The following is a 107,750-nucleotide window of genomic DNA, read 5'->3' as shown; positions in this document are numbered from 1 at the left end:
TTTGTGTAATTATATCAAGCAAGAGAGCAGATGAGGAAAGTGAAGTGGTGGGTTTTATTGAAAGGCTGCGAGTAAATACATCAGAATCCCACCAGGGACTCTTACTGGTAAAGCCGCACATCAGATCACAGCTACTATAATGTTTTTAAGATTGTTCAGCCTACAGGTGAGTGGGTGGGTCAGCGGTCTTCATTGGGGTCACCATTCTTGGTTAAGAGGGTGATTTTTCAGCCACCGAACCATTTTGTACATTTGAATGCAATTTCAGTGGTGCTGTCTGACCACCTGAAATCTTTCCTAGTTCAAAATCAACAGTCTGTTTATCATTTACAAAAGCTGGTGATGGACTACATTATAAAGGGGAAAAAGGAGGTGCACTGCCCTCTGCTGGAGAACCTGCATACGTACATCGTATCATCCTTCTCATCAAGTTTCCAAATCACAATATAAAAATTAAAGAACAAAAAAAACTAATTCATCCAATTATTATGAAAATCTTATTTACAGACATAAAATGAGTCTGCAATGCATTCTAATAATGAATATCAAGCGACACAAATAATCTTGTTTTTGTCCTTTTTTTAATCACCTGCGAGTTAATCAGTACAAGTAGATAATGGGATGAGGGGAGAGAGAAAAGGGTGTTTACCCTGATCTCACTGCAACACCGTGTGCGGTGCAGTACGTCTTGTTATTTAAAGACTAATGTTGGAGCTGTTCCACTGAATAATGAAACACCTATGGCATCGTAATAAATTTGACAGGAATATTAGCACAACTGATTTATAGAGGTGGAGTGTAAAAAACAAAAAAAAAAGTCAATGTGACACCTCAAGAACAAATTCTTTAAGCCCACAGTGTTAGTTGCTAATTCAAAGGCAATGAATCAACATGGCCGCTGATATTTTCATGACTGTACGCCTCCGCTGGTAAAATAGTACTTTGTAAATCCTGTTTTATGGCGTCTGATTCCTTTAACGGCGCCCATCTGCCAGCATTTACCTTGATTTGCATTCTCTCTATCACTGTGTGCATTATTCAGGTTTGATCTCTGGCCTGTCAGCGAGTCGACATTTATTAAGTCATCATAAAACTATGAATCAAGGGTGATGATTTGTATTCACAAAGTCATTCAAACCGCCTTTAAGTGTTTCCTTTGACTGGGGCTGAAAATGTGCAGTGATTTTTTTGTAAACAGTCCTCATGTCTATTTTCTTTTGTCCACATCCCTGCTTAGGTGGCACATGCCATCTTTTGGCCGCCTTGCTGAGGGGCCTGCAGCAGATGTGACATCACAGCAGCTCATCTCCACTCTGCGAACCCCCTCCTTTCTCTATGTCTGACTCCCCAGCATCTCCCACACATTCCTCCTCTCTCCCTGCCTCCCTCCGCACACACGGCCATTTTGATCTCGATTACAGTAAGGAGCGGAGAGAGGAAAAAGGCATAAAGAAATACACATTGTTGTGTCATCCAAATAAATAAATACAATAAAAAGGCTCTGCTTGAAGCCACTTCACTCCAGTCAGAGGCCATGTGACTTTCTGCATGAGGTAACAGCGATGTTAATGCAGGGGGGGGTGAAACAAGGGCAAAGAGTGAGAGGAATGAAGGGGGGGGGGAGAGTGATGAGCCAAGGGAAGAGTGTGTTAGGGTGGGTGCATTTGGGAGAAGGGGGCAGGGAAGCATACATGCAATCTATTTTTACCATTTAGTCAGAACAAAGGATGTGATTGGCTCCACTCCGTTAGGGCACAGAGAACAAAGCCTTAAAAAAATGGCAAAGTCACAGCAACAACAAAAGGTCGTCAGCACATTTTAAGCAGGCAGATGTTTACCACTATATGAAGCAGACTCATATTAACCTCTTTACATTCTCACTGCAGCCATCTTTAATAGCTAATATTATTGCATAAAGAGCCAAGAACAAAACAGATGACCAGAGGGAGGGAGAAATGATGTCAGGATTAAGAGGGGGCCATTTGTTTTTCCATGCGCATGTGAAAAGTGTGCATGCACACGCGGACGCACACACAAACAAGTGAAAAAAAACACTACGGGATGCTGATGGACAAATTAGGGGGATTAAAAGAAATTTCCACTGATGGGAATTAATGTCATTTATTCCATTCATCTGTTCCCAGTCTTGTTAAAGTGTAATGCAATATTGCAACAATAGCAGAACTTGGGCATTTGACAATTGTTTGATTAAAATACTGCGGATCAGTGGTTTCACAAAAAGTCCCTGAAGAAGCCTAGCAATATTTTGTTGCTCACTGTTCTGAAATCTAGTGAGGTACACTGAGGTCTTGAAAATTCTGCTGTCAAAAACAATGACATCAGAAAAAGTAGGATTTTTCTTTTTTAGTGGCCTTTCACTGGCTGTACACTAAAGAGGTAAGGCTCCACCTACTTGTCATGATACAAGAATGTAAACAAAGCAGCTGCACATAAGATGATCTATTGCATGCATACATAGTCATGCTGTTCTTTAGCTTTTTTTCCTGAGAGATTCGCGAGCCTTAACGTGCCTCAGCAGGCTCAAGATCCTCTGCGATGGGTCTTCGAGCACACGTCGTCTGTGCGCACGTACTCTGTGCTCACGCCCTTCATCGTTTGCTTATATTTACTTCACAACATTCACTAAAATGCAGCAAATCCTCCCTGTGCACCCTTCGCACACACATGTGGATGTCATTAAATGTCTTTGCCCTACAGTGAAGTCTGTCAACAACAGGGGGCAAGGGGGACAAGAAAGGGACAGGAAACAGACCAGACCAAAAAAGTGACCTCTCAAATGTTACATCTGATAGCTGAAGACAAATAAATTAAACCTTTTTACCTTTCCCATAATCAAAGCATAAAAAATATAACAAAGGAAACATGCAAAGGAATTATGCCAAAGCACTCTCAGTAACACACAACTTTTCTTACGCAACCTTATTCAATAAACACACTAAAATTAAAATATGGGAAAAAAGACTATTTACACTCACGTTCACACCTAAACTCCCTTTTATCTTAAATTAACTTAAAACACGAAGGCCAAAGGCTACACTCAGCCCCAACATCAAAACTGTGGGGCAGATGTTCTAACCACTAGTCCACCATGCCTTGAAAAAAGACCATTAGTAATAAAAGTTAAACAGTCTGAGGACCACCCACTCAACACAATTATCACTGCACCAGTAGATGAAACTAGAATGGTTTGCATGACTACCATTTGTATATTTTGTACAGCACTATGGTTCAAAAAGTGGAACTTGAGTTAAAAAATCTGTATTGTCAATCAACTTCAAAAGCTAGCTCGGATGTCTAAGGCTGAGCTGCACTGTAATTGTTTACAAACTAGACTTAACAAATAGTGTATGTTCTATGTGGTAACTTGGTATGCCTCAGTGCTGTCATGAAAACAATCAGAAGACGAATAAATTTTTTACTAGATGTCTGCAACCCACCAGTTGAGAATCTTTAATTTCATGTCGATCTTATTTTGTATGTGTGTCCTATACCAAAATGAAAATAAGTAATTAGTAACTCAGCAAAAATGGTACTCTTCAAAATGAAAGTTCATTATGCATTACACTGTGAAATTCAACAACTAAGTATCTGGTGCTGTGTTTTGAGCTGCAAGACAGAACTAGAACTCAAAACATCAGGAAGTACAGTGAGAGCAATAAAAGGAGCATCCATTTCCTTTTTTGTATAAACTTGCAGCAGAAAAATGCAGTAAATCCATTTTGTCCCATACTGTGGCAAAACCTAAATAGTAGCATTGCTGCCCATTGACTACCTTGAAGGGGTCCAACCTTTTTGAAGCCCTGCTATGCTTTTTGGGTGATGCTTCATGGGAAATGCTAGCAGTTTGATACACAACTTTAAATTATATTTATTTTTAAAAATTAATCGTATTCATCTATGGGAAGACATGTTTAATGTTAATATTGAGCATATTTGATAATATTCATTATGTAGCAAGGTAAAATAAAACATAAATATAACCTGCAACGCTTTATTTCTTTTCATCTCTGCAAGTGTTAACATTTTCAAACGATCATTTCTGCAACATTCCCGTGTTCCATCACTGGTGAACTATTTTTAGAACAGGCCTTGGGGCTACCTGGTGCTCCATGTTTGTGACCCCTGCTGTAACCCTTTACAATCTGACCACTTTGGCAGCCCCCACAGGTATGTTTGTGACAACAACGTGCAGCAAAGAGAGGGTCGGCCGGACGAGGCACTCACCGGGACAAGCGCAACCTCCAACAGACATCTTCTCACATGTTGGGGGCTCCGCTTTGAAGGAAACGCCAGCACTCGGCCCTCACGCTGCTCGCAAGGGCTACGCTTCTGAGGAAAAAACAACACGGGGAGACAGAGGGGGGAGGTGGAGAGATAAGAAGAGGGAGTGGTACGATTCCGAGGCAGGGCTACCTCTCGCTCGCTTGCTCGCTCTTTCTCTGTCAGAGGCAGGAAGTTGGCAGTGGCTGCATCATTAACAGGCATGTTGCAACACAAGTGGGAGGGGAGATGAACCAGAGAGACTTGATTGCACAGCAGACAGGAGCGAATCGAGCTCTGTGTGTGTGCAGATTAAGGAAATCACGAGAAGCAATTAGCCGAAAAGAAATCGTGTGTGGCACTGATGCATTGTCTGTTTTTTACCTTGCCGCCGTGGGAGATAAACATTCTCAGTAGGCGCCCAGAGGCAGAAGGTCATTAATCCCAAACAAACACATGCACCCTTCGACTCATGTATGACTGATTTCCATCTCTTCGTTACTACCTCCGGCTGCACGCAGACGACGTGCGATAATCAGCGCAGACAGCATGGATTAAAAATGCAAGGCCCACCTGGAGAGCAGAGACAGCCGAGGCCCACGGGAGTCGGGAAAAGCGCGTTAGTATGCACCCGCTCGCCAACATAAAGACCCTTTGCTCCCTTACGACACGCTGGAATCCTGCTTCACTCTCACTGTTATCACCCAGGTGACCTTATGGCAGTTCAGTCCATTTCCATTAGCGCTTTTATCACTTTCCAAGCCTATATTTCTAATGCATTCATTGTTGCTTGCTTTCAGGATTACACAAAAACTACTGAATGAATTTTAGCAAAACCTGGTGGAATGGATAACAATCTTGCACTACCTGATGCTCGGCTTGTCGCACCAGTGAAGCTTTGCCACTAACAAAAAAAAAAAGTACGAGTATTTCAAATTGTTCAGCGTGACACCTGAGGATACGCGACAAGTCGAAAACTATCATTCAAAATGAATATATACAATTTTATTGAATAGATATTTGTATCATATATGAAACATTTTACATCGCATATGTTGAACATATTGTAGAAATCCTAAATTTGGAGATGTGCTATATTCTTTTTGGTATGAAAGGGGGCATAATTAGTTACATAATCCAGATACGGATAATTCTACTCAATTTATGTATATCAAGAAGGTGTGATCCAATATAAAAACCATACAAGTATTTTTGTATGGGATAGTGCTGCTTATGACTGCAGTTATCATTGATTAGATGTGGCAATTTCCACAACCCATGTAGTCAAGGGGCCCCTGAGGATCTTAATCAGTTTTAAAATCTTTGTCCTTTCTTTCTTATGGCCCATTCCCGCTGGGTTACATGGTGGACAAATCATCATCATGAGCAATTACCGAAAGCCACACTTCACTTCCACAAGTACCCAAGCGAATCTTGTACTTGTGCTTGATCCTATCAACATCTGACAACTTGACTGTCAGACAAAAAAAGACTCCACATATGGATCTCCCACCGCTACTGAAGACCCCATCATGCGGCTTTGACAAAAGCGCTCATCACCGACGCCTGTCACTCAGAGGCAGTACAACAACAAAGAGCAAATATGAGTCAGCCCGGGAAGCAGAGCTGACAGGCACATTGGCTACACACCGGTGAACAGGCAGCCGCATCACAGTTAAATGTCATACACCATGTCAGACAATGTTCCCAGGACCCAGACACAATGAACATCCCTGCGGGCCCTTTTCTTCCTGCCACAAACACTACCTGTTGTGTTTTGAGGCATGTAGTTGCAAGGTTGGGATCAAACAAAGGCAGACGAAGAGAGGAAGATTGTGTGAGTGTGTTTCAAAAAATGGCTTCCAGGAGCAATTAAAGATGCTGTGAACTGTCAGGCATTCTCTCTCTCTCTCTCTCTCTCTCTCTCTCTCTCTCTCTCTCTCGCTCTCTCTCTCTCCTCCCGCTTGCACGTACTCATGCCCGCACTGTGTCGACATGTCAACAACAAGCTCTTAGAATGAAGTTTCACCTTGCCTGGTCCACTCAGGCAAACATCTGCTTGAGCACATGCCTCTAATGTTGTGACAGCACAAGCTCACATGGCTCCCTCACCTCCCCCCAAAAAATCTAAAGTGAATGTTTCAAAGGCTCCTGATGCCATCATTCACACATTTACTGCTTATCTGCGTCACTCTCCATCATCACCCGCACTCCGTCTCAGTGCTTACCTTTCTTTTCTTTCGCCCACGCTTGCCAGTAAAAGTCCGCCCGGGTCAGCCAACACAGCGGAAGCCGAGCTGAGCCAGCAGGCAACGAAAGAGAGAGAGAGACGTCGGAGGAGGAACGTGTGATGAACAGATGCTGATATAGGACACAATTGGAGGGGGGCGAATCAAGCAAAGTGCAAATTGGATGATGACAAGGAAGGAGGGATTGAGGGAAGGTGGAGGAGATGAGGAAAAGAGGAGGGGGGCTTCTCTTAGCTGCACTGGTATGACGCAGACCCGCCACATCTCTCTCCGCTAGAGGCCCATCCTTCCATGCCCACAAGAAGGGGGGGCTGTATCCATGGCAACGGCAGAGCAGAGTTAAGGTAGTAGTTAGTGCTGTGATCGCTTAGATGTGCATCTCACAGCTTCTGTAAGGAATAAATAAATTAGAATGACAGGCAATGAGAAGCAGACTGGTCGGACTTGTCCACAAGAGGAGAGAGCGGGGAAACAGGACGTGCAAGTTAATTTGCTCACTCAAACAGAATATAGAACAAGAGCAGAAAAACAACCTATGTAATCACAACACAATAAATGGGCCGCTCTGAGCTTTAGCAGTCCACAGAACAAAAGGTTACAAATTAGGATACAATAAGAGAAAAACAACTAAAAATTGAAGAGAATCTCTTGGTTATAACGCAAACACGAGCAATTCCTACACTGACTCCCTGATTTGAGCAAACAATCAATCTGAAAAGTTCATGTAAAATGTGTTTGTTCCTTTCGCCTTCATCTTAATGCAAGACATATGTACAATTGTGATTAAAAATAAAAATATAATATGATACAGAAAGCATTTTTAGGCAAATGGTGAATCGTTTTAGATTCTAAAAATAATGCATTTCAAGCCTCATATTTTTAAATAGTGTGTGTGTGTACGTGTGTGTGTGAGAGAGAGAGTGAGGGAGAGAGAGAGAGAGAGGGAGAGAGAAAGAGAGAGAGAAAGAGAGTAGTTTCTCCACTCTGAACGGTAATTGGGTGAGGGGAAAGAACTACAAAACGTGACTAGCTTACCTTTGACCCCTCTTTTTGCGTCATTTTGCGTCATTTTACCGGGAACATGCATCTCCTACCGGCTCATTTGGAGGCTTTTCATTGGCCAAAGTCCCCACACTCATGTGCTGGTAGAGAGTAAACTTGCAAGATGGCGGTGCGGTGGGGCGCAAGCGAGGAGATTTTAACGACGTGCAATATGGATTTTTATCCTTTGGATACACTCGGCGGCGTGGTAATGAACTTATGTGTTTTAACTTCTTTATAGTCATTCATTCTTAGGACTGTTGGGCTGTATTCCTGCACGCTGCAATGCACACGTTGAACAGTGCTCATGCCGAAGTGACACGTGGATGCTACCCAGAAGTCACCATATCGAATTTTTTGAAAGACCACCTAATTTTTTTTTAGGGTTTATTATTAAAGGCATGTCGCTCGTTTTCCCTCTGTATTAATGACACTTTTTAGTGTGGCAAATATCGTATGAGTCACATTGACTAGCTTTGGGCACGCCGGTTCCACAGCTCCTTTAAACCCTAAAAATGTTTTAAAATGGCCTAAAATGTATCGTGACAGTTGTATTATGTTATAGTCTGCAGATCTGGCTTTGATGTACGTTGGGTTCTTATGGTTTTAATTCAAATAAATAGTATCTGGTTGTGGTACTACCGCTACTGTTGATTCATTCACACGTGTTGACAGCACGACAACGTGCTAGCTAACAAAGTAGCTTGCTAGCATTGCGATTCCCTCGATAAAAGCAGACTCACGTGGAATAGTTTATATTCGATTCATAGTTCGTTGGATGGTTTTGAATTGAATCGTGGCGGATTCATCGGCTTCATGCCAGGTTGCTGCAGTGCTGTGTCATCATTTTAGCGACGTTGCGGTTGTTGTACACGTCGAACGACATTGCAGTTAAGGCAGCACATTTTGGCCATCATTATTTGGCCATAGCACAATAAACTATCACCGCTTGAGTGCTAATCAAAAAGCAGTTGCGTATGCTACGGTGCTGTTGAATCACGTTTGCCATGTTCCCAATTTAACCGAAACTGATTGTTTGGAAAATTCCCCGATGTTTGGAAAATTCTTTCCTGCTTTTTGACGCTGTATGCATTCAAGTACTAATTGCAATTGCCACTTAATGCCAAAATATTTTATTTGGACATAGTCCAAAATATCAATAAGGGTGTGTTGTACACGTGGGTGCGCGACTTCCGCCATGTGGACGGCGAGTGTGCAGGATCAAACATGTCCAAACAATGATAGCGCATGTGTAGACTCAAACACGTGGCAAATCCATCCAGACGAAATGTGCAGGCTGTTCGCGAAATTTATTTACATTTGCACAATATTAATATGGGAAAGATGCATGGAAAATGTTTCAAAATTGACAGATTTAATAGATAACTTAAGCAATAGGCCAATATTTTAAAACAAATGTTTACAAGTGTACTGTCAGCAACCCTTCATGTAAATGCAGTGTCTTGTTGGTTATTTAAAATGGGCTTCAATTTAATGTAATCTCTGTTACCTTTCAGACCGCTGAGCTTTGCTCTGGGGAAACATTGGACGATCTTCAGAGCTGCTTGGACTCTTCCATTCTTTCCATCTTTGACACATCGTCCGTAGAGGCAAGTCCACATGATCCAACGACCTTCCCTAAATTAACACGTTTTATTGTTGTCTTGACACCTTTGCTATTATTATCATTTAGACTAAAGGCCTAGACGAGAACAGTGAAGCCACGCTGTTAACCACACTTGCGGACGTACTCGACAATATGGATGATGAGAACCCGTCTCCGTTTGACACGCTCCCTGAGTCGGACCTGCTGTCGGGTCAGGGCAGAGAACACTCGCCGGTTAGTGCACATCTGCCATGCATGCCCTGTGTTCACAATGAGATTGAATGACACAAATCTTCGTACATTTGATTTAATTTGCAACCCCCCCCCCCCCTGCACATTGTAGCTCAGGAGATTATTCTGTCTGCCACGGTCCACTCCAGAGAAAGACTTGTTTTGTTCAAGACCACTATCGACTGGAAAGGTAGCACTTATCCCACAATCGGTGGATATCCTCCCACTGCATACCCATTTAGGTTTTAACAACTCACTCCTATTTGTACTCAGAACCTCCGCATGATGAGAGACATGTTGCAAAGAAGTGACGGGGAGGAAGAGGATGCTGGTTCTCTCACGCTGACCAGTTTACCTTCTGACCACACTTTGACAGACTTAGACGGTTCAACTGTTCCGTCTCCTGTCACCGTTGAGCAGGAGAGTGGCAACGGCCTTTCTGTTAGTCTGGGTGACTTGGTCAAACATATGCACCCATACTGCATGACCATTTGCATGGAGGATGATGAAGGTATGCAGATGTTGCCAGCAGGCGGAATCTTACTGGAGGTGGTGGATCAGGGTGAAAACGGGGAGCCCATCCTCGCTGTCCAAGACCTCCCAGTTCCTCTGCCACTTGAAGAGTCTACAGCTAATAAGCTAAGGGCAGACAATGAGGAAGAAATAGCTTCGGACAGCTCGGAGCATATTGTTGTTGTTGATGATGTTGATGAATCATTCTGTCAGGCTCCGGTGAAAATGACAGGTTTATGTTCAGATGGGAAAGAAGGAAAAGGGCATAAGGAAAATACTATAGAAAGAAGGCCATCTCGTAAGAAAAAGAAAAAGAAATGTAAGAAACGTTGCCCTCCAGTGGAGGCAAGAGTCCTCAGAAGTGCCGTGAAAAGAAATGAAAAGCAAGAATTAATGCAGAAGTCTGAAAAGAAGCGGCTCAAGGAACAAAAGAAGAACAAAGTGCCCATGGCTCCAGCTGGCCCTGCACCTCCCTCTTTAAAACCTAGGGAAGTAAAGCCACACCAAGGTGAATCGCAAGCAGAGATCTCCACTATGACCCCCGAATCGAGTGCAAAATCTGTTCCGACGTTTGTGTCGCCACAGCCCACAGTAGTGTTAAAAGCTGGCCTTTCTGAAAATCCAGCACCAGCGGTCTCCTCCCAGCAGCAGGATAAAATGTCCCGAGCTCCTGATGAGCTCTCCAGTCAACCTTCCTCAATGTCTTCCAGCAACCCTGCAGGTGCTCTAAAGTTGACATTGACCGGAGATGAGCCCCTCCTTCCTGAGACTCCTGCAGCTCCAGAGCCAAAGCCCAAGTCCCTCAGTCTGGCCGAGTACCGACGACTGCGACAACAAAAGAAGCCTGTTGCAGTGGATAAACAAGGCGATAACAGCACCAAGTGGCCCAGCCTTCTGGAGCCGCCCAAAGAATTGCCCCCTATCCCCTGCTTGCCTCAACCCAGCCCCAGAGACCCTCGGTGGTCCACCTTTGAAGCTGCTAAAAAGGAGATTGAGGTCAAACCGGCCTGGCAACCTCGGGGACCCTGTGCCCCACCCACCCCGGAGGCACTGTTGGTGCCACCCGCCTACATGATGGCCTCAACCAAAAAACCTTCTAATGCTGTCCCTGCACAATCGGAAGTGTCAAAACAAGTCTCGAGCCAACCCACAGACAAATGCCCTAAACTGTCAAAAGACAATACACAAGTCAATGAGAGGAGATCACAACTTGTCAAAGCAACTACAGAGACAATTCAGTGCACCTCTGGCGCGACCATTCCTGTCCCCGGTCCACTGCAGACGGCCCCAGTTTGCCAGAATGTGCCTGAGGTCATTCCTCACTCCACGCCTTCCTCAAACAATCACGGCACGACCGCAAAGGCCTTGACAACGAATGTCAAATCTTGTTCGACTCCTTCCCTTCGCCCCATGGCATCATCAAGTCTTAAATCAAACCGGGTTATGCTTAAACCAAATTCACGAGTCATGGCGCAAATTGAAGCTCCAAAGACAAAGAGTCCCACGCAGGAGTTGATTGAGTCCTTCACCACGGAAATGGGTGAGCTTGTGGGTTGCACCCTAATGTCTCTCAATAGTTATAAACTAGTTAAACTGTTCTGCAAATTTGAACATCTCAACAGCTAGTTGACAATGGCATGTGCCGACTCAAATTCCTCTTCACATGTACAAATCCAGAAATGGGTTTGGATTTAAAGTAATCACAACACATGACATCACCTTTCCCTCGATTGTCTCCGTTTGTCGGTCTATTTGTGGTTTTAATCATACATCAATTTCTGTACTGTAGGTATTGAGGCAACTGATCTAACCAGCCTGCTGGAACAGTTTGAGGAAACGCAAGGTGAGTAAACTAATCCCCTTTACTAGTCCACATTCCCTGGTCTGCATTTTTTTTTTTTTTTTTTTTTTTTTAACGTTGGTTTTGTGGGGCCAGTGAAGCTGCTTTGTGTTGTGGAATTCTACCCAGTCTGCAAATCCATTTAACTCTCATCATGCCGTCTTTGTTGGTGGATGTACAAAGCTCAACCTCACATTGGGTATACGGCAACTGGACTCCAATATTTACATTTAACAGTGTCAGTCAGTGCATTATTGAGTCTTACAAAGCCGTGGCCTGTTGTGACACTTGAGCTGAACTTACATTCCTATCCGCTCATAAATCTCTCCTGCCATTTTCTTATTCTTCTTATCTCTCTTCAGCCAAAGAGCAACAAAGTGTACCGGAGGTCTCTGGTAGAGCAGCAGCTGTAGGAAACTCTGGGTGAGTTACCCTACAGCCATCACGCTGCTCTGTGGGTGTGATGGAGTCTAAAGTGTACGCATGTGGTTGCCGTAACGCCACTGTTTTTTTTTTGTGGTTTGCCAAGACCTACCGTTTATGGCGAGACTCAGTAATGTCTTTGAATTGGGCTTTGACACTGTGATACAAACCGAAAGTTATACCACAGTTCTCGTCCCAGCAAATCGATGAAGGATTAACAACTTTTGTTCTGACTTTTTAGTTTCGAACTTCCACGTGAAAGAACTGTTGTGGAGCGTGTCAGTGATCTCTCAAGCCCTGCAGGTAATTTGAATGAAGTATCTGGACTATTTAAAACACAAGGTAGACTGACAGTGGAACATCAAAACGCAAGCCAGCCAAGTAGTACTCCCTTGACACAGGAGTGACCCAAAAACACAAATTTAATTTGATGCCGGCTGAAATTAAGATTAACCACATTAACATCGTGTATTCTTTCATCTTCAGATTAGCATTTGGCCAACTGCTCTTAATTGTCTGCTGTAGTCATGATGCACTTTTTTGTTTTTTATTCTTTAGCTTTGACTCCTCCAGCCACTCCTCCACACCAGATGTGGAAACCTCTAGCCCCCATTTCTCTGCTGGGAAAGGCAAAAGCCACAGAGTTGACCAAAACAAACCTCACCAAGGCCATTCAAATAGAGGCCCGCCCTTTGACCTCAGCCAAATTTCGTGCCAAGCCCACAGCGGCTACCGCCACTGTGCCTTACAGTGTGGTGTGCATGGATCACGATTACTGCCTCCCCAGCAGAGATGTTTCTACTGGAGGAGCAGGCAACCGCTGGAATCTCAAACAGCAGATCACAATCAAACCCATAAGGAACCCGGCTCCAGCCACGACGGCACCTCCATGCATACAGGACACGACCCACCAATCAAATTTGAACACGCAATCGTCTTCACCAACTCCAGAGGCTTTGAACAACAACATTCATGGAATGGGGGCATCCTCTGTTCTGGAGACTCCGGAAGCTTCTCCAGCACGTCAGGAGAACGAATCAGCCGAAACCGCTCTTGGGAAGAAGGCTTTTGAAAGGTCGTATCATTGCCAGCCTTCCTCTCACAGTCCCAGCCCCAAACGGAGGGGGCGAAAACGAAGATCCCAACGCTCGCCATCTGTTTCCAGTGGCTCAGAGTCTGATTCGTGCTCATCTCAGTCAAGATCTCGATCGAGATCCCGCTTGCCATCCAAGAAAAGGTTAGATCCACTCTGTCATCTGAATTTCTTTTGGCTTGTGACTCATCAGAGTTCGTCTTCCTCGTGTTCCTCTTTAGGTTTCGTCATTGCCACTCTCGCAGCAGATCCAGCTCCTCATCTCGCTCGTCTTCACGGTCCTCCGTCTCCCGCTCTCCTCCCAGGAGGAGAAAATACTCGTATTCCTCCTCTCACTCTGGTTCTTGGAGTCGATCAAGATCGCGGTCACAATCCCCCCAGAGTCAAGCGCCATGGAGAAAAAATACATCAGTTTATAGGTACAGTGTAGCAGTTACATACATTTCTCATACTTGGTTGAACTTGACTAAAGGTGGTCTTTCTTTATTTAGTCCTTCGTATGGAAGGGCGTACGGGTACTCTGCTGAGGATGTGAAGTCCCGCAAAGACCAAGCCATTGTAAGCTTGCAAATTGTCCTGTTGCTACATTGCGAAGTGCTTTATGTTACTAACTTTATTTTGAAAATCCACTTCACAGGAGGAGCGACGGGTTGTTTACATTGGTCGGATTCGAGGCACAATGACTCAGAAGGAGCTCAGAGAGCGTTTTTCCTACTTTGGCAAAGTGGAGGATTGCACTCTGCACTTTAGGGAGCAAGGGTGAGCAGCTCCTTGGTTCTTGTTTTACTTGCATTGTTACTGAACCCTTTTAGTCTCTTCTGTGACATTCAAGGGTCAAGATACAATGCTAAAGCATAAGCAGGCCTGCTCATAACTGGAGCATCCTGGTTACCATCCCAAGTTGCTCTTTTAAAAGCAAGCCACAGCTTCAAATGCCAAAGCATGAAGTGAAGTCGTCATCTGTCAATCGATTCTAATGCAAATGCCTATTACAGGGACAACTATGGGTTTGTGACTTACTACAGCACCAAGGATGCTTTCACTGCCATTGAAAATGGAAGCAAGCTGCGTAAGGCTGATGAGCTGCCCTTTGATTTGTGCTTTGGTGGAAGAAGGCAGTTCTGCAAAACCACCTATGCTGACCTAGGTAGAACAAAAGATAGATGGCCTCAACCTATTTGTGCCGGTCGTTTGAATTGTAATCCTCTGCCCGTGTTGCATTTCAGATTCTAACAGAGACTATGACCCTGCATTTGCAAAAGGCAAGCTGAAGACACTAGACTTCGACACTTTACTCAAGCAGGCGCAGCAGAGTCTGAACAGGTAACAGGAGGCTGTCGCAGGGAGCAGCCAACACTTACCTCGAGAGCTAAACTTGACTTTTCAGATTGTTGTGGCATTGTATTTTTGTCGTTTCAATGTCTTTTGTTTGGGCAAGTTTAATACCTTCTATTGAAGAGCTGTATAATTAAATGAGTAAAAGACATTAAAAAAAAGGCTAAATGTGACATTTTTTAAAATGTTTATCTTAAAATTTAAAAACAATGTCCGGAGAGGATCACTTTTAAAGAGCAAACCAATTGGGGGTCTCAAATGTTGTGAAAGTATGTATTATATTCACGTGTACTGCAAACAGCAATTAAAACCGTGAATGTGAACTGTCTTCTTTGGTCTTGTAAGCATGTCAACTTTGCTTTCCCTTCCATTGTTGCACACCGCAGTGGGATTATTTGATACTGGTATTTTTTCTCTTGGTGGATTGGCGTGAGGTTGCAAGGGTGTGCCTGCAAGTGTATGACAAATGATCGACACCTAATTATTTTTAAATTCTACCCCATATGTTAGACTGCCTTAGTTACTGAAAGGTGAAAAATACTGACACACTCAGCACAAGATATTCATACCATTGAGAGAAGGGCTAAACCTTTTTCAAACATTGGCTCTCTGCTCCATTCCTTATATGGGCCGAGCAACCAAAGATAATCGATGCGCGCTAGATGAACAGCTCGATGGCGAACAAAACGTGCAGGTAGTGATTTGTTTTTGCAGTAGGGTGTCCGCATTAATCTCCACATTTAAATCTTATTGTGTCGAAACTTAATATGTTCTTTGCTGAACCTAACCCTTACAGAAATATCCAGACTAAAAGAAAATAGGTTGCACCACGGAAATTTGTACGTTAATATCTTTGTTTTCAGGGTTGGCGATCAGATACGGGAATTATCTTGACCAATGAAGTGTCTTTGTGCGATTTCTTGGTCAGATCTGGTTTTGACTGGTTTAAACTAGTCTAGCGAACATGCGCACTGCGTGTAAACAGGAAGAACTGTAGGGGAAAAAACAGGGCAAATACACCAGAGAGGAACGAACGCGAGGATTATACAAAAATGGATTGCGGTTTATTTTATATTAATATCAAAAAGTTGTTTTGTCAGATCTGATCGAGTTTCCGATTAAGTTAGTCGCGGCTATTCGACCGTTCTGGTAGGCTCGCTTACCCGAGCAACACCAGACTTGCTGTCTGCCTCGACCGTGACGCGATTGACTTGCCCATTTATAAGCTACGCTTTTCTTGGATTTCAAGAATTTCACTCGTTTCTAAGAGTTTTCTACCATTTCGAAAATGGTCCAAAAAGATAAGACGCTGGAGAGGACACCGGTGGAAGCCGAACCGAGCCCCAGCCCAGTCTCAGGAGAGGCTTGTGCTGAGGTTCCCGGCCTGTTGGAAGAGTCCGGCGGAATCATAGTGGAATCGACGGGCCACAGAAAATTCATCAGTGGTGTAGTGGAAGGTATTTGGGTGATGAGCATTTTGGAATAGCGATAAAAGATTGGTTAATCGTATTCTGTGCTGAGCAAGCGCTCTATGTAATTGCGTATTTGACCAGAAAATAAATAAAGGTTTCTCTATTGTCAATCGGCATGACACCCATATCATTGTTGCCACAATATTCTTATCTGTTTTTGCTCGGTCGTTGTCATTCCTGACACATGCACTGGATTTATTTATTAAATAACGCGTTTAATATAATGAGTCAATTTCTTGGACTAACACAAAGGAGCGAAGAAAGCCTCAATTAGCAGCACGGGATGAAAAGTGAATTGCATGGTTTGCCATTGCAGGCTTTTATGGACGACCGTGGACAATGGAACAGAGGAAAGAGTTGTTCAGGAGGTAAATAGCTTGCTTATTTTGATTGTGTTTTTTCATCCATTCTAATAAATGCTGTCACTATGTTTAATAGACAGCAGAAATGGGGACTGAATACATACCTTTATGCGCCCAAAGATGACTACAAACACAGAATGTTCTGGAGGGAGTTGTACTCCGTGGAGGAAGCAGGTGACTATTGAGAGCAGATGAGGAAACAAGTCACTTAGTTGTTTGGGTTAAATGTGTTTTTTGTTTTCCAGAACAACTTATGACACTAATCGGAGCTGCCAAAGAGTATGGCATTGAGTTCATATATGCCATTTCTCCTGGACTTGACATTACTTTCTCCAATCAGAAAGAGGTCACAGCACTCAAGAGGAAACTGGACCAGGTATTGCAACATGTTTTGAGAGTATTTGTAAAAAACAAATAAACAAAGCAAAGAATACAACTCAATGGCAATTACCTTGTTTTTCCATGCATAATGCGCCCCCGTGCATGATACGCACCCTAAAAATGGCATGTCGATGCTGGAAAAAAGCCTGTACCCATGTATAATACGCACCCAAATTTTGACTCTTACTTAAGTCCGTAAACGTAAAATGATTTCAGAAAAAAGATCATCTTTGGGAACAACCGGATGTAATTCTGCCGGTCAGTATCACTGCGCATGCGCTAGCAAACTCGATAGCGAAGAAATGTTTCGGATTTGTGTAGGGTACATTGTGACAGACAGTAAACGAGCAGGTGATTGAGGAAGCGTCTGATACAAGAGCATTGTGTTCGTATGGAGCGTGTTTGAAGTGAACTGCAGAGAAGAAAGGAACAAGGCAAAGTTCTGTGATAAAAAATATTACCTGTAATACGCATCTAGGTAGAGAACTGAACTTTCGCTCTTTATATAGCTGACGTGTCTTGCGCATCCGTTCTGCGCATCTGTAATGGCGGCCTCCGTATGATATCCGGTTTGCGATGGAGATTAAAAAACAAACAATATTTGACAATAACACACCATCAAGGATCGCACCATCGCACCAAACGATGCTTCGTCAATTATAAATTTTACTGACAAAGTGTGTTGGGCAGGATGGCTGAATGCGATGCGCGATTGACAACAAACAAGAAGAAACGTGTGATTTCAAGTTTTATTTCGAGGGAGATTTTCTTCAAAAATTGTTGTACCCATGCATAATGCGCACCCCAGATTTTAGGACAATAAATGAGTTAAATTTTGCGCATTATGCATGGAAAAACACGGTACATGTTCAGCATTGAAGGTGTTCTTTTGTAGTTTTGGTCAAACTGCATTTTGAATGCATTTGAGGTACCACTTTATTGTTGGCTATTATTAACAAGCTCCATCTCTATTAATAAGGTGACACACTTTGGTTGCAAGTCATTCGCCTTACTTTTTGACGACATCGACCACAACATGTGCCCTGCCGATAAGGAAGTGTTCAGCTCATTTGCACACGCTCAGGTGTCCATCACCAATGAAATCTACCAGTACCTCGGAGAGCCTGAAACCTTCTTGTTTTGTCCCACAGGTATAATTTGAACTACCTGCAATTACATGCTAATGTCCTTTAGCCTCGGTATTGATTAGCTTTATTATTGTCCTCATTTGCAGAGTACTGTGGAACCTTCTGCTATCCAAATGTCTCTCAGTCTCCCTACCTTCACACAGTAGGAGAGAAGCTGTTGCTTGGCATTGATATTCTGTGGACAGGCATGTGTGACACACTTTCTCACATAGGTTATTCCAGTTGCATTTTTGAAGTTGCTGCTCACAAGGTGTGTCTGTTCACAGGACCCAAAGTGGTATCCAAAGACATCACAGTTGAGTCTATAGAAGAAGTGTCTAAGATTTTAAGAAGAGCCCCTGTGATCTGGGACAACATCCACGCCAATGACTACGACCAGAAGAGGCTCTTCTTGGGTCCTTACAAGGGGCGCTCCACAGAGCTCATCCCCAGACTGAAGGGAGTCCTCACCAACCCCAACTGCGAGTTTGAGTCCAACTTTGTTGCCATCCACACTCTGGCCACCTGGTATAAGTCTAACATGAATGGAGTGCGCAAGGATGTGGTCATGAGTACGTATGATCCATTCCAGTAAAAGTGTGTTCTTTACAATGCAGCATCATTAATCCTCTCGCCTCTTCTCAGCGGACGGTGAGGACAGCACAGTTTCCATCCAGATTAAATTGGAGAACGAGGGCAGTGATGAAGAACTGGAGACAGACATGCTGTACAGTCCCCAACTGGCCCTGAAACTGGCTCTCACTGAGTGGCTTGGAGACTTTGTCGTGCCTCATCAATACAACAGTAAGAGAACAAGTCGAAAATTTGCTTCTCTTCCCGGTTTGTTGCAGTACTAGAACCAAAACGGTTTGCTTATCTCTCTTAGGCCGACAGGTGCCTCAGAGCGGGGCCAAAAGTACCGTCATCGACGTGTCCTCCATGGCCCCTCCCTCACTGTGCTCCGATACCACGGTGACGACTGTGTTCCAGCAGCCCATAATGTCTCCGGCCATGCCGCCTCAACTACTCGAACCTCACCCCATGCCAAAAACACCTGAGCAGGAAGAGGAGGTATTGGTTTGCTTCTGCTTCAAACAATCAGAGTATCGCAATCTAGTTAGCGGGTGTGTTGAACAAATAACATCTCAAGTCAAATACTCGCTTGTGTTGAGTGCTGATGGGTAGTCGCTACAGTTGAGTTAATAAATCCATCCATCCACTTTATGAGGAAATATTAAATTGGAAATTGAAAAGAGCGTCTTTCTTTGGATTCGGAACTATGCTAATGTTGTGTCCATGGAGGTGGAGAAGAAGGATTCTGATGAGGAGCCCATGGAGATGGTGATGGAGAAGCAGGAACAGCCAAACGCAGAGGCGGACCCTGAGCCGAAACCCGAGGACCCAGTCTTGGTTGACAAGATGGCGGAAGATCTGAAGCCCATGGATACAGACAAGGAGAGCTTGGCAGAGTCCAAGTCTTCAGAAGAGTCCATACAGGAGGATTCTGGGAGCGATATTGCACCCATGCAGACTGACGATCAAATCAAACAGGTGCCACAGACGGATTTGAAGCACTTCACAAACCTTATTATATTGCTGAATGTATACATTGATGGGATCCAATGCTATCTTAAAGTGTTTATTTCCCTTGGTTTATTCTCCTCAGGATTTATTTGCACCTGGTCCCGATGAGAAACCGCTGTTCACCGTGGAGCCGCTTTCAATTGAGGACCTGTGCCTCCTGGCGGAACTCTTCTACCTGCCTTACGAGTACGGCCCCAAGGCCATGCAGATGTTGAAAGAGTTCAACTGGCTGAGAGCCAACAGCAGCGTCGTCAGCGTCAACTGCAAGATGAAAGAAGACGAGAAGGTCGGTGAATTCTTTAGAAATGTGCCCTTTTTCTTTTCATCCAAGATCCAGTGGTTAGCTCTGAGGTTGCAAAACAAAATGGCTGATATGTGCTTCCCACAATGTCCATCAGGTGGTGTAGCCTCCACTGGGGATGAAGTAGACTTGCATGACAAAGCTTTCAATTGTGGATTTTGGCGTCAACATGAGCTGTTTTCTCCTACAGGTTGCAGAATGGCAGTTGAGAGCAGAGAAGTTTGAGGACATGTGCTGCTCTGTCATGCAGATGTTCACACGTCTGTCCAATTCAGCCAACCGCACCATCCTGTATGACCTCTACCCTTACATCTGGGACATCAAGAGCATCATTTCTATGGTCAAGTCCTTTGTCCAGTGGCTAGGTGTGTATGAGCGCAACTACGCAGGTCTTTTGTCTCAAGGAGCAGGATACATTTAGTCATAAAACCCCAGCAGGCATATATGCGTTATTCGTTCATATACATAACAGGGTCACGACTTATTCGCAGTCCGTTTCACAGATCAATTTGGTCGTAAATCAAAAAAGTAAGGAAAGAACATGGTCATCCTGCAGACAGGTTGTGTGGCCTTTATAATTATTAGGTTATAATTATCTTCTAGCTAGCTTGAGATGCAGCACAATAGAGCTCCGGAGGTCACGTGACTCTTCCCCGCTGCTCAGTTGGAAGTAAAGTAGCACCTGCATTCCAGTTATTAACAACGGAACGAAGTGATAAAATTAGCATTCGTCCCTCAACCTTCTGTCCAAGTAAATTCACATATCACTTTGATGGAAAGGACATAATGAGATACGTGCAAAAGCTGGACAGGATATTGGATAGTAGTCATTGATCGAGTGCCAGGAGGTCTTTTTCTTTTCTTTCAACTATGGTTGACCTCAACAGTTTTGTCTTTGAGTTTCCCTTTCTGCACACAGATGAAAGCTTGCAATTATACCTAAATTTAGGTTACAGATTTGTTTTTTCTCACGCAAATGTAATAATTGTGAAAAAAATCCGAGACGGATGGAGAACTGACGGTATGTGGCGTGTTTGCTCGCCTCCTCCCCACCGCTGGAGACACGGCTTACATTGTCATTTAATAGTAAATAACGATAAAATGAAGTTGTAGCTCTACGATTAAACTACGGTGCACTGTGGGATGCGTGACTTACCCATCCAGAGCTCTATCGCGGTCTCTCAATTCCTACCCACAAAATTATTATTTTTTTATTCTTTTAATCGGACTAAATGCTGGTTGTGCCGCTAGCACCTCCCTGTACTTGAGCAAATCTCAGTGGCAAAGGACCCATCAAGGGCTACTGCTGCTTGCTGTGTATCCAGTAATGCCATGACTGTACTTCCACACAGAGCCACTCACTTCCATCTCTGTCTGTGGGAATGAGCACCCGTGGGGCAACCCCTTCCTCCACGCCCTAGCGCGCATGCGAGCTTGGCCATCATTCACTGACTATGGAAGGCCATTCTGGTGCATAACAAAAACATAGATCTGTATTTTTTCTTATTCATTTAACTACTTTGTTTCTTAAAAGGCTGGATCAGGGTGAATTCCATCTTGCAAAACAAAACGCTATTATTTCCTCAGTGGCATTTATTTGCCAAACTATACATTTCACCCTCTCTTTAGGGCCAGAGCGTTTATTAGAGGGGGATTTGTTTGTTTCCACAAATTTTTAAGAACAGTATTTTTTTTATGACTATCAATACAAATTGTATAACTAGACATTGTTTTTAGATAGATTAGATTTCATCAAATGCACAACACCCCTAGTCATTAATCCAAGAAAGGCGTCTATTAGAGTTGAGCTGACTGTTTAATGCAATATATGGTTCATGCTTGTCTATGTCAGATGGTCCACCCTGTGCCAGTTGAGTAACATAGATTGGCACAAACCTGAATGTGTTGTCAGTAGACGGAAGCACCAGCATGGCCTGTAGGTTACTCCTTGTAACCTAGTTTCATTTCCAGGTTTCTGTTCTATATAGTAAAGCTGAGGACTCCAGTACACAGCAGGCAGCAAACCCCCACACTAGCAAAACAATGTGAAGGTTTAGTGGATTCACTAAACCGCTGTAACTGTGTTACAGAACAGCAATCATGATCAGATTGTCATGTTTAATAACTGCCTTGTCATGTGCGCAATCGACTTCCCCCTTCTTGTCGTCATGCTGCAAGCCGTGCAGCCGGCACTTAGTCGCAACCTTCTTGTTTTCTGTACTGAGTTCAACTACTAATAATGATTTTCTACTGTTTTCTCCCTTCACTATGTACAGATGGAAGAATCCACAGTACAAGTTTCTACTGCTATTGGATCGACAGTGGCCGATGTATGTCCAGTGCAGGCGAAACGGATTCATGCCTTTTTCTTAAATGCCACCGATAATTGTGATAGATTAATTGGAGGAAAGGAGGCTGCGCCGCCCCGGATGAAGTCAAATATTTTGCGCAGCGGTTTTAAGCTGCGGGTGTTAACTCCCAAATGTTCTCTTATTTTTCCCCGGCAGCTTCTCTAACTTGAGCTTTTTTTTTTACTTGTTTCTGTCAGTAGGCTTATAGAAGTGGCTCAGACCAGCCTGATGCACCTACTCAAGGGAATTTAGCCTTTGCTTCCAAAGTTAACCTTACTCATCCATCTGTGTAGTTCTGACCGTTATGCTTGTGTCAGATTGGGCCATGCAAGGCCTGCATGATATCTGTAGCTTTATTATCTGGATGAAGGCACTCAGACTTTTTTTTCATTGTGGGACATATATAGGAATTGTATTAAGTTGAAGCAATTCCAGCTTTCCTCCCCGTGGTTGCATCTGCTCGCTGTGTCAAAAGCACGTTAGGCATCATGATACGTTTTGCAAAGCTGTGCCCGGGGTCACGCAGGCGTGCTCCACTTGTCTGGTCACACGACAGAGCCTCTCGTCAACCCGCTCACAAAGAATGAAACGGGGTCATCACAGTCCCTCTTCTTTTTTTCTTTTTTTTTACATGCTGTCGCTGTATAGTAGTCCTATCTGGTCCGCCCCATTTCGTTTTATTGTTTTGGAATGGTAAGCAGACAGGACAGGTGCGTTATGGCTCCTCACTGGTTGGTTGTCGTGGTTTGATGAGTCGCGCTCCCCAGTCATGTGACAAGGCAGATGAGAACACAAATGCGACTTCGCAACGGGGGTGACGGTAGCTGAAGCTTACATACAATACAGTATGCTGTTAGGTTGTTTGGTCTCTTGGCAAGGAAAGGTAGCTGTATTCATATTTTGGGGAGCATGCAAAAGTGTGTTCGGCTGCATTCAGGTTTTACAGGCCTGCACAATCTTGTAACTGGGCAAGTTACAACCCTTGGTCTTACTGTAGTCACGTAAGCTTTGGTTCCTTCAGCCTCTTTTCAACCCAAAATAATCCAAAAGGGGTGCCACCGTTTATTCGTCACTGCTTGAATTCTGATTAATTGTGCTTTTAGAAACATAACTGCCCTTCCTTCCTCCCCACGAATTCCCCCCCATGTGCGAGAGCCCCGTGCTTTGGTAACACTCTCCGCTTGGCTCTGCTCCTAACAGGGTGTCGTAGTCAGTCCTCAGCACAATTCCCTAAAGGAGACCAAGAACCGTGGGCCTTTAGGGGAGGTCTAGCAGGAGAGTTCCAGGTATCTAATGCACCGAATTTACCTCAATCCAATGGAAAAGAAAAAGTGTTGTAAGCAAAAGGCAACCACGGTGAATGTGTGCTGGTATGACGGGATTTGGTTTGGCAAAGGTGAGCTGATTGTTGAACAGTGTGGAATTCAACCCCCGTCACTCCTCCCAAGTTTTTTTTAAATCTTTTTTTTAGGGGTGTGTGTGCAGGGGGGTTAATTCTTTAAACTTTAAACAGTCACTTGAAACGTACAGTCCAAATATGTATCCATCTGGATTTCTTTCAGCAACTGCTCAAGGAGATGCTGCTCTTCCCTTAGCGCAGGCGGCACACGCGAGCACGGAAAGCGTTTTTACTTTTTATTTTCATGACATCTCATTTCTTTGCAGGAAGCGCACAAATTCCCATGCCAGTTCTTTGCGAGCGCCCGCGCAAGCAAGTTCGCATGCACATTTGCAATGGAAGAGAAAACTCCAGGGGAAAACATTAGTGTCCAGGCTAAAGCGACATCTCCGTCCTTGGAGAGCAATGAAACGCCCAATGTCCTCTGACCTACAATTGACCAACTCACCTAGTCCATATCTGACGTATGTTTTCCCACCTGGAGTTCTCTCGGCGCAGGCATCATTCTTTTTTTTTTCTCAACAGGAGGGTTGCGCAGCGAAATATTGCGATGCCTTACTCAAGGGAAGGTAGCATCTCCTTTAGCAAGTAAAACCTTGGTCAGACCAAATACCTCCCTTGTTTTCGAAGGCTGTATAGTCTGCGCTTGGTTGTCATGCTCTGCTCCAAAAGTAACAATGACATTGTGGTGAGGTTTGCTCCAGTGGCCCCACTGTCAGATCAAGGAATGGGAGTTCTTTTTTTTTTCTTCTCTGAATCATATTAATACATTTTTAACTCTTTCCTTGAGTGCATGACCTCCACGTCCTCTTGGTTTCACAGTGGTTTCATTGTAGCAAATACAAATAGAAATGCAGTTGGCCAAAGCACCAAAGCCTCCATCTCGCTCTCTCACTTGAGGAAGCTGAACCACTTTTTTTTCTGACACCCACAGAGGTTGTTGCCAATAGATGGGGCAAACGATCTTTTCTACCAGCCTCCGCCCTCACTGCCTACCTCCAAAATCTATTCAATAAGGCCCTACTTTGCCAAAGATGAGGTGAGATGTTTTCAAATTGTATGCGTGCAAAATCTTTTGCCGTTGCTGCCATTCCCCGCTTGACCACCCTCAAAAGTAACAGCCAAGTGTTTCTCTCTTTCTTTTCCAGGCTTCAGTGTATAAAATCTGTAAGGAAATGTACTATGAAGGAATGGAGGATGCACCTTCTGTAGAGCAGGAATCTGACCTCATCGGTGACAAGTAAGAGTAATTTCTATTTGCAACGCGTATTTTAGTCGATATTTGTTGTACTTTTTTAGAATATATAAATTTTTGAGATATTTAGTTTATTCTTTGAATGATTTTAATGAAAGGTTGGTCGGAGGTCTTCTGTCTGTGAGCCCGGACTACGGCTTTGTGCTGGAGGATGATGAAGGCATCTGCGGCTACGCTCTGGGCACTGCGGACGTCAAACCCTTTATCAAGAAATGCGAGATGAGCTGGATTCCTTTTATGCAAGAGAAGTACCACAAACCTGATGGTCAAGAGGACCTCACAGAGGCCGAGGTAACTTTTTGTTCTCCCTGCTTTATTTCCATCAAGGTTACGTGACCTTCCGTAGCTTACTTTTCTGACTGTGTTTCTGTAGAAGATGATTTTGAGTTTCCATGAGGAAGAGGAGGGTCTTCCGGAATCGTTCCTGTCCAACTTCCCCTCCCTCATCAAGGTTGACATTCATGCAAAGGTCACCGATCCCAGTGTGGCAAAAAGCATGATGGGATGCCTATTATCTTCCCTTAAGGCCAACGGTAGGTGGCGGCCATCATCACTGCTCGAGCTCCAACATACAAAAAGTGACAAACATGCTCCTGTGCCATTTGTCTGTTATACCCAGGCTCCCAAGGTGCCTTCTGTAAGGTTCGCCAGACTGACAAGAGAATGTTGGACTTCTACAGTAAGCTGGGATGCTTTGAGGTGGCCAAGATGGAGGGCTTTCCCAAAGATATCATCATAATGGGGCGAAGCTTATGAGGCAATGTTAAAATTACACACTGAGCGAGAGAGGGCAAGATGCGGTCAACACAGAACCTTCATAAGACGCAACTTCCATGATGGTTTCAAAGCGACATGACCGCCTGCGCCAGCAGGGACACCTGTTTTATTTTCCAAGCCCTGCGGTCCTCTTAAGGATGAGCTGATTGCTGGCCAACAAAGCCAAGGTCGACTCAATCAGTGGGGAGGAGTCCCATCGGAAGTGTGACTGTGCATTTGTTCCATCTGGAGGCCCAATATTTGTACACCTCCAGGAGGCCAGAACTGACATCGTTTTTTGCTGCCCCCCCCTCCTTCAGCAGACAACACATATATATGACCCTCACACCCTATGCCAGAAATGTCCGCAGCAAAAACACACAAAGCTGTGAAATGAAGGCAGCATGACACCATTCACAATGTAACGTACTAGACGTTTCATTGAGGTGACACAATTGTTCCGCAGTATACTTTTTTCATACAAGTGGCACTGAGTGGAAACGCGTGCACAGTTTGAACTTGCAAGATCATTGCACACCAGAGTGGATCTTTTTAAGTGGTCTTTTGAAGCAATAGTGAATTTATGCGCAACGCTTTGCGTTTTTCCCTTGTGAACATTTTGCCTTTGGGTGTTTTTCTTTAATGTTTAGGTTTCTAACAGACCTCAGTGTCTTCTATCGACACCTTCTAAAGTTGATACAAGAAGGCTTTGGTGATTGTGGAAGTTGTGTCACACACAGAAGACCCCATTTATGTGTAATGACACATCAGCCTAGGTTGTGAGATTTTTTTTCTCACGTTTTTCTCTCTCCCAAATTGTTTACTGATCTAATCCGGGGATGGGGGGCCAGTTAACTTTTTATCAAGTCCCCAAAGGCCATAACTTCACTTTTGACAGAAAACAATGCAACAAAAAACAACAACAAATGTTTATGATCATTTGTAAGTGAAATGTTTAGAGCAGTTTGTCTGAGTTTCTTTTTCTAGAATTGTATGCTGGGCAGGATCCAAAGCGTTCAGATTTCCCCAAGACAGTTCAGTATCAAATTTACCACAGGACCAAAAATCTTTAGAGTTCCTACCCATTTTTGTAGGGTAAAAAGAAACAGTGCAGTGTTTTACATTGATTGGGTGACTACTCGGTTACTTCTCAAACATTTGTCAGTACCTGGTGTCCACATCAACATGTGATCTGTGCGACAGGATGTTCCCTCTGTGAAGATTTTCCCTGCTGATTTGCTTTCTTTCTAGCACAGTCGCTTTAGCATGAATGTCTGCCACTCAGCAGTCCATTATTCCATCTTGTCACCAAAGTGGCATTTAAGGTCTTGTTCATTCTATTTCATTTCGGTTTTGCCTTCTGATGGGTTTACCAATTTTATTATTATTTTTTTTTAAAAACTGTATAGTGAACAAAGAAGCACTTTGTTTTTGTTTTTTTAAAAGAAACTTGTTCTGTTAATGTTAATTCTGTCATGATGGTCATTTCAAGGCGCAGAGGAAGATGCATGCCACTTGCCTTTGTGAGTGTGAAACTGTAGACGGGTGTTATATTCATTTTGCATACCTTTACTGAGATACTGTCAAGTATTCTGTTTGGCTTGAAGGAAACTATTTTGTTACCAATCCCTTCGCTGGACTCATTTCTGATATGAACGCAGATGTTCTTCTCACGCTTGTTACATGCTTTCCTTGTCTTCACAGGAGGGATCAGCTGTGACTGAGTGAAAGGGCTGCTCATATTGTGTTGTACATAATGCAGGTTTAGGGGCAGTTTTACATGTAAAATTTGTATGTAAGATTCATAAAGTTGAAAATAAATCTGAAAAATATTTAAAATAAATGTCTCAAGGGTCTTTGGTCCATCATGTGTTCAAATTGTTGCCCATCTGCAGTGTGTTCTACGCGCACGCACACGTGAAAATTTGACGGTATAACCCACAAGACAAACATCTTATCACAAAGTTAACATAAGCAAAAGCAACCAGTACAATTTCGTTTTTGTTACGATTTCTATTTTTTCACTCTTATTTGATGAGCGATTTGACAGGCACGACGCCGGAAACGTGTCGTGGATGACAACGTCACACATACGTCAAAATCTCGCGACATTTATTTCTTTCATTTCCCCCTTTTATTAAACTGGTGGAAGTTAGTTCAACGTGTCAACAAACCTCTGCGGCGCTTCTCCCCCCCTTACAAAATGTTTTTCAGCGACGAAGAATCCTCACATGTCGGCTTGGCGGGTCAAGCAAAGATGGAGCGCTTCCTGTTCAGTGAGAAGTTTAAAGCAGTTCAAAATAAAGAGGGGAGGGAATTCCGTCTGCTAGCTTAACTCCCAGCGCACACGTGGGCTTGGAAATCGCACATGGCTTCTAATGTCAAAGCCGAATATCTGTACGTGATTGTACGAATTGATTAATCTTGTGACGCTTTGTGTTATATTACTGTGTGTATTTCGTAGGTTGCGAGCTCTCCTCCAAAGCCCCCTTTTACAGCGTCCAGCCAGATGAGGATGACGATCTGGAGCACTTCATTGAGTTCAGAACGGTACAACTGATTACTTAAAAATGCATACGTTTTTCGACCAAATGTTATTTAGTGTTCTTGCGGTCGGTCCCACAGGCATGTCTGGGGGAAGGTGCCAAGGAGGAGAATAATGTGGTGGAAGTGACAGCTATGAACCACCAAGGAAAGACAACTTCAGTGCCTTTTGCTAACCTTCACATCGGTTGTCTGCCAATGGTAATAATAACCAACTCAGTGCTTTTCAAAATTGTGATGCCAAGTAACTACTCCCTAAAGAAATTCTTGCTCTGTAATTTACTGATTGAATATCCAAGGCTATTCTGTTGAAATAAGTAAAGTTTTCCTTTCAACTTTATGTAGCACGTTTGTAAGAAAAATACAACAAAGTCCTTTACAGAGCGCAATAAAACGTTTATTCATAACAGTCATGATTGTCAAAGATGTAGAATGATCATTATTATTAAATGTTTTGCGTCTGATCTGTCTTCAGGTGAGCTTGGGTGAATTTGAGCTCAAAGCACCAGTGACTGTCCGCCTGAAGGCTGGCTCAGGACCGGTGATCATCAGCGGCCTGCACCTTATTGGTAATGTCTTCATAAAATGGCTTTTTCTTTTACTTAAAATAAAACAAGTTTATAAAATAAAACGATTGATATGTCTAAAATATGTGAAATTGTTTTGAATATTTCAATAAATGAAATAGTCATAATTTTATTCAAAATATTCCATTTGTATAAAATACATTTTGAAATGTACCATGTAATTTTTTTTTTTTATTAATTAATTTAATAAATTTAAAAAAACTGACCATTTAATGAGATAAATATTTTTAAAAATCTGACTAATTTCATTAAAGATGAGTGGTTGACGCTTCATGCCTTCATGAAGCTTCAACCACTCATTGGGGCTTTTCTTCAAATTGTTCCGAAACATAAACATTGGAGCTTCAGCAAAAAGAACTTTAGGAACTAAGAATTGCAAACAGCCCATGCCACAAATGAGTGAACCGTTCAGTCACTCTCACAAGCTTAACTTGGTGTTATGAACTCAAAATGACATCAAGCGTCGCTTTCCACTGGTCAGTATCCGTGCCATCAGCACACAGAAAATCGTGCATCATTCAGTAGTTAAACATTGGCAAGTGCTGTCTATAATGCAAAGGCCAACTATTCCACTTTCACGTTGCTGATGTGCCAATTGACAACCTGGTCTTGCATTCAGTTTCAGAGGTTGACGAATCAGATTTGGAGGAAGAAGAGGAGGAAGATGAGGACAACATGGAGGAAGAAGACCTCAGCCCTATCAAGCCAGCAAAAAAGAAAAACAAACAGCAGGCGCAGTAACTATCATCTCAATCATCTTTTGACCACATTGGCACAGGACTTTCCCAAACACATCAGTTATTTTCCTAAACTCTCGAGCTCTTATTCACAGCACATGACTGAAATGTGGAAGTAAACAATTTTTGCTATTAAATGTCACCTCTTTTCCCCGTGTATATAATAGTGAGACGCCACCATTGATGAGCAGGCATATTGCGGCTGTTTATTACTTTAATAGCAAAGTTTTGTGTTTGTGTTTCAGTTAGGATACAAGACCAGTGACTTTCCAGTCAAACACATTTTGTAATTTTAAAATAAATTTTCTTCATAAAATGTTAAACACTCAATATGAAATGATTTGTATTTTTTTACATTAGTCTACTTATGGCAACATTTAAAGTGGCTTCCTATTAGAATTCAAATGTTTTGTAGAAAAACAAAATATTGATAAATATTTCTTCCATAGCAATTCAACTATAATATAATGCACATTTTCTTTCACAAGGTAAGTCTGCTTATATTATTGCTCACTTTTAATGAGGTAAATTGCAAATTTGTGAGGCAAGCTTTTAGTTTGTTGAAACTATGCAGTGAAAATTAACATCGACTATACTGACGATCAATTAATTCAGGTCAAGACGCTCGTCCTGGTCATGACATCTTTCACCAGTCAAGCCCGCGAAGCTAGCAAAAATGAGTAAGAATTTATTTTGAAAAATGCAAAAAAAAACGAGCGATTCTCTCCCAATTACATCCGTCGGTTCAAGGTCAAGAAGCTCATCTCGGTCACGTGACATTTCACCTGTCGAGCCTGCGAAGCAAGCAAAAATGAGCAAGAAACATGTTTGGAAAGCTTCTTCGGAAAGAGAAAAAAAGCCCAATGATGAGACGGAAGAAGAAGAGGCTGCGATTTTTAAGGAAAGGAAAGCTGCATTATAAGAACATTTCTGGAGTCCTACTTATATGGGTTTATCGCCACAGGTCAAGCCCACTAGCATAATATGTGGCGACAGGCTAGCTAACAAGGCAGTGAAGCCTTCAATTCAACGTAATGGTGAGTTTTTTTTATGTCGTTTATACTTGTTTTTATGCCAGTTGTATCATTTTATTTCATCGTATTTATATATTTATTATAAATGTATTATTTGTTTAATAAATGTATTATTTTTTTATAAAGGCCGTTCTGCGAAAATATTTCTGACACGTAACCGGTCTGTGGCACAAAAAAAGGTTGGGGACCACTGCTTTAAAGTATTTAATGCCACTCCCTGCTGAAACATAATTACATGTTTTGTGAGAGATACCTAGTTACGTATTTAGTCCTCAGTTTAATGGTAACACAAAATAGGAAACACATAACCCTTTAAACAACTAATTGAACAATGCAACTAATCTAGACCGTATACCAATAACAAACATCGGTATATCCACGTGTGTCTGTGTAATACTGCCCCCAGGTGGTCAAGGCGGGCACCATCACAATAGTCATTCAATTGAGGCAGTGTAACAAAACATTTTCAATTATTTTGCATATTGTCACTCCTGTATGTTTTTAGTATATTAGAGATTTGAATTAATTTAGCTGTTCTCTGCATTTAAAAAATTCAAAATATTTTCTTGTGGGGGACATTAAAAGCGTGATCACAGAATTTAACTCAAGGCACAATTGTCAATCTAAAAGTACAAAGGATGAACGTTAGCACAGTTCGTGACCTTCATTAGACCATCATACTATGACACCTCCAAGAATATCGATTGTTTTTTGTTAACACAGACAGGAGGAGGAATGCTAACACGTGAACCGTGACAGGTTGATGTCATCACAGTAAATAACCACACTAGCTCCGCCCATTCCTTATATCTTGTACATTGAAGGCTAAAAGGCATCTCCACTCAATTTAATAAACCTCATCCCCGCTCCTGTTGGATTGGAATGAAAAGAGAAGTCAAAGAACATTTTACAGATTATGAATACGTAATGGGAGTCGTGCTCTCTCCCCCCACATCACTGTTGATGAAAGATGGATGAGTGACAGACAAGTAGATGAGCGTACTGAGCCCTCATTACGTCTAGGCTTAGTTCATGAGGGTACTCTGCCCCTCCTCTTCCTGCAGTGAGCCCCAGTAAATGATACCTCAGGAGAGAGAATGAGGAGAGGGGGTACATCTCATCAGTTCTTCACACTGACTTAACTTGACAAGCAGCTCCAGTAATGAGACAAAGAGGCATGATTCTGCCAAGAGCAGGATGTTGGCGAGAAAGAACAGACGCAAAAAAAATCTTTTCAAAAGGAAAAGTACAAATAAACAACTTAGATAATGTGTTTGTTTGTTTTTAACCAGGATTATTACTCGCCTCAGAGGTCAATTAAGCCATCAATAACAAAATCAGTCATGCATCTTTTGGCTTCTCCGTGTTCTAGACCAACAATGAGATAGCAAGGTTTAATGAGGCACAGTACACACTTATTTCTGAGAAACAAAAGCTTTGTGTCATATGACGACGTACTGGCTAAATAACAGATCTTCAAAGCTAATCAAAAAAGAATTAGCTCTCTACTTATGAAGTCTGGAGATGATTGTGTTTTTTGTTAAGATAATAACAGACAAGCAGACAAGCAAAGGAAGAAAACCCCTCCACAGTAGAAGTTTATTTGGCATTTCCACTGATTCTGGTTTCTTGTAACCTTTACAAATGTATTAAAATCCTCACAAGCATCCGTCTTCCGGTATTTTGTTCCAAGCCACATTGACTTTGGAGTGCATAATAGCTTTCTTGCATGCTTTCAGCAGCTAACCGGAAATGACACAACAAAATAAGAGCATATTATTAGTCTTCTTAGGCACTGATGTCTGGTCAGTTCACTGTGGATTTTCTTTTCAAATATATAACATACCCTCAACTGACTGCATTGATTCGAGACCCAACTGTATTATCCACTATATGATGTCACGGTGAGTTGACAGTAAAAGAAATTACAGCTGTTTAAAGGACCCAAAGAGATGTTCTAAAATAATGTCTCATAAGTGCCAATCTTGCTTTAAAATTGATGTGATCATGACTAATGGGACCCTTTATTAGGTACACTTGGACAATTAGATCCAATACAACTGTACTGTATCAAAACGTACTCCCTACTGTACAGCCATTTTGGTACCATTTTTATCATCATTGGGGTTGTGGGTGAGCTGGAGCCTATCCCAGCTGACTGGGAGAATGGCAGCAGATGGATGCCCTGAACTGGTCGCAAGCCAGTCACAGAGCATTACATTCTTGATGAGGATTCTACCATATTGTTACTTGGTTCCATAATGCTTGCTTGCAGATTGACTGTACAAGCCAAAATAGTCAGGGCCCCTGGATGCCTGCGAGGCTTCTATCAGTCCTCTCATGGGTAAATGCTGTAAGGGCTGGCTGCCAGGTATGGGGCCATACTCCTGAGAATTAATAGGGGCGAATGAGTCGTGCGTCGGGTAAAGTGGTCGAGCGGTTGCAGGCCGCGAGCACATCAGGACTTTCCTCCCTTCATACACAGCCTGCTGGGACACGCCCCCTCCGCGTAGATGCGACGAGAAAATGGCTCCCGGGTGTTGGCCCATCACATGATGGTTTGAGGTGTCCAGGAAGTGACTGTGGCCTTGACCGGAATGAGCATTCTGGCCCAGAACGTCAGAGAACATATTTGAGTCACGCTGGCTGGGTTCAGTCAGGAGAGGCATTTTGTTTGTGTAGAGAAAAGGCGGGGGGTGCTGGGAAGTGGAGTTTTCTGTAGCACTCTCCAGGAAAGCCATGCCATATTTCCTCTTTTTGAGTCCTGAGCGAGCGCCAAGAGAGCTTGAGTGTGTCTGGACTACCTCAAGGATAGAAGCGTCATTGATGGGTTCTGGCAATGACAGAACAGATTTTTTTTTTTTTCCGGAACAGACAGTATACCAGGGATTACTTGCCAATTATGTTCAAAAAAACAATCCTGCTACCTTCTAGTATTTTGCGCAGATTCTTCTCCTCTGTTGATAGGCCCGAGAAGAAATGATGAGCGCTAATTTGGCCCACAAGGAGTGGTGGGACAGAACTGCTCAGCTGCAAATTGGATCTAAAAGGATCAAAACGGCCATCTTATTTGGAATAAATGCATTTTGTTGATGCTAAAACAAATAGCAACAAATCTATTTGGTGGTTGAAACAAAATGGAACAGCTTACCTGTCAATTAGTAGTTGGTAAGGTTTTGTGTTCTAGAAAGGAATACACAAGTCAGTCTGGATAGAAAAGCTGCTTGTAAAATTGTTGAGAAAAATGTGACTGGTTCACCATAGCAACAGCATAGGCTAAAATATCACGTAACAAGAATTAAATGAAAGAGGTAAGAATGCGATACATGACGGAAACCAAAAGATAAAACAAAGAAAAGTGTAACTTTCAACACATTTGGAAACAACCGGTTCAGTCAATGTCATGGTAGGACGATAAAAGGATACGACATGATGCAATGTAACAATTCAACAGGATAGGATAGAAGGTAGCTAAAAGGCTAAGTGAAAAGTTGAACCACGATTGAAATCATGTTCAAGTCATCAATGCAATCAGATCGGACAGAATACAACTCAGCGTTGAAGTCCGTACAGTTCTTTTAAGCAACCTGGTTCTTGATCTTGACTAGAGTTTAAAAACTAAATTAGGATCTGTTGTGGCTTGTCATTGTCTAATGCCAAGAAGTGGTTTGGAAAGATAAAAAAAAAAAAAAAATTACAGACGAACCTTCATAAAGTTGATGTCGGCGGCTCTTTGAAAGAAGGCTTGCACTGAGCTCAGGAGTTTCTCCGCTTGCTGCCGTCTCTCGTTGAGCTGCAAAACCTGTTGGGAGTTTTTCCTCCTGTATGTTCTGTATGTTCTCTCTAGCATCTGAATACTTTCGCACTGTTTGGCTTCCAGCAAGCTGTGCATCCTCTGGTACCGGTCCCGGACTCGCTCCTTCAGGTCTGAAACGGCATCCTGTGAGGAGGTAGAGCAAGTTGTTTTGATGAAACGAGGCAGATGGATGTGACCCAAATCCAACACAATTATACGACGATACATTTGTGACCGTGTCCTCGCACACCGCTTAACTACTTAAAGTGAAGACGTTGACTAGTGTCTCCATATGCGGCTTCGTGTACCTTCATCAGCGTCTTGTCGGACTCCAGCTTGGTAATGTGCTCATCGATGTTCTGAACACGACCCTCCAATCTGTCTTGTTGCCTCATTAGTGTGGCCTGTTGAGGTGACCAACAGGAGATAGATAAGATAGAGAAAAGTATCTTGCAAGGAACCGCAAACTAAACCCCATTTACACTTTAACCACTTGCTGCTTTAGAAAGGTCATCTGCTAAAATCCGGATTGTGATTTCACTGGAGAGTGCGTACAGATGCGTCAATAGCCGTTTTGATATTGAACTATACCAGGAAATCATTTTTCCTGGTCATGGTTATCCATTTTTTCCATAACCAGTTGTTGCTTGGTAGATTTTTCATTTTTTTGACGATGGAACCAAATAGTACTGCCTGCTTGGAAGCTTTTGAGTCAGTCAGCTACCGCCTCCAAAAAAAATCCCGAGTGGACAGAGGAAGCAACTGCTGCCAGGCACAACGGCAAACATTCAGCGATGAGAACACAGACAACTGCACCAATCCACCTGACCCCAGCTGTCCACTGTTGGGAACCGTCCTACTTCCTGTGTGCGGAGTACAAAGAGTCCCATAGGGCTTCAACAACTAAATAGAATCCTTCTTGGTTTAGTGCTGCAGATGGAAATCAATGTAGAGTCTCAGGCTGATTGATGACAGAGAGCATGGAGGCACTCTTTTAATGATTGTGCTGGTGCATGGAAAAAAGCCACTTGTGTAGCAAATATAAGAGAGGGCAACAAAGCCTGCTGGATTATCTCATGTGCATGTGGGGGAGGAGACGCTCACAAGCCCTGCTCTGCTTTCTCCTCTCGCTCGCCACATGCATCGCTTCCGTCGTCGTTGTTTGGCCTCTGCCGCAGCGGCACACTGTCGTGTCTGTGTCCGGACCGCCGGGGTCCGGGAAGGAAAGTGTCGAATGAAAGCGAGAAACACAAAAAGGAAGCAATAGGGAAGACGGTTAGGAGCAAAAACGGGAGAGAGAATGAGCACATTCCTGCGGTCTCCAGCGAACGTTGTATCACGGCAACCGGCCTCTTCGGCTGCCCACAATAAGCCACTAGACTCGACTACGACAACACTGCAACTCATCTCAGTGATGACGAGTGCTTGGAGTGCACCAAGGACACGACATTCACAAGTCTTTCATTATTTGCAATTTGACAAGCAGGACTCACGGAAAGGTACTTGTCTTGACGGCATACACAAGTTAATCAACCAACCGAAAATTCTCTCATTAAATGGTTATTATAAAGCTTCTGAGCCAGTGTTTGTGTATCATAATAAATAAAAATAAAAATTGGAACAAACCGCACAAGCTAAGTTAGATATGATTGTCAATATATTCTATATATAGAATAACTACTCTTGTTTGTAGTTCACTATTTCACAAATTCAGTCTTTCAGATATTTTTTTGTCAGCAATTTAGTTTCTTCTTGGAACAGATTATTGTCTTTCCCATTCATTTCAATGTAAAGAGATAGCTTAGGGCTTGAAATATGATGTTGAGTTAGAGTTTGAGTTATAAGCGCAATAAAGGAACACCTTGAACTCTTATCTGAAGAGACCATAGGTGGATAATTAAATCAATCTATTCCCCAGGCTAGGTTAGAAATAAAAAGTACCAGCAGTAATAATCTACTACTACTACTTTAAACCCTTAACAACAAAACAATGGTGACGTAAAATGGATGGCATGCTGAGCGTATTTTACACTGGAGAACATTTTGTACCGCCTAAACTACCTTAGAGGGAACTGAGTTAGAACTTGCAGCGAGCGACTCCTTCATGGTGAGTTGGCATCACCAACGAGAAACAGCTCTTTTGCGTTGCTAAAGTTTCCTTTTGTCTGCTTAAGTGCTTCAAACGGAGCACAGGGTCCACTCTCCAAAGCAGTGTATGAAAGCTTACCTTTATCTAGATTAAACCCAACAATGTTCACTTCCCTACTGTCCTAGTTAAGCATCCGCATAGTCACCGGTTGCCAGGAAGCTCATGTTAAAACGCAGAGCCTCAGGGTCAATGAACAGAGAGCCTCTTTCACAATCTACAGACAGCTGATGTCAACCAACAGACTGATTCATTGCAGTGTACATACCAGATACCATGGGGGGAGGAAAAAAAAAAAAAAATCAGTTTCCTGCTGAGAAAAGCAAGGTGAGGTTGCGTGGGAGGACTCCTCCTCCATCAGTCCCGGGGATGACATTAGTCTTTTATTATTACTCGGCCTTCCTTGTATCTGGCCACTCTCAAAGTCTCCTTTGAGAGCCACTGAACCAAAGATATGAACACAGTCATGTTGGTATTTCCATCTTTGTTTATCCCAAAAGCAACAACACAGCTGCCAAGGGAATCTAAAAGGTTTTCTACTAAAATAGACCACAGCTCCCTCTAGGACAAGGGCGGGGAAACATTTTCCTATCAAGAACCATTTCAGTTCTTCCCAAAAGTTCCTCTTGGGTTGTATTTGTTTTTAGAATTGCATGGTAGGCCGGATCAAATACTCTGGCGGGCCGTATAAAGCCCAGGGGTCGTAGATTTTCCACGCCCTGCCTTTGGAGGGCTTATTCACGTGTCATCCATCTATCCGCTCGTATTAAACAACTCTGAGCCAAACTTCAAAGATTGTAGAATGTCACTGGTGCGGACAACTTGAATGTGGGAAGAGCCGGCCGGGAGCAGCGAACCCTGGACGGATCTGTTTACCGTTTAGCACATACAGCTGTGAGAGAATAGATGGTGAGTGCGTCTGCATGGATGTGTGGTGAGCAGCTGTGGAAAGGGCTGAACAGACATCTTTTGTCCCAATAATAGCTCTCCACCCCAGCAACAATTTGCACTAAAAAACATCTCATTTGGAGCTCTGTGAACTTTATGAGTGCCCGCGACTTTCTCATCGGGAGCGGGAAAACACATGTCACCCTATACACGAGTCTGACATCAAAACCAATCTGATTCTCAAGCCAAACCCCACTTTGGCTTTAGTCGACTACGTCCAAAAATTAATCGAACCATCTTGTCTCGTATCTCTTTACAGGTTTGACAGTTTGATACATCACTTCTGATGGCGAAGGCGAAAAGGCTCCCAAGCGTGTCGTTTACCTGCACGTGCATGTGCTGCGTGTCGACGTCGCAGACAGTGTGTCTTTGGGCGCTGCAATGGGAGATGCAGCAGAAAGGACACAGAGCCACCTGCTCTTCCTCGCAGTGGAGCAGCCTGTACTCGTCATGGCTGGGACACGTCCAGGCACTCAGCTCCTCTGCGTCAACCAGAAGGTGCCCCGGCGCCACGCACGGCTGCTGCAGGTGCGTATGCACGTGTATCTGGCAACACGGCTCCTTGCATCGCAGGCAAACCTTCCTGACAGGCAGCGGTGGGCCTCGTCTGCACAGGACGCAGTGCAGCGCCGTCGGGGACTTCTCCGAGTCCAACACGTTGAACCTCTTGACGATGTTGGCCAGCTTGAAGTTCTTCTCCAGTAACGGCTTGTGCTCGTACTCGTGGTTGCACTCGGGACAGCGTACGACTCCACCGTTGTCTTTGGCCCATGCCTCTGAGATGCAGCTTTTGCAGAAGTTGTGCTTACATGGCAGCTGGATTGGCTCCTCAAACACATTCAGGCAGATGGGACACAGAAGCTCCTCCTCAAAACAGTTCCTCCAGCTGGCATCCATGGCTGCAACGGTTCTAAAAATTGAAGGCAAGTATTCAAGTTCTTTGAACCCATTGTTGTTCAAGGAGAAAGTAATCTTATGACCAACATACAAAAAAACATTACAACATGCAGAACGCTGAAATTGGCTTTAACTCCAGATACAGTAACTACAGATAGAGTAGAACATCAACAGATTCCGGTCATTCAAATTTAAAGGCGTGTCGTGTCGGTAAGAAACTGTAGATGTAACTCACAATAAAAACCACAACTAAAAAGAATGAGGATCCAGTAATTGAAACGCTCCCGTCCGTCAGTGACAAGTAGTGGCCTCTGGCCACCACGTAGCTCCGCCCCTGTTTAAAGCACACAGCATCACAAAGCACTTTCAAAACAACGTCAAAAATAAAATAAAAAATCCGGAGCATAAGCCACAAACCATAAAAGAAAATCCTAACAAACCAACAAAATCTCTTCCCTCTCCTTTCCTACACACGCTTATGTGAATCGTAGATGAAAAAGGAAAGGGTACGTCATGCTCAGTTTGCTACAAGCTATGTTTGAAGTTTGATGGTATCAAAATATATATTCAATTAGTCCCTAACAGAACAAATGGAAATGGAAAAAAAGTGCCACTAATTTAAAGACTGAATGGCAATAACCTATTCCAACAATAGAAACATATCACACAACACGTCACAATGTGATGGACGTTTTCAAGCTTGTTGTTGTTCCTTCGGATCAAAACTATAAATGAGATCATATTATTTCAATGTGTATTTCAATATGAATTATAGAGTTGGTGACGTTTTTTATTGTTGTTTTTGTTGATCGATATAGTATATACAGTTGCTTATCGAATCTTCGGTGTCAATTTGCTCTCGAGCAGAATTGTCACGCTGAGCTGCGTTGACGTTTCTAGTTGTTATAATTGTAACGCCACATTTTCGCTTCCTGTCAGCGAACACTACTGTAGGAATTCTCCGGCGAAAGAAAACCAAAAGCGACGTACCAACTATCAGCTTTCCATGTCCTCCGCACACTCCAGCGCACCTTCACGGCTTCTACGTCGTCCAAGCCCCGCGATGAGAGCCGATCTGCCCCGCTGGCAAGATTTCAGCAGCTCGCCCACCAAAGCGAACTAGCAGCAGCCTTTCCCTTTTGTTTGATCTGTTTCCGAACAAATCTCGTTGTATTCCTCTACGGCGCTTAACTGTTGCGTTGGATCGTCAACTAACCATCAAAGAAAACGAAAAGCCCGATGGGGGGGAAGAAAAAAAAAAAAGTCGTTGTAATGGGAGCTCTGTGCGTCCACGCAGACCGACCGGCCCCTCTTGCTAATGTGACCCGTCAGAGTTGATACATACACGGGGATGGGAGGAGCCCCGGAGGGGGCGGGCGCAGAGGACAGTAGGCTGGGAGTCAGCAGCAATTACATTTATGAGCTGAGGCCCCCCGGGGCCCATGAAATATTGACAATAAATTTAGAAGCACAGCATACAGCGAGCAAATGGTGATTTCTAAGTGAACAGAAGCTGGGCATTTTGCCTAGACTAATATCTGCAAAATAGTACTGATTGTCACATACCCACAGCGCGTCCTCAGGGATTTAATATCCAAATAATATTTTAAAGGAACAGTTTGTAAAATAAATTGAGTTCCAGCACCCCCATAAGTGGAACTATGAGAAAGAAATAACGTCACCCATTTCACGTGCAGCAGGTTTGATATTAGCACCAATGTTTTCTTTCGCAGTTGCTCTTACGTTGTGATTTTGAATATTGAAAATGTGACAAATTATATTAAGCATGGGTAGAACGTGCAAGGAAGGCTAAGATTAAAACCTTAGAACTGTGAGGCAGACATGCACACCAGTGCTGCCACACTAAAATTACAACAGTCTAAATTAAAAGTCATAATTTTGCACAATTGATAAACACTTATGCCTAATATTTTGGCAAGCAGGCACATATACAGGACATAAAACAAATTCAAATAGTGCTTTAATGATTGGTGCACTTTTAGCAGGTAAACAAATACATCAGATGCTCATTTAGCAGTGTTCCAGCTTTATTGGTGTATATAGCTAGTGTTTAATGCACTTGGGATTATAATCGGAAAATTCAGTCAAATAAAATCGCAAATAACAAAACCAAGTTATCTACATTTATAGCTCGATTAAAAAAAGACTGACAAAAAAAAAAACAGACGTGATAACATACAGTATGTTGTAACAGCACACGCGGTCAGAAAAGGCAATGTATTAAAATTTGTCTTTTCAGTTTTGGTGTTACTGAGATTCAAATCCAGTCGGTTGACTGAGTCAACGTAGCTTTGTGTATGGTCCTTTTCAATTCGAGGCACTGAGGAGTTTTGCTCACACCTATTGTCAAACTGATGGTCCAAACGACAAGCTCAAAATCAAAACCTTTTCATCTGGGCTGGCCGCTGGAGATAACACTGAAGAGATTGCCATCTTAAAACAGTAAAACAGGCACAATATAACGTAACAATCAATTGGAAACCTTCCAAACATAACGGACTCAACGTAAACAGGGTGAAGAACCTACAGCTGTATACAGGTTGGACCTAGCAAACTCAGGAAATGTTTCTTTTTCATATATTTAATACGGTCCATGGAGAATTTTATGACAAACGCAATGATTAGGAAAAAAGTCCCCCTCTCTCGCTATACAAAATCTTGGCATAGGGACTTGTATCTGCTGCATTAGACAGCTATAAAAGACAAGAGTTGACTGAGTGACCGTCTGTCTTCACCTTTGGCATAATAAGAGGGAAAATGTCCAGCATTTGATAGATGTACACATACAGCCCCCCCCCCCCCAAAAAAAACACGCTAAAATGGATCAGTAGATGACTTTTTCTTTGTCTTTACTGTGGCCACTGGAATAAATAGAACACAAGTTATTGCTTGTGATGTCACGCCTGCACAGCTAAACTGTGTTAGCGCCGTTTATGTTTTGGACCTGAGATTTTGAGGGGCCCAGATCGACTGACAGTCTTTTGGAGATCGTGTTTCTCTAGTGAGGACACTTGGCCACTGTGTCTTCCAAGCGTGTGGATGAGCAGGTTTTGCCATTATTGTTGTTTTAGTGATTAAGCATCTCTGGCTCATTGCAGAAGGTTATCAAACACGGAGTCTGGGAGGATAGAGATCTTCAGGTTTTTCTCGGACCAACTGTATTCTTTTGGTAGTTTTGTCTATTAAAGAGAAAATGAAGGTGAGTCAAAACAAAACTGAGATACAAAATTACAACTTGGTCACATTTACTCACATCCTCATGAGTATTAAGATCGTGCAAATCCCCAAGCATCTGATCCACAAACTCTTCAGTCAACAATATCTACAAAAGGGAGCACAGATAGTCTTTCATTAAAATGGATTAAAATGACTACAAGAATCTACTATGCAAAACAGGGAGGAACGAACCATAATATCTAATATATATTGTACTCTAATGAACCACAGTAGTGACACAGTTAAATAGAATAATAATAATCTGCTTTTGTCACACAGGAGCTAATTAAGTGCCTTGGGAAGTACCGCTAAATGGGCGATGGCGACTACCTGGACGTTTGTTGTTCATACCTGAAGCCAAGGGCCGTGAGCTGCGTATGGATGCTCCTCAGTAGCAAATGCTCCCTCCACCCCGGTAGACACAAAGGTAATGGCCGTGTCGCCGTTGATACTTTTGAAAGTGAAATGTCGGCCGTGCAGCAAGCGGCCCCTGTGAGACAATACGTTCAAAGTCCCTTATGCAATTCAGGAAGCAGCATGAACAAATACAAAAATGGGAAGCACTACCAGACACCTTACATTTCTACTTAACCATTATGGAAAATGCCAAACACGTATCACCATGTTTTTCTCAAGTGTAAAAACAGCACAAGTGTAAAAACAGTGCCACAAAGCAAATTTTTTAACATGCATAATGTGCAGTACCGTAAACAGAGCGGAAGCAGTGTGCCGGACTCTTGGTTGAATTTCAGATGGACACTTTCCAACTGTCGTGTCCGGACTAACTCGTGCGGGACGATAGTTGTTGAGCTCTCGCTTTCCAAACTGTCCTTTCGACTTCTGAGAAGACAGAAAAGGGAAAGAGGAGTGAGGAAGTGTGACTTGCTTCAATAAAGAGTGAGGAAGTTGCTGTGCGTACAGCAAATGCTTCTATGCAACTGGGAAGCACCATAGAGAGCTGTGAGCAAATTTACTGTGCAAAATAGTGACGCCTTGACTTGCGAGTTTACTTTGTTTCATGAGGTGGATGGGATGTGGCTCTTTGCGGTACACAGTAAAAAAATGTGGCTCTTGGTCACGGACCGGTTGGCCACCCCTGGTGTACTCACTGAGGTCTGTCGTGTTTCTGGCTGCTGATGGGTGGCAGCGCTGCCTTGGTGTTGAACTCCAAGCCTTTCCTTAAAGTCTCTCTGATCTGTTCCGTGTCTGTCAATACACAAACGGTCAGCGTCGAAGGCTCCCATCGTGCACTACACACATTTCCAAAAAAGCAGAAACACCTTTATCGGAGAGCCTGCGAGGCTGCGAGCCGATGCAAATAGAGCGACTGTCCTCGTCGTCGTCCGGCGGTCGACTCAGGTCATCCCACACACACTTGGCGCTGACCCCGCTCAGGTTGGAGCCTTCCGTCTCGATGCCGTGGTCCACTCTCTCCTGCTTGGATGAGCAAAACAGACGCAATCATCAATGCCTGGCCTGCAGGCTGGATTAGGCACCAAAAGGGGGCGCTTCAGCCACTTGAGGGTTATATTAATTATGGGCGGTTGACTATAGTGTCGCTGACATTTGATTTGCTTTTAGTATTCAGATAGTGTTCCGGATCAAATCCCCTTCCACCTCAAGCCTTGATCGAAAAATGAAAACAGTTCCCTTTGGAAACTACATGTTAGATATTTGCTGGAAAACGTATTAATATTATTTTAATGCTTTTTCTGCAGTCGGCGGCAATTTAGCCTTACTTGTAGATGTGGATCAATGTCAAAAATGGTCTCCCCTCTCCTCATGTCTGTGATCAGCCAGGGACCGCCAGCTCTACATACACAACAGCTGTCTTTAATAGTTTGACAAAAACAGCATTTTTAACACAAAACATTAAGTTTTCTCCACTTGAGCTAAAGAATTTTTAAAATATAACTTGTAATTTTACTCATTTGAATAAGCAGAGGTTACGACACAAAGACTAGGAAAACTACTTGTTTCTCAGTTTTCAGTCGACAATGACAGGTGGGTAAGCTGCCTTTGAATTCAACTCACACTCGAAGCCCTCGCATCAGTTCCAAGATGCCTTGGCCATTCCACTGCTGCGCCGCCTGCAGCTCCTCGGCACAAACGCCCACAATCTGTTGGCCACCATACAACATTTGAAATTGAGGAGCGCTTGATGATAAGTCGACGCAACCTATGATCCAGGCGCTCTGAAAATCTCTGATTTCTTTTCTGCAAAAGTACGTTATGCTTTTAATCTATTTCCCACCTTTATTTTATAGAAAACACTCATGACTATAAGTATGGTTAGCCTCTTCTGTGATTTGCTTTCTCCCTAATACCAAACAAGCTTAGAAATTGATTTTCCCAGTTACAGATTTTTTTCCCCTAATAAGCAATGTGAAAGTATGCTACGAAACATTTTGACCCACCTGCAGGAAGCTGACGGTGCCAAAAGGAGTTTGAATGGGATGCATTTGAGGGTCCTCTGTGAGCAGCATATGCTGGATGCGAGACTCGCTGTTGTCCAGCGGATTGTGCCATGATATGTGGTCTCCACTGCAGAATGTGTTTTCTGTGGGGACATGAATAGTTGAGTTATAATCAGTTATAATCAGTCATGTGTATGAGTGTGCATTTGGACCATTGGTGAGGGGCTGCGGGTGTACCGCCATCTATCTACACAAAACTGAGTTAACAGCAAACATACAAAGAGGACTGAGAGAACAAACGTTGACACCTGATGACAAGAAAAGTGCCATTCGACATTTGCATCTGCCTGGGAGGTAGTATGCAGAAAGTTTAGTTTGGCTGTGGGGTAAATGTTTTGGGGGAGGCAGGGGGTGGATCAACATTCGCTGAACTCAGACGCCAGGCCCACCCACGAGCAAATTGATCCCAGATGGAGGGCTGAGAGATGGGAAGACTGGAGAGAACGGGCTTCTTTCAGAATGGGTCAAAAAGTCTTCTCCAAAATATGGCTTTGGGAAAGGTGCTTGCATGCTGGGTGCACATTTCACAATGGGACCACAACATTCAAATTCAACTATACTAGTAAAAGAATATACTTTTCATTTTATGTTCTTCTCCTGATGATTAGTATTAATTTTGTCTTATGCTCATCAGGGTCGTTCGCGTCTCACCTGATTGGAACACGTAGCGCGCCAAGCCTTGCATGAGTTCAGCAGGCCAGGTGGGCGGGGCCGTCTCCCCCATCTCTCTCTTCAGTCTAAAGGTAAGCTCAAAGCCAAAGCCGCTGGGTTTGTCTATTCCTGTAAATCTGACACAAACACACGCAATGAGCCACAAAACAGCAGTTGTGTGTGGGTGTTCATGTTTTGTTATATGCATGAGTCTTGTCAGAGGTACAATGCAAATCCAAATGATCACCTTGGGGTTAGATAATGAAGAAAATGCTCATTAGTTTTGAAAACTGGCAAGCAGAGGTCATACATGTATTGAACAACGGTAGCCTAGACTCCTACTTACTCGTGAACCCTGTTGTCTCCATACAAGTCGCTGAGTCCAAAGCTGACGTAGTGCCAATGTTCGTGGACGTCCTGAGCTGAACAGCCAGTATTTCGATACATACTGATATAATCTAAAGGGTCTGGACCACCTAACCTGCAGCAAAACACAAGGATGATCCATTGAATCATGTCACACACTACTCGGGGTTTACACCTGCAAAGTGAACCAACACATAATGGCCATGCAACGAACGGGAGCAAACACTGAATGTAGCATCTTTACGTGTTTGATGTGCTGCTTGTTAGGCTTGCGAGAAACTAGCCGATCAACATATGTTTAGCTGCAGTGTTAGCTTCGAAGCTAACTTTTACACACGCAACCACAAAGCACAGTTCAAGCTGACTGGAACATATTAACGACCAAAGATCAAGTGTGTACCTACCAATACTTGACAATGGCTGTAACTTGGAGAGGGTTTGCCTGATCGGGATAAAGTCGCCGACATTCCCCGTAGATAGCCTGCAGTCCTGGGGGAAACAGTGACGATAGCCCGTGCGCTTGGGCACCGCTGTTAGGCCGTACTTCATCCATGCCACAGCCTCGAAACGAGTCTTATTAAGCTACAAACCACAACGTAACTGCGACTATTCCAAACGAACAAGCGCACTTCGGATAATAACGCGTCTACTAAACAATAAAGGATTCACAGTAGCGCCGTTGTGGATTAAATTTGCGCTTCGCCCAGATGGGGCCCAGCCTGTTGAGCATCTTCTCCGAAAGCGCTAGCGATTGGTCGCTCATGTTTAGTGACGTCATAGACGGACGTCGCCATTAACCAATAAGAGACGATTGTATTTCGGGGGCGTTTATCCATTATTACAGGCGACAAATATGCATAACATTTAAGCTTTCACTGTAAATAATTATGGCCAGGTTGTTGTCCAACGCCTTGGAATTTTGCAGTAACTTAGAATGTGTATGGGGAAACACAGTTGCCGCTAAGGTACTCTTTCCCACACTCCAAAAACACAATGTTAGGTTTATTGAATTATCAAATGATTGTCCATAGCGTGAATAGTTGTTTGTCATCGCAATTTATGGTATGTGCAGTTTGGCCTGACGCACAGAGCCTAGCTCTCAGTCCAGGCATGTTGTATTTTTATACAACATTGGGAGTATTTTTGTGCATCTTCTGCCACTTACCCCCACAGCTCATACAAAGTAGAGCAAATGCATTAGTGCAAGATGATTTTTTCATTTCATAAGAGCACTTTTTTTGATTGGGAAATGTAAATCAATGGTTGTTGTCTAATTATAATGTAGTACCTAACACATTGACATTTGTGCAATATTAGAATGCAGAAAGGTCGCTTTAAAACAAATCAGGCAGTCAAATACAGAGTAGGCGATGACATTGTATCCTTTATTAAAGCATTCCACATAATCCTAGCACAATACAGTACCCCTGTAGTATGTATGTATTTCCATTCTCCGCTGCTCCGTCGTTGTTAGTGCCATGCCAAAAGAACTGAGCCCATAGATGACACCTGGAGATGACGCCATCTATGGAATTCAGTTCTCATAGTGGAGCACATGTGCAAATGAAGTCTTCATAATACATAACATTCATTGAAGTTATACTATACAGAGACTGTAGGAAGGTCAGTAGTACAGGTCATTTAACATATGCAAGCGATTAAAACATCAACAATGACATGATAAAAATCACATTAAACCAATTGACTCAAGACAGATTTATGGAAACCAATGAAAGCCTGACTTACTGTATACATCAATGAAATTATCGCTGAAAAACGACAGTAAACAATACATGAAATTGTATTATAGACTTTTTACACTATATTACACAGCTGAACTGTAATATTCTTTTTCAGTAGTATGAATATGAGCTGAAAGTGAAACAAGCCTCTACAAAGTCAATGATGGTCACATTGGAGCCTGCTCAGAGTATCTAGATCTTGTCCTTCTTTATTCCTGGAAATGGTTCACTTCTACCGAAAGACGGTTTCTGCCTGATAGACTGATGCAAGCACTGATAGCCCTGGGATGACGTGACTCCAAAGTTACACGCTCAGGAAAAAAAAACAGCTTCAGGACTGGGGTCAAAATACTATGAGAAAGTTTTTACATTCACAAACAATGGCATAGTTGCTTCTCCTTCATTCATTGATTTGATTGGCTGCAGAGTGATACTGTATAGTTCCTGATAAGATAAGAGTCGTTCGGAATACTATCAGCAATACAATGGAGGAAAGGCCGCACCTGAGTGTGGCCAGGAAATGACAAATATTCCATTAGCAGAAGTCGCAAACAACCGGTTCAACAGCCCAAATCCTCAACGAGGATAAAGTTCAAGTTCAGGTTAGTAAATCCCTTTATTACCTTGAATGAACTCTTTTCTTTCTGCCTTTTTAAAACAAGTCTAGTTTAGTTTAACCTCAATACTTGCCTGTCTTGGTCAAGTGCATCCCCCCATTGTCTTGGATAATCAAAAACCTTATATTTCAGTTCTCGATAGGATCTGCTCCCCCCCAAAAAATGTTCAGAAGTCTTCTCTGCTGTCTTCTCCGTGTTCCAGTTTAGAGTAGCTACAGTGTGACTTAACATCCTGCTTCGACCTTAAATACCGTCATGTTTCACATCACCACCCGGCTTACCTCCCTCTAGCCCGCCCTCCTCGCAATCGGTTATTCATGCACTCCCTCTGCTCGGTAAGCTCACCAGTCACTTCCCAGTAAGAAGGAAACCGTGGGAGTCAACAGCACGCCCCCACACTGTGAATCAACACATAATAGTTCTGAGGAAAACCGGCTGATGGGCCCTGCCCCCCTGTTCTTATATAGCCAAGAAGGGGAAAGGCTGCGTTTACCGTTGGAGACAGGAATTCCCCCACAGGCTTGCGTTCAGCTGTCGGCCTGTGACGAGATGATGACGAAGCAGACACACACGCTGACCCAGTGCATGGCCTTCAGGGTGCGCTATAAAATCGGGGCACTTTTTTTGGGAATCACTGATTGTTGTGGCTTTATGCTCTGATACACTGTTGTAGTGTTGTCACTAACCGTGGGTTGCTTACTGGTTGTTTCACCAATAATACACGGAGGCAAGGATGCAGTACGAGTCGATCTTTACTGCCCGCTCAGTCAACATCTCCCCGACTCCCAATACAGACAGACCACACAGTCGAGCACCGAGTGCTCGATTCCAATCTACCACACTGATCAGCCGTCAAGTTGCATTTTCTTTGTGAGAGCAGCAGCATACTTATTTCACATGATGCAGCTTTATCAATTTGCGCGTCAGCTGTCATTAAAACTAGCTGTGTGGGCGGAAAAACAGTCATGGAAAAAATAGATCTTTGCAGGTTTAAGTTGTGGTCCAGAGAACAAAATACTGATGACGTCAGCTACGGAAAAGTTGAGTTGGATCTACGCAGATCTCTGCTATGGCACAACTCCAGCGGCAACATTATTGCTCAATAGGATAGGACAAGAAAACAGAATTCAAAGAACATCATTTGGAAATTCTGCCAACGCCTTTTTACACAGAATACAGCAAAATGGGGCATTGCTCAACAGTGTATGCTTTCACACAGCAACACAGCATATGGCAACCACATATGCTAATTCATAAGGACGTCAGCTACAATTGCTTTCAGCACAACAGGGCAAGAAAATGTGTCACTTTACTTCCTGGCATTTCCGACACCACAGCTCCATTAGTTCGAATATTTCTGGCACAGCTTTGTTGTCACTGCAGAAGCTCCCCAAACGTGTATTACTGTAAGAAGCTTTTAATTTCTTCCTGGGTAATATGAGTGTCACAAGGACACAGGTGAGTAGATCATGAAGCCAAAAAATATTTCCTATTGTCTAGTAACAAGACCAGTCTGGATACATATTTCTGAACAAAAGGCCTGAACAACTTACCTCACTGCATTTCCAGGATGGCTATTTGCATTCTTCCAGGATGTAGCCAGCATCAGCATGTGTCACATCATGTGGCTTTTAAAAAAAACACACCCAAAAAAAGGATTTCTTTTTTTTTGCATTTCTATTCTCCCCCAGAAAGATCAGATGACGCAAAGCAGAACCCCTTTTCCAGTCTTACAGAGACCCCACAGAGACAGACCACTGACGTACCGTAACGCCCGAATCCGCTTTCAAGCAACATCCTAGAGCAGCCGGCTAAGTTGCAACTGACATTTTGTGTTGGACTTCAGAAACAAGCCTGGCTTTCATGCTGCTGTTTGAACACGGGGGAAATCACTCGCAAAGGTCACTGAGCCCATTTCCTTTTCTTTCCTCTCAGATCGGCGCAATAGACCTGCAACGGCACTCTTTCAACTGTTCCTCACTGGAACATGTTTTTATAGGAAGTAAGTATGATAGGTGGGGGGGAAAAAAAAACAGCAATCATGTTGAATCTGAGATGTGACCATTTGTTTATTAAAACTGTTTGAATACACAATAGGACTTGTGTCAGGCTATTTTCAACTATCTTGAGATGTTTTCCACATCAATAATACATAATGGATGTCATATAGGAAATATTTTGATAATTAAATATTTTAAAATTCCCCCCCAAATTTTTTTATTTAATTTTCGTTGTTGTGTGGCCATATTTGTTGTGTACGAGTTGGCCTGTTTTCCCTCGAGCGCCGTGAGAGCTAGTGTGATTCTTTTTTAAAACGCAGGACAACAACATGTCTCTTAAGTCCGTCTTGGCTATCCCAAAGACGATTCACAGCAAAAACACCCCTCTCCTCCACAAAAGTCTCAAACAGGTGCAGACCTCCACCCACGCCAAAGTAGTGGGACTTGGTGGCCAGGTAAACTTGCCCGCGCGGGGCCAAAAGTCTCTGGAAGGTGTCGTGCAGCGCAGGGTAATAAGCAGTGTTGTAAATTGTCTCTGAGGTCAGGATAATGTCGTATTTCAATGGCGGAACCTGACTTGAGGCCAAAATAAGAAAGGTGCGCCAGTCACCAGAGAAAAAACGGCACCTTGGCAGTAACAGATCTCTTCTGCCACGTTTAGGTTTGATCTTGGATTCTTCTTCTTTGTCGGTTGTTTGGAGGCTCTTTCCTTTACCGTCATCGTCGTCACTGTCATCATCTTGGCAATTGAGAATGACATTAGACATAGTGAGTTGCTCAAGGACTGTACTGTTGTAGTCCTGAAAGTGGACTTCTCTGGCTGTTCTCTTCAGAGACAAAATTCCCAGGAGCCCGGCGCCACAGCCGAGATCCAAGACAGCCTTGGCGCCAAATGTCTCACCTTCCCTCTCGATTACCTCCAGAAGGTCATACGTGCACTCCCACACCTTGAGTCCGCCCTCATACACTCCCGAGATGAGGTCAGATCTCTGCTCGGCCGTGCGGGACAGAATGTTCTCCGTGTCCTCCCTCTCGTTGACGGTCTTCTCAAAAAGCGTCTCGTTGAGAAAGCGCAGGGGAGGAAGAGTGCCGATGGTGAGGGTTTCATAAATGGCGTCATCAAGTAAGTGCTGGGGATCGGAGGGTGGAAAATGCTCTTTGGCCTCTTTTACTGCCTCTCCTGAGCCACCCCTTTCATTTTCCTAAAAAATACAAAGCAGCATGGAATTAATGCAGAAAATAAATTGATTTAGTTGCCATTAACATTCACCGTATTAGAGGGGATTATTTTGCACGTTGACAGACTGGAAGTAGACGTGCTCTAGTGGATGAAGGTTTAATTTGTTGATCTATATAAGCAGTAATGAAAATCTTGACTAGTTTTCGTACTGTGACGTAAATATTTGAGTTTGGATAACTCCAAAACAAAGGTTACACCACAGCCACATTTAAACTCCAGTACAATTTAACTAAAGTAGGATTATGCTAGCACAGATTTTATAATTGTATTAATAACCCACATTATTCATTATGGAAGCAAGCACACTTTTATAAAACTACATGGACCCATGTCTTTACTTACAGGTTTCGCAACAAGGCCAATTTTGTCAGTTAACGATGCACATGCATCCCCCTGCACGTCATCCGTGGTTGTCGTTGGATTTACGTCAAAATTAAAAGAAAACGACATACTGATTTCCAACAGAAAGCTCGATTTGGTTTAGAAAGCTGGTAGCTGCGTTACTAGCATGCTCCACATGCCTGCCTGGCTGTGAGAAAGCAAGCAACGGGACTTCAATTCCCAGAATCCCCTGAGGTAAAAACTACAAATCTCGACTTCGCAAGGGTGAAATTGTAAATTAAGTCGTAAGGCATTGTGAACGAGTTGTAATTTTATAAAGTTTATGGCGCGGCGCTGACCCTGTAAGAATAATATTACCAACGCAGTACATCCGGACTCTATTGACCACAATGCTTTTCGCCACCCTCTCGCGCATGCGCACCAACTCACGAGCTCAAGCTTGCGCTCAACTGTCACACGAACTGCCTTTATCCAGCAACCTTTCGCTTTTTTAGTGTCAGTAATCCTGATTTTATTGCCTTTTTGAAAATGTCGATTGGAGACCGTTTTTCACTAGGTTTTTCATTCGTAAAAAAGTGAGTACCCCTCCATAAAATTGTGTTGCGCGCTAGATTTAGGATGCACTCGTATTTATTTGTCAACACGAGAATGACATCTAGAAGAGGACACAGATCGAGGGGGATTTGGCTGCTGTCCATTTGTTGCAAAATGCTCGCGGTATTTACTTATAAATTGCATAGGCTGTCTCGGACACGATCAAGCCAAAGCGCTTTTCGGTTGTCAACGTGTAACTGTTCAACTATAGCTACTCGTGTATCTTTATTGTGCAAATCACGGAATCAGCTCTCCTTGCAGACAATTTGGCAAACCCTCTGACTCCACCCTCTCTGGAATGAAGCTAAACATGATTAACTGCACTGTTAGACATTTGTCATGGATGACCTTGCTCTACCACAGCCACGCTTCATTTAATCATTTAACTTATTTTTCACACCAAGCATCATCCGAAAAATGATGAACATATACTGCAAATATTGTATGTTAAAGTAAAATTGAATGTAACTGTACTTAATGACTGTACTGTATTGAATTCAAAACAATAACCACAGATTGAAATTTTGATTAAGTTATTCTTTAACATGCCGCTAGAGGGAGCCCGTTCCCCTCACTGAGTCAAGTAATGACTAAACAATAAATTAAACTAAAATATCAGATATTAAAATGGGTGGAAAATGAACGTGAAAATCTGTCTGTGGCTCATCAAAAGACGATTCTAGCCTGGAGTCGATAATCACTTGTAAGAGTGTGATTCCGTCTTAGTGCTGTTGGTTTAGATGCAGTTTCACAAGTATTTTCAAAGTATTTTAAAAACGCTTCTCAGGGATTAAAGAGATTAGTTAACATTGTCTTGAAAATCCACTTTCAGTCAGTGGCTTAAACACTAGTGTCTGTGTGTCATCTTATTTAAGACACTTTTCAAGCCGTCTCAAGCTTTTTCTCGTTCTTTGCAGTGGAACTCAAACACAACTAAAAAAAAAAAAAATCAGCATGAAACAATGACTTTACTTTATCGATGGATTTGATTAATCTCAGAGTTCTTGTCTGAAGACATACACTTAAAAGCCAAAGGGAATAGATAGTCAATCTGGAGCATTCTCCTAAATCATCTCCACTGAATTGTTTTGGTGTTTCTTCCATGCAGGTGATTGGCTGTTCCAAGTGCAGGATGCGGCGGTGGCGGTTGTGTCCGGGTTCTCTCGTGCACCTGTTGCGCTGCATGCTATTGCGGCTGTGTCCAAAGAGACAAGGATGCCGACTGCCTCTGTGGATGTCAAAACCACAGGCCTACTTGAAACTACTGCTGCAATCCCTTTTTTACAACACTCTCACGGATTCAGATGTAGTTTTTGAATCTCTTTTTGAGCCATTGTTATGGATTGTGGATTATTTAACACGCTGGTTTGGCTTGGTAAGTATAGGCTCATATAATTGTATCTAGCAAATACACTGGGAAAACCGCTTTTTAAAATCTCTCTTTTAATTGAATTACATTTTTATTGAATCAAGAGTAAATATGCTTTTAAGGAAGAAAAAAAAAACGCTGCCTCATTTTTGTATGAACACTTTGGCCTCTGTTACTGTGTTTAAATGCCGGTCAGCATTTTTAGCACAATATTAACATTACTTTTGTTTTTGCTCTTAAGGTGTTTGTGTGGATGGTGGTGATACTGACGTCCTCCATCTTGCTGGTGGCCTACTTCGTCCTTTTACCAAATGCACTCAGGACATATACTACTGCATGGCTTATTTGGCACCTTTGCTATGGACACTGGAACCTAGTCATGATTGTCTTCCATTACTACAAGGCTGTCAAGACCGCCCCAGGGTACCCTCCCTCTGTAAGACTGACATTTAAGACTTAAGTTACTCAAAAGAATGGTTTGGCTCCATCAATGTTTTATGAATATCTTGGATTTCTTTCAGGAAAAAAATGACATTCCCTTTGTATCTGTCTGCAAAAAATGTGTCATTCCCAAACCAGCAAGAACGCATCACTGCAGTATCTGCAACAGGTGAATACCAAATATTATTATTATTTGATCGAGGAGTCATGTTTACCTCATAATATTTTATATCATGTGTTTTTACTGAAGCTAATCAAATAAATAAATCAAGTTTTGCAAGTTTTCTGCAATTATTTTTCAAGTAATGTACTGTATTTTAAATAAATAAATAAATAAATAAATAAATAAATAAATAAATAAATAAATAAATAAATAAATAAATAAATAAATAAATTCTTTCCTTTATGCAGGTGCATTCTCAAAATGGACCATCATTGTCGTATCCTTTCTCATGACCGGTGTGTCAACTCTCACATTGGCAAAAGTTTTCATCCTCAATGTCTTCCAATCAGCCTGGTTGAATAATTGCGTTGGTCATTTGAACCACCGTTACTTCTTCTCTTTCTGCGTCTCCATGACGTTGGGCTGTATTTACTGCAGCGTGAACGGCAGAACCGATTTCCTGGCTGCGTACTATGCCCTCGAGGTGAGTGGAAAGCACAAGTTTCACCTGACTAAAATGCTTGGAGCTTGCAATATTTTTTCTCTTGTTGCTGCCTTTCTCCTTGGGTTATCTTCTAATGCTGGGCTGGGTGTTTGCGGGCTGCTACTTTAGCATTTTAAGCATCTGGAAGTGCAAAGAGCAGGGGTTCGTGTAACAGGCATGGGACCTTTAATAGGGCTTCTCCCCACTGGTCAGGTACTAACTACTCGTACCCATTAATAAAAAGTGTGTCTCTCAACGTTTATTTACTGATTCTGTTCGTTTTTGTTAAGACTGACTATGTGACACCGGCACCTCCATACACTTTTAAGCAAAGGATCATGGATAAGAGTATCATCTACTTTTGGGTGCTCACCAGGTAAAATCATTTTCAGGATCAAAGTGGTAAAGTAGAGCATTGCTGATGTTCAGTTTCTGCTTAGTGACGGTGGCTCTAATTCCAACGTATTGAACCATTACAGCACTGTGGCGGTGGTCTTGGGAGCACTAACCACGTGGCATGCACTTCTCATATCGCGAGGTGAAACCAGCATAGAGATGCACACCAACTCAAAAGAAAGAAGTCGAATGAAAAAAATGGGACAGGTGAGTGCTTTGTGGTGTGGTGATGAATCCTCGCTAGGATTAAGGGCTGTTCTTTTTTTTTTTTTTCAATTAGTGTGTAAATTTAACTGCTCACCCTGTGTGTCAGGTGTACAAAAACCCATTCAATTATGGCAAGCTGCAGAACTGGAAAGTCTTCCTTGGTGTGGAGAAGAGAAGGTGTGTTTTTTTTCCCCTGATACTTTTGTCGTTTTTCTTTTTTCTTTTTTAAATCTATGACCATTTGATCTAACCTCTATTTGCACAACGCCTTACAGTCACTGGTTCACGCGCGTCCTGCTGCCCTCTGCTCACTCACCACTTGGTGATGGCCTGACTTGGGATAGTTTCCCCATCAAAAAAGAGCCAATACCAGTTTGACCTGTCAAGCTGCTACTTTGCATTAAATGGGGTACACACACACACACACACACACACAGACACACATACACACACGCACGCACACACCCCATTTTAAGGCTGGCTTCAAGATGGATCATGATGGAAGTAAAGAAAAGTGGGTGACAACAACCTCCAATACCTCAAAACACTGGAATCTCATGGAGTACGATGTTTTATTATTCGCTTTGACTAGATTAAAGCGACTAATTTAAGGACTTGAACTGCTCATATTCTACCCGAGCTGTTGTTAAATACTTGATGAGCCAGATAAACACCCCAGTAAAACACTATTATTTATCTGTATTTTTTTTAATCTGTTTAAATTAATAAATTTTGTTTACATAACTACTGTGTTTTTTTTATGTTCAGATTCACTTCATTTTTCACAGATTCATTCAACCCTGCCAATAAAAGAAATTAAGCAAAATCAATATATTATTAGTTGCAGTTGTGATATCCATACACAACATTATATAAAAAAAAAAATACAAAAAAAAAAAAAAAATACAAATACACAGTAAAACAGGAAAACTTTCTTTGGATATTTTATATTTAAAGAATTTATAAGGAAATAAGGCATTTGATAATTTCAACATCTTGTGACTTCTTATTGTTAATTATTTTTAATACAATTAAATTATTTCAATTCCAACAGGAATGGCACAAAAAATGGGAGGAGAGCTGCAAAACGTTAATTCGTGAATGAAAAACTAGACAAAGAATGGTAAAATTAATTACATATTCTAAATTATAATCACTTAGGTTACTGTAATGAGTCATGACAGATCAAGAATATAGGGGCTTTAAAGAAATGAACCAATAAATCAGACCAAAATTGTTTAGTGGTCAGTCAATCAACAATAAATACATATTTAACGGCGTTTTTAGGATAGAGAACCTTGAATCCTATACGTAATCCGGCATGCGTAGCCTAAAAATAAGACTTCCGATGTGCTGTTATTATCGTGTGATAAAGCATCGATAGGTTACGCACGATTTTACGGGGGAACATTATTTATATGACTATTTATAATAGTCAACGTTGCAAAACTACGTTTACAATCGATGCCTCTGTTGTGGCTTTATGCTCTGATACACTGTTGTAGTGTTGTCACTAACCGTGGGTTGCTTACTGGTTGTTTCACCAATAATACACGGAGGCAAGGATGCAGTACAAGTCGATCTTTTACTGCCCGCTCAGTCAACATCTCCCCGACTCTCAATACAGACAGACCACACAGTCGAGCACCGAGTGCTCGATTCCAATCTACCACATCCCTCTTTTCCAACTGAGAAGTAGCTTATCTAGTATCGGTTACCTTAACTCTTTGGTATCAACATTGATCACAATTTCGACATGCATATATCAATTACAAAAAATCATGTTTCAACAACCCTAATGGCTTTCAACAATCTTTTTTTTTTTTTCCTTCCGAACCTATAACATTTTATAACACTTCACGATAAACACAAAACATCCACACTTTAATTTCTCCATCACTTTCTTTCTTAACATTGAGTAACAACATCACTTTGTCATTCAGTGTACCTGGCAGGGCGCCTAACTGCTCTGCCACTCCTGGTATAGCATGTGGGCATACTGTCCACAGGCACAGGACAAGGGTTGCGTGGTACCGGTTCCAGTGGTGGTGAGTCCACTGTTGCAGTAGCCTGAGTATGTTGAAACTCAGAGTCCAAATGTTCATCAGGGTGAGAGTCTTTGAACAGGCTTGGGTGTATCTTTCTCAGATGTCGCCTGTTCCTCCTGCGTGTCCTCCCTGCCGGTGTCTGTACAGTGTAGGAGCGTGGTTCATCTCGCTGCCTGATGACAACCGCTGGCTCCCAGCCGCGTCGCGTCTGCATGTGCACCGTGTCTCCTGGGGTCAGCACTGGCAGTTGCTTTGCACGCTGGTCGTAGTGTTGCTTTTGCCGGGACTGCAAGTCCTGTATTCTTTCGAGAATATGCTGTGGGGATGACTGTTTCAGCACAGCACTGGAACATGGAAGTGTGCTGCGCAGGACTCTACCCATCAACATTTGTGCAGGTGTCAGGTTTAGTCCTGTCACCGGTGTGTTTCTCAGCGACAGCAACACTAGATGTGGGTCAGTGCCAGTCTGCACTGCTTTCTTCAGCGCGTGTTTTACCGTCTTTATGGCCCGCTCCGCCATTCCATTTGAAGAGGGAAAACCTGGGCTGGAGTGTGTGAGCTTGAACTCCCATGAAGCTGCAAATGACTGCATCTCATAGCTGGCGAATGGGACATGATCACTCACTACCTCCTTAGGTATCCCATGTCTGGCAAAGACAGACTTCATCTTCTGAATCACCGTGCGAGCTGTTTTATCAGTCAGGTTGAGCACTTCTGGATATTTTGTCAGGTAATCCACCAACAGCAGGTATGACTGACCATGCAGCTCGAAGATGTCAGCTCCAACTTTCATCCATGGCAGTTCAGGAACCTGGTGTGGAATGAGTGGCTCAGCCTGGTGTCTGGGCTGTAGCTGCTGGCACTGCACACATTTTTCCACCATTGTCTCTATGTCTCGTGTCATGCCAGGCCAGTAAAGGACTTTTCTCGCTTTAGCTTTAGTACGCTGCACGCCTTGGTGTGCAAGGTGCAGCTTCTCCAAAATCACTCTCTTGAAGCACTCGGGTATTATGATTTTGTCTCCGACCATCACAATGTCATTCACGATGCTGATATTGTCCCTCATTGGCCAGTAACTGTGTAGTTTACTGTCCAGACTTTTCTTTTTCATGGGCCAACCCTTCAAGTGTCTCTCACATACAGCTTGTAACACGCCATCTGCTGCCGTTGCTGATTTCAGCTGGCTAAGTGTTTCGTTACTCAACGCGTCTGTGGCTTCCAAGGCATACACAACTCTCTCATCACAAGGGTTCTCATTGAGATTGCCACTGTCATTGCACGCTGTGGCGCGTGAGAGCGTGTCCGCGATGTACATGTGTTTGCCTGGTGTATATGTCACATTCAAATCATACCTCTGTAGTTGTAGAAGCATCCCTTGCAGCCGTGCTGGCGCTTTGCTCAGTGGTTTGCGCACAATGACCTCCAAAGGTTTGTGATCAGACTGCACTGTTACTGTTCTTCCGTAAACATACTGGTGAAACCTTTTAGCAGCAAACACTATGGCAAGTAACTCTTTCTCGATTTGCGCATATCTTTTTTCAGTGTCCGTGAGCGCTCTTGATGCATAGCACACCGGGTGGCCATCCTGCAGCAGACAGGCTCCCAGCCCATCCTTTGAGGAATCTGCTTGCAGAGTCAGCGGCTGCTTGTGATCGTAGTACCTCAGAACAGGCGCTTGTGTGAGGGTAGACTTCAGCGTCTGTAGTGCTGCGCTGTGGTGTGGGCACCACTGCCATGCTACGTCCTTCTTTAGCAGCTGTCTGAGGGGTGCCGTGAGTGAGGCTTCATTTGGTATGTACTGCGCCAGGAATTTTGTCATTCCCAGCAGGCGTTGGAGACTTTGTTTGTCGTCCGGGGTCGGCATGTCGACAATCGCTTTGATCTTGGCGTCATCAGCCCTCTGTCCTGCTGCCGTGATGATGTGTCCCATATATTTTACTGTGTTCACTTTGAACTGGATTTTGTCTTTGTTAAATTTCACATTGGCAGACTTTGCTCTCTCCATTACTTTCTGCAGGATTTCATCATGTTCTTGCTCTGACGATGCTGCTATAATCATGTCGTCTGCTATGACGTACACACCTGGAATGTCGCCGAAGGTCTCACAATTCTTTTGTTGAAAGACTTCACTGGCCGACTTAATCCCAAATGGTAGCCTGAGGAAGCGAAAGCGTCCCCACGGCGTGTTGAAGGTGCAGAGCTTAGATGATGGCTCATCTAGCTTGATCTGCCAGTACCCATCCTTCTCATCCAAGATGGAGAAGATGGATTTTCCAGCCAGTCTGCTGCGCACATCTTCAGGAGTAGGAATGGAGTAATGCTGGCGCTTGACTGCCTCATTCAGGTTGCAAGGATCCAAACACACCCTCAGCGACCCGTTCTTTTTCTTAGTGGCAACAAGACTGTTCACCCATTCTGTTGGTTCATTCACCGGTGTTATCACTTTTCTGTTTTGTAAGTCTTTGATTGTCACTTTCAGCGCATCCATGATGGAGAGGGGTACATTCCTGCATGCGTGAATCACAGGAGTGACGCTGGGGTCGACGTGTATGTGATGAACTCCAGGAAATTCCCCCAATCCTGTGAATACATCAGCATATCTTAGTAGTAGCTCCTCTTTGGTGGCTGGCGGTTGTTGTTGTTGTGGAGCCTTTGCCGCGAGCGACCCCATCCTCTTCACCAGTTGCAGCTCTTCACAAGCCTCCCCTCCTAGAATTGGCTTGTCTGCTTGGCTACTCACGTGGAAGTCCAGCACAGCCTTGCGTTTAGACGTTCTGCATTCTAAAGATGCAACACCATCTGCTGTCAGGCGTGCCCCTCCAAAAGCTATCAACATAGTCTTTGTTGGACGCAGCTGAACGGGACCTGGTAGCTGCTGGTATAGCTGCCTGGGCAGCACATTAGCGTCAGCACCAGTGTCCAGCTTGAAGTCAATTGCAACACCTCTGATCGTGGCTGTTTCGCGCCATACAGTGTCCTTTGTTTGGTGTGCTGTTTTCTTGGTTCCATTTCCAATCATGCCTATGTATAAACAGTCCATTTCTTTTTCTAAATTGTTTACAGTCTTTGTCTTACAATGGCTATTTTTCTCATAGCCACCCCTACACACCTTTGAAAAGTGGTTATTTTTTCCACATTTATGACACACAGCGCCGTAAGCTGGGCATTGACGAGGCTCGTGCTTGTTTCCGCATTTACGGCACACAGTCATTACCTGCTTCTTGTAGCTTGGTTTGTTCTTGTCCCAGCTGCGTGTTTGCACTCTTGCTCTATTTAACGCATCCACTGAGGCATCATGGACAACAGGTGACGCTCGCATCGCTTGTATTTGTGACTTGGCGAGTTCTGCTGATCTACATGTTTCCATTGCTCTGCGTAAAGTAAGTGCATTATCACGTAACAGTCTCTCTTTCAGATGGGTATCACTAATGCTGAACACCAATTTATCCCTTATCATGTCATCTTCATGTCTTCCAAACTCACAGTTCTTGCTCTTCTGACGTAGTTCTGTGATGAATCTGTCCACCGATATTCCTGATGACATTGTGTGTGACCAAAACTGATGGCGTTCAAAAACAACGTTCTTTTGTGGACTGCAGTAGCCTCTGAATGCTTCCAAAACTTCCTCCATCGTTGCTTCCTCCCCTTCTGGGGTAATGGCAAGTGTATTATACACTTCCAGCGCCTCTTCGCCGACAGTGTGGAGCAGGATGGCAATTTTAACCCCCTCATTTTTATCCACCGCGCCAGAAGCAACCATATAGAGCTGGAAACGCTGCTCCCACCTGCGCCAGTTTTCAGCGAGGTTCCCCGTGATTATCAGCGGAGACGGTGGCCTGAACTGCTCCATGTCGGCTGTGTTAGCTCCCGTTAGCTTGCCGCTTATCTTCGGTCAACACGTGTTGAATACTGTCCTTGACTTACTCCGTAACTCCGTCTTCTGACACCATGTTGTGGCTTTATGCTCTGATACACTGTTGTAGTGTTGTCACTAACCGTGGGTTGCTTACTGGTTGTTTCACCAATAATACACGGAGGCAAGGATGCAGTACAAGTCGATCTTTTACTGCCCGCTCAGTCAACATCTCCCCGACTCTCAATACAGACAGACCACACAGTCGAGCACCGAGTGCTCGATTCCAATCTACCACAGCCTCGACACAGTATTCTTAACCTACAAAGAACCTTGTGGGTTTTATTTTGAAAGACATGCTGCTTTTAAATCAGCTGACTTAACAGCGTCTGAAGAAATGATCTTGACAGCGCATGCTCGAACACTGATCGGGCTTTATTCTCTATCGATGCAAAATCTTGTACTCGTTTTGGACTAGTATTCTGTCCCACAGGATTCGGTTTAGAAATATTTGCCTTTTTTTTGCATTTTGCATTTTATTTTCTTGTCGATTTCCCCTATTTGCACATAATAAATGGGACTTCCCCGAAGGCTTCTGTAGCACAACCTGACCTTTTTGACATTTTGGTGGTCTCTTGAGAAAACTCGGAATTCGGATGTGGCAAGCTAACTGCAGACGAATGCAACATTTAGCGGATTGGATTTCAGGTGCGTAATTAATAACATGAACTAAAAAAAAAAAAAAACGTTGTCAATTTACGAATTAACAAATTGCATCTTATATGGGTTGCATCTATATATCATGTGATATTAACAAAAATCTACCTAAAATAGTGCAAAATATAAAAGATCGTGGCGTGTGTACCTGGTGCGTGCTTGGGTCAGCTGGCAGTACACGTGACGTAAACATGGCAGACCGATCAGAAACGCGCTGAGCTGTCACAATTCCCTCCCTGGATGCTTTTTCTTTTTTACACTATTGCACATTGTATTTTTGTTTTATTTGAATGGACAAACATAAACGTGATTTAGTGCACTTACATCTATCTGCAGGTAGCGTGATGGGGGGCTGCGTGGGGAGGAGTAGGAGCGACGGCCAAGGGAGTGTTCGGAGCTTGACCAGGAGCAAAAAACGTGGAGGTAAGCGATTATCCATATTTGTCTTAGGCGTCCAGTGGTTGGAGTAACATCGGAAAGAGCGATGATAAAGTGATTTGCACGTCTGCTTCACAGATCTGCTATTGTGGTTTGGAGGTTGGGATCAGGCATTATTGACCCCTTAAACATGCTTGTTAATTTCCAAAAGCAGTGAGATGATTTGTCTCGGGAAGGAGTTAAACGACTTGGTCTATTATAGGAAAATTCACACCTTTTAGATAGTTGGTATTAATATTCACAGGGTAAGCATAAACAACTGTGACCATTACATCCCTAGAAAAATGTTTCTTCTTTTATTATTATTATAATTTCTTATTAAAAACCACCTCTAATGGCTCTTCTTTCTCGTTATTTGGCATGTTGCGCCATTTTTTTATTTTTACCGGTGCTTGTGGGCTATTTCATTCATCTAAAAAGACATTAATGGGTTTCAGGCTTCAAATCCGTGCCGTGACTTACTGAAAAATCCCCAAATTGTCTTCACGTTCGAATGTGTCATTTCCTAATGCATTGTGGTGAAGATGGAGTCTGTCCTCAAAGCCTTTTTATTGTTCCTAACCTTACATGACTTCAAAGATTCCAAAGTTAGCGGTTGACAGTACACCTCTTAGCCTATCGAATGTCTGACTGTGTTTTATTGATAGGTTTGGCATGCTAGCGGTGGGCTTTTTTTTTTTTTAAATATATATCCTTTCTCCAAATAGAAGTGATAGGATTAGGCCTCATGTGCAGAGATGTGACTTGCTCTCGCCAACTCTTGTTCCATGAAAAGCAAGGAGAGGATATATATGGCCGGTTGTTAGAGTACATCTAAGTAGAGGTGGGTGGGGGTTTATTTCGAAGCACTTGAGTTACACGGTGGCGCAGATGGTCGACTAAACCAAACAGACCAACTTGTTGTCTATTTGACCGACACCTGCGGATGTAGCAGCGTTAACAACAAATAACAAAGCGGTTATGGGAGTCCCCAATTCCAGAGAGTACAACTACTACCATTCTCCAAATCCTCCTTTAAGGATACTGCTGAAAAGTAAGTCGAGATGAAGGATGGATTGACGCATGAAATTAGGTTACAATCGTGTGTTTATAAGATTATTCATTTCTTTCTGATTAATTCAAACTTAATGTTACATTTTTCTTGACACTAACAATGTTAATAGTTGCTGAGACAAACCTCTTCCACCTTGTTCACTTTTCTAGAAATGCTTAAAGATATTCTCACTAATGCTTATGCAGCAGATAAACAAACTTGCTACAATTTCATTTGTACTTGAAAGTTATTTGTATTTATGCTTTGATGTAGCATATTATTACTCTTCTGCAAATATAATGGAACAGAAAAGAATGAAAATCTCCTCTATACAGCGCGAACGGCGATCCGCACAAAACTATACAACTTTACATTTTACTGGTGCATTTTCCTAAATTTGCTATTAAGATGAATGCTTTATTCATGTAGGTAAATGGAGTCAAATTATAAAACACGATTGGCTGCTTTGCAATTTAACAAACGGGATGAAAAATATGGATTGCAATGAAATGGTTATCCCATTTTTATTTAATTTTCATGCTGCAAATAATAGAATAAGCCTTGCATTGCAATATCAGGTGGCCTTGCTGATATTGTTTATAAATCATTTGAGGCCATGCAGCACGTGCTAATGCTGACTGTCATTGGCCAAGACATGCTCCTCTGGCCAGCCAATGCCCTTTGAAGACAGCTAAATCCTGTTATGTGGCACCTGATTACCGCCTATAATCCTGCAGCGTCCACCCATGTGCGGCTCACATGTGTGTGTTACTGCTCACGCCACCAATCCACACTCGTGAGAATGAATCTCTTTAAATCCAACCCCTATGTGTGTGTGGGAGGGAATGAACTTTGTCTGCTGAAAAATGAAACACACAACTATGAGATCCTGTTTAGTCATTGAAATATATTGTCTTAGTTTGTACTTTACAATATAGTATATGGTCCTGTTTGTAATATAATATTGATTGTCAAAGTGGCATAAATAAATATATATGTATATATATTTTCAACTATTTATTTATTTATTATGTTTGAACAATTCATCAAAAAATATAACTTAAGATTTTTCTGTAAATTTTATATCATCATCATATATAATGAATTCATCACTTGTACTAACTGTGTCCTACATTTGTCTTTAGGACGTAACGAGCCTCTCAAGAAGGAACGTCCCAAGTGGAAGAGCGAATACCCGATGACCGAGGGTCAGCTCAGGAGCAAGCGGGATGAGTTTTGGGACACGGCTCCAGCTTTTGATGGACGCAAAGAGATATGGGATGCGCTCCGGGCGGCAGCCCTGGCCGCAGAGTGCAATGACCTGGAGCTAGCGCAGGCCATCGTAGACGGAGCCTGCATCACTCTGCCTCACGGTACGCACGCCTCATCCCACTCACATTTTTGAGCACAAGTGCATAGGTCTCTTGTCATGATTCTCAAAATGTCAAAGGGCAGGTTACAGATGGCCGCGTATCGCTTGTTCAGGGATTACACCACTAATAGTTATTACATAATAGTCCTGTGTGACCACTGCCACTGGATTGGTGTACACAGAGACATGCGGAAAAAACCCACTGGCATGTCAAGTATGTATTTATCTACACAGAAAAATCCTTAAGGGTTATAATCAATCAAAAAAAAATCATTATTTTCTATCCACTGTATATGGTCTACTTCCTTGCTCTAAATGGCAATTTTACAATTTTCCACAGAGGTCCAAATAATATTCAGATTCTGAGTCAGGTCACAACTGCTATTTTCTTGAGTGCCCTTGATTAACAAATAAAATGTTTCGTGCATTCTTGTTATGTAAAATCTTCCACAATTTTCAGGCTTATTCCAGTTGTTTAATGTCATTTTAAAAAAAAGTTTTAACACTTTCCTTGACATTAATTTTGGACGAAATATTTTGACTTGAGACGGTTGTTTCAAATCCACGCAGGCTCTCTCACAGAGAGTTACGACGAGCTGGGCAACCGTTACCAGCTTCCTGCGTACGCTTTGGTACCGCCAGTCAATCTCATCAATGAAACATGCAACGAGAGCAAAGTTTGTGAATCCACACAAAAGCAAGTGCAGCCTCCTCCATGCAGGCAAGAGTTCCAACTGCGTGTGCGACTGTCCTCAGGTAAGAAAAGAAAGGACAGAGAACAATATGGTCAAAAGCATGTTGCTATCTGACTTTTTTCGTTGTCTAGGCGAGGATGTGCGTCTGACTGCCAGCTTGGCCGACTCCATCGCCGAGCTGAAGAAGCAGCTGGAAGATCAGGAGGCCATCGATGTGTCCCGCCAAAGGTGGTTCTTCTCTGGGAAACTCCTCACGGACAAGACTCGTCTGCAGGATGCCAAAATACAAAAAGACTTTGTTGTCCAAGTCATTGTCAACATGAACCCTACACCTATAGCCGACTGAGAGGGGTGTAATAATTTAAAGAAAGAAAAAAAAAAAAGGGCGGAAAGTGAAAGCTGGAGAGCTTTATGCACTGGGAATTTCTGTACAATTTTCTATGAGAGTATTGTTTTTATAATGTTCCTTTTTGTATTTGTTCTCCCACTTTTTCCAAATATACTTAAAAAAAAATAAGCACTGAAACACTTTCAGGAGGAGCTGGCAACCATCGGCTTGTGAGCCATACTGCATAGAAAAGCCAAGAGCGAGCATTTCAACCCACAAATACTGAAACATAAACGCGGTAGCATTGTAATCTGTTTTACTACTTACTGTAAATGGCCCTCTAGAATTTTTCAAAAACTGAAACATCTTCTGATAGGTCAGAGGTTTCCCACCCCTGTGTTAGATGGAAAAATAGAAACCCAAAATGCACCTCCTTGTTTATATCACTATTTTTATTTCCAGCTTTCACCTCTATCTTTGTCTTGTGTATTGGTCTTTGTTGTCAGTGGCAAACTCGATAATGTTTGCCTGGGCATCCAAAAATAGAAAATACCGTCTTTTTTTTTTTCCATGTGAAATTTGAGAGGATAACTGGGAGACAGGGAAGATAAATGTAAATATTTGCATCTGTGTGTTGTGTGGTCGATTGACTTTGTGCTCAGTCATTGTCATTCCTTGGCTATTACAAATAAATACATCCACTATCTGACGAGTGGTTCTTGCTTAAATGAAACAATTACAAATTACGACTGGCATGTTTTTACAACTGCAAGAAGCTGCCAGAATCCAGGTTTTTAGGAAACTGCCTCAGAGCGTGCCGTCACCAGCTTGCTTTTATGTCAGCACACACACACACACACGTGTATCATGTTTATATTATTTATACATTCTTTTCTGTATGTCATTTATACTACGTATTAATATAGTATTTACATGTTTGAAACTATTATTTGATGTTCTAATGATAAAATATGCACTTATAAGGTTTAATATACACTTTTTGATACACAAAAATGTAAGAGGGTGACACTACTTTGCCGATTTTCACATGGTCTTGGAACCAATTATCAACTGTACTTGATCATTTCATTGCATTAGTTGCCAGTCATTTTGAGCTCTATTTTTCTTTCAACCTTTCAGCTGGCGAATGTGTTATTAGTGGAATTAGTGCATGTCTTCCTTTTTTCTGTCTGCTTTGTTGTGATGCGTTCAACAGACATCATTTCCAGATGAACGTTTTCTTTCCATCATAAAGCACTTGCTTAATGGAGGCTCTAAAATGTCATTGCACGTATACACAAAGCATTCAAAGCACAAAAAGAGCATCACTTCTTTGAGTCTTCTGTGACGCGGCATGTTTGTGGGACAGGAGGAGCTGGCAGTAGTCACACACCCCTGTGTTACCCTTCTCGTCAGTTGTGTGCTGCTGCTTTTTTGTTATCGTCTTGAGTAGGCGCCGGCCCGAACATGAGCCCGCCAGTTGCCGCAATGCTGCTATTCATTCCTGGCCTGTGTTGGACCTGCGGTTAGTAAAAAATATATATATATATATGTATACAATATATATATATATATATATATATATATATATATATTGTATACATATATATATATATATATATATATATATATATTTTGCACGCCCCACTTTTCAGTTTTTTATTTGTTAAAAAAGTTTAAATTATCCAATAAATTTCGTTCCACTTCACGATTGTGTCCCACTTGTTGATTCTTGACAAAAAAATAAAATTTTATATCTTTATGTTTGAAGCCTGAAATGTGGCGAAATGTTGAAAAAAAAATATATATATATATATATGCAGGAATGTAACAACCCACTCGACTTTGGAGTCATACTGCATGTGCAGCAAAAGAGGTCACATGCTGGATGTTGTCGTGACTGTTGTCATTGTTGTTTGGTGTTGTCGTAGAGCTCTACGAGTGTCCGACGGACTGGTGGAAGCACAGGAGCGGTTGTTACAGACTAAATTACGTCCGAAACACGTGGAGTAATGCTGAAGCGGCTTGCTTGTCAAGCGGAGGCCATCTGCTTAGCATTTGGGACAAAGCTGAGCTGGTGACTCCTCTTACGTACACACACACACAAGCACACGCACTCACACTGATCTAAACATACACTCTGCATCTTCTCTATCGTTATCTCTGTCTCTTCCTTTTGCAGTCGTGGCTGAAGTCACTCCATCTAAGGTTGCATTACTGGACGGGTATGTTCCGTATCAACAATACCAATGAATGGAATTGGACCGATCGAAGTACTTACCACCAAGAGTAAGTGTCCTTCTAGTCAGAAGAAAGCACGACAAAGCTTGTGATCTTCAACGGCCGCATCATTGAATTGGTCCTCCTGCTCACTTATTTGGCATCTTGAACTGCTTGTTTTGCTTCAGGGACTGGCGTGAAGTTGAGATACCCAAAAGGTGGAAAGGCCCGCAATGCGTTGCGCTAAAGGTTCCAACCAAAACGTTGACAGTCGTGTACTGTCAAGAACTCCTGGCATTCATTTGCAAGCTTACCTTGGGTTTGTCTACACTTTGTTGATTGTGGCTGCATGATTCGCAACTCAGGAATGTCTAAATGTGCACATGGATTGTGTCCCGGCAGACACATGTTTGTGTCCTCCTTGTTATGGTCCTGCTCCTCCTGCCATTCCAAAATCCACCACTACCTACTCTCCTCCTACTTGTCCTCCTTGTGCTTCCACTGCCCCTGGTCACACTACCCTTCCAACTGTATTGAAAACCACCGCCGTGCCGAAAACCATTTTGGCACCGGAGATCTGCAAAATATCAATCAATCAGTCCACATCGTGTGCCTCGAATGACTACACGTGCTCGTGCCTGCTCGGCGTGTTTCCCAACCCGGTAAGTTGTTTGCGCCGTGAATGCTTAAAGAGGAAACATCTAACATCAACTTGGCATTGGTGTTTTTTTTTCTTTCTTTTCGAAACATGCAACAAAAATGACAAAAGTCAACTTTATTGGGGATGTTGGGAAAAAAGTTGAGCTGCATGGATTTTCTCAATTGCACAGGATGGTGCATTCCAAGCTGAACTCAACGACGGTCTCGGTGTGAATCGCCGCATTGTCATCAGAGGACAAGCCGATTCCAAAGCAGAGAGGTAATATTTTCTTTCCGCACAAAGAAGGACGTTATTGCAACAGTGCATTCGCAGGCTCATTGTCAAGCTGCTTCTGGGCAAAGAAGACAACGTGACAGCACTTCAACTGAATTTCCACTATGGATACAAAACCATTGAGCTCAACTCCCGAGCGGACAACAAAACTGCTCAAAAGACCGTGAACCCTTCTCAACACCACAAGTTTGAACCCGGACACAACTTCAAGGTCATCAATCAAATTAATGTGAAGATCTGCACTTGTTTCCGCTTTGACCTGTCAGAAAATCCTAAATACTATATTCCCAGGGTTAACCTGGAGAAAATATTGACTAACTGAAGTATGCTTACTGACCCAGCTGTCTTGTCACCATCCAGATTGTCATTCGATTTGGCAACAACACTTTCAATATGACCTTGGATGACAATGTCCAGCTGGGCTTGGAACATCAATTTAAGGACCTGCAACGCATCAAGTGGCTGGAAGTGTGGCACGTGCTGCTGAGTTCCATCCAGCTGATGTGACCAAGTCCACTTTTGGATATCAGCAACAATTGTTTACATTCTAACTTTTTTTTTCTTTCACCACTCACTATTGCTACCTTCTGGTATATAACAGCTAAGGGGGGGTAATGCATTACTGTAATATATTACATTTAAGATGAAATATTCAATGAATTTCTGCATTGGTAGTCGTTGAACCCGATAATGTTACATTAAGACCACAACTCAGGTTTGATCACAAAGATTTATAACCAAGATTAATTTTTTTTAGGGTCGATTTAATAGAACGATACCGGATTGACCATATAGTTTGTGTGCGCTTTTATTTTGATTTTTTTTGAAAATATATGTAATTGCCACTTGCGAGTTTGGCTCAATGTAATTCTTTTGTTGTATGAAAATAAAGATATGACCGGAACTGGAGTTTTTGTTGCCAAGCGTTTGTAAATGAAAGTCCAAAGATGTTTTCTAAACAGGAGCTACTTTTATTTACAAATTCGATACGCTGTAACTCACTACATTAAAAGAATTGTCATAAAATGCATTATGATAATGGAAACACAGTTATGATATTAAAATTTACTTGCAAACGTCTGAATTTTTAAATTTGAAACACTACTGTTTTGAGCAGATATGTAAATTTTGAGCTCAACAGCGCACTCCGGGCAATTCAACAATGCTGACGTCATCAAATGCGCGACAGTGGACTACGGTGCTGCGTGTACGTACACAGCAGGCAGGGAAATCGTGAAAATGGTCAAATCGGGGAAACTTCGATCCGGGTCGGGCTCGAAACTCAAACGATGGAAGAAGGGACACAGCAGCGACTCCAACCCACAGACGAGTCGACATCGACATGCTGCTAAAAGTCGCTTTTTCAGCCGACCGTCCGGTAAAGATTTATTTTGCACGTGGTTTAGGGGCCGGGCTAATTTAGCTTCTTCTGGACAGTTAGCTTCAATCAAACTTTGTCATTTTATTTGAGTAGCTTTAAAAGTATTAATACTATTCCTCTCTATTATAATAATGCTTGAGTTGAAGCTTTGCTTTGTTTAATTCAAACTCCAACACTAATGCAGTGTGCAGGTTATATCAGTGTTTTGATCTAATCAGTGTATGACTGTAAAACAAATTTTGATGAAATCACAACAAATGTTTTTATCACATTCGTGCCCTTCTGATGGTAAATAGGGATACAGTATCATTGTCCATTTTATTTGCTGGGTTCATTGTCCTTGTGAAATATCTGCATATTTAGTAAGTGTAGTTATTTTTCATCATTTAATGTTTTACCTACGAAACAAATAATGTCATGCTGTTTTTTTCTTATCAGGACAAAGTGATCTGACTGTCGATGCGCTCAAGCTCCACAATGAGCTGCAGACGGGACCATTGGAAATCAAAACAGCGAGCCAGAAAGATGCGTTCATGGTGGATGAGCCGGATCAGGCAGTGTCTGAGAGGACATCAGGCACCTTCCTCAGCGGCCTCTCGGATTGCTCCAACCTGACTTTCAGGAAGGTGCAACGTTTCTGGGAATCCAACTCGGCCGCTCACAAAGAGGTAAGGAGAGAAGTGGATGTCTGCCATTCAAAAAATGTAATAGTAACCTGGTTTTTAAATGTGTCCTGCAGATCTGCGCTGTATTAGCAGCTGTAACAGAGGTGATTCGCAGTCAGGGAGGGAAGGAAACAGAAACGGAATATTTTGCTGCTTTGGTAAGTGTGTTTGCTGACTTTTCTGTATTGATACTTAAAAGGTCAACCAGGGTCCAAGCTGTCATGCATGGATCAATTAAAGTCCAATGTGTAACAACCAAAGATTTTATTAACTGTGCAGGCAATTTATTGAGTGTCACTTTAACATTTATTCAGGTTTGTTCTGTAATGCATTATTAAAACATGAATTTTTTTGTTCTTCTGTGTGTATGTAGATGACCACTCTGGAAGCAGTGGATTCAGAAGAGTCGCAGGCCGCAGTGGCGTATCTGCTCAACCTAACCATGAAAAGGTTTACCCTCACAGAAATGGATGCAATTATATCCGATTCTTCAAGCATGAAATGAATGCAATTGGCTGCTTTCAGGGTCCCTGCCCCAGTGCTTGTGTCCAAATTCTCGGATACCACCAAAGCTTTGATGGACATCATATCCCAGCAGGCCTCGTCTGAAAGGTCCTCGTCTCTCAGATGGGTGAATACTCTTTTTTTTCTCTTGATTGTTTCCAAGTACATCAGACCGACAGTCTGGTTGCTGTCCTCCTCAGATTTTATCGTGCTTGGCCACTCTGTTGAGGAAGCAGGACGTGACCGTGTGGACTTACCCGTCCACTCTTCAGGTGTACCACGGCTTGCTCAGCTTCACCGTGCACAGCAAACCCAAGGTCAGCTCGCTTGTTTCAATTTTTTGCTTGGAGGAGCTTAGCCCAGTTGAGTTTAGGCGATCGCCGGTCATTCTCTTCAATACGACATTTTGTATACCCCTGTGTAGGTACGTAAAGCGGCACAGCAAGGCGTGTGCGCCATCATCCGAGGGAGCGACTTCATGTTTGCGGAGAAAGCACCCGCTCATCACCCTGCTGCCGCGTCCACAGCCAAGTTTTGCATCAAGGAGATGGAGCAGGCGGGAGGTAGGCCACATATTCAATCTATCGGTCATGAAGTCATTGAACTTATGTTTCTCCTCTGTGTAGGAAGCAGAGAAGATACCACCACGCTTCACGTGCTGGGCCTCCTGAAGGAGCTGATGTCGTCGTTCCCTCTCGGGCCTGTCAAGTCGTGTTGTGAAATGTTGCTGCGAGTCATGACGCTCAGCCATGTGGTGAGAAGTTATTTAATATCCATCCCTGTAAAATGTCGCCTTCTGGAACAAGCAGCTAGCGGCTTGTTTGCTCTCAATACCGGAATCGATTGACACTATTGATAATCGAATGTGCTCAAAAACCAAGTCTTTCAAATTTCAACTTAAATCTTAATCTGTATTGTTCATCATTATGCAGGCAAAATTAAAATGCATGAAAAAGACTTCTCATATTTTGTTTTTCAAATGTAACCCTATTTCGCCCTATACCCTATTCCCTTCTCATGTTAACAGCTACATTTTCGTTTTTTTTATATTCTAGCTTGTTCATATATTTGATTTAATTTATAGTGATGTAACGTAATGACAGTTACTGTCGTGTTTTCTGTGTGAAGCTGGTGACCGCCAGTGCCATGCAGACCTTCCACAGACTCTTCAGCGGGAAGCCGAACGCCTCAACCCTGTCACCTGAACTCAACGCACAAATAATCACAGTAAGACTGTAGCATGTTAAAAAGCAAAATGCTGTCCTACCATTGAAGGATCATTTCTCTCCATAGGCTTTATATGACTACCTGCCTAGTGAGAATGACTTGCAACCTCTTTTGGCCTGGCTTGCCGTCATGGAGAAGGCGCACATCCACTTGGCATGGTAACGTGCACTTGGAGAATTATCACAGGAGTTTGTCTTCACGTTCCAAATAACTGAGTGGTTTTTTTTGTGTAGTTTGCAGAGTTCGCTGAGTCTGGGCCACATGCCTCGCCTCTTTTCGGCCGCCATGTCCTGCTTGTTGTCCCCTCACGTGCAGGTGGTGTCTGCGGCCGCCAGCATGCTCAAGGTAAAGCAATCCCCAGTAAAGGTTGAAAAAAAAAAAAAAAAAAAGTGCCACTCACTGTAAACAATGGCTTCGTCCTCAATGTATAAGACACTCGTGCTGCGTTCAAATGCTGTACCGGTCGGCTTATGTTCATGTTTCAGACGCTGCTTACCGAGTGCGTGGGTCCACGCATGGAGGAAATTGGAATGGTTTCTGCCACGGCCTCTACAGGAAACCCCTCCTATGTCTACAAAATGTTTCGGTAGCAGAGCTTTTGTCATTTTGAAACAATTTACAGGCGGTGTCACCGTGTCAATACGTGTGGTCTGTGTGTTTCAGTATTGTTGAGGAAGGCTTGTCCTATCGCTTTCATGCCTCCTGGCCTTTTGTTTTGCAAATACTTGGCTGCTTCTACAAAGTTGCGGGGAAAGAAGCGCACCCTGTCATGACCAAGGTACAGTGATACCTCTAAATATGATATGATGTAATGTAATTATAATATTCATAGTTATGATCTATATCTAAAATATATAGGTCTTCTTCAGAGAGTTAAAAAAAAAAATCAACATACATGAGAGCAATTTTATGAGATTTTCCCCATGCTTGTAGTCTTTGCAGTCACTTGCCGACCTTCGAGCAACTCCTCGGTTCCCGTACAGTGGCGAACTGGATCTGGCAGTAGGGGGCGCTGTTCAGAGCATGGGCCCTGAGACTGTGTTGAGAGTAGTGCCTCTAAACATTACTGGCTATGAGTAAGTGTCCAGTGTTTGCATTAAGTTCTAGTAATAATGTAATTGGGCTTGTTTGGCTGTAACTGGACCGTGTTTGTTTGTGCGTTTTTTTTTGGTGGTCAACAGTGACGACCTGGAGTTCCCGCGGAGCTGGCTTGTCCCGGTCATTCGCGATCATGTGAAGAACACTCGCCTGGGCTTCTTCACTTCTTATTTCCTTCCTTTGGCCTCCACGCTCAAGCAGAGATGTACATCTGAACATTTGTCACAAGCTCAATTTAAATGTGTCATTGGCTTATGCTTTGCTTCCCAATGTGTTGTAGCTGAAGAGTTGGAGCAAGCCGGTCAGAAACTGGAAGCCAAAGTCTATCAGATCTTACAGCTTCAGGTGCGTCCTTTGTGCTGTATTGAGCATCCAGCACAAATAAGATCTCCATACATACTCACAAAACAGCATGTTTGTTAATCACCGGATGGTGTCTTTCAGATTTGGACCATGCTGCCGGGTTTTTGCACATGCCCCGTGGACTTGGTGGATTCCTTTAAAAGTATCGCCCGCGTTCTTGGCGTGGCCATCAGCGAACGGCCCGACCTGAGGCTCATCGTCTGCCAAGCCCTGCGCATCCTCATCAATAAGAGCTGCACCACTGGTACAATGTTGTTTTGTGTGGAAAGTTGTTCCGTCTCTGAAGCACTCTCCGTGCCTGCAGAGGAGGAAAAAAACGAAGTGGGCCGCTTCTCCAAGAACTTCCTGCCCATCCTTTTCAACGTGTACAGCCAGAAGCCTGCCGAAGGAGAGCCTCGAGCCTACAGGATGGCCGTCTTTGAAACTCTCAAATTCTACTTGACAGTCACTGAATTGCAGGTGGGATTAAAAAAAAAAAAATCATGCACGTGCAGTTGTGTTTAAAGATACTCGTGCTAATCAAACTCGACACGGCCCCTTAGATGATCAACAGTTTTCTGGAAAAAGCCATCGAGAGATTGACTGATACAGAGAGCACAGAGTTTATCCGGTAAGTTTTTCTACTTCAGACCCTAACCTTAGTTTGAAAGCTATTTTGAAATGCCTCCCCTTAAGAAATGGAAACTATGAGAGAAGGCATTCAATTTCTCGAATGAATGACGATTTGAGATCAGATTTAAAATGATTTGTTCATCCACTACTTCTCAGGTTGTCAATGATGGACCTTGTGGTTGCCATGGCGCGCTTTTTGGATCAGCCAACAATGACAAAGATATTTGACCTCATCAAGCCATATTTCGAGGTTTGTGTGCGTGCGCATGCGCAGTCAAAAGCGCCGCAAGCTTCAAACATGTTTCCAGTTCTCTAAACCGTCAGTGTTCTCGCTCAGATGAAGAAACCGGGCATGCAGAAGAAGGCTTACCGCGTGCTGGAGGAGATGTGCGCGGGGGAGAGAGACGAGTGCAGGTCGTTTGTCGCGGCCAACATTGAGACTTTAAAGGTGGTCTTGCTGGAGAATCTGAAAAGTGCTTCATCGCCAGCAAAAAGAGTGAGTAAAGAGTACAAAATACACGAGTGAACATGTCTCGCGTTTGCTCGTTTTCATGCTATAAAATCAAATCTTGCTAACTGTATTGGCTCTAATAGTGTAGTGCTAAAATGGAGCTAAACAATCACAAGACCTGCTGGAATGATTATTCAATGAGTCGCTTTGTCGTGTTGTACAATTGTCCACTGTAATTGTTCTCAGCCGCGCCTGAAGTGTCTGATCCACATCATGAAAAGACTCGACAAAGAGCACAAAGACTTCATCACCTCGCTTCTGCCAGAGGTATCTCGACTTGCGCACGATGTCCAGCCATTGATCCCGAGCATTTATTCGAGGATGCTCTCTTCTTCAGGTGATCATATGCACCAAGGAAATGTCGGCGGGTGCTCGCCAGAGCGCGTACACCCTGCTGGTGGAAATAGGACACGCATTTGTGCGCTTCTGCGGGAACGCTAAAGGTAATCTCAATAAAGGGAAGTAATGATGATTATTATTGAATGAATGAATGAAGTTTGCACGATAGAACTCTCTTAAGCTTCAATTATTAACACTGTGTGTTTTAGAGGCCATCCAAGAGTATCTGCTGCTCATGTATGTGGGCCTCACGGGGTCCGTCACGATGCTCAGCTGCACCGTGTTGGCACTCACACGCCTGGTGTATGAGTATAAAGGTAAAGACCCTTGACATACAGTGGCTATTCAAACTCTACACATTTTATTTTTATATTTTATTTTTTATGAGCTGCCATTCCAACGTGAGTGTGTAGACTTACTATAGCCACGAGGAGTCAAAGTCAGATTGTTTTTATTTCTGTCAGACTTCATTGAGGCGTCCACCATGGAGCAGATTCTGCGCAACGTGTGCATACTGCTGGCTTCTCGCACCAGAGAAGTGGTCAAAGCGGCACTGAGCTTCATCAAGGTCATCCTTTTCATCCTGGAGCCCAAGACGTTGGCGTCGCACCTCACTGTCATGGTTGGTACACACTGTGAATATCACATCATGAAAAAGACTTCAGTTGGAGACTGGAGTTTCTAATATTTGATTTCCCGCCAGTTGGATGGCATTGGTAGTTTGACCAATGATGCGATGAGACACTTCAGAGCCAAACTCAAGAATATCTTGACCAAGTTCATCAGGAAGTTTGGGTAAGGCTTGGAGGAATCATTGTGTTTTCTCTGCATACATCTTCACTTAATGCAGGAAAATATTTCACATAAAGTGCATCTTAAATGTGATGTCTTCGTGTTACACCATCAAAAATACTCCTGGCCAATGCTATTACATTTCAAGCACAATCTCTTGCAAGTCCTTATAATCTATTTGGGTAGAGGGCTGTTATTGTTTTGAAGGCATCATTGTAGGTTGTTATGTTCAGGTTTGACTTGGTGAAGAGTATGCTACCTTTGGGATACTGCAAGGTTTTGGTCAACATTCGTAAAACGGAGGCTCGCAATAAGAGAAAGAAACACGCGGCGCCGCAACAGGAAGATTCAGACAGCGAAGAGGAGGCTCCCAAAGCCAACAGTAACAGGTACAACACCTCTTTGTCCACGCAGAGCGCTTCTTTCGACGTGACATCTTGTTGATTTTGTCTTTCCAGTATTGAGGACATCTTGGCGGGGTCAGACAGCGAGCCGTCAGAGGATGAAGGAAAGGCTGGGAGGAAGAGAAGTGGCGGGAAGCAGCAGAAGGGTCGGGCCTGGCTCAAAGAGGGAGAAGAGGATGACCCGCTCAACTTCTTGGACCCCAAAGTTTCCCAAAGAGTGCTTGGTAAAACAAATATTACAACATTTCTGCATTTAAAACAATGTTCTTGTAGGAATGCACCACTATCTTAACGGTTACACATAGCAACATACACTTTGCATAAACTTCCAAACACATGTATTCGTTACATTTTGACGATTGAATATTTTGCATCCGGCAGCCACCAACCCCGAAAAGAAGAAGAGTGCCAAAGCAGCGCACGACTTCAAGGTGACGCCAGACGGGCGGTTGATCATCAAAGAAGAGGATGGCGAAGATGACCAGACAGGTAGCTCTCACATCTATTTGTAAACAGTCGGAAATGTTCTAATAATTCATCACACTACTCGCAGATGATGCCGAGATGAAAGATATTCAAGAAGAAGCTGGAGTGAAGAGAGTGAGTGTTCTTAGTGATGATGAATTGCCAAAGTCCAACACAGTTGCCAATGGAGTCACTTTATTATTTATTTTCCTTTTTGGTTTTTAGAAAAAGGTACAAAAGGGGAACCTTCGAGATGACAACTATGATGATATGGACACAATGCCACATCTCAAGTATAAAGGTACACAATCATGTCGATGGCGCTGGAATAGGCTTAAGGTTAGGCAGGTTTAGTTTTGTTTTGTAACAACGGCATATGAAATGTAAGCAAGCAGTATGCTAGTGAAACAAACCAATATTTCTCCTTGTTTATTTATTTAAGGGAGGCAAGTTAGCAAAGTAATTTGTCCAATTTAGACGTTTCTTATATTTTATATGAAATATTCTTTTAAATAAATACCTGCTATTTGAATTGAGTGAATTAATAGAGTTTTTCCATGGTTTTACTCAGCTGGTGGTTCGGGCATCCACAGACCTTTGAGAGGCAGCAGAGACTTTGGGTCAGAGTACAAGTCAAAGGTGAAGACCTCAACATGCACAAAACACAAAGACAGCCTTAAAATGCAAATGTATACGTAAATGTGTTTGCGTGTCTTTTTTGACAGAAAGGAAAAGGGGATGTTAAGAAGACAGGCAAACCGGACCCTTACGCTTACATCCCTCTTCGGAAGGCCCAGCTCAATCGCAGGTATGAATGCTGTTTTCAAAATCCTATTTTTCTTGCAAGATGTTTGTCACATGATCTGTGCGTATTTTGTGGTCATACAGGAAGCGGGCGAAGCTACAGGGCCAGTTCAAGGGCATGGTAAGAGGTGCCCAGAAGGGGGCGCTGTCAGGGAGAAAAATGCAGAAGAGTAAGAGGAGAACTTGAAGATCATGGATGACTCTTCAATGATTTAAATGTGTAAGAGGACATCAGTTTGTTTTTGAACTGCCTCCAGGAATACTGATCCTTCTCTTCACATTGAGTGTATGTAGCCAAAGTAATATGTATTTCCTTTCTTGGTCACCTGAGAGCAGTGTTGGCTTGTAGGTGAGATCATGTGTGAATAAATCCCTTCCAACATTTAAACTTAAAATATGACTTTGAATACACTCCAAAATAATTACAAATCTCAGATTTTGCATTATGACTCCATAAATGTCATGAATGGATTATTAGTGTCCTGACAGCAGTTAAAAGCTAATTTGTTTAATGCAAGGAAAAGCACTGCAGTATTAAATAATACATGTCATAAACCGTCCCATGAGCATATTTCTGCACACATCTGAATTTTTGCGGAACTAGATCACTTTTATTAGATGAAAGAGATGGCTCGTAAAAAACCAAAACAAAATAGTTTATTGAAGTTGTTAATGCAGAAATAATACAAATGATCATTTCAGTCAGTTAAAAAAGTGAAGAGAAAAGCACAAAGCAATCTTTGGTACTAAAGTTGTGAAAAGGCCACAAATGGATGTCAGTCTGAAGGGCTTGTTTGCATTAAAAACGACTAACCCTAACCCCCTAAAAAAAAAAAGAAAAACCCTAGTGAACTCAGCTCAGGCTAATAAAATAAATAAAATGTAAAAACTGCCCTGCAGTTGCAACAAGAATTTTTATCTAGTTGGGAAATGTGAAAGGACCGTTGGCTTAATTTGCAGCAACTAAGAGGCTAGTCTACATTTAAAACATATTTCAACTTACTCGTCGCTCATCTCCTGTAATAAAACTGAAGCAAAGTTACTCATAGATAACATTCTACACATTCCAGGGAACCTTTTTCCTATGACAGGCCATACTAGAAAAATGATGCAAAAAAAACATGATTATTGAAGTGTTAGCATGTCTGCCTCTCAGTTCTGAGGTTCTTGGTTTGAATCTCTCCCACATTCCAAAAACATGCATGGTGGGATCACTAAAAACAAGATTTTTGCTCAAAGGTCATACTGTCTAGGTTCACCCACTGAACTCGGATCTACCTGCTGTCTTCTTCCTATTAGCCACCATGTGAGTACTGAAGTAACAAAATGGTTTGCTGATTTGCATGTGAGGATACATTTTGTACTATGTGTTTGCTGTCCAGCAACAAAGCCCACAGGCTTGCAGGAGTTGGACCACTTATATCATCATCATCACAGCCTGGGAGGGGGTCTGGAAGGCGGTGGTCCCGGTGGTACGCGGGATGGGGGTGGCCCGGGAGGCGGTCGTGCTACTGGAGGGGGTATGCGTGACGGAGGCACGGTGCGGGGCCCTCTGGAAGGGGGCTTGGTGCGGGGAACCGAGTTGGAAACCAGGGATCGCTGCTCGGCGGGCGCGGGAGGAAGGGAAACGGTGGGAAGGGGTGAGGATGGGGGAGACGGGGCGGCGCGGGGGGTGGCGCGGGTGTAGGTGGCCGATTCGCCTTCCTTGACCCGGTGGAAGCGTATGCAACGACCCTGGAAAGACACAGCAGACATGTTTAGAAATCAACTCTTTGGTCTCATGTCTGTCCAGCTGTCTCCATTCTATCATCTATCTGTCCATCTGTCTGTTTGTCATCCATCATTCCAGTGGGGGTGGGGGGGATAATTATTTGATCCCCTACTGAATTTTTCGTCACAAAGAAATGAACAGTCAAAAATGTTTTGGTTGATTATTCATTATGGTAACAGGACATTATCCAAAACTGCCAAGTATGAAAATGTTTTATTGTGCAAAATAAGAATGTTAAGATGTTCCCTAAACTCACAGCAAATGTACTGTTTAACATGTGAGGATATAGTGTTTGCCGTTTTGAAGTGACAGAGCGAGCGCCGGCACAGCTCCGGGACGGCCTAAACGACAGAAGCGAGAGTGTTTGAGGGCGGACACAGGCTGGCCTGTCTTCCCTTCACACCTGCACCACAATAGCTTGCAAAATCAGGCACAAACACTGTCGTCTTCCCCTTTCCTCCTCCTGCGCTGTGACACCAAACAGAAAGTGCTTTATGTCTTGTTATGTGTTTGCAACATAAAGGCGTATTTCAAAATATGCCCACAATCGTTAACAGAGGGTGCTAATCATGATTTACAACGCAGCAAAGAATGGGATGCTTCTCTTATTGTCCGCATTGATTGCTGGTTGCAAAGTCGGTGTTGTTGTGAGGAATGGAGGGGGGGTGCTCTCTGTGTCCTTGGTGGTCTGATTATAACACCTTATTAAACAGAGAGGCCCTGAAGTCACATAGGGGCCATTTAGATGGCCCGAGCAGTAGTAGCTTTGTGGCTTGAGGGGCGCCATTGTGCGAAAGCATGTATATGAGGGGCTGCGTAATTGATTGGGGTCAGCCCGCTCAGAAAGGGGAGGGCTGTTCGGGGGTGGGGGGGTTGTTGACCGCCACGGTCTTGTCGCTGGGCTGCGGAGAACAGTCCGGTTTGGGAGCAGCAGTACAACACCAGCGAGAGCATATGGACACAATGAGAACACAAGCTCATGAATATGAGTGTGTTTGTGTGTGTGAGTGTGTGTGAGCAGGCCGTCACTGCAACATATGGCCTGAATGAACCCTCTGGCTCATGAATAAACAGAGACAGGAAGGATCGGGAGGTGGCTGTAAAAAGAGCACTAAGACAAAAGAATTAGTGTTGGCTGACAACAATTGAAGGAAAACTAAACTTTGTTGAACTGGTCTCATCTGTCTAAAATTTTAACTTTATAATATTTGAAATGATCCATGGCTTTACCACATCTCGGCTGGATTACTGTTGCACTTTGGAGTGAGCCAGCTTCCTTTAACATCTCGCCCTAAACTGGAACACATTATGGCGCCCCTTCTACACGTTGGAAATTATTTTAAAATGTTATATTTGTTTTTGAATGTCTAAACTGAGTCTCAGGTCAGCTGGCCACCTGCATGGTTTTTAAGCTTGCTTTTTTTTTTTTTTTTTTTTAAACTTGTTTTCTGTTTCTGTTGTGACAAGCAGGTCAAAATCCCCTGGGAGAGGCTTTATCTTGAATGGGATAAGCGATGGATGGATGCTTTGGACGTGTGGCAGACATTAAAAGTCGAGCCTTAAACGCTACAAGAGGTGAGTGATAAAATGTGTTGGATGAAATTAGGGCGAAGCGAGGCTTTAAGGCAAAGTGATTGGGTGACGGACGACGCGGTTGGGGGGCATGGGGGGAGGATGTCGCGGGGGACCCTCTGGTCTCTGCCGTCCTGTGTGACGGAGCATCCGTGCCATCAGCTGCGGGGACAAAAGAAGGGAATCTCTTGTGTCACAATATGGCTCGTGGCCTTTAAACTGCCCATCTGTTTGTGTGACGCTCACTCGGCAGTGCTGACACACAACTTACAGTGACAAGCGCGCACATGCGGCGCAGACGTAAAATGCAAAGACAGTGTGTGGCAGAAAGTGGCAGCACGTTGATGGCCGTTTGCAGATGCAGCGAGGTCAAAGTAATGCGAGGAGAAAGCGAAAGGAGACCCTGAAAATGGATGCTTAATAATATTTCCAGCTTTCTTGTGCTTTTTGCCACCTTTTTTGTGTGTGCTTTTTTTTTTTTTTTTTAAAGCCACATTTCTATCAAGTAATTTTTTTTTTGTGGGACCAATGTGCCCCAAAATAATTTTCTAGCGTGTAACGTCAATCATTGGCATTTGTATGGTGAATTTGCACCCCCTTGTGGAGTCGCAAGCGGTATGGTACGAGAGCTTGCATTTGTGTTAGCCAAGTTTTGGTGTAAATCCTTTTTCATTTCTTGCATTTTCTTCAGTCACTTGTTGAAGCTCAACTGACAGCGGCTCATTGACAAGAAGTCATTGCAGCCTTTTATGCTCGCTGTGCCTTTCAGCTGAATGCTGCTCTCACTTGCCACAGAAGTGCACCACCCCCCACCCCACCCTTCCTCCCCCTTTTGTATATACGTGAAGAGTAGTTTCATTTTTCTCAGTTAATGGGGCATGAAGGCAGTAATGCTCATTGTTGGGGCATTTCTGTGAAGTGACAGAGAAGACCTCTAAAAACGTCTGTCCTCACAAAGATGAATTGTGCTTCTTGAAAGAAGATTAAAAAAAAAAAAAAAAAAGTGACAAAGTGGGGATGAATCCATTAATGGTGACTTTTTTGCTCGACTATAGGCGCATACTGTTACATACGCCGAAGATGCGACACAAGGGACAAACTGATACATTTGACAATGACACCATTGACAACTGCAGATGTCATGGCAACCAGCATGATGATGAAAACACGTCCTTGGGGTTCTAAAGTGCAATATGAGGGTCCAAGGTTAGAAAATAGGCGCATCTAGTAGTGTTACACCTTTGTATGACATCACTGGGGTGGTCAACAGAACTATTATATAAAAAGTGAAGGTTTTGACAATGGGAGGGATCAAGAGGCCATTTTATACGCTTGAGCTGCTTCTGTCGTGTGGTGCAACATACATAAGTGCAGATGTTTTCTATCTTTAAGCGCATGATGACAACACTGTCTGCAACGAAGCTTTGAAGTGGTCGCTGCGCACCTCCAAAACTATCCATAATTATAGTCATATGGGCAATGTCTGGTGCGCACATTTTGTTTTTGCCGCATCCTAAATGAAGAAGGAATGCAAGCCGGTACTCACCTGGTCTCCAGGCCGAGGCCTCATTAGAGAGACTTGATCGTAGCCTCTTCTAAAGAGAGCCCATAAAGCGTCTAGCTTCCCCTGGAGATGGGACACACACACACACTTAGAACACTACACATGCTTAAAAAACCTTCACGCATCATTTGAAGACAAACCTGGATGGGCGTGTACCACCTCCTCCGTTGCGTAGTCCGGCGGTTAGGTTTTCGAGGCTTGGGTTCATAAGGCTCAAATTCCTCCTCTGGCATCTTGACGACAGCATTTTTGGGTTTGTCCAGCTTTGCGCCCTCCTCGGTGGAGCCCTTCTCCCCCCAGCGCACCTGCATGAAAAACATCAACAACAAATTGTTTTACCCCCCCCCCCCCCCCCCCCCATGAAGTAAATGTGGGTCAGGGTGTGTACCTCCATGCGTTTGATGCCCCCCACTCCGCGTCCTCCGTAGTACGAAGCGTCCACTGTGGGCCATCTCTTCTTGGGCATCCCATCTTCATCGTCCGATTCCTTTTGAGAGAAAACCCCTCACTTACAGCATTCCATATTCACTGTTGGTGATAAAATAAATAACCCTTGCTATAGCCAATTGATAATCATTTGATAGATAGCTACAGAATAAGAATCAGCATGCTGGATAGACTTACAGGTTCTGGGGGAGGTGGAGGGGGAGGTTCTTTGATGACCTAAAGGTTAAAGAAATAAAAATCATATTAATGTAATGGACCAGAAAGAGTTGTTTGCAAATGAAGTGAAAATGCTGAGGTGTCAACTTACCACAGTGCAGCACAGAGGCCAAAACCACCACATGAGCAGCAGGGCCAACAGCAAGAACACCACCAGCAGCGAGATCAGCACGATAGTGCCATCAAACTGCACAGACCACGCACGCAAAATCACGGCGGTGCAATTAGACCAAGAGAAAGTCCGATACAGCCAAACGTGTGCATTCAAAGTACTCACAGCCTCCTCTGATGACACACGCAACAGAGGAGACATCAGAAAGAAGAGAGGAAGAGGACTGGAGGAAATCCAAAATAAGTTTTGAAAGGGACAGTGAAGTTTATTCAAATAGAGTGCACACACAATCTACTCACACATTCAGTTGTTGTGATGTGAACCGAGCTGGTGATGTAGGAGATGCCCTCATTCATGCTCACCTGCAGGTAGATGACCCTGCAAAACATGGAGGTGACACGCTCGCTTGGTCTACTGTACATGCTTGCCTGAAGCAGCCTGCGCATTCTTCCATCTGCTCTGTCCATACTTGCACTCTCTAAAACGCTGACATGGACACTTTCCTAAAATGTATGAGTATCTAAAACTCAATTAAAAAAGAAAAAAGTATTTAAAACCAATGAAGAATAAAATATATCCTGCCAGTTTGATGACATTTTCAGATAGTTTTTCAAATCCAAATTTTGAGAAAAAAATGTGAATACTTTAAGATAATAATATAAAATGAAAAAAAAAATCTGTGTGAAAGAATCTGAAGACATTTATGCTGGAATTGACCAATGAGCCTTTTTCATTCTTCTGCTGGTCTCACAAACATTTAGGTCTTTATAGACAAATCAATGGACAGATTTGTTTGTCAGTGAGCAAAACAAAAGATGCTAGCAGCCAAAGTGAGAAGTCGCAAAGGAGGCAGCTGCAGATTGTAGTTTTTGGTTTCGGGAAAAGAGCGGAGAAAGGCTTCTTGTGCTGTGCTTATGGTTTGGGGGGACACAGACAAGGGGGGCATTGAGCTTTGGGTCCACATTTGAGGAGAGGGCGGTGACGGGGGGGAGGTCACTGCAAGGTGGGGTGCGGATGGAGAGCGTGTGGGGGATGGGATGAAGAGGAGCTTTTCTATCTGAAATCCCTTCAGCATTCTCACTCCCTTCTGAGACCCCCCCCCCCCTTCCTTCCATCATTCATTCACTTCCTCACCCGCCAACACTATGTTTGCTCTCCTCCATACCCTCGACACCACTGTGCCTTGACTCATACTGTCAACCACTCGGAAGGAGGAAATCGGCAATGCAGGTGGCACTCCTATAACCCCCCCCCCCCCCCAATCATACGGTCAGGGGACATGCTGCTATCAATCTCTATCAATCACCATCTGCCCCATTATATGTGTCTTTGCCCTGTGTTTGTGTTTGTTGCATCCGGAAGGATTGCAGTCAACACGGATTTATGTGAAGTCAGCGTCAATGACTTCATTCTAAGAGACAAGGCTCGGATAGAGCAGGAGGGGATCAAGGGGGCTATGAGGTCCTGGTGGCAGCCTCGAGAGCTTCCCGAAAGTTTGGGAGTGGATGCCGCTGTGAAAATAGGGACCACTGTTGGCTTCTTTCCTGTTGAAGAAGAATCTGATTGCGGTATTGCACCAACAGTATTTCTCTACCGGCCATCAGGCGGCAGTTAGCCTACTCTTTGGACCCTTTGGCCATTCACAGCTGACCTGCTCTTGAAGGTGTCAAACAGTGCTGACTGTGCACTAATGGGCTCCAGCTACATGGAAAAATGGACTCCTTCGGGCACTGTGTGATGAGGGTGCACCACATTCTCATCTGATCTCACTAAAGAAGTTGTTGAAACAGAATTAGAAGAGGCTTCAGGCCAAAGGCAGTTTTTTTTTTTTAATTATTTAAATTTGAGATGCTTTTCAGAGACTCTAGTGACTTAAAAAGGTAGAACTTTTTAGTGGACCCTCAGTTAACTAACATTTTTTTTGGAGAGGGGGTCACCTTGGTTTACAAATGTATGTATTTGTTTCACACCAAAACCCACAATTCATTCTGCAGATCGGGTATTGTATTTTATATGCAAATTAGCAATACAGCATAAACAACATTTCTGTGACAATTCTTGTCTATTTGTATTTTACTGTACAGAGCAACTTTTATGTAGTAAGTAAAAAATAAGAATAATAATTGGTGTTTTTGGATTAAGTGTAGTCAGGACGATCCCAAATGACAAAATCCATATTGCAGTTAAAGAGATGGCAAACAGCGGGTCAAAGAGTCTTCATGGGCCATGGTGTGAAAACACAATTCCTTGTGTAGGGAATGTTTCCCTGTGAACAAAACTACTTTGCAGACGAGCTCAAATCAAACAGGAAATCTGAGTGACAGCACCAAGACAGATGATGACTGGGAGGTGTCTGAAGCTGCAGGGCGGCAGTGTATAATTATGCACAGGACTCCGGGGCAGCGCGGCCGGGAATGCTGCTGGGCCTCGGTCCACTTTCGGTCCACTTGGAGCTCAGCCCAAAGCCGCTTGCTGTCTGCCCCTGTCCAAAACTTCTACTTGCCATCACCAAGGGCAGGGCTACAAACCCTTGGAGGAAACTTTACACCAGCCCTCACACTCTTTCTCTCTCCTTTAAGTGTCAGCCACAGATAGGGATACCGCACGCGTGTTCTTATTTACACACATACGCAAGAAGGGAGGGGGGTTGTGAAGATTTAAACCAGGAGGCGCTCATTAAGTTGTGTTCCTGGGCTCTCCTCCTGTGATTGGTGTCTGCCTTCGTTAACTGTGACAAACTCTGATTGATCGCACGCGCTCAGTGACTTTGGCCAAGGACAAGTGTCGTAGCGTCTGCATCAAACTCGAACACGAAACCGGCAAAGACACAAAGAGCTAAATTTGGTCTGTATTCAAAAAAATAGTGTGAGGTTTAAAAAAATAAAAAGAATAAATGCAACTCACCTCCCCGTCTCTTCGATAACAGGAGCAGGACAGAGAAGGAATGTATCTTCTATTCCGGCCGGTCTCTCGTCTACAGAAAAATTAAATCAGGTTTGTTTACAAATGAGATTTTTTTTTGAAGATGAACCATGTGGTCCCATTTGACTCAGAGTGTGTCTGCCACCACAACTTACCAACAGTGTGTGTGTCATTTAATTTGAAGCTGCAGCGGACCTGGTCGATGTTTCTGGCATGGAGAAAACCGTTTCCTCTCACCACCACCTGAAATTTCTCTGAGAGACAAACACCACCGTCGATTTAATTTCATGCAACATTCATTCAATTATAAAAGAACTGAGCGGTTTAGCAACATGGTTTTTATAAGACTCAGGTTCACAGGAAAATCATCTTCAAGCCATTTTTTTCTCATTTTAATTTGTGTGCCTGCAAGTGTGTTCCAATGGCGCTAATGCTAAAAGTGCTTCTATTCCAAAATATATGTGTGTGTGGTAGCCACGAGGCGTGAGTGCACGGTGCGTGTACGTCTTTGACCTTTACTTTCCCTCAGGCGCTGTTAAAGTGCACTGACAGGGCCTTGCCAGCATATGCCGCAGTGTCTATGTGGCTGCTTCTCAGCATATGCTGGCGAGCGGAAAGAAAACACTTGGTTGAAAAACATGCCTACGGGGCTGACAACAGCGCAGTGCTGTCAAAGTAGCTCTGACCTTACCTATGGCGCAACGCGTGACGTCCACGCATGTTGTTCTTGTTTCTTTGCCTTTTCCTGAGCTGAGTGGGAGCAGATTGTGTGTTTGCGCACCTCCCGGCTAATACAAATGAACATTGGTCACACCTTTAACATTTAAAAGCGCCAGCGTGAAGATCACTGCATAAAAACACAGTAGGGTGCTGGCGTATACGTACGTGACACTATTTTTTGAAAGGTCACACAAGTCTCTGCTGCAAATATAGACACGCGTTAGATGTTCCGATGTTGCTGCTTCATTGATTTATTTTATAGTGCTGTGCAAATGTAAATGGTAACGTGTTTTCTACGATATTTTTTTGGTGCAATTTGAACTTTTTTTCTGATTCAAATGTATGTGTACTGTTATTTTGTCTATGAAGCAATGTTATTAAAGTTACTTCTCATTTTTATTTCTCTGATAGGAAAAAGGAGCCATTTATCTTAAGGGCGGCGTTTCTCTTAACTGGATGACGTGATGTTGCCGGTGACTAATACTAGGTAAGTGAGGTCACACTTTTTTTTTTATTATTACATTGCAAATCTGCTGAAGGGACTTCTTTACTTAACTGAAGTTGACTGAGCTGAGGGAGCATTATACATACAAACACACACATGCAAGCACAATCGCACGCAAGACAACATCATCATTTCCTGTTTGTTCCGCCCTGCTCTTGGGCTCTGCTTTAAATTTGGACCTTAACCACAACAATTAGAGGCGTCTATGAATTACCATAATTTTTTTTTTTAAATGGCTCTTTATACATTTCCAAAAGAGTGAAACAAGACGAATGCATTTTTCCCCCAAAAATATGTTGAATAATACACTGAATTGCTCATTAAACTTTAAATCAGGAATAGTGAATAAGGTGCAGTATATTAGGTTAGTTCTCTGTAATATCACATGGAGGTTATATTAGCTTCCACACACACTCTCTGTCACATACAGTGGCAGGCGAAAAGGTTAATGCTGTCACAATCATGGCAGGTCAGGACTGGTGGCGCCCTTCCTGCTGGCTTGAACCATACATATGTTGCTGCCCGCCACGCTGACCACATGTCCATGTCCATCTTCACCTGAATGTTTGACGAGCATATGAAACATACGTTTGCTTGCTTTTTTTATTTTGCTTTTGTTATGCAGGGGGCACTTGTGTGCGCGGAGAAAGTGGGGTAAGACTTGTCCGAACGACGGCCCTTCAATCACGTTAGTTCGACGGGACAGCAAAGGGCAGGGCGGGGGCCACGCAGGAAGGAACGAAGGGGAGGAATGGGTCAGACGCTAATGAAAGCAGCAATCTTGGCTGTCATGTTAGATCTCAGGTTCAACGTTCTCCCTATGCATGCGTGCGTGTGTGTGTGGCGTCAATGCTGTCATGTCTGATAGTGTGGCCCAATGTTCAGTGTCCAGTCTGATGGCCTGTTTGCAGGCAGCTCAGCCCGGTCACTTCACATCAGTGTGAGGGACGCGTGTGTGTGTGTGTGTTTGTGTGTGTGCTCTTAAAGAACAACTCTACATGTTAAAATCCTGACTTGCATTCAGGAGACAACAGTTTGATGCAATATGTTGAGATGGTGGTTGTAAGATGCTGAGCAGTGCAAACTATCTTGCGTCACGCCACAGCAATCATACATGCTGTGATTATTTCTACACGGCTTCATTTAGTAACAAAGGATTCGTACTGCAGTAATAAGATCAGTGCATTACAGCGGCTGCCCTTCATTAATTAGGCCAGAGTCAAGTTTTGGTTGGAGAGCGTTTCTTAGTTCACTGACCATTCGGGTGCTCATCAATCGAATATCAAATGAGGCTGTTGGAAAATATTTGGGAACACGTCGGCTGATAAACTGGTAACGAGCCAGAGATAATTATCACATGAGGACACGTCCTTCTTGTCTCCTATCCTTTCTACTTAACCATGACGTCTTATATACCTAAAACAACAAATCTAATAATACACAGCACTGCACATCCTTGTTCTTTCGAGAATCTCATAATGGAGGATTTTTCTCCATTGGTCATCCTGGGAGCAAGGCGGGCAAATGCACTCTCCTAAGTGATTCCTAATAAGGTCATGTCAAAGCGTATCCATCCCATGGACTCGCATGGAGACTCCTTCACCATCTCATTTGGCTTTTTTTTTTTCTTTCACTTCCTCAAATTGGCATCCAAAGATCAGCCATGCGAGGATGGGAGAGGAGGCCTAAGTAGAGGTTAAAGGAGCCAGAGTGGCTATTCAGCATATACGATGTGGCAAACTAGGCCAGGGAGCAAGCCATGCTTAAAGATTCATGGCTAATTCCTCTGACCAACTCCAGTTCCTCCTCCTCCCCTTTTGGCCCACATGCTGGGGCCAAGCAACTCTGCTAATCTCCCCCGGCCGAGAATGACAATACGCCGTGTGTCAGCGCGCGGTCATAAGCGTCTGTGCGATTACTCAACTTTACGGTCCGCTCCAGAGGCTTTGGATAACTGTCATCTGACACAATCACACCCACGCATTTCTTTTCGGTCATCTTAACGAGGGAACCTTGCTCACCGCGCAGCCCTTACCTCCTGCACACACACTGGATGGCTCAGCAGCGAGGATCTCAATGCAGGACTTCTTGATGATCTAAAGCGCAAGACAGTTTGATGAGATAATGCAATTGTGCGTATTTGTGTGGATGTGTGTGTTACCGAGTCAATGATGCCCCTGAGGGCTTGAAAGCCCCCCCACACAGGAAACACATGTTCCATAGTGTCCGCGATGGTCGCAAGCTAGACAAAAAGAGACACACACACACACGCGGACAATGTATTTGCTTTGTTGCTACACATTCAATTTGCTTCCTACCTGGGTCTGGTTAAACTCTTTGACTCCTACGCAGTAAACAATGGCTCCCATAGATCTGGCTCTTTGAGCCTGTGAGGAAAGAAAAAAAAAAAATGCAGTAAAGGAAAAAGAGTCACCAGTCGTGTTGCTGTGACTTTTGCACCACCTGAAAAAGACATTAGAACCTGAACGCTCCACCAAAAAAAAAAAAAAAAAGTCGTGTCATATGGACTTTTATTAGCAAAGCAAGAAGAAAGGACACATTGCATATTACCTCTCGCTGAGCTTTGTCAAACTGCCACTCGTTCAGTTCCCCGTCAGTCAAGGCGATGATAACACTGGCTGTCCCTGTGAAGCATGCGAAAATTCAACGCCTGAGAAATAATGTGCTGGAGATGTCACGTACATTAGCAGTAGAAAGAGTTTACCTTGATTCTCTTGATAAATCTGTGTGTTTGCCTGCCAACGCAGAGACATAGGATGATATTGTATATTTAATTCTACGCTATTTGGTAAATATTGAATGAAACAATTTTTAGGCTGACCCTACCATCACAAGGCCAAGGTCCATAAATGTGTCTCCTCCAGCAATCACACTTTTTAGAGATCTGAGTCCTTCAGTGATGGCCTCCCTGAAGGGTACAAAAAGAAGCATTGGCAAAAATCACCCCAGAAGGAAATTTAAAAAAAAAAAAAAAAAAATCACCCTGATAAATGGTGAGTATTAATCTTTTCAGTGTCATTTTGTCATTTTAGAGGATAAATTTTGTTTGATGCATTTTGCTTTGGCTATATTATAAAAAAAAAAAAACATTTTGCCCTTGTTATGACATAGAATTTTTTTTTAATAGTGAAACGTGCGGTCAAAAGAAGAATGACTTGAACAGAAATGGAAGCGGTGCTCTCCAGCCTCCCAGCATTCCATTAGCTTAATTAAAAAAAAAAAAGTGGGCCTGTATTTTGAATTTGCACCCGAAACTTACTCCGGATTTTCTGCGACAGGATCTACACGAATCAACCTTGGATTTCCCACATAAACATGTCATAAACAAATGTAGCTTTACCTGTTCTCAGTTAACTCCATGATGATTTTGCCATGCGTGGAGAAGACTATGAAGGACATCCTCAACATGGGACTGCGAACACACAGTTGTTTGACATTCACATTCTTCAGTCATAAATTTGACAGATTCCATAAATGACTGCATAAATTCCACTTGTAATTTTAGATTTGGGTAATATGGCTGTGGGTAAAAGGTCTGCTATGTTATGTTATTTCTATACTCCTCTCTTGGTTTCTGCAGTATTTTAGTCCTTTTTCTCACTCCATATTTCTCTGCTTTTTCTATTTGTATATTCTGCTGGGTCGCACTGCTTGAGCAATTTTCGTATCATAAGTTATTGTTGTTTTTTTAATTGATGCGCTCACCGTTAGTGGAAATATTTGGAAGTTACACTGAATGTGCAAAAAAAAAAGACATTATTGAAAAATTATTTATCAATTATTAGTGGATACCATTTTCTGACTCCACACAAGTATTTTATTTAGCTATAAATATTTTTCAAATGGTTACATGTATTGAAACTGAGTTCCCTAAGGATTTAAGCCACTTTTAAACTTCCCACCGCTTGGCAAATAGTGACAATAATGACTATACCTGATAAATTTCTCTGCCAGCTGCTCTACAAAAGAGTAAATCTCAATCCAGTGATGCTTCACACTTCCAGATCTGTAAAAGGAAGAAAAAGCACTGTTGGCAGGGATTTGATTTATTTACAGTTATTTGGGAAAACAACAGCAAAAGTCAGATATTCATCATTTTGAAAATTCTGATTCCCAAAGACAAATGAAGAAATGCAACTTCAGGGAAAATGCAACGACACTTTTTAACATTTGCGTGTTTCAATGTTGCATAAGTGCAAAGCATGAGGGTAAGATTGCAATGTCTTTGGTCACATTCCACTATGTTGCAATGTAACCTGTTAGCCTTCCTGCTTAGCCTGCTGCTACTGTTTACATGACCATCTCCTTAATGAAGCCCAGTCCCAAGGGGCTGCTAATGGGGGCTAATTGCTGTTGGACCAGAGGGTTGAGGTTAGACTGGGACAGATGCAGCAGCCTGTAGCAGTGAACATGTCGTGGGCAGCTGGCCTGCGTGTGTCCATGCGCATGCCCGTTTGGTTGTTTGTGTGTGGCGGTGAGGGGGAACAGATGGTGATGAGGACAGGCAGCCTAACAACAGGTTGAGAGAGAGAAAAGGAAGCGACATGAACAACAGAGGGGTGCACAAGTAGAACTCAGCTGGTTGCAATGACATCAAACAGCAGACATGGACGGAGAGTGGCGGGCGGGCGATCTGAAGAGTGGAACAGGCTCGTAAAAGGGAAGAAAGTCAAAGCTGTTTAGATTCATGATGCCTTTCTTTTGTACCACCCATTTAACCAGCCACTTCCTGCTCCACTTATCTTTTTCCTAGACAGGAGGACAAGATAAAAGTTCCAGAAGGCATCTACTCAGGACACAGTCCTCACAATACCAAATAAAGGTTTGCAAAGTTCTCTTTTTCAGTTTCAGGATTCTCGATCAAATAAACAGAAGTCGGATTTTTAGTGCCAATTGGATTGTGAAGCTAAGCATGATGGAGTAAATGAAAGTTAGCTAATATCATGCTATAAAATATTAACTTTATGCAAAAAAAAGTGAATACATTGATAAATGCAAGATGACCGCTAGTACTTGTTAATAAGGCAAAATAAAAACGGGTGGAGTCGATTGTCTTTGACGTTTGAGTAATGTCTGAGACCAATCCCAAATTTTCTGTACATGCTCTAATTCCTCCGAAGGCTCCAGTTCCGCATGATTGCCATCAGATTTTTATCTGAGATACAAATTGTAACTCTTTTACATGTATTGTAAAAGAAGGCAGACTGTAAGTATTGAGCACACAATTCTAAATTCCACTACAACCTCCAACACATATTTCTCTATTTGTGGGTTACAAAGGAAATAGTTCGCCTGCTATTTAGTGTAGGTCAGACATTTAGTGTAGGAATGCAGGGAGCTGATGATTCTCTTTTCATTCTGTCCATCTAGATTTATTTTCTCAGAATGCTGGACGCCTTAGTTCTCTCCCGCTGAGATGCTGCTGAACGGGGTCACCATGTGGCATTAAAGAAGGGAAAAAGGCTGATAAATTGGTTTGGAAAAAAAGCAACTTCTTCCTGGAGGCCTGCTGAGACATGCCGAGGTCCAAGCACCGGGAAAGCTGGCCATGCGTGACGCACACTCCTCGGGCTCTTCTTAAACTTTCAGAAGCAAAGGGTAAAGAGTGAAGAGCAGCTGACAGATGTTGCCGTGGACACCCCAAAGAGTGAAATGTCATTCAAAATGTTGACTTTGCAGCTCGTTTAAGGGAAATTGAGGACATGTAACAGCAAGCTATGCAAATCATTACATTTTACTAGGTCTCATTTTTCAACCCTTATCCGGTCTGCTTGCAGCATGTTTTGACGTGTCTAATCTCTCTGCAACCATGTGCATCATTTTAGCTCAAACTCAGAAATGATAAAAATGTCAATTATCATGTCTGAGCATATGCAGGCACCACACTGCTCGGCCTCCTTTGCTTTTCCATTTCTACAGACGCCCAGAGGTACGGAATAATTATGTCTGCTCTGTTGATGCCCACAACGGCGCAAACGCCCCCTTTCCAATTTCTATTTAAAGTTCAATCCACACCATTTTAGTGAGTCACAACTGATCTTTTTTTAAGGCTTAATTTTTCATACAGACTTCCTTTGTATTGCCCAGGTGTGCTGTAACCAGATATTCCTTCGTGCAATCTCTTCCACGATCAAACAATAGCAAAGGCGTATGAGGATTGCAGATTTAAAGCCTACACAGGACACAGCCTGCAGCTGTCTTCGCCATGCAGGCAAGGGAGGCGTCATCAGCCTGAAACTCAATCCTGCCAAGCCCAGCCCACATCCCGTGGCTCTGCTTGCTCTGTTTCCCTCGCCGTTATGAACCCGGCCAAAAGAACAACACGGCCCAATAAAACATATTAAAATCACAAAAGAAAAAAAGCTTCATCAAGTCTGTGCGCACTTGCACGGATGACCCGAGTCATCCTAACCGCATTGCACACCCCGAGCGCTTCATTGTTTGAGATCTTTGTCTTTTAAAACCAAACGAGGGGATTTCCCAGTTCGGTTCGACTGTATACTGGTTCTTCTTTATCCAAAATGACGCTGAAGTACCAGGCCGGTGTGCCACCCGTTCCCAACCTACGGGGTGGTTGCGCGGCAGAGCGCAGCCATGAGAAAGTAACAAAAGCCATAAATAATAAGAGACACTCACTTGTCCAGGACAAAGTAGAGGTCGAAGGCGCCCTGGCAGGACCTTTCCTCCTCCTCCTCCTCCTCCTGCTGCTGCTGTTGTTGCACTCCTTTCACCGACACATGGAGGAGGAAAAGTCCCAGCAGAAGCGGAGCGAGGAACGTGTGGATGCGCCTCCTTGCCATCTTTCCCCGCTTGCGTTCGAGTTCTCCAGCAACAGCGCCGCTACTCACTGCAAGTCTTCACATTGTCCCTCCAACATCCTCTAATGCCCGATCGACGCTTCTCAAGTTTTTCTGCCCGGGTCGAGTCGCTCCGCGTTGACTGGAAGCCGGCCTCCCTAAATCTTCCCTCTCGAGGGCTGGGGTGGGGAAAAAAAGAAGAAGCATGAGGCTTGCACAGGATGGAGGAGAGGAGCGACACCCGAGGAGAGACTTCAAACTCCACTTTCTCTCTAGAAAATAAAATAGTGACGAATTCATTTTAAATCTCCATACTATATCCATCCCTGCAGGATTCTTTTTATTTTTACTGTGACCGAATACTGGGACGGAAAAGAAACAAGCAGAAAACATGTCAAGTAAATAAATAGCTAAAATAGATATAAACAATTAAAAATGGTACAATTCTAACCTAAATGTGTTGTAATAAAGTATATTTAATGCTCAGTACCCGGTGCATTAATATGAGTTGTGTTGCAGCATACCCTCCAATTATTTCTGTGTAAGCACACATTAAGCAATTCATTCTAAACTACAGAAGCATATATTCGGCATAAATATAAATCACCACACAAGCGTTGTCATTTTAATGTATCCCTATTTAGATTTACTGTTGCCCAATCATCGTGCAATGTGTCGCCACCCACTTTTACACAAGTTATAGGAAAAATAATGTGTTGTTATAAATATAAATATTTGAAAACGGGTTCCTCCTGACGGGGTTATTGTAATGTAGGGAAGCACATATATGAGAAGCGGCTCTCAGGCCAATTCCAAAACTGCATCAAGACTGATTGATGGGCAAAACCACTGCGGGCATTGCGGTCTTGTTCGGCTGGATTTAAGTTGATGGCGCAAGAATTGCATTTGCATTGGCACATTTATGCACATTTGGTTTGATTCTGTGAAAATACAGGCGATTTGAACTTTTTTTCCTCTTTTTTTTTTTTTTTTTTTTCCATGAAGTAGTCATTTATTTAGTCAAGTAATCCAACATTTCCTAGATCTTTTTAGGGTCTTCTTTTGGCACAGATATTACTCCAATGCTAAATTGAGACCACATGATGCACAATACTGCGCACACCAATTACAAGCACATTTATTATAGGAATATAGAAAAGCTGAGCACTGTTATCTTGATATTGTGTTGTTTTTTTATGTCATGGGCTGCGGTCTAACATCGCCATCACATGACTGCTTTCTATTCTTTGGCTACTTGTCTCCTCCCTCTGGAAAGACACGCAAACCAATCAGTAGGTAATTTGGGTAAGGGGGTGGTGGTAGTCATGAAATTGCATGCGCGTTTGCATCTTTGCGCCACGCACCAGTGGGTGTCGTAACTGACGCCGATAAGTGGGAGTGGGAGCTTGGAGGGGAGACAGTGCATCGGAACACTCGGTCGGATAACTTGCTCATCGTGGGAGCACATCGTCACAGAACATCATGGCAAGCAGGTGAGCTCAGACATCATTTGCAATCTTGCGGGATCTTTTTATTAAGAAAGCAATTGACAGTGAGGATTAATGACATGATTTTTCACAACACATGTTATTGTTTGTTACATGTCAGAATCCTGGCCTTTAAAATCATTATTTCTGCGGGATAACCTGCGATTGAACTTAATGCACACACAGAAGAGACAGTTGAGGGCAGATGGAGGAAACAAAAGAAGAAACCGAGTGAAACAAACTGAGACAAAGGACCTTAGTCCCGAATCTTGGTCTGCTTCAGCTGTGCCTGCTTGACTCGACATGATTTCCAAAACGAGATGCTTAACGTCGTTTCACCATTGCAATGCCGTACGCCAATATAAATCACATTATCTCTTATTTTAGAAAGGCATTTGTTTAGTTTTTTATTGACGTCAAATCATTTTGTTGATAAAATTGTAGGCGCTTTAATACAAAAATGCCGCTCTCCCTCCACAAAAAAACTCAGATCGTTCTGAACCTGCATTTGAATCTACTAATGTGTGAACCGAATTCTTATTTTACAGTTTAACGATGGATCACGCCTTCCTAGCTCGGTCCGTGTGGCCGGGTGACGGTAAATTTGTGCAGCATCCCGCCGAGCTTCACACCAGCGTGGTGGTGACGCGCAGCATCCCCGCGGGGACCAGCTTTGGTCCATGCGTGCTCCAAAACACATTTTACGACACCATCGCTTTCATTGCGCTGAAATCCAGCGACAGACGAGCCAAAGCGTGCGTGTTCAAGGTAAATTGGCGTTGGTTAATTGGGAAACACAGTAGACTTGCATGCTCACTGGACGTTGCCAACAGGTGGACCCAGAGGCCATGCGTAATTCCGCCTTGGTGCTGTCGTGGCTCCGGCTGGTGCAGGCTGCGCGCAACGGAGAGGAGCAGAACGCGGAGGCCTTTTTGAAAGGAGGTCAACTCTACGTGCGGACCACCAGGGACGTTCACCGGGAGGAGGAACTGCTGGTGTGGTACGACCTGGAGCTGTGTCACCTTCTGGGCTTCACGGAAACCAGCAGAGGTTCTGGTGAAGGTGAGAAAAAAATATTCTTAATATTTAGCACAACATTGTCATTCCTTAATGACTTCAACTCAAAAAAATCTTTAACTCACCAAGCGCTATAGCACCTACATCAGAACATTGGAGCGCTTTAAATATATCAAAATGCTAATATATAAATAGAAGAGCACTTAATTTTAGAGTCAGCCAGAACTCCCTCAAACATCTCATGCACACGCAGACAAGCTCACTCATTGAAATTCATTTTTAAACTTATTTGCCAGCTTTTTCACTAGGCATGGGAGTCTGCATTTGTTTTATTGTTTTGAACTTGTCGGTTGGAGAATTTGTTTTGTGTACTTGAACTGTATACTAATGGCATATATTTGTGTGTTTGCAGAGTTCAAATGTGTCAGGTGTGAGCAGGTGTTTAAGAATGAATATCCCTTCCTGGCTCATTGTCGTTTCCTGTGCACCCAAATCTCAAGCCACGTGTGGAGTCGTGACGTTCACGATCACAAGCACGTGGAAGTCAAGAAGCAGCGGCGTGTAACAGATTTCCACAACATCGCCAGAGATTTGGAACACAAAAAAAGCGAGACCGACGATGATGCTCCTTCCGGGATTAAACGGAAATACCCGGAAGTTGTTTACCTCAAAGGCAGGAAAACAGTCCTGTTGGAAAAAACAAATATTTCAAATGATGACAACATTACCCAGCTGGGCAAGCTCCAGGACGAGGCTGGAGGAGATGCATCTGACTCACCCGTGAAAACAAAAGCTGACAGAACCAAAGCGGATCATTTGGGATGTAAAAATGCTACTTCTGGAGAGGAGAGGGAAGCCAAATTGACTATTACGCATGATAGGTTGATGGATTCGGATACAGGAGAGGGTTCCGGTTTACGCTCAAGCACCGGTAGCGCTTTTTCTTTAGTCCACTCCGGCAGTCGAGAACAGAAAAGCGCTTTTTGTAAACCTAGTAAGAGGATCTCTGAAGGTGAACTGCATCAGGCTAGCCCAACAACGATACATTCAACTGTCCTGGAGGAGATGAGAGAGACCTTCACCCCCAGGACCGTTTCAGGATACAACAATCTGATGGCTCCAAGCATCCTCTGCAATGACGTTCACACGCTGCCTTCCCCCGTCACGCTAAACGCTGCCTTCCATTACGCATCGGAGCACTGGTCAAGAACGGCTCAGGTCCAATCCGCCTCGGCCCTGACAGTCCTCCCGCCCACCTTCACCTCCTTTGGCGTGTCGGTGCAAAACTGGTGCGCCAAGTGCAACCTGTCTTTCCGCATGACCTCTGACCTCGTCTTCCACATGCGCTCCCACCACAAGAAGGAGTTTGCTGCAGAGTCCCAAGTGAGGAGGAGGCGGGAGGAGAAGCTCACCTGTCCTATCTGTCACGAGTACTTCCGAGAACGACACCATTTGTCCAGACACATGACGTCACACAACTGAGACCACCCTGGGCAGAAGAAAGATGTATTCTTTTACGGAGGTTTCGCTATTTAATAGATTTAGAATCCAGGATTCACAACGAGACTTTGATGTTTAACAGTGAATGTAGATAACTGTAATAAAATAGCATATGGCCAATACAGCCTTGTCCGCTAGGGGGCGGCAGAGGTACATCGACGCTGACCTCAAAGGTACTTCAGGCCTGTGTGTTGATGGTCTGCTGATGACTTGGTGCCTTAAGGAGCTCAGGATGGAAAATAGATGGGAGATGTAGAGGACAGCTCATGATTGTCACGCATATCTCCAAGCGGTCCTCTTATTATTATTTATCCTGCTTTGTACATGCAATGTGTGTGTTTGCACCTTTACAAATCTACTTTTGTCAACATGAAATAATGCGTGTGTGTGTTTTTAAATACCTCTACATTTTAGTTTTGCATTTCAACAATAAATAATTTATTGTATCTTAAAGAACCTCCATTAGGAAGAATTGACTCAACATTTTAAAATTCGTAATTTGTAGTGATTGTTATAATACGTATGAGACCACAATTGTTGCACAAGCGAAATGAAAAAGTGAACTGAAATCAGGCTGAGCAGTAGATCAGCGTCTTGATACAATTGTCATTCGTCAGCATATCTAAATTAAATCCACATCGGGCCTCAGTCGTATTGTAATATTTTTTTTTATTTCTTTCTCTTTAATAAAGCAAGCTTTGGAAAAGCGGATATGAATTGGTGCCTCTGTGTCAGCTCAATGAGGCATGAAGGAGGTCTGAAGTTGAAGGGAAAGGCAAACACTCCAGCCTGTTCAGTGTGTATTTTAATGTCAGTTGTAAAACATAGAACGCATGCTTGGTTGGTCCTCACTGATTTGTTGTACCACAACACTGGTAGGTTGATTAACCAGCCATGGAGTTCATTGCTCATTTTGCGAAAAAAATTTCGTTAGACGTTAAGATGTCCCATCACTGTCAGTACAAGGAAGAAAATCCCACAAAGTACTCCGAAACAGTCCTTTTCTTTAAGTGTGCTCTTTGTTGCTTTATGAATAGCTCAAATCCAAATGTTATTGAGTAAAAAATAAGTGTTTTTATGTAAATAATACTAATTGTAGACTGAGATTTATTCTATTAAGTGGTCAATCAGCTTTTGTCCTAATTTCTCAGAGTTAAGCAACCATGTGAGGTATTAACATTTTATCCCAGACAGAAAATCCTCTGTGGCCCAAAATTGACTTTATTTCTTGTTTCTCATTTTCAGGAAAACAAATATTTTCTTCTTGGTTTCTGGCTTGGCTCATTTCTTCTTGGCATCCTCGTTGTGGTTTTGTCAACTGGAACTGTAAGTACACCCCCGTGACTCCGATTGTGGTTGATGCTGGGTTCATGTTGTAATAGCAAATTGTAGATTCAGACTGTAAAAGGGATCAGTGGGGAAACAAGAGGGGGCAAAATGAACTCGGATGTAAGTTTGATATACGACGACTTGTCATTGCTGTCATCGTTATAATTTAAACACCATTTAACTTTAAAGTTGAGAAACATATCAAGTTACATTAACACTTGAGTCTATGTACCATAATATTACAATATAACCATGTTGCAATAATACAATACAATGACCACCGTATAAAATACATACATTTTTATTCCGGTATATTAAAATACATTTAAAACACGGACACAACACCATGTATAGTTAAATCTATACATCATGAAATGACACAGAACACATATTTGCTTTGTTTTTCTTTCGTGTAAAGTTAGTACTGGAGCAGTACTTAGTATCAGAAATAAATGTACACAGACGTTAGAGTTTTTTTTATGGTATTTGCATGGATTTCCTAAAAGTTCTTGTTGTCCAATTTTATATTAAAAACCACAGCAACTCATATTGGACAGTAAAACAAACACTGTATAGGAGATTGTTAAAAAACATTCCACAAAGTGATACACAACAGTTTGTGTTTTGGGATGACAGCAGTTAATGTTGCTGGCAAAACAGCACTCAGATACGCCCATGCACACTTGACTGCAGTCAACACAAATGTCTGTCCCCAAGTGCTTAGGAAATGTCTTTTGGAGACTAAATGACCATCCACTGTAGGCAAAGGCAAACTTCAAAGTACTCTGTTGTTACAAACAGATGTGAAACTCATTGCCAACTTTTGTACACCGACGGCAAAGCGACCGCAGTGTAATAATTGTTGAATAATCAAGCGGTCCCCTCTGTCATTTCATTGTTGGTTTCAGACACCAAGACTCCCTCTTAAAAACACCAATTCTCAAGATTTTTTTTGCAGATAGTCCTTTGAGAAGAACATCCTGTATTTAGGTCTAAGGGGGGTGATTCCTGGGTTTTGAAGTTCAAGGGTCCGACGTCTTAATTAGCGCATGGCGGTTTCCTCCATTAACCATTAATCCACCACGGCCACATCAGTCACGTTATTTGGTGGACAACAAACGTTGCAGCCTTTAGTGGGGGGGGAGAAGGCAATAATAGGTCAAGGGGCTTCTGGAGGCTGGGGGGAAGGTATCTTGGAGTGGAATCTTCCTGCCTTTGTAGTTGCTTCTTTTTGAACAGTGGTGCTTGCCTACTAGGTTTGTTTAAACAACCCACCCCACCCTCCTCCACAAACCAAGCATAGAACAAAGAATAACACAGATAAAAATGTTTTTTAAAATATATACTAGTGTTGGATTAAATTACTATTTTTATTCTACTTTATAGACAGCTACCTTTGACCTTTTCATAATTTAAACACATATGTACAAAGACACATCTAAAACAGTAGCTTATAGCCTTATTACTGAAAAAAAAAATCCTGTTTTCATTGTAATACTTTAAAGGTGTTATGAGAGGGAACGTGCTCAGAAGGATTTCCAGATGTGACAAGTATAAATAGAGAAATTGCTGTTTAAGTTATCATTATGAACATTACTGGGACAATGATTCTTTCCTGAAAATGTTGTCTCCACAGAAAACGTAGAACGACTAAAAGTTATTTTTCATTGTCCATAAGTCTTTTTTTGTTTCACTCTGCATCAGGCTTGTTCTGTCCTTTGCCTTCGCTGTCATCATTTCATCTGCAGGAGCAGGACTGGACAGACATATCGGGGTACATCTTGAGCACCAGATCCTTGGATTCTTCTCGGTAAAGTACTGCCAAAGGACTCATCCTCTCCGGTACACAGCAAGGCTCTGGAACCCCGGAAATAATCCCGACTGCTCGGACTATGCTTTGGATGGTGGCGTGGTTTGAGGGCCTCACCACCTGGCGATAGTTACAGAAGAGGTTAAGGTCATGTGGCTTCGATTGGACCAAATGGGACAAGGTAAGCTGGAATCGGTGTCTTACCTTGGGCATTGGGAATCCACATGTGCCTGAGCAGTAGTAGGCGTCAAAAGCCTTGGGTGCGACGATCCACTCGCTCCAGCCGATGTCTGCGAAATCCACCCGGAGGTTCTTTCTGGAGCACCCGTGGTGCCGAGTGTCTGCCCATTGTTTTCTTCTGGCCTTGCGCATGGTCTCATCATCAAAATTCAAAAGAGGTGAGCGGGAGTGATGAACACTTGCCTTATTGTGCTTCCTTACATTCTTCACCTCATGTTTCTGCGCTTGTCTTTGACTATCCACCTCTTTGTATCTTCTCACAGATGAGGCTTCAAATTTAGACCTGTCTGATGTTCTTTGTGTTGATTCGTCTTTATCATGTCCACCTCTACTTTGCTTGCCCCCATCCTCGTGGCTTTTCCGTTTCTTTTCCTGCTTCCCAGCCTTCGGTTTGGCTTTGAGGACCGGATACCATGAGCTCTCCCAAAGGTCGTCCTTCCTGTATCCATCAGTTCTGTAGTCAACCTCGGGCAGCTCATTGTTCTGGATGGAGTCTGGGAGAGAAGTAGCTTCCCTCCTTACACGTCCTTTAAACTGTGGTGAGAAATTGGGTCCGTACATGAGGTCGGGGGACTGCAAGGACTCGCCACTCTCAGAAAACGGGTCGTATCTCTGAAGACTTGGGTACACGCTGTTAGGTTCTGCCAAGGCAAGGTCATCTGCGTAGACTAACAGGTAGCCTGAGTCCTCTGCTTTGTAATGCTGCCCTAAGTCCAACTCCACTGACACCAGGCGGTGACCCTTATCCCTCGCCTCCTGTATGACCTGGGTCACGTCTTTCATCTGCCACACCCCTCTCCTGTTGGGGTGGAAGGTCACATTGGCTAGGAACGACCCGGATGACCCAGAACTGACTCCCGACCCTGAGGAGACAGCACGAAGGAGTAGGCTGACGAGCGGAGAGGGCTGCGTGGCCGAGGACCGGCAGGATGCGCTCTTGAAGCGTTTACAGATCCACGCTTTTTGGGGAGGGAGCCGTCCTAGCAGGAAGTGGAATGTGGCTGACAGGATGACCTCAGAGTCCTGCAGGGTTGTGAGGTTTAGATGGTAGACTGTCCTAAGGTCAGAGGGCACTGCAAAGACAATCCATCAATCAGTACGCATGTCACTGTCATCACTTCCCATTTCCAAACTTGGCCGAGTTACTTTATTGTCACTTCCTGTTTTGTACTGCCTGTTCTGCGCAGGTCACAAAAAGGTAGATGACAGCTCACGCGCGGTAAGAGTTTGTTATGAAGCCTTACCAAATGTTCATTTTTGTTATACTGGCAAAAGCTGATTAGGCCACATTTTGATAATTGATCTAAAAATAAACAGTACACATTGTTTTTCAACACACAGGTGCTTCCATGTTTTTAACGTGGCCATATCAGCCAATATTTGTTTCCATACTTTCCATCATTCTTGAAAGTTGATTTTGGACAAGTTCGCTGTGATGGTGAATTAGTGTTTTTGCATCGGTATGATGATAAAAATCTTTTCCAAAATAGGAATGGAATGGTGCTCCGCAACAAAACCTCATTTGAACTTCAGTTTTGACTGTAAAAGTTGATAAAGTCGTGCCAAAACACATAGATGTGTAAATGGATAACAAATTGGACTTCACACACAGTGAAGTGGTGCAATTAAAAACGTTCCCTCAAATCCTGCATTGCCGGGTTGTGCCTGCAGAAGCCGCCCTGTAAGAGGAACCAGACTCTGGGGGATGTGGGTGGCAGGGGAGGAGGTTGCTCTCCAGATTCATGATGAACATTAACTTCAACAGCAGACTTATTGTTCATTGTGTAAGAGTTCAACGGAAGTATGGACTGACTCAGGAGATATACATTACCTCAGATTCAGCCTGCATATGGAAATGCTTACCTCAAGCTTCGCTCTAAGCTTTTTTAATACAGCCTGCACCCTCTGCCCATGCAGGCACCGCGACACAATCGACTGTTTTAACAGCTCTTTCATTGTTGTGAGAAGTCCCTCACATCTCTCCTTAGATTACCATCGCAGTCAAAATACGCGCCTGTTATGTTACGCTATGTGAGAAGTACATGGGATATAAAATGAGTTATAAAAACAGCATCAAACGTGCTGTGACTAAGCTGGCTCCGCGACGTGAAGTCACACATGTCCTGGAGCCACAACACAAACACAGAATCCATGACAATGACACTCTGAGGCGCCACTCTGCGGTCGAAGCAGACATGAAGTCGGGCATGGCTCGCGGGGTATCACAGACATTTTTTTCTTTCCATCTGTGGATAATGGATCGGACCCTCAGTAGAGACGAGGCAGCTGCTGCAGCGTCACAGCATCATTTTAATGCATTCTCAGACTGTTCCAAAACACTCACACCTATTTAGAGCGCTTGGCTGAGTCAGGGAGCCCTGCTGAGAGCTCTGCATGGCCACAAAATTGGGGACATTTAAATCAATGAGCTAATAATACGACATTAAAAAAAATGTTTGCGGTATAACTCTAACAATACTTTTTCATTTTTAATTTCAACAGTGGTTTGGAATGCTATTGCACCATTCTCTTATAACCTCATTTCTCACTAATGGAAATTAAAGCCACAATAATAAACACAATGCAATGTTAATTACTTTGGCTTTGTTTTGGGTCTATTGAGCACGTTTTGTTAGGTCAGTGGCGGCACGGTGTCTGCGGTGGGAGGTTCTTGTATGGATTACTTTCAAGTTGTCAAGTTGGACAAGTTGTCCTTGTGTGTTATTGAGTTGTTTTAAACAGTATGTGCCCTGCGATTGGTCGCCGACCAATCCAGGTTGGACCAAGGTGAGGCTCCAGCTCACCTGCGATCCTAATGAAGATTAGTGTCATAGAAAATTGATGGATGGCTGATGGCTCTTAGAAATAGTGTATTTTAATAATAAGTTGGCACAGCGACAATTAGAAGTAAATAAAAAATATAATGCAATTATTTATCACATACTTGTATTTATTTATTTATTTTCCTGAAATTCGTTGCATTTCACTCACCTTGGCTTGCTCTGAAGCTCCTGGCAGTGTTGCCTTCTTTGAGACGCTGCTCCTTGTTGCATCTCTCATGCAATTTGGACATGTGTTGGAGGAGCACGTCCTGGTCCAGTTCACCTGAGGAGGGCGGCCGAGGGAAGCTTGCTCCCTGCGCGATCGGAACCGACGCCACAACAAGGAAACACTTCAAAACGAACTGCTGCAGGTGCGTGGAGAACATCGTCGTACCTGCCCTTAAAAGTCCTGCAACAACGAGGGCGCAAATCCAGGAGTGAGATCGTGAAGGGTGGAAATAAAGTTAAAAAAGTCAACTCCAGTGGTGAGTCAAGACAATATCGTGCGTTAAAGTTCCACGCTGTCCTCTCATGTGTTTCTGATCGAACCTCCACGTACACGCCGAATGTGTGAAACTGGTCCAAGAGTTCAGGCAGCTTCATTTATTTCCAAGTATGTGTGCGCGCGCGTGTGTGACTATGCATGTGCGAGTGTGTGTGTGGTTTGCCGAGTTGCTGACGTACACTCCGGTGGGGCCAAAGAGCTCTCTGTGCAACCAGCAGTGGAGGTCATGATGCTGACACCCCGCCCCCCTTTCTCCTCTTTTTCACATCATGATGATGTGTTCTAGTCTAGTGTACTCATAGCGCCATGGCACTCACAAATATAGCACAATTTACGCACGTTTGTTGTGCAGTGCTCAAACAAAGCCACTTTTGAACCTTTTTTAAAAAAATATATATTTGGCAATTCCAACTCAACATTTCCAGCTCTCCCTTATTATTTCCAGTAAAAGCTTTTGACAGTGTGTAGTCACACATAATTAGCATTGAAATGCCCATAATAATAGTGGCGCTAACCACCCAAGGGCTATTGCTCTTAACAGTCATCATTTGGTGTGAATCTGTGGTTTATTATGCACAACTGTGGTGGGATTACTCTCTTTTTATTTTTGCATCTTTAAAACCCAACCACATCTTAGTCCTCTCTTTTTTTTTTTTTAAATCGGTGTGGCTATAAGTTATTTTCAGTTTCTGGAAGACTATAACGACAATGCTTGTTTTGTGGAAGCGGTGGTCTCCAGCAGAGTGGTTGTAACTAGCTGGGCCTCTCGGGTCACTCTCCGTCACCACCGCATATGCAGCGCACACACAAAGTAGCACTTTTCTGGCCCCTAAGTATGTGAATGTGTGCATTTGTAAGACACAGGAGTTGTGGTTGTAGTGTGACAGGAACACAAACAGCATGGATGCTGCCAATGATTGATGACTACTGGTGGTTACATCAACTTTTATGATATACTACCACCCTCTCAAAGAAAGCATCAACAAAAGAAGCCTCAAGCTCCTGAGTCTTGCAGCCATCATAGTTCTGCCGTAGCAAACAACACTACTACTACTACTTTGGAAGTCAAATCAAGCACTATAATGACACCATGATTATTGTTTGACCTCTAAATCTGAATATGTAGGGCGGTCCAAGATTAACTCTGGGCGTAATCCATTCAAGATTATTGCTCTCTGCATCGGGACTGTGTGAGCGGCTGAGACAAGCGTGCTGAACCCTGACCTTAACTTCACACAACACATTTGGGATGAACTAAAATAACATCTTTAAAACAGATTCACAAATGGATGGATAAAAATCCCCCACGGACACACACAAAAATCTTCCCAGAAAAGACGGGATCATTTCTCATCTGGGTTGCTGATTGACTAAATACAGCACCAGACATGAGGCTTAGACAGAAGATAATCCTTTATTTTGATGGTGACTTGTGGCCCACAAAATCCAGCATTCATGAGATGTGAGTGCTTGTTGCTTCCCGCTGATTCACAATTCAGCGGTGAAGTGTGAGTCCGGTTGTATCCGACCACTCAGACTGTTTTTGGACTGTGGCGTGTTACAGCTTGTCCAACACGAAGGTCTCCTCATTGGGCCGTCCAAGTCAAACAGGACTTGCTTTCTGCTCTCTGCAGGGGTATGGAGGTTTCTAGGAATGTTGTTGAAGTGATCATTTGAAAATGTAAATCATGGCAAGAGAAGAAGAATATCGTAGAAGGGTTGCCTAATTTAATTATACTGGGAAATAATAAACATGATCATTCTCTTCACATAATGTATGGTTTTAATTATTAATAATGGCATATAATATCACATATGTATGGTAATTTGAGCAGTTCTGTTTAGATATTATTTTATCATACTGGTTGCTAATCAAATTAATCTGGTTTCCTGTTTTGGGGATTGATGGTTCTTTTTGAAAGTGACTTGAGTTATTTACAGTGTGGATTCCTTTCCTTGTGGGCAATTGTGAAGTTCAACCCATCACAGTTACAGCATTCAATAACTTTAAGTGAAGCGTACGGGCTCCAGACCATTGGTGGGTGGTCTGCAAGAAACCCCAAGAGGTCTGTGAGAAACATGAATTTTGTAGTTCAAACGTCCAAATGCTGTATAGGCAATTTTTTTTAGGATTTTAGTATTGTTAACTTAATTTCTCTGTATCTTGAAAGTTTTAAAATATACTGCTGTGGTGTATATGACTTGGGATTTTATATGGCTTCTTTGAATATAACATGTAAGGCCAAATGTTGTGTTTTCTGTCCATGTGGGGTGTATCGCAAGAAAACTTGATTATTATTACTTTTTTTATGCGAGAGTTTTTCAATTTTTGTGCTACACATGATTTCCCACTTCGGTCTCTGGCCACTAATGCATATCACATAGCCAGCAACCAAAATGCAAAGATCTGGTAAATTATTAACATTTACAAATGAACACTTATACTTTGTTTTTGTCCATTAAAATAATTTTGTAGTAATGAAAGACCAGGAAGCAAACCTCATGGCTGTCATCCCCTCACTTTTAAATGTGAGAGCAAAAGGGCAAAAGTGTGTTTGCATGAGTGTGACAATATGGAGACTGTAGTTATGGTGGCGCTGGTGGTAGTAACTCTGTGACCCATTCACATGGTTAATAAAACATTCATAGAAGCAGAGGAATGTTATGGTTTGTGTGAGTGTGTGTGTGCATAGCAGGAGAATGTGTGTGTGTTCTTCTGACTGTGATGTTGGGCCTCCTGCAGTGACCCCACGGAGTGCACCATTCTGTTAGCAAACAAAGGGTCGGCTGTTCCCCCCCACTCCAACGGTGGACTGTTCCAACGCCGCCGACCGCTCACCGCCGAGCTAACCAAATATTTCTCTTCCTGCTCGGAATTTGTCTCAATAAATAGGTTTATGTTTTGGGGTTTTCTTTCTCCTTCGGCTCTTTTCAACTGAGCGCTCCCGAACACTCAGGTGGCCCCCTAATCTCAG

The 107,750-nt window shown here is 43.1% G+C and overlaps 13 protein-coding genes, 1 long non-coding RNA gene and 1 other non-coding gene across 22 annotated transcripts; 9 read left to right on the top strand and 6 right to left on the bottom strand.

Annotated features, from left to right (window-relative positions):
- Positions 1–7,503: 7,503 nt before the first annotated feature.
- On the top strand, positions 7,504–14,935 carry pprc1 (PPARG related coactivator 1). Its single transcript, XM_061284574.1, has 14 exons — positions 7,504–7,779; positions 9,089–9,181; positions 9,265–9,411; positions 9,521–9,598; positions 9,682–11,461; positions 11,711–11,764; positions 12,124–12,184; positions 12,426–12,487; positions 12,743–13,421; positions 13,499–13,696; positions 13,769–13,835; positions 13,915–14,036; positions 14,273–14,424; positions 14,504–14,935. The coding sequence occupies exons 1-14, from the start codon at positions 7,696–7,698 to the stop codon at positions 14,602–14,604; spliced, it is 3,678 nt and encodes a 1,225-aa protein (XP_061140558.1). The 5' UTR covers positions 7,504–7,695; the 3' UTR covers positions 14,605–14,935.
- Positions 14,065–14,205, top strand: LOC133159193 (small nucleolar RNA SNORA50). The gene has a single exon (XR_009715671.1). It is a non-coding gene; the product is annotated as a small nucleolar RNA SNORA50 (small nucleolar RNA).
- A 619-nt stretch (positions 14,936–15,554) lies between the features above and the next one.
- On the top strand, positions 15,555–27,443 carry oga (O-GlcNAcase). Of its 2 annotated transcripts, XM_061284837.1 has the most exons (19): positions 15,555–16,069; positions 16,401–16,452; positions 16,523–16,620; positions 16,692–16,822; positions 17,807–17,978; positions 18,062–18,160; positions 18,242–18,526; positions 18,600–18,758; positions 18,841–19,025; positions 19,257–19,505; positions 19,621–19,824; positions 20,030–20,204; positions 22,116–22,169; positions 23,391–23,476; positions 24,524–24,628; positions 24,738–24,829; positions 24,943–25,135; positions 25,218–25,377; positions 25,464–27,443. In XM_061284837.1, the coding sequence occupies exons 1-19, from the start codon at positions 15,901–15,903 to the stop codon at positions 25,598–25,600; spliced, it is 2,805 nt and encodes a 934-aa protein (XP_061140821.1). In that variant the 5' UTR covers positions 15,555–15,900; the 3' UTR covers positions 25,601–27,443. The 2 variants fall into 2 exon arrangements, with proteins under 2 accessions (XP_061140821.1, XP_061140822.1); XM_061284838.1 differs by lacking the exon at positions 22,116–22,169.
- A 270-nt stretch (positions 27,444–27,713) lies between these two features.
- Positions 27,714–29,798, top strand: npm3 (nucleophosmin/nucleoplasmin, 3). The gene is made up of 5 exons (XM_061284589.1): positions 27,714–27,876; positions 28,065–28,150; positions 28,226–28,345; positions 28,620–28,713; positions 29,351–29,798. The coding sequence occupies exons 1-5, from the start codon at positions 27,804–27,806 to the stop codon at positions 29,470–29,472; spliced, it is 495 nt and encodes a 164-aa protein (XP_061140573.1). The 5' UTR covers positions 27,714–27,803; the 3' UTR covers positions 29,473–29,798.
- Positions 29,799–32,087: 2,289 nt separating this feature from the next.
- trim8a (tripartite motif containing 8a) lies at positions 32,088–38,289 on the bottom strand. Of its 2 annotated transcripts, none has more exons than XM_061284582.1 (6): positions 37,717–38,289; positions 34,607–34,702; positions 34,209–34,442; positions 33,654–33,685; positions 33,430–33,545; positions 32,088–33,335 (listed from the first exon to the last, which is right to left on the bottom strand). In XM_061284582.1, exons 1-6 carry the CDS (start codon positions 38,287–38,289, stop codon positions 32,749–32,751), a joined length of 1,638 nt encoding a protein of 545 aa, XP_061140566.1. In that variant the 3' UTR covers positions 32,088–32,748. The 2 variants fall into 2 exon arrangements, with proteins under 2 accessions (XP_061140566.1, XP_061140567.1); XM_061284583.1 differs by lacking the exon at positions 37,717–38,289 and adding an exon at positions 35,403–37,710.
- Positions 38,290–40,253: 1,964 nt separating this feature from the next.
- Positions 40,254–45,790, bottom strand: sufu (suppressor of fused homolog (Drosophila)). Of its 2 annotated transcripts, none has more exons than XM_061284938.1 (12): positions 45,425–45,790; positions 45,001–45,135; positions 44,655–44,791; positions 43,944–44,086; positions 43,561–43,646; positions 43,266–43,338; positions 42,807–42,960; positions 42,636–42,732; positions 42,232–42,366; positions 41,878–42,016; positions 41,564–41,632; positions 40,254–41,489 (listed from the first exon to the last, which is right to left on the bottom strand). In XM_061284938.1, exons 1-12 carry the CDS (start codon positions 45,571–45,573, stop codon positions 41,400–41,402), a joined length of 1,407 nt encoding a protein of 468 aa, XP_061140922.1. In that variant the 5' UTR covers positions 45,574–45,790; the 3' UTR covers positions 40,254–41,399. The 2 variants fall into 2 exon arrangements, with proteins under 2 accessions (XP_061140922.1, XP_061140920.1); XM_061284936.1 differs by having other exon boundaries at positions 42,807–42,963; positions 45,425–45,788.
- Positions 45,791–46,384: 594 nt separating this feature from the next.
- mettl18 (methyltransferase 18, RPL3 N3-histidine) lies at positions 46,385–51,342 on the bottom strand. Its single transcript, XM_061284941.1, has 2 exons — positions 50,962–51,342; positions 46,385–50,581 (listed from the first exon to the last, which is right to left on the bottom strand). The coding sequence occupies exons 1-2, from the start codon at positions 51,067–51,069 to the stop codon at positions 49,673–49,675; spliced, it is 1,017 nt and encodes a 338-aa protein (XP_061140925.1). The 5' UTR covers positions 51,070–51,342; the 3' UTR covers positions 46,385–49,672.
- Positions 51,343–51,373: 31 nt separating this feature from the next.
- Positions 51,374–55,359, top strand: zdhhc16a (zinc finger DHHC-type palmitoyltransferase 16a). Of its 2 annotated transcripts, XM_061284939.1 has the most exons (11): positions 51,374–51,536; positions 52,664–52,930; positions 53,166–53,360; positions 53,446–53,534; positions 53,777–53,805; positions 53,879–54,012; positions 54,142–54,225; positions 54,303–54,388; positions 54,492–54,615; positions 54,722–54,792; positions 54,891–55,359. In XM_061284939.1, exons 2-11 carry the CDS (start codon positions 52,688–52,690, stop codon positions 54,991–54,993), a joined length of 1,158 nt encoding a protein of 385 aa, XP_061140923.1. In that variant the 5' UTR covers positions 51,374–51,536; positions 52,664–52,687; the 3' UTR covers positions 54,994–55,359. The 2 variants fall into 2 exon arrangements, with proteins under 2 accessions (XP_061140923.1, XP_061140924.1); XM_061284940.1 differs by lacking the exon at positions 54,142–54,225 and having other exon boundaries at positions 51,376–51,536.
- A 5,511-nt stretch (positions 55,360–60,870) lies between these two features.
- ubtd1a (ubiquitin domain containing 1a) lies at positions 60,871–65,808 on the top strand. 2 transcript variants are annotated; one of them, XM_061284646.1, is made up of 5 exons: positions 60,871–61,224; positions 61,570–61,656; positions 63,850–64,077; positions 64,647–64,832; positions 64,903–65,808. In XM_061284646.1, the coding sequence occupies exons 1-5, from the start codon at positions 61,173–61,175 to the stop codon at positions 65,115–65,117; spliced, it is 768 nt and encodes a 255-aa protein (XP_061140630.1). In that variant the 5' UTR covers positions 60,871–61,172; the 3' UTR covers positions 65,118–65,808. The 2 variants fall into 2 exon arrangements, with proteins under 2 accessions (XP_061140630.1, XP_061140631.1); XM_061284647.1 differs by lacking the exons at positions 60,871–61,224; positions 61,570–61,656 and adding an exon at positions 62,326–62,704.
- LOC133157955 (uncharacterized) lies at positions 64,911–67,764 on the bottom strand. The gene is made up of 3 exons (XR_009715109.1): positions 67,381–67,764; positions 66,429–66,619; positions 64,911–65,039 (listed from the first exon to the last, which is right to left on the bottom strand). It is a non-coding gene; the product is annotated as an uncharacterized LOC133157955 (long non-coding RNA).
- LOC133157953 (uncharacterized) lies at positions 66,515–69,162 on the top strand. Its single transcript, XM_061284645.1, has 8 exons — positions 66,515–66,624; positions 67,031–67,176; positions 67,282–67,388; positions 67,508–67,638; positions 67,722–67,981; positions 68,150–68,238; positions 68,293–68,464; positions 68,614–69,162. Exons 1-8 carry the CDS (start codon positions 66,567–66,569, stop codon positions 68,758–68,760), a joined length of 1,110 nt encoding a protein of 369 aa, XP_061140629.1. The 5' UTR covers positions 66,515–66,566; the 3' UTR covers positions 68,761–69,162.
- Positions 69,163–69,430: 268 nt separating this feature from the next.
- On the top strand, positions 69,431–77,813 carry rrp12 (ribosomal RNA processing 12 homolog). The gene is made up of 34 exons (XM_061284839.1): positions 69,431–69,631; positions 70,073–70,302; positions 70,374–70,457; positions 70,673–70,749; positions 70,825–70,930; positions 71,004–71,120; positions 71,228–71,366; positions 71,430–71,557; positions 71,932–72,030; positions 72,097–72,188; positions 72,264–72,375; positions 72,516–72,616; positions 72,694–72,808; positions 72,964–73,106; positions 73,212–73,333; positions 73,409–73,473; positions 73,573–73,735; positions 73,796–73,950; positions 74,034–74,101; positions 74,260–74,353; positions 74,441–74,599; positions 74,801–74,881; positions 74,952–75,057; positions 75,163–75,270; positions 75,418–75,575; positions 75,657–75,748; positions 75,979–76,134; positions 76,204–76,373; positions 76,531–76,638; positions 76,703–76,749; positions 76,840–76,915; positions 77,186–77,253; positions 77,340–77,422; positions 77,503–77,813. Exons 1-34 carry the CDS (start codon positions 69,493–69,495, stop codon positions 77,603–77,605), a joined length of 3,864 nt encoding a protein of 1,287 aa, XP_061140823.1. The 5' UTR covers positions 69,431–69,492; the 3' UTR covers positions 77,606–77,813.
- Positions 77,814–78,053: 240 nt separating this feature from the next.
- On the bottom strand, positions 78,054–94,270 carry antxr1d (ANTXR cell adhesion molecule 1d). 3 transcript variants are annotated; one of them, XM_061284840.1, is made up of 18 exons: positions 93,905–94,270; positions 91,203–91,274; positions 90,609–90,680; positions 90,095–90,176; positions 89,973–90,003; positions 89,819–89,892; positions 89,566–89,634; positions 89,409–89,489; positions 89,283–89,343; positions 86,178–86,276; positions 86,005–86,074; positions 83,400–83,478; positions 83,080–83,175; positions 82,950–82,988; positions 82,714–82,812; positions 82,466–82,630; positions 82,308–82,388; positions 78,054–79,152 (listed from the first exon to the last, which is right to left on the bottom strand). In XM_061284840.1, the coding sequence occupies exons 1-18, from the start codon at positions 94,066–94,068 to the stop codon at positions 78,850–78,852; spliced, it is 1,737 nt and encodes a 578-aa protein (XP_061140824.1). In that variant the 5' UTR covers positions 94,069–94,270; the 3' UTR covers positions 78,054–78,849. The 3 variants fall into 3 exon arrangements, 2 of the variants coding, with proteins under 2 accessions (XP_061140824.1, XP_061140825.1); XM_061284841.1 differs by lacking the exons at positions 78,054–79,152; positions 82,308–82,388; positions 82,466–82,630 and having other exon boundaries at positions 82,744–82,853; positions 93,905–94,268; XR_009715121.1 differs by lacking the exons at positions 78,054–79,152; positions 82,308–82,388; positions 82,466–82,630; positions 82,714–82,812 and adding an exon at positions 83,266–83,323 and having other exon boundaries at positions 82,949–82,988; positions 93,905–94,268.
- A 1,147-nt stretch (positions 94,271–95,417) lies between these two features.
- On the top strand, positions 95,418–98,786 carry znf488 (zinc finger protein 488). The gene is made up of 4 exons (XM_061285479.1): positions 95,418–95,558; positions 96,101–96,320; positions 96,386–96,614; positions 96,982–98,786. Exons 1-4 carry the CDS (start codon positions 95,548–95,550, stop codon positions 98,049–98,051), a joined length of 1,530 nt encoding a protein of 509 aa, XP_061141463.1. The 5' UTR covers positions 95,418–95,547; the 3' UTR covers positions 98,052–98,786.
- Positions 98,787–99,683: 897 nt separating this feature from the next.
- On the bottom strand, positions 99,684–104,656 carry gdf10a (growth differentiation factor 10a). The gene is made up of 3 exons (XM_061285848.1): positions 104,440–104,656; positions 101,413–102,521; positions 99,684–101,328 (listed from the first exon to the last, which is right to left on the bottom strand). The coding sequence occupies exons 1-3, from the start codon at positions 104,654–104,656 to the stop codon at positions 101,137–101,139; spliced, it is 1,518 nt and encodes a 505-aa protein (XP_061141832.1). The 3' UTR covers positions 99,684–101,136.
- Positions 104,657–107,750: the final 3,094 nt, after the last annotated feature.

The sequence above is a fragment of the Syngnathus typhle genome, linkage group LG8 (assembly GCF_033458585.1).
Source record: "Syngnathus typhle isolate RoL2023-S1 ecotype Sweden linkage group LG8, RoL_Styp_1.0, whole genome shotgun sequence".
NCBI lineage: Eukaryota > Metazoa > Chordata > Actinopteri > Syngnathiformes > Syngnathidae > Syngnathus > Syngnathus typhle.
Note: the sequence above shows the minus strand (reverse complement) of the source record. Positions and strands in the feature narration are given on the sequence as shown.

Coding starts and splice junctions, on each gene's coding strand:
- ubtd1a (XM_061284646.1), top strand. CDS start 61,173: ATGTGGCAAGCTAACTGCAGACGAATGCAACATTTAGCGGATTGGATT. Junction 61,225..61,569: donor TTTAGCGGATTGGATTTCAG/GTGCGTAATTAA, acceptor ATCTATCTGCAG/GTAGCGTGATGGGGGGCTGC. Junction 64,833..64,902: donor GCGTGTGCGACTGTCCTCAG/GTAAGAAAAGAA, acceptor TTCGTTGTCTAG/GCGAGGATGTGCGTCTGACT.
- mettl18 (XM_061284941.1), bottom strand. CDS start 51,069: ATGTCGTTTTCTTTTAATTTTGACGTAAATCCAACGACAACCACGGAT. Junction 50,582..50,961: donor TTGGCCTTGTTGCGAAACCT/GTAAGTAAAGAC, acceptor TGTATTTTTTAG/GAAAATGAAAGGGGTGGCTC.
- sufu (XM_061284936.1), bottom strand. CDS start 45,573: ATGGATGAAGTACGGCCTAACAGCGGTGCCCAAGCGCACGGGCTATCG. Junction 43,339..43,560: donor CTGATGCGAGGGCTTCGAGT/GTGAGTTGAATT, acceptor TTGTGTATGTAG/AGCTGGCGGTCCCTGGCTGA. Junction 42,733..42,806: donor TCGCAGGCTCTCCGATAAAG/GTGTTTCTGCTT, acceptor GTGTATTGACAG/ACACGGAACAGATCAGAGAG.
- zdhhc16a (XM_061284939.1), top strand. CDS start 52,688: ATGCGGCGGTGGCGGTTGTGTCCGGGTTCTCTCGTGCACCTGTTGCGC. Junction 53,806..53,878: donor CAAAATGGACCATCATTGTC/GTATCCTTTCTC, acceptor TCTTCCAATCAG/CCTGGTTGAATAATTGCGTT. Junction 54,013..54,141: donor CTGCGTACTATGCCCTCGAG/GTGAGTGGAAAG, acceptor CTGCTACTTTAG/CATTTTAAGCATCTGGAAGT.
- pprc1 (XM_061284574.1), top strand. CDS start 7,696: ATGGCGGTGCGGTGGGGCGCAAGCGAGGAGATTTTAACGACGTGCAAT. Junction 7,780..9,088: donor TGGATACACTCGGCGGCGTG/GTAATGAACTTA, acceptor GTTACCTTTCAG/ACCGCTGAGCTTTGCTCTGG. Junction 9,412..9,520: donor AGGGCAGAGAACACTCGCCG/GTTAGTGCACAT, acceptor TGCACATTGTAG/CTCAGGAGATTATTCTGTCT.
- oga (XM_061284837.1), top strand. CDS start 15,901: ATGGTCCAAAAAGATAAGACGCTGGAGAGGACACCGGTGGAAGCCGAA. Junction 20,205..22,115: donor GTCCTTTGTCCAGTGGCTAG/GTGTGTATGAGC, acceptor CACTATGTACAG/ATGGAAGAATCCACAGTACA. Junction 22,170..23,390: donor TTGGATCGACAGTGGCCGAT/GTATGTCCAGTG, acceptor TGCTCCTAACAG/GGTGTCGTAGTCAGTCCTCA.
- gdf10a (XM_061285848.1), bottom strand. CDS start 104,656: ATGTTCTCCACGCACCTGCAGCAGTTCGTTTTGAAGTGTTTCCTTGTT. Junction 102,522..104,439: donor GAGCTTCAGAGCAAGCCAAG/GTGAGTGAAATG, acceptor TTGTCTTTGCAG/TGCCCTCTGACCTTAGGACA. Junction 101,329..101,412: donor GTGGATTCCCAATGCCCAAG/GTAAGACACCGA, acceptor AACTATCGCCAG/GTGGTGAGGCCCTCAAACCA.
- rrp12 (XM_061284839.1), top strand. CDS start 69,493: ATGGTCAAATCGGGGAAACTTCGATCCGGGTCGGGCTCGAAACTCAAA. Junction 73,107..73,211: donor CTAAACATTACTGGCTATGA/GTAAGTGTCCAG, acceptor GGTGGTCAACAG/TGACGACCTGGAGTTCCCGC. Junction 73,736..73,795: donor CAATAAGAGCTGCACCACTG/GTACAATGTTGT, acceptor CCGTGCCTGCAG/AGGAGGAAAAAAACGAAGTG.
- npm3 (XM_061284589.1), top strand. CDS start 27,804: ATGTTTTTCAGCGACGAAGAATCCTCACATGTCGGCTTGGCGGGTCAA. Junction 27,877..28,064: donor GATGGAGCGCTTCCTGTTCA/GTGAGAAGTTTA, acceptor TGTATTTCGTAG/GTTGCGAGCTCTCCTCCAAA. Junction 28,151..28,225: donor ACTTCATTGAGTTCAGAACG/GTACAACTGATT, acceptor TCGGTCCCACAG/GCATGTCTGGGGGAAGGTGC.
- trim8a (XM_061284582.1), bottom strand. CDS start 38,289: ATGGATGCCAGCTGGAGGAACTGTTTTGAGGAGGAGCTTCTGTGTCCC. Junction 34,703..37,716: donor CGCAGCACATGCACGTGCAG/GTAAACGACACG, acceptor TCACCTCAACAG/GCCACACTAATGAGGCAACA. Junction 33,546..33,653: donor TACCAACTACTAATTGACAG/GTAAGCTGTTCC, acceptor TGATCCTTTTAG/ATCCAATTTGCAGCTGAGCA.
- antxr1d (XM_061284840.1), bottom strand. CDS start 94,068: ATGGCAAGGAGGCGCATCCACACGTTCCTCGCTCCGCTTCTGCTGGGA. Junction 89,635..89,818: donor TTGACAAAGCTCAGCGAGAG/GTAATATGCAAT, acceptor CTTTCCTCACAG/GCTCAAAGAGCCAGATCTAT. Junction 82,813..82,949: donor CTCCACCTCCCCCAGAACCT/GTAAGTCTATCC, acceptor TTCTCTCAAAAG/GAATCGGACGATGAAGATGG.
- znf488 (XM_061285479.1), top strand. Junction 96,321..96,385: donor CCAAAGCGTGCGTGTTCAAG/GTAAATTGGCGT, acceptor CGTTGCCAACAG/GTGGACCCAGAGGCCATGCG. Junction 96,615..96,981: donor CAGCAGAGGTTCTGGTGAAG/GTGAGAAAAAAA, acceptor GTGTGTTTGCAG/AGTTCAAATGTGTCAGGTGT.
- LOC133157953 (XM_061284645.1), top strand. CDS start 66,567: ATGAGCCCGCCAGTTGCCGCAATGCTGCTATTCATTCCTGGCCTGTGT. Junction 67,177..67,281: donor TTTGGGACAAAGCTGAGCTG/GTGACTCCTCTT, acceptor TTCCTTTTGCAG/TCGTGGCTGAAGTCACTCCA. Junction 67,982..68,149: donor TCGGCGTGTTTCCCAACCCG/GTAAGTTGTTTG, acceptor TCAATTGCACAG/GATGGTGCATTCCAAGCTGA.